The following is a 127,916-nucleotide window of genomic DNA, read 5'->3' as shown; positions in this document are numbered from 1 at the left end:
AGATTGTGAAATCAATTTAGTGAGTTTCAAAATGAAAAATACACTAGAAAGAAAGGAAAGTAGACTGGAAAATATGTACAGGACGTATAGAAAAGGTAAGTATTGTTTTATGAAACATTTGTTTCAGTTTTACAAGTATATCAGTACTGGTTTCTGATATGAAATATATCCCTAACTGAAGCCAGAGCCAAAAACAAGTTTGAAAAACATTGTTCCCCAAGTGTACTCTTTGGAAAAATAAGTCCTTTAAATCTTAAGAAAATGTAGGAGGTTTTTGGTGTTAAAAGCTAACTGAAGCATATTGAAAATTTGAAGTTTATTTGAGCAAAAATCGATTGGAACAGGGCAGCACCAGAAATAGTTAACAGCACTCAGCAGGCAGGAACCAGAGAAAGTGTGGAAGCAAAGAAAGGAAAGTATTTGATTGGCTATAGCATAAAGACTAGGTGGCTGTTTGTGATTGGTTGTCCTTAGGTTTTGATTTCGTAACTTTGAGGCGTTTTGTAGGCCCACGTGGCCTTAGCGTCACCTGTCTAATGGATTCCTTGTTTCATTAATTTAACAATGGTCAAGTTAAGTTTGGCAAAGTCTGAGAACCAATTTACCTTTTGGAAATTCAAAACTCATATTCATATATTAAAAGTCCTGTGAAGTCTTGCAGTGAAGAAACCTGTTTAATGGAACATTTTCCAAAGATTGGCTGTAGACCTTTTTCTGTACTCCAAGGATAATATGTATTACCATCCTCCAGCCCTGGTGTTGAGAGAAGCATGCTTTCATCTGTGCTGCCATAGCCTCCGATTTCTATTGGCAAGTTGTTATCTCTGAGAGTGCTAACTCCTGTCACTGAGTTTGATCTACTTCAGTCTAACCCAGGTTATTACAAGGAGGGGGCTGTGGTGTGTGCGTGCAGAGAACCGCAGGCCACTGACAGTAAGGAAACAACAGCATATGTCAATTGCTCAGTCTCAGTCTGGTACTCAGGATCAAATTGCCCTGCCATGCCTTGCTTTTCATCACTTATTTAAATCCCAGGGTGTTTTTTTTCCAGATCTGTGGCTAAGACCTCTTTTCAAGCTTCCTCCAATCCAGACATGCTAAGGTAAGTAGCTGGGGCCCGAGTGTGAGATCCCAGGGCCTTTTCTTGGTATTTCCTTCTGCAACTCCACTAAGCATTATATAAGGAGCTCGGAATTAAGAGTTAACATCTAGGAATGACAAGGTAACTAACTAGACTGAGATATTATAAATCTGGACAAGTTATTTAACTCTTCTGTGTCTCTAGTTACCATATCTAAAACAAGGAGGTTGGACACGATTTCGGAGACCATATCCTGTACCAATATTTGGGTCTTTAATCTGGTGTTCTTGATATTAAAGTAATCCTGAAAATTGTTTCCTCCAGCTTTGCCTTCCTTCCTCCTTTCTTGATCTACTGTCCAAGTTTTTTGAGGGTCTGCTCTTTGTCAAGCATTGTATCAACTGCTGGAGAGATGATGGTCAAAAAATAATGTTTACATCTTGCTCCCAGCAATCACCTGCTTGGACAAAATGGTGATTCTTACCTGTGTCTGATGTCTGCCCAAGAGTATTTTGATATAGTCAGTCTTTTACCTGATCACTACCTTTACTACAGAAAACATTTCTCCATTTCGCCGAAACATCTCCTCAGCTAAAAAAAATAAATATATGGGGCAGACAGGTGGCTCAGTTGATTAGAGCATGAGCTCTGGGCTACGGGGCTGCCGGTTCGACTCCCACATGGGCCAGCAAGCTGTGCCCTCCGCAACTAGAATGAAGTCAATGAGCTGCTGCTCAGCTTCCGGGTAGCCAGATGGCTCAGTTGGTTGGAGCGCGTCCTCTCAACCACAAGGGTGTCGGTTCGACTCCTTGACTCCCACAAGGGATGGTGGGCTCCCCCCATGCCCTGGACCTGGAGCTGAGCTGAGCCCTCCACAACTAAGATTGAAAGGACAACAACTTGACTTGGAGCAACTTGGCTGTTCCCCAATAGAGTCCTGTACCCCTTCCCCAATAAAATCTTAAATATATATACATATATATATATATATATATATGAATCATATACATATATATATATGAATCATATACATATATATATATATATATATATGATTCATATTTACATTAGAAAATAGATAATGACAGTTGCCTATTTGGGATGCTTCCACAAATGACACCCACCTTTGTTCCCTTGGAGAAGATCCATGATATCAATAAGTGCTGCCTTCACCCCCATACAACAATAGCTGGCCAAGGTCCATATTACATTCATGTTCTATGTAAGTCCTATCTGGTGGTATTCTTTTCAGGCAAGAGTCACTTATGAGCCACTGATAAATTTCTTTAAATGAAAATGGTTACTAATGCTAATGCAACTATTCCTTAAAAGAGTAGAATATCTATGTTAAACCTAAATATCAAATATGCTGAGAATATGAATACAAAATTAAATGTCCCATAAACCTTTAATTGCATATTCTGCAAGTTGTCTTAAACACACACACACACACACACACACACACACACACACACACACACGCCACACAACATGCTGGCTTTTCATTTAACAACATCCAGGCATACTTTTGGAGTGCCTGCTACATACATGGCAGTCACCGTAAAACTTTTTTTTTTAACTTCTATTTGTTAAGTGACCTTATAAAAAAAAGTATACTCTCTAGATAATGAAAGATAACAGTTGCATTGTACTTTTACTGCTCAGATCACATCTGGAACACTGTGTTCAATTCTAAGCACTGCATTTTTAGAAGAACACAGACAAATGAAAGTATTCTCAGAGAAGTGAGGGAAAAAATGGAGAGGGAGCTTAGAACCACATAAAAACGGAACTGCTGAAGAGTGTGTGTATTTTTAGACCAGAGAGGAGCAGATTATAAAGGCACACAAGAGCTAGCGAGCTCTCTTCAAATATGAGGTAGCTTTCTCATTATACAAAGGGTGCCAAAAAAATGTATACACATTTTAAGAGAGGAAAAAAACTATTAATAATAAATTGCAATACTCAATATATACCAATAACAAAAGATGAATACAAGTCACGTTTGACTTCTGCAATTACAAGAGGTGCTCAAAGTTGTTACCATCAGCATCCAGACACTTCTGATTACGGCAAACTACTGCTTAAGCAACATGGACCAAAGTGTCCACTTGTATACATTTTTTGGCACCCTTGGTATATTGCTCTGGAAAGCAAAACGCAGTCAAAAGGCTGAGGTCATGAGGAGGCATGATTCAGCTCAAGCCAAGGTGTAGATCAGGTCTTGGCTTTGGTACTTGATCGTCAGAGATAACCAGGCGGAGGCTAGACTACCACTTGGCTGGAATATTATAACTTTTACTTCTATTTTGCATATTAGATTTGCATGTATCCCTTCTTGCCCTTTGGTCAATGTGAACCCAAAATTGGATGAAAAATTAGGTCCCATAGTAGAATTGTGCAATCTATTTGAAAACTTTAGCTGGTACAATTTGATACAGAACCGAGGTCTTCTGTGGAACCATATACCTCACAGCTCTAAACTGACTGCAAAGTTGTGCTTGATCTCATTCATATTTCTAAGCATTAGTATAAATATCCCTTGTTATGACCTCAGGATATAATTTGAGGATATGAATAACTTGCAGAGCCAGAAATGTAGCCTTTCAGCTCTTCAAAAATTGAAATTTCAAGAGTATTTTCTTAAAATAGATTGAGCTCAACTTGCCCTGCAATTTTCTGGAAGAAAACCTATTATCAATTTTCAGAGAAACATCTCAGGAAGTGTTCCCTGACTTTCAGAAGTAGGATGAAAACCTCATCCCGTGCATGTCACATCCTGGGTGTGGGTAGAATGCCTCCAAAGTATCACTTGTGGATGCTTTGCTCTGAGTGACGGATGGGGGTGTGGGTGACAGGACTGAGCCAGTGAATGCATATAGGTTGAGGAGGAGGGAAATACGTGATAGGAGGAGAGCTAAAATACCCAGAGGGGAGAGGAAGGGCTGACAGTGCTACCTTGAACAGAGGTTACAGCATTTAGCAGAGCAGCTGCGATTATGCACAAATGCATGCAAAGAGACAGTGCAAAGAGTGAGAGTCTCCTTTCCTTTCCAGAAGGGCACTGAAATGGATGATAGGAGAATTGTGTACTCTCAGATTTCAATCTATTGGTGTTGAAGAATAGAGAAGCCTACAGATTCTGACGATGGTAAAAAGCACGACTTTGTATTTCAGTACTATCTTATATTTTCCAAAGTTCTTTCACATTTTGTGGGACCAAATATAGCATTGTAAAAACTTTAGAATATTCTTGAAATTTTTGGATCCCAAACCTGTTTAATGACTGCCAAATTCGGGGTATCAAATGTTTTTGTAAGGCCAATGAATTTAGCGGGTATCGGTAATGATCTCTGCATTTTATTTTTGCAGTAACTAATACAAAGACCGTGTCCCATATTTCACATTCTGGCTGACTGTGTAGTTTGGAAGGTTAGAGTTAGTTTTGTGGTGCATAATATTGTCCAAAGGGAAATTTGATCAGGTAATTGACGCAATTGCTCGAAAGCATGAACGGCAGGTCCAGGGTGCATTTTGTAAGTTTATTCTGGTTTATTCTGTTAAACCTTATGTTCATATCATTTTAGGGCTTGTGCCAGTTATTCCTCAAACTAGAGTAGAAATGTTGAATACTATTTTTCAAGGTCTATTTTCAATATTCTTTATACCTTGTGGTCTTTTTCAGAAGATGCCAATTCTATTATTTCCCAAATACACTATTAAGAATTTAATTCAGATCCACTTAGGAAGTATCTATCAAGTCAAAATACATTATAAAGAGTCATGGCAACAGAAAGCACATAGCATATAATAGATAAGACTACGGAGTCAGAGCCTGACTATCAGAATTTACATTCTAACACTATCGCTGAATACACTGGATTTTGTGGGTGAGTTAATTTCTCTGTGCCTTGGTTTCCTTAGTTGTCAAGTGAAGATAACAATAGGACACACTTCTTAGAGTTGTGAATTTTCAATGAACTATTAATACATGTAGAACACTCTGAACATTGCGTAACCTTTGGTAAATGCTCTGTGAGTGCCAGCTATCATTATTCAAGGATTCCTACTTGGAGTTCTAAGAATTAAGCAAACATTTCCTTAACCTTACTGTAGATTTTGAAGTATCAGCAGAGACTTTTAGATCCTAGACCTTTTTAGAAATTACACTTTCTAATGTTTCAGAATTTCAAACCAATGGACAAATGTAAATATAATAATGTTTGGATATTTACAATGAAAAATTTTCATTTTAAAAAATGAGAGAATTTAGGTATATGTAGATTAAGGGACTTGCTGGAGATGTGAAAGAGGAAGACTATATCAGGGTTTCTGTCTTCTGATAATCTCTAAAGCATTGCTTGGATATGTAAATCATAATCTGCAAACAAAAATAAATAAATACTCACAGCCAACTTTGATCACAGATACTATTAATATTAACATTTTTGTACCCTTTGGTGTTTTTATAAACACAGCTTTTTTTTTTTAAAGGTTTTATTGGGGAAGGGGAACAGGACTTTATAGGGGAACAGTGTTTCCAGGACTTTTTTATTGGGGAACAGTATAGTGCGTTTTCCCCAGGACTCATCGGCTCCATCCAAGTCAAGTTATTGTTGTGGAGGGTGCAGCTCAGCTCCAGGTCCATTTGCCGTTGTTAGTTTCAGGGGGCACAGCCCACCATCTCTTACGGGAGTCAAACTGGCAACCTTGTGGTTGAGAGCACGTACTCCAACCAACTGAGCCACCCATCCGCCCCTGTGCAAGGTCTGTTAAAGTCCAGGATGAGTTTAAATGAGTGAGCTGAGTCATCTTACCTTCCGGAAAATGTACTTATTTGCTTTTTCCATTCCAGCAACCTTAAGACAGTATCTATACACAGGCCAGGTAGAATGATTAACTGTGGAAAGCAAACCATATAATTCAAACAAAATAACCCCCTTTGGTCTGAACTATCCAAATAACTATGACTAAATTGGTTGTTCTTTGTTTGCTTCCTTTTGGAAACTGGGATCAGTACAAAACGTGGATGAAAAGGGAATTAAATTATCCAAACAATTGTCTCAATTTTCTACCCGGAGACAGTCAGTGCTGACCCTTAAAATAGATAATAAGAAGTTCTGTGAAAGTGTTTTTCCCAAAAATAAGAACCATAGCTCCTGTCATTTTACTGTTATAGCATAACTTCTATTTAAATTTTATGTATTTATAAGTATTGCTATTATTCACATGTTTACTTTAAGCTGATATCAGCCAAAACCTGTATTTGCAGTGTCACTACTTCCCATCAGCAGAAAGCAAAGCTAGCACATTAATTTCTAAGTGCTTGTCTAGGCGGAGAAAAACGGCTCAGACATGAGATGTGAGAGAGGACATTTTCTAATGTGTGTGACTTGGATTCAGTCTAAAATGTAAACCAAAGAATCACCAATTAATATGAAACTAATTAAGTTCTTACATGTAGAAATGAAGTAGCTGAAACAAAATCAACTACCTAAAAATATTAGAAAATTCTTAGAAGTATTTGTGACCATAGTTGACGTGAACTAAACTATCAACTAACTTGTCTAATATTGACAGAACTACACCTAACAGCTACAGAGTTGCTCTCTTGAACTGCATTATTCAAATTTCTTTTCAAATTCGTGTTGACTCATGAAAGTTGAGTCAAAGATGTCGACTCATTAAAAAAAAATCTAATAAAAGAATCATATTCATGTTATCTGACTGCAATAGAAGTAAAGTAGAAATCGCAAACAAGATATCTTGGTGTATTAGGCTACATCAAAATACCACAGATTCAGTGGATTAAACAACAGAAATTTTATTTTATTTTCTCCCAGTTCTGGAGGCTGGAAGTTTAAGATCAAGGTGCTAGCAGCTTTGGTTTCCGGTGAGTGCTTTCTTCCTGGTTTGTAGATGGCCACTTTTCTGCTTTGTCTTCACATGGTTTTTCCTCAATGGATACATGAGGAGAGTGAGAGTGAAAGAGCAAGAGAGAGAGCTCTCCCATCCAAGTACTAACCAGGCCGGACCCTGCTTAGCTTCCGAGATCAGACGAGATCTTACCATTTGCAACAACATGGATGGACCTAGAGAACATTAGGTTAAGTGAAATAAGTCAGAAAGAGAAAGACAAATACCATATGATCTCACTTATATGTGGAATCTGAAGAAAAGAATAAGTGAATGAACTAATCAGAGACAGTTTTGGAAACATGGAGGAAAAACTGAGGGTTGCTAGAGGGGCGGGGGGTGGGGATAAGGGGAAGGTGAGAGGTTTAGAAAATAGTCGGTAACCACAAGATGGTCATGGGGTTTTGAAAATTAATTTGGGGAACGTACAGAGGGATAGTGGATGGGGGGAGGGGGGTTCACACAGTGTGAGGGATATAAATGATAAACGTATAAGTTTTGCTTTGTCTTGTGCACCTGAAACTAATAAAATAATAAAATAAATAAATAAATAATAAAATAAATAAATAAATAAATAAATAAATAAATAAATAAATAAATAAGAGAGAGCTCTCTGGGGTCTCTTCTTATAAGAACACGAATCCTACTGGATCAGGGCCTCACTCACCCTTAGGACCCTATTTAACCTTAATTACTTCCTTAGAGCCTCGTCTGCAGACAACTATACTGGGGGTTAGGGATTCAACATATGAATTGGGGGTGGGGGGGTCCACAAACATTCAGTCCATAAAACTTGGAAAATCTCAAATATTTAGAAGATAGACAACAAATTTTGAAGTAATCTGTGAGTCAAATAAGAAAAGTAACGGGAAAATAGAAAATATTTCAAACTGAATGACAATGAAAATACAAGATATTCATTTGGAGGGGATGAAACTAAGACAGTGCTCAGAGAAAAATTTATAGCTTTAAATTCTTTTTTTCCTTGATAACCACCAGAAAAAAATCATTTAGTGAAATAAAGGGTTTCTTTGGTGTTTTTTTTTAATAACATAAACATTGAAAGTATAAAATGCTACATTTCCAAAAATATGTATTTTTTCTGCACCAGCACCCTTGTATTGTAAAAGTATCTACTTTTTGATCATTTGTTTCAATGCACTACACTTTTCCTACAATTCCATTCCATCTATACAGCAAAAAGGCAAGCATGGTTTTTATATCCTTAATAATTTTTTTTTATACAGGGAGAGGTAAAAAAAATTTGAACAGTTTGCCCACTAATGTGACACATAATGCATGTACCTTGTTCTTGTATATTTTTTAAGGAGGTATAAAATAAAGTTTCCGTAATTTTAACTCAGATATTTCTGTTTTAAAATAGCGTTGCAGTTTTGTTCTTTGCATTACTTTTCAAAATTCCTTGTTAAGTTTTTCTCTCATGGCACACTTCTAATACTTTGAATTTTGGCAGGCAAAATTAAAAAAGCTGCAACTTCCGCCCTTTGAGGTCACTGTAGTAACTAAACAGCATATCAAATTTTGAATATTTTTTGAAATCGCTTCACCAATGACATCTCTGACCAAAGGTTCATGCATGATGCATCCATCATCACACATACATTCAGAGAGCTTTGACTCGCTATGAGAAGAAAAGATTCCCAGGAGTTTCTCATGGTAACTGCCTCTGTCATGGAGTAGTTAAGGCCCATCTGTCTCCCCTTCTGAAGTGAGGCCTTCTTACTGTTCTCTTAGGGTGAGACATTAAAAGATGATTAGTGCTGTGGGATGAATTGGGCCTTATGGCTTTATTAGTATTCAGTGCAGTCTCTAGAACCACTTTCACCCAAACAGGAAAAAAAAAAAGAACCAAAAGCTAAGTTAGAGGACAACAATTTCTTTGTCTTTTGTTTGGTTAGATGGTAAGACCTAAGGAGAAGTGCCTCAGCTTGCTCAACAGGCAAGCAAAGGTGATGAGCAGTAAACTGATCAGCAGGCAGGCATGGTCAGGTCATCACTGGCTGAAGAGTTCAGAGGTAAGAAGGTCATAGGTTAGCTGCTGGTGGCAGCTCAGTCTGCAGTCACATCCTTTGGTAAGGATGGACATGCATATTGTGCCTTGGAACTTTAGTAGCCACCACAGTTAATACACCACTAGGTTTCACAGGATACTCAAAGATTGATGTAGTTGGTGCCAATGTGTAGGGATATTCATAGGGTGTGTAGATTAAACCAGCTTCCATCCCTGGAGGAACTATTGCAGCAGTTGGGTGAGGAGTTCTGCTTGGCATGACTGCAGTCTGTATTTGTCTGATCAAAGGCATTATGGAAGCGCCAGCTGGCGTAGGAGTACACAGTGCAGCTGGTGGGAAAACAGGTGCAGGTCCAGTAATAATGCTTGGAGCAGACTGGGCTGTTGCTGCAAGAGAAAAGACAAGGGCTGATGAGTTAATGTTGGCATTTCTGTAGGTGGGTGCCATTCAGAATTGTGGCTCCATCAGCTGCATCTTCTTCAGGCTGTCTTCTCCCCCTGCAGCAGGTACCAGTGATTTCTTCTCTTCCTCCATGGCTCTCTTCAGTTTGATCTCTGCTCTGTTTTGAGTGTCTTCACAGTGATCAGTACACGTAAATCTTCGTTGAGATGCTCCAAATTGGGCTTGCCTCTATTTTGCTCCTCATTCTTTTTAATCCCTCATTGAGATCTTGGCTTCTGACAATTATTTTACATCCTGTTTCTGCTTCAACCTGTTTAACTCTAAGTCCTGTAGGTCCAAGGATTCTCCCAACAAAATTAAAATCTAGGTATTCTTTTACAAGCACAAAAAGTTTCTCTTATAACTGAACAATAGGTTTCACAGCATCAGGCAATTCTGCACTCTTTTTCTCTGTACTGCCATTTAATGTGTCATTGTACCTGTCTTTCTGTACTCTGCAAATTTCAGTCTCGAAGTGGCTTCTTCTATATATCCTTAGTTGTAGGACTTCAGTTTAGCTGAAGTTGTAGGACTTCAGGTGATTCTCAATGATGGTTGTTCTATAATTTAGTTGTAATTTTGAGGTGATTATGAGAGGATGCAAGCACAGCATTTACCTCCCCTGCCATCTTTACCAGAATACTTAAATTCTTATATTAAATAGAAGAAAGGTTTAGCATCAATGATCTAAGATTTCACCTTAATAATTTTAAAAAATGAAGAGCAAAATAAACCCCAAAATTGTAGAAGGGAGGAAATAAACCTAAGAGCAGAAATCAATGTAGTACAAAACCCTAAATGATAGAAAAAATTAATAAATGTGAAAGCTGATTTTACTTTATTCATTAGTCAAACCTTAGAAAACAAATCAAAGAGAAAAAAAAGAGATAACACAGATTATCAGTAACAGGAATGATATAGGAATTATCATCACAGATTCTATAGAAATTAACATAATAAGAAGATATTATTAAAACATTTGCCAATAAATTTGAAAAATTAGATGAAATGGACAAGTTCCTATAAAACTATAACTTACCAAAATTGGCATAGCTGAAACTGCATAGTCTTATATCTATTAAATATACTGATTTTCAAATAAAAAACTTTTCCATGAGGAAAACCTCAGTTTCAATGGTGAATCCTCACATATTTGAGGAAGAAATACCACCAATGTTACATAAACTCTTTCAGAAACAAAGAAGGAAAGAACAATTACCAATTTGTTTTATGTAACCAACATTATGTTATTTTTAAAATATAACAAATATATTATAAAAATAAAATTGTTTTTCATAAACACAGATGCAAAATTTCTTAATAAAATTTTAGTAAATCAAATCCAACAATATAAAAAAGGATAATATATCATAATCAAGTAGGGTTTTACCCTGGAATGCAAATTGGTATAACATTTGAAAATCAATCAGTATAATTCATCATATTAACTGAATAGAAATAAAAGTAATGTGATTTCAATAGGTGCAGAAAAAAATTAGACAAATTTCAATAGATGTAAACTTCAGTTAACATCTGAATCATGAACATAATCAATGTGAAATACTGAATGTTTTCCTAAAGTTCGGGGCCAACTAAAGAACACCCTTTTTGATTACTTTTATTCAATCTTGTAATGGAGGTCTTAGTCATTGCAAAAAGGAAACGAAAACAATGCATAAAAATCAGAAAGTTCTAATGCTATCTATATTTGCAGATTATGTGATTATTTACTTATAAAATGCCAGAAAAAACTGCTAGAAATAATGAAAAAACTTAGCAAGGTCATAAGATACAAGGTCAATATACAAAAGTCAATTATATTTTTATATACTAGTAGCAAACAGTTGGACATTGTTTAAAAAAAATTCAATTTACAGTATTACTACAAAACATTAAATACCTAGGAATAAATTTAACAAAAGATGTGCAAGACCTCCTCACTGAAAAGTACAGAACATTGCTGAGAGAAATTTAAGACCTAAATAAATGGTGAAATACAGTATGTTCATGGATTACAACACTCAATATTATTAAAATCTAAAATTTCCCCAGCTTGATCTGTAGATGGAACACAATCCCAATCACCATTCGAGTGGGGTTATTTTTGTAGAAATTGATGAGCTCAATCTAGAGATTATTTTAAAATGTGACCTAGAGTAGCCAAATTAATTTTTTTAATGTTGTTAATTCGAGAAATATTTATTCATAGGTGCTATGGGACAGAGTAATTTTAAAACAAGAAGAACAAACTTGGAGGACTTAAATGATCTGATTTCAAGACTTACTATAAAGCTATAGTAATCAAGATGGTACAGTATTGGCATAAAGATAGACATAAATCAATGGAACAGAATAAAGAATCCAGAATTAGACCCACAGATATATGGTAAATCAATTCTCTACAAAGGTGCTAAATATTCAAATATATTGACATAAAGTAATTCTTTTTTTTATTATCTTTTTAATGTCTCTAGCATTTTTTGTTCTCTTTTTCATGCCTGTATTTGTACCTTTGACCTGTTTTGTTGTTTAAAAATTCCAAAAATAAACATTTGCTTTGTTAAATTGTCTCTATTGTACATTTGTTTTAGTCTCTATACTTGTAATTTTTGACATTTGGTTAGTCTTGATGTATGACCTAACATACGATTGATTTGAATAATTGTTCCATGTGCATTTGAAAATAATGTGTATTCTGCAGTCGTTGAATGTACTATGTTTTATAGATCACAATTAGGTTCATTTATTAATTGTATTATTCAGATATTAAATATCTTTAATGATTCTATCTGTTTCTGCTTGTTTTATCCACTATTAAAAAGATTTGTCCGTTTTTTATTTTAATTCTTTTAGTTTTAGCTTTATATATTATTAGGCAAATAATTTTACTTTATTTCTAAAGTAAACTAAGTGTTATTTTATTTTAATGAACACTCACATGAGAGCTATCTTCTTATTTATTGATTTTATTTTTAATAAATTAAAATTTTATTTATAATTTTTAAGTGCATTATTGTTGAATATAGGTACAATCTTGTACAGCAGATCTCTAGAGCATATTCATCTTGCTTGACTGAAACTTTGTGCCCATTGATTAGCAACTCCCCATTTTTTTTCTCCTCAGCCTCTGGCAACCACCATTCCCTCTTTGATTCTATAAATTTGACAATTTTAGATACTTCATGTAAGCAGAATCATGCATATTTGTCATTCTGTGATTGGCTTGTTTCACTTAGCATAACGTGCTCAAGCTTAATTCATGTTGTTGTATATTGCACATTCTTTCTTTTTAAAGCCAAATCATATTATACTGTATGTATAAGTGACAGTTTCTTTATCCTCTCATCTGCCAATGAACATTTAGGTTGTTTCCACTTTATGGCTATTGTGAATAATGCTGTAATGAAATTGGAGTGCTAATATTGCTTCAAGATGCTGATTTGAATTCTTTTGAATACATTTCCAGAGTAAGATTTTTGGATCATACGATAGTTCTATTTTAAAATTCTTGAGGAACTTTCATATTTTTTTTATAGTAACTGTACCATTTTGCATTCCCACCAGCAATGTAGAAGGGTTCCAACTTCTCCACATCATTGCTAACACTTGTGTTTTGTTTTCCCTCTAATAGACATCCTGACAGGTGTGAGGTGTTATCTCACCGTGGTTTTGATTTGCATTTTCCTGATGATTTATGATGTGGAGCAATTTTTCATATGCCTGTTGATCATTTGTATTTTTTAGGAGAAATGTCTATTCATGTCCTTAGCCTATTATATTAGTTATTAGTTTCTTTGATATTGAATTATAGAAGTTCCTTATATATTTTGGAGATTAACCCTTTATCATATACATGATTTGCAAATATTTTCATCCATTCTGTATGTTGCCTTTTCACTCTATTGTTTCCTTTGCAAATATTTTCATCCATTCTGTATGTTGCCTTTTCACTCTATTGATTGTTTCCTTTGCTGTAGAACTTTGCAGCTGAAACTATTTGAAAAGAATCTCAAAATAAATCTCTTTTTTCTGCTTGAATCTGGAGTAGCTATGCCTTTGTAATGATTTTTCTTCCTCTGTATTCTACATTTCGCTCTTATTACCCTCTCTTCCTACTCTGCTTCACAATTCTGGGGAAAGATCGTGCGGGAGATATTAGTGAACTAGTCTTTTGTCTTAAAGGGTTAAGTATGGTTCAGAACCATGGAGAGCAGCCCATATGGTTCAAACTTCTAAGTGATGACCTGATTATGGCAGGTCTTTATCGGCTCTGTTCTAAATCCTAGAGTTTAGTGCAGTGCCTACCATATAAAAGTATTCAATTAATGTTTGTTGACTGAAAGGAAATGATATGAATTCTCCATAGTGGAATCAGTTCATCCAGGACTATGAACACTTTTGTAGCTCTTGATACATGCCACCAAATTACTTTTCAAAAGTGGGACATTAATTTACACAACCACCAAGTAAAACTTCTTTAATTTTTCTCTTTATATCCTTCACTTATTTATCTTTTTTACTGTAGTTGACATATTAGTTTCAGGTATACATCTTAGTGATTCAACATTTATATTCCTTATGAAGTGATCACCACAATAATTCTAATAACCATCTGTCACCATATAGAGTTATGATAATATTGACTATTTTCCCTATGCTGTACATTACATCTACATGACTCATTTTTTATAACTGGTGGTTTGTACCTTTTATTCTCCTTCACATTTTTCACCCATTACCCCACTTCCCTGCCTTCTGGCAATCATCAGTTTTTTTCTCTGTATCTATGAGTCTGTTTGTTTTATTTGTTCATTTGTTTTTTTAGTCCACATTTAAGTGAAATAATATGGTATTTGTCTTTTTCTGTCTGACTTATTTCACTTAGTGTATTGCTGTCTAGCTCCATCCATGTTGTCACCAATGACAAGATTTCATTCTTTTTTATGGCTTGGTAATATTCCATTGTATATATACCACATCTTCTTTAGCCGTTCATCTGTCGATGGACACCTAGGTTGCTTCCATATCTTGGCTATTGTAAATAATGACGCAATAAACATGGGAATGCATATATTTAAATTAGTTTTTGTTTTCTTTGGATAAATACCCAGAAATGGAATTGCTGGGTCATATGGTAGTTTTATTTTTAATTTATTGAGGTAACTTCATACTGTTTTCCATTTCACTCACGTGGGTGATAAAATAAGTGCCTATTGGCTCTCACAAAACATGAAATTCATATGGGGGAGCAGATGCAAAAACAAATGATTATATTACAATTACATCAATTCTATATTAAAGTATGTTATGAGACATGTAGAGGAAGATCTTATTATTAGACTTGAAGGTCAGAGAATTCTACCTCATGAGAATATAAAATTTGAGCTGAATATTGAAAGAATAAGAATTAATCAGGTGAAAAGAGGAAAATGCAGAAGTAGTGGTAGGATTAAAGTAAAGTTTTATACAGGTTTCATTGCCTGCCCTTCCCATAATACTTTTTATAGTATACAACTGTTTATCACTGACCATTGAGGCAAGGATGGACACTTAAAGCAACTAATTCTTTTATCTTTAACAGAGGAAATAGTTTATTCCATCATGTAGAATTGAGGTTTGGACATCATATTAAATATGGTGCAAAATGAGTAAAGTGTGTGTGTGTGTGTGTGTGTGTGTGTGTGTGTGTGTAAGAAAGAAAAGGAGGAGAGGAGAAAGAGAGAGAGTCTTAGGAAAACGCCTGGACTCCATAAAAGAAAAGAGGCTGAGATGAAAATAACAATAAGAAACCTGATTGAGGAAAGAGCTTCTGGTCTAGCATTTCTTTTTCTGTTTGCATCAAGCCCAGTTGTATGTCAGTTTCTGCCCTTGAATTTTAAGAAAAGTCTATATTGTAACAATTTACTTTCCCCTTATTGTATCTGAGTTATTTTGAGTGGTCTCATTTTTTCTGCAATGAAAGCCTTAAGGAAAATGTATTCTAATTAGAGGGAGTTGATAGAGACATTTACGAAAATTCAAGTGTTTCAGATATGGTTTTCAATATAAATGGAATCAAATGTGGTTCTTTGTGGCTGGCTTCTTTCACGTAGTATGTTTTCAAGGTTCATCCACGTTGTAGTGTGTATCAGTACTTCATTTCTTGTTATTGCCAAATAATATTCTATTGCATGGCTATATCATATTTTATTTATTCCTTTATGAGTTGATGAACATTTGGATGAACAATACTGTTGTTACCAACATTTGTGTGCAAGCTTTTATGTGGGCATACAAGGTCTGACAATTAAGTTCGTGAACTTGCTGCAACAATGTTGCTAACCTTTTTTGATATCAGAAGGATTGTTCATTATGAATTTTTACCGAGTGGACAAACAGTTAACCAAGTTTACTATTTGGAAGTGCTGAAAAGGCTGCAGGAAAAAGTTAGATGACCTGAACTTTTCGCCAACAATTCATGGCTCTTGCATCGTGACAACGCACCAGTTCACACAGCACAGTCTGTGAGGGAGTTTTTAGCCAGTAAACAAATAACTGTATTGGAACACCCTCCCTACTCACCTGACCTGGCCCCCAGTGACTTCTTTCTTTACCTGAAGATAAAGGAAATATTGAAAGGAAGATATTTTGATGACATTCAGAACATCAAGGGTAATACGACGAGAGCTCTGATGGCCATTCCAGAAAAAGAGTTCCAAAATTGCTTTGAAGGGTGGACTAGGCACTGGCATAGGTGCATAGCTTCCCAAGGGTTGTACTTTGATGGTGACCTTAGTGATATTCAGCAATGAGGTATGTAGCACTTTTTCTAGGATTAGTTGGCAAACTTAATTGTCTGACCTCGTATGTTTTCATTCTCTTAGGAGTAAAATTGCTGCATCGTCTGGTAACTATGTTTAACAGCACAAGAAACTCTATGTTTAACAGTTTGGAAAACAGCTGTACCCCTTTACACTTCCACCAGCAATATATGAAAGTTCAAATTTCTCTACATCCTTGTCAAACTTCTTATTCTCTGTCTTTTTGAATATAGCAATCCTAGTGGGTGTGAAGTGATATTTTACTACGGTTTTTTGTTTCCCTGATAGTTAATGATGTTGAACATCTTTTCATGTACTTATTGCCTATTTGTATATATTTTTTTGGAGAACGTTTTGTTCATATCCTTTGCCCACTTTTTTTGTTTGTTTGTTTAACTTTGAGGGTATTTCAATGTTTATTGGCCATTCAAAGTTTTTCTCTTCTGTGAAGTGACTTTCTGTCACTGGCCTATTTTTCAGCTGTTTTGTTTGCCTGACGTGGTTTGCACTTTTTGAATCTTATTTAATAAATCTGTCCCTACTTCTTTTGTGAAAGGGAAGCAGTTTAGTGTAGTGGTTCAAGACAGGGACTCAAGAGGCCGATCACTTGAGTTCAAATCACAGTTCTTCTATTTAGTGGCTCTGTGGACTGGAGAAATTTAGTAGCTCAGTTTCCTCATGTATAACATGGGAATGATACTAATAGTATCTAGTTCACAGGGTTGTTATGAAGACTAAATGAGTTAGCATATTTAAAATGCTTAAAACCATAATAGGCACATAATAAGCATGTCATTATTTGCATCTTTATTCTATCTGACCTGATTTTTTAAATGCTGTGACAGAAAACAAATTGGACTTTTGCTCCATAGAGACAACCAATAATTAAAGCAGGATTTATTGAATAATCTGTCCTTCCTATGTTGCTTTGTTCATGTTTCAAGTTGGTCTATCTTGTAGCTCTCTATCCTATTCCATTAGCTCCATTTGTCTACCCCTGTCTTTTAGTAATTGTATTGTAACTTCAATAGGTCTTGCTTGCTAGTAGGATAAATCCCTGTACTTTTTAAAATCCATCTTCAAAATTATGTTAATTATTCTTAGAACTTTGCTCTTAAATATGGATTTTCGAATTAGTTTGTCAAATTCTGTAAAATCTCTGTGGGTATTTTGATTAGAATTACATTGAATCTCTAGATTAATTATGGCAAAAACTGACATCTTTATGGTGACTCTCCCACTTTCAGTTAGGATTTTTTCACATTTATGTCTAGCTGACAAAAATCCAAGTTGAATGACAATGTCTTAGCTATACGAGAAGCTGAAATTTTGAGTTCTGCCTTCTACTTTTGGGAGGGCATTAAAGAGAAGATGGACAGCCACATAAATATGATGAAGGCATACTATATATTTAGCCTACTATGTCATTTCTAAGTAAGTACAGAGTATAGAGTAGGCCTCGCTGTCCGTGGTTTTGCTTTCTGTAGTTTCAGTTACCCACAGTCAACTGCAGTCCAAAAATATAAAATGGAAAATTCCAGAAGTAACCAATCAATACGTTTTAAACTGCGCCCCATTCTGAGTAATGTGATAAAATCTCACACTGTCCCACTCTGTCCTGCTTGAAAAGTGAACCATCCCTTTGTCCAGTGTTAGTCAGTTAGTAGCTTCTTGGTTATCAGCTCGACTGTTGTAGTATTCCTGTGCTTGTTCAAGTAACTCTTATAGCAGCCTAGTGCTATGTCACAATGCCTATGTCATTCACCTTACTTCATTGCATCACGTAGGCATTGTATCATCTCATATCATCACAAGAGGGGTGAGTGCAATACAATACAATAAGATATTTGAGAGAGACCACATTCATATAACTTTTATTAGTATATTGTTATATTTTATTATTTATTATTGTTAATCTCTTACTGTGCTTAATTTATAAATTAAATGTTATCATAGGTATGTATGTTGTCACATCCTGCGTAACACGGGCAGTGAGAGAACGAGAAGGGGCGGCAAAGGGTTAAGAAAAAAACAGAAGTCAAAAGATTTATGCACTAGGGTCCAAGGGTCTCACAGCCTCAAAGGACTGAGAGCCCCAAATTGGGCCACTTTGTGGCTTTTATTGATGTTCACACAAGGAAGTAACATTGTTTTTTCCACGGTCTGTGAATTTCATACATTATACTAGTAAACTGATTCAAACTAATCCACCTTGCCTGCAAGCAATGGAACCGTAAGTCTCAGGATGTACCTCCCCAAGGGACAAAACCTTTATGCTGAAACTTACTGATACGAATAGATGGAGAACTGTTATCACATCATTGAATCTCTTCCCAAGCAGGTTATGGGAAGGAATATAGCCACAGAGGCAGAAGCTCTCCTTAGCCGGGGGAAGGTGGGGGTCTATGCCCACCTCTATCAACCCCGTGGGTTCTCCTGATGGTCCCCACACAGCTGCGCCCGGTTTAGGTTGTTCCCCCCGTGGAGAATCTTACCTGTCATTAGCTAACCAGCCATCCTTTGGGGCCAAACAGGGAGACATAAGGTGTAAGCACAAAGGTGAAGCAAAGTCCCTGAAAGGATTAGTCTCACAGACTCTCCTTTCTTTAGGGATAGGTACGAGGGGACAGACGAATAGGCTGCTGCGTGACAACAGTATGCATAGAACAAAACATGGCATATGTACAGGGTTTGGTGCTATCCATGGTTTCAGGCATCCACTGGGGGTCTTGGAACATATCCCCCAATGTTAGATCTTGATTGACATGCTTTTTTTTGCACGAGGAGGAATGGGTGATTTCCACTGAGAACTACAAACCTTGGTCTCAGGATCATAACCAAGTTTCATCTCCTGTGATGACACATCTTAAAAAGCTGGAATCTGAAGTGGCACAATAACGCAACTCCAACGAAATTGACAAACGCTGTTGTATTTGTTAGACAGTCAAAACGCGTGGAACAAATTTACCACTCATTTGCCTCACATTCAAATCTGTTATTAAAATGCTTTGAACAGAACCATAAGAGATGTTCAGATCCTCAGAAATTTCCCTAATAGTCAATTGCCTGTTTGGTCAAATTATTTTGATTACTCTTTCAACATTCTGTTGGGTTTTTGATGTTGAAGGACGTCCCTATCGCTCCTCATCTTCAACCGATTTATAACCACTACAAAATCACTCATACCGCTTATAAACTGTCTTCATGGTCACTGCAGCATTACCATAAACTAATTTTAACATTTCATGTGTTTCTTTAGCACTTTTTTGCAGTTTGAAACAAAATTTCATGTTAATGTATTGTTCGTGATCCTTGATTAACGGCACACTTTAAAACACACCTTCTCTCAACCATAGCTCACACCCGACTGACTGCACCAAATAAGTTGAAACTTGTCACACATTGTTACTAAGGTTCAATGCGCCACTTCCCATATTGAAGATACCTGCCTCTCTATTGGACGGCACTCAGCAGCAGCAGTCACCATATTTTTTTTATCACACCTATGACAGGGGAATCAGAAGGAGAACAGAGAGAGCAAGGAATTGAAAACCTATTTGAAGAAATATCGATGGAAAAGTTCCCTAACCTGGTAAAGGAAATAGATATACAAGCTCAGAAAGTGCAGAGTCCCAAACAAGATGAACCCAAAGAGGCCCACATCAAGACACATCATAACTAAAATGCCAAAGATTAAAGACAAAGAGAGAATCTTAAGAGCAGCAAGAGAAAAGCAGTTAGTAACCTACAAGGGAGCTCCCATAAGACAGTCAGCTGCTTTTGCAACAGAAACTTTACAAGCCGGAAGGGATTCACAGGAAATAGTCGAAGTGATGAAAAACAAGGAACTACAGCCAAGATTACTCTACCCTACATCTATCATTTAGAATTGAAGGATAGATAAATAGCTCCCCAGACAAGGAAAAGCTAAAGGAATTGATCACCACCAAACTAGTATTATAAGGAATTGTAGAGGGACATCTTTAAAACAAAGAAGAAAAAAAAGATAAAAAAATATGAATAAAATCACAATAACTACATACCTGTCAATAATTACTTTAAATGTAAATGGATTAAATGCTCCAATCAAAAGACATAGGAGGCTGAATGGATAAGAAGACAAAACTCTTACATATGCTGCCTAAAAGAGACTCTCTTCAGATCAAGACACACAGAGACTGAAAGTAATGGGATAGAAAAATATATTTGATGAAAATGGAAATGAAAAAAAAACAAACCTAAAATAGCAATACTTATACCAGAAAAAATAGACTTTAAAACAAAGGCTATAATGAGAGACATAGAAGGACCCAGTAATCCCACTTCTGGGTATTTAACCAAACAAACCCAAAATGCTACTTCAAGGGGACATGCTCATCCATATATTCGTTGCAGCATTATTTAAATAAGCCAAGATATGAAGGCAACATGGGCGTCCCTCATGAATGGATAAAGAAGAGGTGGTACATATATACAATGGAATATTACTCAGCCATAAAAAAGAATAAAATCTTGCCATTTGCAACAATGTGGGTGGACTTAGAGGGTATTATGTTGAGTGCAGTAAGTCAGACAGAGAAAGACAGATCCACTATGATTTCACTTATATGTGGAATCCAAAGAACAAAACAAACAAACAAAATGGAAACAGACTCATAGATACAGAGAACATTTTGAGGGCTGCCAAATGGGAGGGGGTTGGGGGTTGGGTGAAAAAGGGGAAGAGATTAAGAAGTAGTTACAAAATAGTCATGGGGATGTAAAGTATAGCATAATGAATATAGTCAATAATATTATAATAACTATATATGTGGTGGTAGATGAGTACTAGATTTATCTGGGTGATCACTACGTAAGTTATATAAATGTCTAATCATTATGTTGTACACCTAAAACTAATATAATATTGTATGTCAACTCTAACTGAAAATTTGACATTATTCAAAAAGAACTGCTTTATTGTTTTTGAAAGCCAATACTCAATAGCACCATCTACTGTTAACATAGTGAATTTTAATAGCAGTGGGAAGAATATTAGACTCAGATCTTCATACGAAAGAAATACAAGAAATAAATACAAGAAATTCTTTAGTCACAACTTTCTAAGCTTACAGATAAAGAATGTGAGACCCAGGGGCTGGCCCGGTGGCTCAGGCGGTTAGAGCTCCATGCTCCTAACTCCGAAGGCCGACGGTTCGATTCCCACATGGGCCAGTGGGCTCTCAACCACAAGGTTGCCAGTTCAACTCCTAGAGTCCCGCAAGGGATGGTGGGCTCCGCCCCCTGCAACTAAGATTGAACACAGCACCTTGAGCTGAGCTGCCTCCCGAATGGCTCAGTTGGTTGGAGTGCAGGCTCTCAACCACAAGTTTGCCAGTTCAATTGCTTGACTCCCGCAAGGGATGGTGGGTAGCGCCCTCTGCAACTAAAATTGAACATGGCACCTTGAGCTGAGCTGCCGCTGAGCTGCCGCTGAGCTCCCTGAAGGCCCAGTTGGTTGGGGTGCAGGCTTTCAACCACAAGGTTGCCGGTTCAACTCCCGCAAGGGATGGTGGGCTGTGACGCCTGCAACTAGAAAATGGCAACTAGAAAATGGCAACTGGACCTGGAGCTGAGCTGCACCCTCCACAACTAAGACTGAAAGGGCAACAACTTGAAGCTGAATGGCACCCTCCACAACTAAGATTGAAAGGACAACAACTTGACTTGGAAAAAAAAAAAAAAGAGAGAGAATGTGAAACCCAGAAAAGATAAGTAACTTGTCAAAAGTGACAGATTTCTTGCAGAAATGATATATATTATTGCAAACTAAAATTTCTGTAGGCACTTTCAAAGCAAGGAAACATGGAAAAGGAATTTGTCCTAGTGATCAAGTCTATAGGGTTAAACAGCAAGCTGGCTCTGTTTCTGGGTCCAGTGCTATCTTTGAGCAAGGTAATTAACTGCTCTGTGCTTCTGTTTTTACATCTGAAAATTGGCAACACATGTGCTTTTCAGCGTTTGTGTGAGAAGCAGACAATGTAAAGCACCATGCGTGCAATATGATGATCAATACTGGTGACGTTATTTTTATTAAGTGGTGGAACTGCTTTTGAATCCAGGTGTCTTTGACTTCAGTGTCTGTTCTTTAAACTTAACCATGCAGCCATCAGAAAAGAATAGGTATATTATTCATACAGAATAAAAATCCACGAACATTTGATAACACAGTATATCAAAATATAAGCCCACTGATAAGTTTTATGGGAGTTTTTGACTTGGGGAGAGAAGGAAACTGGGTCTTATCTTCAATACTTTGGAAAGAGGCCCTTAGTTGCTTATGTTATTATTTTATCCAGCTTTTTCTCTTTTAGTGATAGACCCTATCCTCTCGGCTTTGAAGGTGGGCATATGGCTAAGTCCTGGCCAATCATAGTATCTCATTTTTCCTGGACACAGTGAATGGTTCAGGGCACATGTGATGCAAAAAGATCCAGTGTCCAGAAGAGTCAGAGAAATGAGATAAGTGTGATATCTTAACCTCATGCAAATACCTTCCGCAAGGTACCTCATTCTTAATAAAGCGTGTTGGAGACTTGACTGTCATCCTATATTCATTCTCCTCCTCTTTACCTACCAACAGATCCCACGAACCTACACTTTCCAGTCTCCTTTGGAGACAGGTATGACCAGTAGACTCACTGGGGCCAGTGGGTGTGGGTGAAATTGTTGAATGCTATTTCTAGAATTTTATCTTAAACCATTAGTTATGTGCTTCTCCATTCTCTTTTCTCCATTCCTGTAGGCTAGAAAGCAAATGTGGCAGGGGCTCAACTTTAACTTTTAGATGAAAAGAATACCTTAGAAAATGAACACCTTACATAGACTAGGAAAGAAATGGATTTTTACAGTGAAAGCACTCACTGGAAACACTATGTGGATGTGGTGTTAGATGTAAAGTCAGTGCAGAAAACAAAAATCCATTTAGGCTCAGCCATAAAATCGAATGACGTACTGATTCATACTACAACATGGAGGAAACCTGAACACATTGTGCTAAGTGATAGAGGTCAGACACAAAGTCACATATTGTATGATTCCAGTTATGTGAAATGCCTAGAATAGGTCAATCTATAGAGTAAATTCGTGATTGCCAGGCGCTAGAGGAGCTGCAGAGGTAGAGAATGACTGCTAGTGGGTACCAGGCTTCTTTTGGTGGTGATGAAAGTGTTCTGGACTTAGACAGTAGTAATGGTTGTACAACTTTCCGAATATACTCAAAACCACTGAATTGTATACTTTAAAGGGGTGAATTTAATGGTATGTGAATTATATCTCAAAAAATCCCTTTAGGCTAAATTGCCCCTGAAAGTCCTTTTTAGAGTCTAATACAGCTAGTTTTACCTTTATTGTAAAAAATAAATTGCCTTTTTAACTTTTATTTTGAGTTGAGTACTAGATAACACAGTATGCTTGCATGTAGGAGCACTATTACAAAAAAAATGTAAAATGTATAATTTGAGTCATACATACTTGGTCGTATGAAATTCTCACATTATAAAGTGCAGGGATTGAGATCAGAGGTATTCAAAAGGAAATATACTGGTATGTACTCCTGGAGGCACAAGAAAAATTTTCAAGAGGTGATTAGGCACAGATGGTTTTAAAGAAATGAATTCCCAGGTCCATCAACTTGCAGGTATTATCCATTCAAAATTTATCTGTGGCTAAAGCTGCTATGTCATTATGTCCTACTATCATGTCCTACATCCCATTTCTCAATTTACAGAAGGCATACCTCTCCCCGTCATAAATTCTTAACATGGTAAAATCCTGACGGTGCCAAACAATCTGACAATTTCAGATACTGGTGTTGGGGACGCCTCTTTTACATCAAGGCACCATAAACCATGATAGTTGCATTTTCCCCTGCCTTATACTTTTGGCATATTAATTCAGAAGGAATTCAAACTAATGAGTGACACTATAGTAAAATTCATTTCATTCACGTCTACTTACTTAGAGGAACAATCTTTAAAAATGAAAGCGAGGAATGGAAGCCAAGTTCAAGATTCCATTGGTACATAAATACTGGCTTCCTGACCTCCATCACTATGAAGTAAGCACCCTAGCAGAGAGTAAAAAAAAAGAAAGCGGCTGCGGAAGACCGACTGGGATGTTCGCAGGCACATCCCTTCCCTGCGACCAAGAAAAATGCAGTAGCATAGGAGTTTCCCCTTATATTCTCGTCAATTGCAGGACACACAAAAGCGCACGTATCTGTTCACTGGTTGTCTACATTCGTTGCAGTCCGTTTCTGAAAGCATGGCTGTGTTCAAACGATACACGGCCTGTTCAGACCAGCTCCAAAGACACCTCCAAGGACCCGGACAGGGGGCGGAGTGGGGGGGGGGGGCAGCACACGCTCTCCAGTGAGCAGGGGCTCCTCGTCGCTCCACAGCGTGGGAGGGCACGGCGAAGGGAGCCGGCAGGAAGTAGCGCGCACAGCCACTTCATTTGCCCACTCTTTGCAGGGAGAGCCTTTGTGGCTCCAGACAGGCCAGGTCGGCGAAGACGAGCGAGCGCCTTCACCACTGTGACGGCACAGACCTCCAGTACTGAGTGACATGTTCGGTAGTCCTCGCACCTCGCTCTGTTTCGCCAAGTACCTGCTTGAGAACCGGGTCTAAAGTCGCGTGCCACCCCGCATGGCTCCGCCCACCCCGCGTAGCCCCGCCCCGCCCAGTTAGGGTTCCACCCATCTTACCACTTCCGGCGCTAGCCTCCCAACCAGCCTCTGTCGCTCTTCACTTCCCTCTCCTGGACTCTGTTTCCCCGCCCCTATCTCTTCCTTTAACGCCGTCACGTGAAGGGCGAGCGCGGGGACTGCCGGGAATAGTACTGCTGGTGGGTCAGGGTTCGGCCTCAATATGGCGGTTCCGGTCGGGCAGTGACCAAGGATTTGCTGTCCCGAGGATTAACTGGCGATTGTCGGCGTCTCCACGTATCACGGTGGAATGTGAGGACGCCGGGGAGAGCGCTGAGGAGCGGCGGTGACAGGGAGGGGTCTGTGGTGTGTGCTCCGGGAGCCGAGGCGGCGGCGTTTGTTCCTTCTATTGGTCTCAAGGCTTCAGTGCGGGGCCCCGCCCGGCCGGGGCAGGCCGGCGGGCGGCGGCAGTAGCTGCTGCAGCCGCAGGATTAGCCTCTGAAGAGTGGGCCGGAGGGCGGGCGCCGCCACTGCCTCTACCACGGCGATGGCCCAGTGTGTACAATCGGTGCAAGAGCTAATCCCGGACTCTTTCGTCCCCTGTGTCGCTGCGCTGTGCAGCGAAGAAGCCGAGCGGCTCACTCGTCTCAATCACCTTAGCTTTGCGGAGTTGCTTAAGCCCTTCTCTCGCCTCACTTCCGAGGGTATGTAGTCTTTTATTCCCTGAGTTTCCGCACAGCCGGGGCCGAGAGAATAAGTTGGGAGCGGGCAGGGAAGAGAAGAGCTATGTTTACACCTCGGAGCCGGTGGAGTGGCGTCTGGGGCTGGGGCTCGGCGGCGTCTTCGGAGGCGGCTGGAGGAGGGGCCATGAGTGAGGTTGTCAAGACAGCGCGGTCCTAATCTCCAGTTTTCTCTAGGCACTTTCTTCCTAGTCCCAAATAAGCCGAACTGTTAGGTAATTACTGTAAGGAAAAGCGTGAGCCCCGTAGAAGGGCATTGAGACAGTTCTCAGCGGCCAAAGGAGAGGGCATTAGAAAGTGGCATGACAGGTAAGGGTAGGAAGATGCTGCCTCTTAAACCGATGAGGTCTTAGTAAAGAAAACAACTAGTCTTTCTCTGGTGTTAAACTGGACTTTGAGTTGTTTGCAACATTTCATTCTTCTAGCAGTGAGGCTCATCTCGTTCCAAGCTTCTGTTTGTTTTCCTTTTTTCTTTGGCAATGTAAACATTTTCTTAAGTATATGATATTTTACTTAACCTCTCAAGAAAATAAAAAAAAAATTACATAAATAATAAAACTTGCAACAGTCTTTACCTAATGGACTAGGAAGGGCAAGCTGTTATTAAGTTAATCTAGATCGGTAGAGTTATCTAGATTTATAGGGAGGGAAAAGCCCTAAAATGTGTTTTTTTCCTGATAAAAGTTGAATGAACAGGAGAACTGTCTTTTATTGAGGAACTACCTGTTTTCTCTAGCTTTAGATTCTTTGTTAGGGAAAAATAAGTGTAATAAAACTCCAAGTATGATTGAACCAAGTCTTTACCAGTACTTTGCAAACAGAGCATAGGAAAGTATAGGTAAAGTTCTTTGTTAAGATCTGTATAAAATGCAAGGTTCTATAAAAGAGCTTTGTCAAGTGAACGACTATGATGTTTATTTGGTTAGGATGACTTCACAAAAAACCAGTGCTGTGCCATAAATTTATGTATTTATATGCTACAGGTGTGTATTCTTCGGGAGAAGAGCTACATTATAAGTTCACTTTAGCATTTAAAGAAAGAAACTGTCCAAAAAAACCCCACAGTTTAGGAAGTCTTGGATTTTCTTCAGCCTGTACCATAGCCAGCTCCTTCAGTTGTTGTGCTAAGTCAACAAGAAGAGTGGAGTGCCCTACATCCTTACATTCTTTAAAAAAACCAAACGAACAAACAAAACGCATGAGAGCCAGTTTGACTTTGACGTGTGTGCTCTTTTTTGCCTCGCTAATAAATAATAGTGGTAATACTTGATACGTGCTTTAGGTAACTATTCTCTTTTAGTTCTTATTGAATCCCATGAGGTAGATACTGTTATCATCATTTTAAATGTGAAGACATTGAGGCATAGAGATGTTACCTTGTTCACAGTCTTAAATGTGGGAAACGTTTAAAAACAGGCAATCTGACTCAAGAAAAGGTATTTTTAATCAAGTTGTCTCCTGGCAATATTTAGAATTCCTTACACTAGAGAGCAGTGCTGTCCAATAGAAATATAATGTGAGTCACGTATATAATTTTAAATTATTTAGTAGTCATAACAAAAAGGTAAAAGGAAGCAGGTGAAATTAGTTTTAATGATATATTTTATTTAACCCAGTATTTCCAAAATGTTACCATTTCAACATGTAATCAATGTGAAAAATCTTAGAGATATTTTACTTTTTTTTTTTGCTAAGTATTTGAAATTTGGTATGCATTTTACACTTATGTTACATCTCAATTTGGAATACACATATTTCAAGTGCTTATTAGCCACATGTTGCTGGTGCCTCCTGTACTGAACAGTGCAGTGAATAGAGGCTCAAATCAGTATTTTTCTGATTTCCTTTTGTAGACTGCGAAAAATTTAAGAAAGGAGTGTAGTAAGTTGGATTTTTATGGCTAGGTTGGTAGAAAGGAAAGAGGGCCAGCGTTCCCTGTTGAGGAGGGAGATGAAATAAGAATAGTATGGACAAAGGTATAAATTATGAATTATGAACGGTTGGGGAACAGTGAGGAAACTATCCCTATCGGAATACAGAAGAGTAAGGGAAGATGCTAGATAAAGGAGGATCTTGAATTCTAGGAGAGGAATTTTGGCTTTCATTTTGAAAAGTATTATTATTTTTTTAATTACTACTTTAAAAAAAAATTTATTGGGGAATATTGGGGAACAGTATGTTTTTCCAGGACCCATCAATCGTTGTCCTTCAATCTAATTGTGGAGGGCACAGCTTAGCTCCAGTCCCATTTTCAATCTTAGTTGTAGGGGGCACAGCCCACCATCCCATGTGGGAATTGAACCGGCAACCTTGGTGCTAAGAGCTCCCCCTTTAAGCAACTGAGCCATCTGGCTTCCCAAAAGTATTATTTTAAGATTTACTGTGAAATACTTTAAGGGATTAAAAAGATAAGAATAGAAAGTAGTTTTTATGTAAATCTTGAATGTTTTCTGAATGAACTATCAAAAATAGCGAATTAGACTAGGAAATGATGTTTGAAGGATACTTAATGCCTCTAGTTTTACGTTTCTTTTAAAAAGTAGAAATATTTCATTAACCTTAAGTGCCATGTTAGTGTAACTAGGTGATTACCCTTGAAGATTTTCAAGTACCAAAGTCTGAATAAAATTCAAGTCAGTTTTGCAAAATTTAGATATATATACAAGTATGTTATTTGCGTCATTTTTGTACAAGTTTAATTTTATTCAGCAATTGAGGTTTTCTTAATAAAGTTTTGTGTGCTAGGTAAAAACATGAAGAATACGATTTCATTTTTGAAAATATATTCTTTAGAACACCAGATGTATTCTGTGCTCCCTAAAAATTAATTTTGTGGTCAAATAAGTTTGCTGAATACAGCATGTTTTTGGGAGAATAACAGTCATTTAGCACATTAAAGACTGTGGGAAAACCTGTTATAAAGACACTAAAAACCTAATCCAATATTTCCCAAATTTATTTGACCATGGAATCAGTATTTCAGAAACAACTCTTGAGGGAACTATTCCAGGAAGCAGTGCATACTGGGAAATATTACTTCATAATATAGTATTCAAAAAACTGTATGGTAAAACTATATGGTAAGATAAAGTAGAACTGAATTTCACTTTGAAATTGAGATGTTATATGATACGTAATGTCAGCTTTTGTGCTGTTAATAATCTTAATAAAGCCTTCATATAATTAGTTCTGAAGCTTTTGAATTTTTGTTTGTGATTTAAGAGCACTTCTCTTAATCATTCTTAACTCTTATCTTCCTCTCCATTAGGTTGGTTTTGTGATACTTCAATGTATTACTTATTTATTGTTGTGTAACAAATGACCCCAACATTTAGCACCTTAAAACAAAAGCATTTGTTATTTCTGTTTCTCAGGAATCTGGGAGTGGCTTAGCTGGATGCTTCAGGCTCAGGTCTCTTGAGGTTGCAGGGGAGCTGTAGCAAAGGCTACCGTCATTTGGTCATTTGGGTCCGGAGGATCCTCTTTCAAGCTCACTCATGTGATTGTTAGCAAGTCTCACTTCCTCACTGCATGGCCCGAGACCTGGGTTCTGTGCTATGTGGGCCTCTCCATAGGCTCCCTGAATATCCCCGTGGCACAGCAGTTAGCTTCTACCAGAGGGAGTGATCAGAGAGAGAACCCAGGATGGAAGCTGCACTCTTTATAACCTTATCTCAGAAGTGATAATACCATTGATTTTGCTGTGTTCTGTTTGTCACATATACCAACCCTGGAATGTGGTAAGGGACTACACTAGAGAATGATAATAGGAAATGTTAGGATCATTGGGAGCCATTTCAGAGGCTCGCTGCCATACCTATTAACTCAGTTTTGGATTTATTAGTAGGATTACCTGATAAACCCACTCTGAATAGAGGGCAAAACTAGAATGTCCCTTTTGTGTTAACAGTATGCTAAAAGATAATTAGCCAATTTAAAATTTTGAGAGGTTTAATACCTACATGGCTACGTAGGTCGTTCAACAGTTGTGGACCAACTTTAAGGTAAATACTTGTATGTTTCTAAAAATATAAAAAATGCACTGTAGTATTTTAATGATTTTTGGTTTCTCTGTACCATAGTTAAGACTAGTTGGGAAGTTTAATTAGGGAAAGAGTCCTATGTGTGTGTATTTAAATTAGAAAACATAAACAGTGACAGAAGAATGCAGAGAATACAAGAAACATCCAGCTCCCCACTACCCAGAACCAACAAATATTAACCTTCTTGTCATTTGCTTTTTATCTTTTCCTTTTCTTTAAAAAGAAATCAAACACAGGTGCAGATGAAGGCACCTTTTAACCTTTTCTGTGTCCCATTTCCTTCCTTCCTTCATAGGCAACCATTATAATGGAATTTACATGTATTTTATTGTATTTTCTGTACGTGTATTTGTATTTACTATACAAGTGCAAATATTTATTCCATTTATAGTATTTTAAAAGTATTTTTGTTTTATGTTTTTTAATTAAAAATTTAGAAACCAACAGAGATAACACACAGGAAATTTAGGAAGACAGTTTCTACAGATTAAACTTTATTTAAAATATAGCCTAAACTTAAAAGTTTGGTATAAAACATTTTCCATTGGGAATAAAAGTATTATTATTTTTTTAATGATGTTCAAAGCCAGTTTTCCAGAGTTGCCTCTTATTTGTATATGATGATCCATGACGTACGTGACATAGTGTATGTTGTGGCTAACCCTGTGAAGTAGGTATTAATCACATGTTATAGATGAGGAAGTTGAAGAATGGAAAAGTTAAAAAGTTATTTAGGATAATCCAGTTAATAAGTGGTGAGTGGGAATTTAATAAGGTCGGACTCCAAAAGTTGGGCCCTTAATCAATATAATGGGATGCTTCTAATACTATTACAGAAACTAATCATCTTGTCTGATTATATTTATATGAAAAAGTGCTCACATTTCCTACTGTGCACTGTGGATACGGTCTTCTTGGTATACTCTCCTATGAACCTATTCCCTGTCTCTGAACCACTGGTTGTAAATCCCATAGACTAAGCCTAGGCCATAGCAGGGGGGAGGCAGGAGGTATTGGGGTGGGAGAAGGGATTTGGGCATTGATTTTTTTTTTAATAGGCTTTATTTTTTTAGAGCAGTTTTACGTTCACAGCCAAATTAAGCAGAAAGTATGGAGAGTTTCCACATATCTCTTGGAAGTGTACCGTTTCCTACACTATCACCATCCCCACCAGAGAGTGGACATTGATTTTTATGATAGTGGAGTAGGGGCTGAGACTGCAGCAACACGCTAGAGGAAATGGGGGAATCCTGAATGTAGCATTTAATTCCCCTTTCTTAATTCCCCTCCGTTTTCCCCTTTATTATTTTCTGTGTTGATACCATAGATTTCACACTGCCCTGGACAAGCCTTAGGGTGAGGTGAGAATTAGATCAAGTACTGGTGGTAGTGGGCCCTGGCAACTCCAAAAAAGAGGAAGGAAAGGACCTATTGGAGGGACGTTGTGAGCAGTGGCATTGGGGACATGGTTAGACTGTCTGGCTAGCCCTTTTGGTTATAAAGGAATGTTACAAGTCATTTGTATCTGTGGAAGACTTCCATTTGGAATTTCTGGTTTCTGGTTTGAGCATCCTTTTTATTGGTAAGCCATTAACCCAATTTTTTATTGTTGTTACAGTTGAGTTGTATGCATTGTGTAGAATTAATTTCAAGGTTTTTTTCTTTTTTAAAAGTTCATATGAGAGATCCTAATAATCAACCTCACATAATTAAGAATTTGAAGATAGCAGTAAGCAACATTATCACCCAGCCACCTCACCCTGGAGCCATTCGGAAGCTTTTGAACGATGTTGTTTCTGGCAGTCAGCCTGCAGAAGGATTAGTAGCTAATGTGATCACGGCAGGAGATTATGATCTCAACATCAGTGGTATGTAATAAGGTTTATTTATTATTATTTCTTAAATGAATGTTTCTTTTTTAGAAAAAGTAATTCTGTTACTGGGAAATCATTCAATAAACATTTAAATGATTACTGAGTGATAGAGCCTGGGAATACAATACAGTAAGGACTGAAATAAACAGTCTTTACTTTTAAGGAGGTTACAATCTAGTGAGTAGGCAGCCATTCAAACTATGAATTACATGATTTCATTGTATTTTTTCATAATGAAAATGTTTCTGTAGTTCTAATTGTAAAGCTCCATGAGGGCAGGGACTCTGTCTCTTTATTTTATTTATTTCCAGTACCTAAAGTATGCCTAGAACGTGTATAATAAATACTTCTTGAATGAAAGAATTAACAGATAAAAACAACATATTCTTTTGTGACATACCGTGTTTCCCCGAAAATAAGACCTAGCCGGACAATCAGCTCTAATGCGTCTTTTGGAGCAAAAATTAATATAAGACCCGGTCTTATTTTATATAATATAATACCGGATATAATATAATGTAATATAATATAATATATGATATGATATAATAAGATTGGGTCTTAGATATAATATAATACAATATAATATAATACCGGGTCTTAGATAATATAAGACTGGGTCTTATATTAATTTTTGCTCCAAAAGGCGCATTAGAGCTGATTGTCCAAGTAGGTCTTATTTTTGGGGAAACACGTTAAGTAATACATACTATAATTAAATAAAAATAATTAAGTTTATTTTTTTCTTGCTTAGTATTAATTGGAGGGAATGTTTATAATACATGAATAAATATTTAATCTTTTCTGAGTGCTTTTTAATCTGAATGGTAAATATTTTCATAATAAGATTGGTAGGTGAAATGATATATTGATATGTAAAGTAAATTAGCAGTATTTGGTATGACTTTTGGTATGAAAAAGACTTAATAGAGGGACAGAAGAGCTATTTTTAGAGGGAAAAGATAAAAAGTACATCATCTGATCAGAATATTTCAGCAGTGTAATAAAATCTTTTTAGGTCAATACAATTTATAGTCTAATATTTTAACATATCCTAAATGAATACTTATTTTCCTAAATATACGAAGAGAACTTAAGTGTCATATTTTAGGTTATGAAATTAGTTGGTTGCACTTGTGTAGTTAGAAGTATTTGTAGAATTACTTTGTTTGAATGTTCATAATTTTTCCTTTTTCTATGTCATTTTAATTCAAACAAGATACGTTAACGTCATAATTTTAAGTTTAGAATATTACGGTTATCTTTACAAATCTAAAGAATCTGAATTTCAGGGTACATATTTTGAGCATTTCTTGATATAACATATTTTCAACACGAGGCAAAATTTGGATTTTCTGGGAGAAAGTGATGGAATTTGAACTGTTATTTCCCTGTTATTAATGGGAAATCTGTGTTGAAGTGTGCATCTAATGCCAGAGTGTCCAAAGTTTTTACACTACCGTTGCCATTACTTAATTGGATAACTTGAATAAGTCACTTGTTCAGAGTTGGTTTCATTCTTTGGAAACCAGAGAATTTGGCTAGATTCTTTCTCAAGGTCTGTCCGAGACCTTTAATCCTGTGATTCTGTTTTATAGGGTCTTTAACATTTTTGTTATTCATGAAACAAATATTTATTGATTTCCTACTCTATGCTTTGAATTGAGATCTAGAGATGAATAAGACATGATGTATGAGTTCATAATCTGGTGGGGATCAGTAATCATAATACATTTTAATTTACAATACCTTTAATCAGAATACATTGTAATAGGGATATGTCGTATCCAATATGCCAAAGTGCTGAGGGCACACAGAGAGGGATTAACTATTATATTTTTAAAATAAATAAAAATACGTACGTTTTTTGTACTGCAGATATCCTCTAACGTCTGAAGCTTGTAATACTTTTTATTTTTAAAACATTTGATTTATCAAAATGATATATGCATGTATAGCACTATATGCACTAGTGCTAAAAAGACTTACTGTGAGGAAAAAACAACAGTGATCTCCCTGTGCCCCTTCCCCCCAATTTTTTTAGTGGTTTTTAGTTTGTGTTTCCAAGTAATATTTTTATATGGCTCTCTATGGCTTACTCAGTTTTAAATTTACATATTGATTTCTCATAATTGATGAAGATTTAGCTTAATTATTCCCCTTTCCCCATCTCTTTAATGTAGTTTTCATAATTTTTGGTTAATATTCACTATTTACAATATTATGATTAAATATTATTCACTTTTTCATTGCTGAGCCAAATACTGGGATTTCAGTCCATTCTTACACAGCATTTTTTTTTTTTTCAGGACTTAAGTAATTTCATTTGTAAAAACAACTTGCTCAGAGTTGTCTGTATCTCTTGCTAATCTCAAACTATCAATAGCCTCTCAGTAAGATTTTTTTCTTGACAGATTGTAGTAGAAAAACCTCAGTCTTCCACCTCCTGTAAAGGGAAAAACCTAGCTGTTCCCTGCTGTGTCTTTTTTTCCTGTGATTCTCCTTTTCTACTAACACAAAACATTTCACTTTTCATCACCAAATGTGTGGAGTTTTTTTCCCCACATCACCAAGCAATTCTTGGATTCCAGCAGGGTGTCCAAGAATTCAATTCAATTCTGACACTACCTTGAGATAGCATCAGATTCCATAAGTTAAGGGCTTAATCCTACAAGATTCCTGTCCTGCTCCACTTCAGATGCCAGTTGCAAGTCCCTGTGCTTCTGACCTACTGGCTATAGATTCGGGGTTCCAGTGGCCTCCTCCTTGGGTTTAATTAATTTGGTAGAGAGACTCACAGACCTCAGAGAAACACTTTACTTACTGGATCACTGGTTTATTATAAAAGGGTGCACACTAATGCACACTAATTCAGAACAGCCAGATGGTGGAGATGCATAGAGGGTATGGGGAACGGTGGTGGAGCGTTCATGCCTTCTTTGGCCACGCTCTCAGCACCTCCACATGTTCACTAACCCGGAACCTCTCTGAACTTCATATTTTTGGGATGTTTATGGAGGCTTCATGATGTGGGGATGATCAATCATTAACTCCAGTTTTAGCCCTTCTCCCTTCTCAAGAGAATAGGGGGCGGGCCTGAAAATTCCAAGCTTCTAATAGTAATTAATGGCTTGATCTTTCTGGTGATCAGACCTCATCCAGGAGCAATCTAGGAGCCCACCCAGAGTCACCTCATTGGAATAAAAGACATACTATCACAAAGGAAATTATAGGGTTTCAGGAGCTCTGCATTAGGAACCGGGGGCAGAGACCAGTATATAAACATAGTATTTTCTGTTATTGCACATAGACTAGTTTATCAGATAATCTGTTTATCAAGATCTCCTTCCTGAAATCTTTTTACTCCATGCATTTTCTCTCTATGGGGAATGATAGCATCCTTCAGTGGAGGGGGAAATTCAGTTTTGGGGGGTCAAAAAGTATAGATATTACAATAGATTGTGATGCTCAGAAGGATCATGGTACATAAATAGATACATAGTATATCTGTGGTATTACTTTAAAGTGTTTTTTGTGGGGAAGGACCAATTAGGAAAGAAAAGGCTCATGGAGAAGATAATGAAATAAAAGTTGCTAAACATGGTTTTACTTCCTCTTGGAGTGGTTACTCTCCAAGGCATGCTCTAGAGCTGTCACCCTGGGGATTTCCTTTTCTTCTCGATAGTCTCTTGCTCTCATTCACACCTTTTTTGGTACATTTCCTTGATTTGGTGAAGGACATCTCTAATAGCTTCCTGAGAAAGGTTGCTTAGACAGTATTGAGGTTGAGCAGCCCCTTTTGATAAACTGGTCATGCATACTCTTTAGTCCTGAGAAATTTTCTTGTGTTTTTCTTTGTTAATTTCTTCCTCTTTATTTATTTATTTATTTATTTTTTGTGGAACGACTGTTAGTTGGATGTGGAACTTCCTGAGTTGCTTCCCTAAAGTTTTCATCTTCTAATGTTGTCCATCTCCATCTCTTATATCTTTTTGTATTACTTTCTGAGGAACATCCTTAACTTTATTTTCTGACCCTTTTGTTGAAATTTTAATGTTCACTGTCCTTTTTTTTTTAAACTTCCCTTGCTCTTTTGATTTTCGTTTTTATATCATAGAGTTCTTGTTTCATGTTCTGATATCTTAACTCTGAGGATATTAATAGTTGTTTTTAACTTTTTAAGTTGTCTTCTATCTTGTGATTTTTCTCTCATTTGTATTATTTTTCAGTTTGTTTTGGTCTCTTTTTCATATTGGAAACTTACCTCAAATGTCTCTTGAGCTCTTGGCATTTTTTTCTATTTCAAACTGAGGCATTAAAATCCTGACAGAGCAAAACAAAACTTGTCAGCTAGTGGACTTCTTTATTGGGTGTTGAAGCTGTGAATAGGCTTGAAGGGTTGCCCAGTTTCTTTACTTACCGTTCTTTTGTATGGGGCCATTTAGTTTCTCCAGAGAGAGTTTCTCAAATCTAATGTCTGGCTGTCTGCAATCTGGGGGTGGGCTTATTATTTTTTTAAACAGCGTATTAAAGTGGTTTGGTAGATAGTTTACTGTAACAATGTGGTCATGATTTGGTTGTGAAAATTTATTTTATCTAGGTATATTACTTATATTCTCAGGTCCCGCCACATCTCCACATAAGGAAGGATTGAGTGCAATTTGTCTTTAAAAGCAGGTGGAGGCACTACTATAGCTCAATTCTTTAGGTAGATTTTAAAAAGAATCCCAAATGGTTTGGATAAACTACATGCCAGAAGAAAACAGTTTCTTCAGCTTCTTTCCCTGATTAAGGCATCTTCCTCAGCTTTATTGTTATGTTGGTCTTGAGGACTGGGAATGTAATATATTGAAGCACTGAATTCATTTTAAAAATGTTTCAGTATAACAATAATACTCTGGAAATTTAAGAGTGATTTTATCCATTTTAAATAAGATATTAATTCATTATATGTCTAGAAATACACTTCTAATTTTTGCCATTAATGTGAGTCAGCATACTTTTTACCCATTCTATTTAAGAAGTACATGTTAGATATTTACCTCATAGCCTAGCTTAACAGTGCAATGTTTTCTTCATCAGATCGGTCAATTAAAGCTAGTGTTCCTTGGTACAGTAATTGGAAAGACACATTGATGGAATTGAAAGAATCCTCATTATACACAGGTATTTCCTATGGTAGTCTCAGTTTTCCAGATTGTTCTCACTCTACTCCTTACCTATTATCTTTTTTTCTACTCAGCTACTACTTTTTTGTATTTGTCCTAATTAACACGTCTGTCTAATTTTTCTAAAACAGAGGCAGTCTGGTAATGCTTGTTCAACTTACGTTATTTATTCTATCATCTATTATTTATTGTATTTACTCTTGATTTACATTATCTGATAAATCCAGGCATTGTTTTAGAATAGTATAATTTGGGTTGTACCTTATTTCGATCAGAAGGAAAAACATATTTTTCCCCCTTTAAGTGTGTAATATACTTTTTCTGATTGCCTTTATATTAATTGCTATTGCTCTGTAAAATACCGTGATACTTTGGAGAATAGTCACGTGTAAATAGTATTTTAGAGGATTGCTTAAATATTCTGTAATATTTTTTCCTAAATTTTTACTTAAGAGCAAAAAGCATAAATAACTCTTTTAAAAAGTGGCAATTATTTAAAATAATTGTGCAAGAATAGGAACTTAGTGTTATTATTTTTCCAGAATCTTGAAGTATTTTGCTATTTTTCACATCCTGTGAATTATTTATCAGTTATCATTACTTTGAATAGAAGAAAGTGGAAGGGTGATGAAATTGCCTAAAAAGATGATACAGTAGTGAAGTAAGTCATCAATATTATATCATCCTTTAATTTTAAATTTTGTGTCGCCCAAAGTATATTGCATCTTCTTTTGAGACGGTATTAAACAAGTCTAGAGACCCCATCTTTGTAGTCACCATCTTTGTTTTCATTTTTTCTTGCATTAAGCACAGTTTAGAATTGAGAACTTTTAATTTTCAGTCCATATTAGCAAAGAAAAGAAAATTAACAATGGAAGACAAAAGTTTTCCCAATTATTAGATAAATCAGAAGATGCAGTGAAACAACAGCATTCTAGACTAGCATTGTCCAGTAGAAATATGTGAGCCACTTATATAATTTTCCATGTTCTTGGGCTACAGTAAAGAATGTGAAAAAAATGTGTGAAATTAATGTTTTATTTAACTCAGTATATGCAAAATATCATTTCAATATGTAATCAATAGAAAATTTTGTGTTTTTGTATTACTGTCTTTGAATTCTTTTTTTTTTTTTTAATTTATTGGGGTGACAATTGTTAGTGAAATTACATAGATTTCAGGTGTACAATTCTGTATTACATCATCTATAAATCCCATTGAGTGTTCACCACCCTGTCTTTGAATTCTTAATGTGCATTTTGCACTTATAGCACATCTTGATTCAGACAAGCCATATTTCAGGTATCCGCTAGCCACATGTGGCTAATGGCTACCTACCATATTGGACAGCCTAGCTCTAGACTCTAATGATCGTGGTAAATTGATCATGAAATTGATCATATACAGAAATCTCATTTTATGAGTCTTCAATATCTAATACGAATTTCCTCGAACTCAAAAATTGATGACTAAACAATGTATTTTTAATTTAACAAGAAGGACTTCACTTAATACTATTTCGAAACGAGCCTAGACATCCTATTTTGTTAAAGCACATATCACAGTATTCTTTTTATTTTTTATATTTGTTTAACAAAACTTACTTCATGCAGTTTGTAAGTGATAAATGTTGGAAGTACTCATGTGTATGAAGATGATTGGGAGGAATTAGATGATATTGAAATAAAAAAATTCATTGGATTGTTCTTTCTGTTTACTGTTAAGAAGTCTAGACAATGAAAACGTTTTGCAGTGATGGAGCAAATAAGATTAGATGACCTTTTTCTCTCATCAGCAAACTTATGAGCCATCAGTTTTTTCCAAAATGTTGCACCTTGACTATGCAAGTGCAAGAATAACCAGAAGTAATGGTAAAATTAGAACTTATTAGAGATGTATTTGAATATGGCATAAGTATTTACATATTGGATTTGTTCCAGGTTCATGTGTGACAGTTGAACAGTTTGTTGCACTCAAAGAATGTTGCCTAATTGAGGCATATACCTTTAAAACCAGGAATATGTGGGAATACAATTTGAGTTTGCTGTGTTTAAATTCTTAGTAAAATTTCTAAAGTTATTTTTACTGTGCCCTTATTCTTAATTCTGTAAATAATTTATAAAGTGAATTAAAAATACAGTAAAATATCAAGGGTCAGTTAGATCCAGATGGTAAATGACAGTGACTTATTTTTTTCCTGATATACTGAGGGTTAAAAGGAATATAATTTGAAAAGAGGACAATTTATTTTAAAAAATCTTCCACTGTGGTGTCTGAGGAATTGGGCATAAGTAATCATGACTCTCATCTCTTTAGAAAACTTTGATTTTTCTGAAAACATTTGATTTTAGTTTCCTCAAGAATAGTTCTCGAGGGTGTTGTTAAAATACAAGGTTAGTATTCCTTAGTTTTTCATATTATTTAATTAAGATCTTTTATGATTTGCAAAATTCTCATAAATTTTGTAGGTGTTCTAGTTTAATTTTTGTAGCTTTTGTGTGCTAAGATCCTCTGAATTAAACCGTATTTTCTGATAATGACAGAGTTTCGTGTCAAATATTTCTGACTTTGAAGCTGTACGTTCATCACATTAAGTAATTTATGTGTAATTATTTAATTCGTTTACGTGGATATTTTCATTGTGAGTATATATTAAGTTTTGGTATATCTACTACTGTTTATCTAAAGTTACATAGTCAAAATGCCAACATTATTTGAAATTTATTAATATTTCTTAGGTTGTTTTTTGTTTTTTTAGTCTGAATAGTGATTTTTCTGGCACTTTCAGCTTTTTTGAATAATTAAGAAGGGAAAATATGTGATTTGTAGGTGATGTTTATATTTAGGATATTCAGTCTTTTTCACCTGCAGATTTGGGGTTGCTAAGTGTTTTTAGTTTCAGTATGATGAAGACCTGAGTTGCTCTAGGTTAAGCTCACTGCTCATCGCCCTTGTTAGATATTTATTGGGAACACTAATAACTCTTGTGTCTTGTTACTGACGCTAAGAAGGGAACAAAGAAGGGGGATGGGCTGCATTTTGTGAGTGGGGGTGGAAGATAGAGCATTATGTCCTCTATCTCTTAACTACCTTTTTTACCCTTCCTTAACAAGACAGAATACATTCTGCATAGAGAAGCTGGTAGAATAACATGGTTGCTGTTTCAATTCCAAAGAAAGAACACATAGAAATGGAAAGGGGTATGGGCAAAATACTGATTTCATCCCAAAATAAGTACAAGAGAATTTCTAAAGGGAGACAACTGTCACTAAATGTTAGTCTCTTGTTAATATAAAACATTTTAAAACTATTATTTTATCCACTGTGTAAAAAGTACTCATGTGTAAAAAGTGTCATTTGAAAAAGTAAAAAATACAAGGACTTCTATTTTTTTTTTATTGGCATATAAAATAATGGAAGGACTTCTTAATTAGCTGCTTAAGGAAACATGAGGCTGAAGGGAAAACTTAACTTATAAAACTGAATGTGACCTACCTGAAGGATAAAACCCACTTCCGCCATGTATATTTAAAATTTTTCCTTTGGTCCTCATACCCAGTGTTGCCTTGTAATCAGTATTTAGAAACTATTGCTTCAATTTAAGAGCTCGTATGTGTGTGTATACTTGCTTTTTCATTTTTATTTAATTTTATTTTTAATTATGTAGACATATGTATACTTCCAAAGTTAGAACTCTCTAAAACAACGTGAATTCAGTGAGGTCTGGCTTCTTCTATTCATGCTCTCTCCCCTTTTTCTTCTCTTGTCTTCCTTATATGTAATGGAATTTATTAGATTTATCCTCCTATTATTTCTTTGACAATATAAGCAAATATATGTGTGATTCTTTATATTTTCTTCCCTTTCTTACACTAAAATGCATACTTCTCTGCTGTTTCCTTTTTTTACTTAACAGTATATCCAAGAGAGCACTTTATAATAATACATAGAGAGATTTTCCTCTTTCTCTTATAGCTGAATAGTACATCCAGTTAATGGATGTCCACCCCTCTTGATGGACTAGTGGGTTTGCTTTCTAGTGTTTTATTACAGGTAGTGTTGCAAAGAATAGCTATTTTGGAAGATCCAGTTTGTTTATTTAGAACTCCCCAGCCCACCATGAAATACCCTTTTTCATATTTCTACAATTTATCTGTTTTTTGTTAAATTTAAGCAGCATTGAAGCGACAAAGTAAATAGAAAAATATTCAAAATAGAGAAAGTCATTTCCCCATTTCTGTGGCGATTCCTTCCTATTTAACCAAAGTTTTCATTATCTATTCTTTATTTTCTTGTCATTGTACTAAATGAAAATACACATTAATTTTCTAGACAGGGACTAGTTTTGACTGACTTGGGGGAAGATATATTTATTGGTTGGTAAGAAAATTGGTTTCATATGATAGGTAACAGACTAGTTTGTCATTTATTCTTTAATTTTTGCCACTTTTCATATAGATTATAATATTTATGGGCATGTTTTTCCTCTTCTATAGCAAAGAACATGAAATTGTTACAGTAATAGCCTCCCTAAATAGTATACCGGGAGTGCCCGTATATACAAGTGGACACTTTGGTCAACGTTGCCCAAGCAGTAGTTTGCTATAATCAGAAGTGTCTGGACGCTGATGGTAACCACATTGAGCACCTCTTGTAATTGCAGAAGTCAAATGTGACTTGTATTCATCTTTTGTTATCAGTATATATTGCGTATTACAATTTTAATAGTTTTTCACTTTCTTAAAATGTGTGTACATTTTTTTGGCACCTTCTGTATGGATTATTCTCATAAGGCATTTGTTGGAATTAAAATGTTTTGTGTCTGTGGCAACAGGTTAAAAATGTTTTTTGGTCAAGATGAATATCTTTTTCTTCTTCAGGCTTTCCTCTCGTTTAATGTAGTATTATAATGTAAACGGAAAATATATTTGCTGTGTTTTCAGTGATTAAGGTGAAAACAAAAAGTACATAAGATTTGGTAATCAGCATAAGTAGCTCGGAATAGAGTGCTCTTATAGTAAAACTGATTTAAATTATCTCCTTAAAACTAGTGAAATGACTAAATTTAAGTTCAAATATAAAAACGTTAGAATAGTTGTAATGTAAAATGCATAGCATGAAATGAGAGATTTGACATTTTAAGAATCATATTATATACATGTATACAAAAAGTGAAAATGCACATCTTTGTATTTGATTATAAGTATGCTTTGAAATTCCATTTAAAGAGGTTTTGTTACTGTTATATTCAAATAATCAAATTGTACAGTATGCTTTGTCAGCCTCACCACTACTGACATTGAGCCAAGTATTTCTTTGTTATGGGGGTCTGTCTTGTTCTGTTCATTGTAGGATGCTTGCATCATTCCTAGTCTCTTTCCAGTATCCTCCCCACGCCTAGAGGTGACACCCAAAATACCTCCAGGCATTGCCAAATGTTTCCAGGGGTCAGAATCACTCTCAGTTGAGAACCAGCGTTCTGGAATGATATCATTTATGATAAGGAGTTACTTATGGACAACGTGACTGGTGGCAGGGGTACAAAACTTTAGTTCTAAAATTGTTTTATTCATATAGGTAATATTTAAAGCATTAATAGGTAAGTAAGTTGTGGGATTATTGTGTAGGTTTGGGAATCAGTCAGTTTTCTTTTTTCAAGTACAGTATATTCCCATGTATAAATATCTTTGTATATGTGGCTTACACTTAAATATATATATGTGTATGTGTATATATATATATATATATATATATATATATATATGCATGCACACACTCGCACACATATATAAAAGGACACATGAAAATACTTGTTATATATCTTTAAGCACAAGTAAGAAACGCTTGTTTATTGTTAGAAATTACTATGGTTTATGCCTTTAGAAGTATGGACTTGAAATATTGTCTGTTGTAAACTGATTCTGTTGAGGAATTTTAACTGTTTCATATACGGTTAATTTTAGCTACTACTCCATGGTTTGAGTCTTACAGAGAGACCTTTCTTCAGTCGATGCCCGCATCAGATCATGAATTTCTGAACCACTATTTAGCGTGTATCCTTTCACCTTAGTGTTCTCTTAAAATCAAATGTTTTGGATGTTATTAATCTCAGAAATAGTTAAATGAAGGCAAAATTGTTGAGAGGATATAGAGAATGCGGCAATCTTTTTTGTTGATGATGCTTCAAGTTTTTGTTAATTGTTTTGTTAAATGGCATCCTAGATACAGGACTGGTGTAATAAATTAATTTTTGATTACAAAATAAGAATACTGAGGGCTTGCTTATTGTTTTTCTTTATCCCCCAGCTTGAATATTTCATGCTTCATATGTTTTAAGCCATTTTAGAAAGAGAAAATGTAGACTGTCATTGTTAACTGCTTTTGATGATTACCTCAAAATTAATTGCTTTTACAAAAGCACAAGTTTAAAAACAGTTTTCCATTTTTATAGTAACCTGTTTTATAGCTGTTAACCTCCTTTGACAGTTATGGCTTTTTCTTTTTTTAAATGGGGTTGCAGAGAAAAGTTAAAAGGTAGGTTAAGGTATGAAACTAGTGAAATGGAATGAAGAGGAGCAAGATGTAGCATAATTGTTCGTTATGTTGATTGTTGTACAGTTTTGGTCCATTTTTATTTTCATGGATTTCCTTATTGTAAACGACCTAAAAAACTCAACAAAAAATCTTTAAGGTTTAGAACCAACCTTGAATTACTTAGAAGTGTTGGAGAAATTATTTTGTGCTTGCTGTGAAAACCTATGAAATCATATATACATATTTTTGGCTCAGAATATATCTTCCTAAAGTTTATTTTACTAGGGTAATATTTATCGAGTGATGGGTGATAATTTCCTTAATAATATGGTTTACAAGGTATGTTGGTAGCATCGTCTAGTGAAGCTGAACCTGTGGAACAGTTTTCAAAGTTGTCACAAGAACAACATCGAATTCAGCACAACAATGACTATTCCTACCCCAAGTGGTTTATACCAAATACACTTAAATATTATGTACTTTTACATGATGTAAGTGCAGGAGATGAACAGAGGTAAGCTTTATATTTTTAATTAACTTTTTTCTGTTAAATGATATAACTTTAATTTGGACATGGCTTATTTAAATTTTAGATACACTTTTCATCTAAGAAAGTAAAAATATGTTAATAAAATATTCAACTGTATCTTTTATTCCAGAGTTATAGTCAACAGCTAAGTCACTTTATGTTGGATTTCATTTGATTACCTAACCTTTTCTTTCAATATATACCTGTGTTAGTACAATCTTGGTACATAAGTGCTTGCCATTTTACACCTGTAGGTCTAAGGTGTATATAAAATTATTTCTCATTTTTTCTCTTTTCTCCTTCCCAGTTTTCCTCTAACTTTTCACTTCCTGGCTGTTGCTTGTAGGCACTTCATTTTTCACTCTTTGTTCTCTTGTCACTTTATATTTTTAGCCTTGATGTTTTTCACAGTCTTAAAAGCATCCAAACATTTCTTTCTTATGTTCCCTTTAATATTCCTTATTAGTGATTTGCTGTAGTCCTTTTATCTTTGGGATAAGTGAATAACTTATCTTTAAAAATAAGTTTTAACAAAATAAGATAACATTAAAAGCAGTTTTACTTACGGTTTTAGAGTCTATTTTGACTCTTTGTTTAGGTTATAGATCAAATGAATCTTTTGTTTCAAACTATTATTTAGGTTATGCAATTAAATAATTATTTCTTGCCCTGTTCTGAGCACAAACCATCATCTTTTTAATAAATTTTTCTCTATAGAATGATCTTTAGGATTTTTTGAAATCATAAACAGTCTTTGGCCTGCAGGACAAAGTATACTGTATAAATAGAAATAATTTGAACAGGCTGTTAAAATTAGTTTCCATCAGTTGAGTATGGTATATATCCTCCATATTAAATGGTTGTAACTAGGATATTTAAGAGGTACTTTAAGGATTAGATCAGTGGTTCTCATGTTTAACAGTATCATTGGTAAAGTGACAAAAGTTTAGTTTATTGTACTTAAGTGTATATACATACACATATACTTATATATCTGTGTTTATTCAAATTTATAACTATTTTAGTTAATTCAGTCTTAATTATATAGTGTGTAAAATGATTCATTTGCTAGGCTTGTTATTTGTAGCATCTGCATTTGAATATGATATAAAATTTTCCAGGGTTTTATTTGCACCAGATGGCTGATTGAAAAAAATACCTATTTAAACTAGATTAGCTCTAAGTACCCAAGTTTCATTTTCCATCAAAATGTACTGTTTACTTCTTAGGCTGTCTTACCATTTGAATTATATTATCTCCTACCGACTAGCAAGTTTAAAGTATGGAAATCAAAATGCTTTTTGTTACATCTGAGATATAGCTCATGGATATAGCTGTCCATGATTATCTGAATTTTGCAAGAAAAAAGGCTGGATTTGATGGAAGAAATACCTTGGCTGCTCTTCTTGAGTGTCCTCCTTTCCTTCCTCTGTACTGTGTCCCTTTGGAGACAACCAAGGGAAGGGTAAACTGTGGCAGTGCAAGATGTTTTGTAAGTGTTTGGGTGCTATATTTTTCTGTTGTAGCGCTCATGTTGTTCGATAAATGTGTGTTCTCAAGATTTTTTCAAAATCATATTTCCTGAAATTAGTTCTCATAGTTGAAAGATTTACTGATCTATAAGTTTGCTGCTGCTCTTTGGAAATTTATAGTGCTCGTTAGCAAATGGAAGGCTCAGAGGCGATTTGCTGCAAATAAACTATTTGGCCTTGTTTACTGTAATTCCCCAAACTAGTTTGACCACCAGAACTCTGTCTGAATAACATAGGAGTAGCTTGCAAAATTTCTGTCATGAAATACTTTGGTAACTCTGTTTTATGGTGATATCCAAGCTAGCTAAATTTCAGTTAGGATCATGATCTTTATTTTCATTTTTAAATTATTCTATTTCTAATTGTCTGCTTTGCCTTTTGGGGGGTTATTTTTGCAATTTTTGTATTATTTTAGTGTCTTTTATTGCCTAAGGTGTGCTACCCATTTACTACAAACTGTTTTTCATTTTTTATTTTAGAGCTGAATCCATTTATGAAGAAATGAAACAGAAGTATGGAACTCAGGGTTGCTATTTACTTAAAATTAATTCTCGAACATCTAATCGAGCATCAGATGAACAGATACCAGATCCTTGGAGTCAGTATCTCCAGAAAAATAGTATTCAAAACCAGGTATATGTAAAAAACAACAATGAAGCAAATCACAAAAACTATATTTCAGTCTTATGACATAATGGTATCACTGTAGAATTTTTCATGTCTTGGTTTAACTAGTAGAATTACTAATATTTGTTTTGGAATCTGGCTAAATTTTGTCCATCACCTTGTGGGCTCTTAAATCAGTAGTTCAAAAGCTGTTTTTAACTAATAATAATCCCTTATGTGTACTCCTTTCTGGTATATAATATTAGTGTTAATTGATCTTTTTCTTAAAAGATAAAAAGTGAATTGCACATTAAGAATTGATTGTCTAGACATGTAGAGAATAGAATTTTTGGCTTGTACGTTTAATTCATTATGAATGCTTACAGTCAGTTCTTTATTATCCACATGCTCTGGGGTTGCCTTCCTTCATTTTCAACATGCTGTTTTTATGGCCACCTTTTGGAACTCATACTATTTAGGTGGGTGGGCTTTTTTCCCTAACTTCCCTCTGATTTCCTTTCCTTCTGAATTTTCAGGAAGTGTTTCTTCCTAATGTACACCTTTCTTAATCTAGAGTTCTAGACTAATGTTAACTGTTACCTGTTGGCTGAAGTAGGTGGGTGTACGGTTTCACACTGTCAAACTTTTACGATAGAATTGTATGCCACTTGGTAGTAGTCAAATGACAAGTTCCTATGATTAGTTCAGATAATCAAGAGTTGACTTTTTTGTTTAGTAGCAGGATTTCTTAAGTAAATGGAAAATATACTTATATTTTGTACAACTACATTATGTACACTTTGTGATATTTTTAAAAAATATCAATTATAATAGAGTTTATATAACTTGATTTTCTGATCTAAATATTATTTAATCTGTTTATTTGCCTGTTTTTAATATATGGAATTTTTGATCCAGATATAGTGCTATACTGATATTTTACTCACTTTAATATTGAGATGACTGCTGACCTTCTTTAAGACAATGCTGAGGGAAAATGCCTGAGAAAAAAAGAACCAGTTGGATGTGAAGGGACTCTGTTTTTTTAAATGGTCTTTTAGGGCCACGCTCAGAACAGGAACAGTACTGAAATAACTCAGTTGAGAGTCCAGCCATATAAGTTTGGGAAGGGCAACATAAGTCATATTGTTCAGTTTGAGAACTTTTGACAGAAGACCAGTAATTCTTACTGGAAGACCAGTAAGACCAGTATGAGTAATTCTATAGCTTAGAACCCTAGAAGCTCAGGATTGGAAGATAATTTAAAGCTTATAAAAATCCAACCCTGTTCTAATGCTTTAATTCCCTTTAAACCTATGAATGCCCTCATCTAGTGACTGTCTTCTCAGGTGACCCTTTCTATGTCTGAACAGTTTGAGGATCAACCAAAAATTTCCTCCCTTTGCTTGTACTCATTAATCCTTTGAGAACCATATCAGTTTTCTATTATGACAACTTTCAAAATATAGGAGGATGACTCACATGTTCCCTTTAAAATTTTTTCAGGCTAAATATGCCCAGTTTTTTCAAATCTTTCTTAAATGATAGTTTCAGACTTTTCTTGTTTTGATCACTTTCCTCTTAAGTTCTAGTTTATATATTTCCTTGAAAGTGTGGCACTCAGATAATACCTCATATTTACTGGCCTGATGGGGTAGTCTGGGTATTTTCAGTTTTTGTTGACTGGGAAAACAGTACCTTTGTATAAACAAACATTGCATTGGATGTTTTTCCCAAACATTTTGATATATTCAGAATGCACTCCAACCTAGTAACACAGGGTTCATGACCAGGAGATTCCATATCATTCCTCTTTTTTTCCCTGGCTTGACTTTAGTAGTCCATCTCTCTTGCCATTATTCCTTACTTAAACATATGCAAGATATTCATATAGGCATATATCTATCACATATAAACTGAGAGAGATAATTTGAATTCAGAATAATTAGGGCAGTAGATTGAATGTGAAAGGGAATTTAAGAATATAGTAGGTGTGGACTGGAGTGCTAGAAAACATAATGGAAAAAGTTAAGAATTGGGAGGATTGGAAGAAAAGAGTCTTGCTGTAGCAAATAAATGAGGCTTACAGTTAGAGCAGCCATAGTTGTTGATGGAGATAGTAATATCTTAAACATGATTAAATACAACTGCTAATGCTTTTTATTTTGTTTTGATAGGAATCGTATGAAGATGGTCCTTGTACTATAACTTCAAATAAGAATTCTGATAGTAACTTGCTTTCATTGGATGGATTAGATAACGAAGTCAAAGGTCTTGATATACTTTCTTTAAGTTTCTCTTTTGATTGAAAATATACACTGTTGTCAAAGCATGCTAATCTTTATAGATAAAAGATGGGGGAAATTTTCATAATGAAAAAGATAATGGGCAGGTTAGCTTTTCTTCTGAAGATTTTATTGACTCATTTGACTGATTTTTTTTTGAAATTTAAAGTTTATTTTAAAAGTGTAATGTATCGCATTTCTTTCAGAAAATTTTGTAGAAAGCAAGGGAAGATAAGATGTACAGCATGAATTATTTCCAAAATTCACATGACTTTGAGAATTTTATTTTTGTATTTTAAATTACGGTTTTGATAGTAGGGGTACCTTTATAATTTTTGTTATAATTTTTCTTATTGCGTAGTTGTGCTATTTGAAAGTAATTCTTTATATTATATAAAAAATTTTGTTTTTCCTCATTTATTAACATGAATTTTAAAATTTCTATTATGTGTAGCAAGTATTAACCCAAGCCCTATAATTTTAAAGGGGGAGAGATTAATGTTATTGTATCTTAGACTTCTAAGATATACAGAAAAATAAAGGATTCCAGCATTCTTTTTTTTTCTGTAGCAATGTAGTAGTAATCACAATTTTCTATTGCATTCTGAGAGTAAAAGAAAGATTTGTTTTTCAGTAGATGGCTTACCAAATAACTTTAGAGCTCACCCACTTCAATTGGACTCATCCAGTGACCCTTCTAACAGCATTGATGGCCCAGATCATGTAAAACCTGCTTCATCATTACACGAAACAAAGAAAGCAAATACTGGGATTATTCATGGTGCATGTTTAACTCTTACTGATCATGATAGAATTCGACAGTTTATACAAGAGTTCACATTTCGGGGCCTTTTGCCTCATATAGAGAAAACAATTCGGCAATTAAATGATCAGGTAAGATTTTATTTTTTTGGATTAGTATTTTTAAAACTTGAGAATATAGTAGTATAAGGTATTTAAAGTATTTGAAGTTATTTTATTTTAAAGATAGACCAATATTAGGGGTTTACTAACATTACTGTGAATAAGGAAATTTTATTAAATCTTAGAACAGGCTTATTCGTTTTCACTAGGCATTTTGCCACCATATTGGACAGTTTTCTTTAAATAAGTGTTATTAAAATGAACATTTGCTCACTATTAAAGCTTTTTACTTATTTAGAATTTTTCTTTTGTATGTAAAAAGAAATACCAAATTCTCATGTTTGTCAACATATTTAATCTTTTCTCTTAGCTAATATCAAGAAAAGGTTTGAGTCGATCTCTATTTTCTGCAACTAAAAAATGGTTTAGTGGCAGTAAAGTCCCAGAAAAGGGCATAACTGAACTGAAAAATACATCTGGATTGCTGTGAGTGAAATACCATTTTTGTTTTTTTCCTGTGTTTTACTCTGACTAATGTTTGACTATATGATGTACTGCAAAAAATGACAATTTCTTCACTTTCTTTCATGTTGGTCAAAACTCAGGTAATGTCTAGGTAAATTCTATTAATTAAGAAGAATAAAAACTTTTAAGTAATTGGATATCTGAAAATAAAGAATTGGGAAAGTCACAGTACGTTGGGTCTTTTTCCCTATTTGTAAAAGATGGAGTTAGATTAGGTATTCATTAATACTCTTCTATATTAAAATATTGTGGTGGTGTGCTTCTGTAACATAGCCTATATTTAGAAATTTTTCTTTAACATGAAATCTTGTTTTAAGGGAAAATAAAATTAACCCATTTTGGATTTTAGTTTTTTCCTGGTTGTATATAAAAGTGGAATTAACCATTACTTCGTAATTTGCCCATGGACAAAGTCCTTGCCTGTTGTTGACAAGTTCTCAATATAGGGCTATACATTATATTAATATAGATCTAACTATCTGTTTCCAGATATCTTTGAGACGTGACACTCTCTCCTTGGAGGTAGAGTTCTTGTAAAACAGGATCCGTTTTCCTCATGTTAATTGACAATTGAGCAGCTGTTAGATATTTTATAATATTTAATGGTTAGAGGTCATAAATTATAAATGAGTTTCTTAACTTATTTTGTATTTACAGGTATCCACCAGAAGCACCAGAGCTTCAAATCAGGAAAATGGCTGACTTATGTTTTTTGGTGCAGCATTATGATTTGGCTTACAGTTGCTATCATACTGCAAAGAAGGATTTTCTTAATGATCAAGCAATGCTTTATGCAGCTGGTGCCTTGGTTGGTATTCTGTGTAGAATAATTTCTTATTTCTGCTACCATAAATAATGTAGAAATTTCTCTTTATGAAATAGCAAACAAAATACATAGGGATAAAGTTGTACTAAAAGAGGAAAAATAGTTTTTCAATTATTCTCACTTGATGAATTTTCCTCAAAATGGTGCATTTAAACAGGGTAACATATGAGGAGTAATTTCTTAGTTTTGATTAGTACCTTCTAATTTTTCATATGTTTCAAAATTTAATTTTAATTTCAGTTATATTTAAAGTATAAAGTTTTTTTTTAGAAGATGTTTTTAGACTTGAAACTAAATTGCTTGAAATGTTTTTCCTGATGTCGGACTATATATTCGTATTGGTTAAGAAGATGTACTTTGGTGTAAGAGACTTATGCAAATTTTTTAACGTCTCTGAGCCTCAGTTTTCTTGTCTGAAAATGTGAATTCTAATGGCATAGGATTAGGTAAGGTATAAGGTTAGCATACTGCCTTGTTTATAAGCAGTCAGAAATCGCTGGCTTTGGTAGTTTTTGTAGTTGTCATGTAAAGCTAGGTATTTCAGAAAGAGTTTTTTATACTTGTTGCCTTATAACCTTTTAGTATTTTGAAAAATTTTAAATATATTTATAATCTGTTTTCTGTGCTTAGAAAAGAGTAAAACTATCATTGTTACTTTCTACTTAACCTTAAAAATATGCAAGCTTACAGGGGTGGCTGGTTTGCTCAGTTGGTTAGAGCATGGTGCTAATAACACCAAGGTTGCCTGTTCTATCTCCACATGGGGCACTGTGAGCTGCGCCCTCTTTTTAAAAAAAAAAATGTAAGCCTACAAAAGTATGAAGAACAAAAATGTATAAGAACTCTAAATACCTCATTGGGTAATTATGTAGACACTTGTTTAATTGTCTCATTTTGCCTTTTTTAATCCTATGTATGTATAAAACTAAAATCGGTAATTTAAAATTGTAAAGCTAAAATCACAAAATTACATTACTCTTCCTTTTTATTTCCATAATATTTTTAATGAAAAAGTCAGTTAACTTCGAAAACCTCCTTCAGTAACTGAAAATGTGTTATGTTCAAGTGTTTGAAAAATTATATGAGTTGTTCTTAGCTAGACATTCTCTGGTCTTTTATTATAGTCATCTAATATAAGCTAACGTGAAATCACAAATACCTAGTTTTAACTCATTAATACCTTAAATTTTACATGATGCACCTGCAAATTGAATGTTTGTATTAGGTTGTTGCAAAAGTAATTGTGGTTTAAAAGGTTAAAAAAATGGCAAAAACTGCAATTACTTTTGCACCAAACTAATAATATAGATAGAAATCTTACAAAAGTATGGCAACAATTTTTTTTTTATGGTGCTTAAGCTTTTTCATTTTTATAATAAAATAAATCCTTTGTTTCAACCATTTAGACAGAGTATTAGTAGCAGTTATATGAGAAAGTATAGCGCTGGAAAATATAGGCATATCTGCTATGGTACAATATATGCATACTTGAAAACCCTGTAGTCTGTAGAAGTTGCCCTAAAAATAATAGGCCTTGGAGAAAAATAGGCAACAGTCCTCTTAAAACCTATGTATCTTTGTAACCAGAGCACACACCAAAACATTATCTTGGGAGATGACCTGTATGATCAGTCTAGTCAGGCAGCTCAGTATGGCTGGAGGTTACCTCAGGGAATTAAACAAAAACTCAAAACCCATATGTAAATATTGGCTGAGAGTAGGGATGAGGAAGAGGAGCTCCTTTTTACTCAGTAGAGCCTGCCCTGAGCCAAGAGCTGTGCAGGGCTGGGAGTGACTTCTCTGGAGAGAGAGTATGCACCCACCAAAGTATGGGCATTTATTTTTTATTTTCTTAAAATACAGGTTAAAAAAGCTTTTACCTGGGCAAGAGCTGAGTTCAAGGCTTTTTCTTTTCCTATTGGAAGTGGTTATAATTCTATATTTGGTATTTTTGATCCCCTGCCTAAAACATTATGTGTGCATATAAATTTTGTTTGTGCTGATAGCACTTCCCTGTTTATAATACCATTAACATATTAGCTAATTGATAAGGTTAGAATGTGTTATAGTAGAACAGACTGTACTGCCTGCCTTTTTTAGATGAAAATTATAGAAAATACTTGGTTATGGTAACTAGAAAGTTAAAAAATATATACCATGCCAAAACCAATAATAGGAATTCTTGAAGAAATATGGGTTTTTCATAGCTTAATCTGTCATAACTAACTGAAGGTTAAGTAGATCACTCCATTTCTTAATGAAAATCTTTGTAAAATATATTAATTCATTATTGTAGAATATAAGAACTGACTTTTAATGGTTGATTATTGAAGATCATGCAGTAACTTGGGGTGATCATTCTGAATGTTCTCATTATATCTGTAGAAATTATGTCAATTTTGTTTGAACATATATTCATTTAATATTTTTTATAGAATTAAAATGGAAAATAAATTAGAATTTGGGACTGTTTTTCTATAGGATTTTTTCTTAGTACACTTTTATTAATATATATGAATGTAGTATATGTAGTTCATATATAGTAAATATGTATTTTTATACAATATAGTATTATACAATATATTCAATATATATTTGATATTTTTGGTACAATATAGAATCATGTACATTCATTGTGTATATTTAAAATATAAACCAGCTAAGAAAACATGTTTCAGAGCTGTAGAATATTCTATCACATGGATATGATATATTTTCAGTAGGTTTTTTCAATAAATTGTGGAGCAGACATGTGCTGGATGCTGGGGATACAGAAGTATTCTGAAACATATGGTTGATATTGTCACGGAACTCGTGTTCTGTCACATTAAAGGCTTTAATCATATCCCAGTTTTTAGATAATTATTTCTGTATGTTTTTCTGTTTTAAAAAAAAATGTTGCAGAGAAATACTTTTATTCATCCTGAGAGTGGGTTGTTGACATTAGCAATTTTTTCTCCTGAATTTCTGAAGATTTCATTTATTTCTAGTTAAATTTTTATTAAAACTTAGTCTATATGAGAGCGTAAGTGAGGACATAATAGGATATTTTACTAAGTAAGAAAGCCAAAACGTGTATTTTAATCTTCATTTCTAAATCTTTTATCACAATTTTATATTGTATGTCATTGAATTAACTAAAGTGATAGACATTGACAAGAGAATGGGTTTTGAAAATGAAATAAAAAGACTTAGAAAATTGACATAGCATAGGTCTAAGAAATAAATCGCCTTTGTGCCTTCTGTATGATATAGGATATAAACTAGAGTATTAAAATATATATAGTGCAAGCTGTTGTGAGCTCTGTTTTCATATTTCGATGCCAACAATTGGAAAGAGATGCACTTTATTTTGTCTCTGTATGGTTCTGTAATTAGTCTGTTCTCTACTTACTGAGGAAGGGGGAAGAATAGGGAGGAGATAGTTGCGGAAATCTTAAGCTAGGCTCACTGGGTAGTTACATATGCTGGAACTCAAAAGTGTTCTTGAAAATCTCATTTAAATACTGAATGACAGACTTTGGGATTTGACTAGAGAATTTAAAAACTAAAAGCATATCAATATATTTTTCAAGTCTGCATTTGGCTGTGAATCATATACATGTGCATGTATAAAAGCCCCCACCAAATTTCATTAGTTTTTAGGCTTCCTGAATGCTAAACTACAAGAATATTTCCCCTTTTGAAGTAGTATAAATAATGTCTTTTCCTCTAGGAAATGGCAGCAGTGTCCGCTTTTCTTCACCCAGGAGCACCTAGGCCATACCCGGCACATTACATGGATACAGCAATCCAGACATACAGGGATATCTGCAAGTAGGTGACTAGAGTATTTATGTTCTATCCACTTAGAGCTGAATTTGGCATTTATGTTGTTATTGGAAATAAATGGTTGTTTGTTTTTCATGCTTTAAACTTAAATAAGCTCCCAAATCAAGTTAATATAGTCAGAGACAAGATGAGGTTATCTTTTAAAACTTGTGTTTTATCCTCCTTTCCTTTCCTATTTTGTTTGAATTTGTGGTTAGGAATTGGTACATGTAATGTTGAGGTTACATATTACATTGAGGGTGATTTATATCGTGGGAACATCTGATCCTAACCACTGTTAATTAGCCAGTAATTAGCTAATTTGAACTTTGCAAAACACAGTTAAATAATAGTCCAGGGAAGAAAATGAGAAGTTCTTTGTACGCATAGTGAGTTCTATTGGAACTCTGTAGGACTTAGAACTTACTGACTTAGAACTTATTACCTGTAATGAGACTATGAATGGTCCAGAAGTAGTCAGAGGAAGTTTCATGGGATGTTTGAGGACTAAACCTTGAGTGATTGGGGTTTGATAGCCATGAAGACATTTCAGAAATTGTGTTTGGCTGGAATAATGTTTTGGATGCACCATTACTAGAGAAAGGGAATAGAGCCCTGACTAGATTAGGGGGATTGTGTACATAAAAAATACTGGGTGATAAATTTCGAAAGGTGGTTTGAGAGAAATCAGTATGGGGAGCCTTAACTTGCATTTATTCTTGTTTTTAAGCTGTAGTTAAAAGTTATGTAGCAGTAAATAGGGAGTTCTGAATATTTGAGTAGAGCCTTGACATATAAAATTTACTTTTCAGAAAGATTAATCTGACTTTTCTATGAAGCATGAATGGGTTGAAAAATGGGTTACAATTTTGTCTTTTATCACATTGAAGTATTAAGTATTACTAGTCATAGCGATATGTTTACAACACTAATACTAATAATTAACATTTAGTGAGTGCTCAGCATTTGCCACTATGCCAAAGTAATGCTCATTTAATCATAAGCCTATGAAATGGTGGGTGCTATTATTATCCTATTTTACAGATGAGGAGACTGAAACTTATAATTTAAGTTGCCCAAGGACATGCAGCTAATAAATGGTGGAGCCAGTATCGAATCCTACCTACTACCATGTTTCCCCGTAAATAAGACCTAGCCGGACAATCAGCTCTGATGCATCTTTTGGAGCAAAAATTAATGTAAGACTGGATCTTATATTATATAAGACCCGGTCTTATGTTACAGTAAAATAAGACCAGGTCTTACATTTATTTTTGCTCCAAAAGACACATCAGAGCTGATTGTCCGGCTAGGTCTTACTTTCAGGGAAACACGGTATACCTTATGTAACATATTTGAGAATATATTTGGAGATTCTGGCAGGAGATACAGCCTCCTGTGAAAGAGGAACCATTGATGGGACCTAAAAAGGAGAAATTGAAGAGGAAAAGGAGCTAGGATAGTGAGGTACCAAGGAAGCTAGTAAAAGAGTTCAAGACGTTTGAGCATTCTTTCTTGAAAAGATTTTTCTTATCTTCAGGAAGCACAGCACTTTTCGAGAGATGCCTGTGGAATGATGCAAAAGTAAAGGGATAATACTAGTGACCCAAATAGCCATAAAAGCCTTGGCAATCCCGTTTAGTTCTCTTGTCCACAACAGATTCTATGCTTTTTCTAAATACATACTTACTGTCATGCATTTACCTGATAATCTTCATTCTAATTTACCATAATTGGTAAGACATCATCAATTTAATAGATATTTTGGGATAACTGGGAACACTTCATTAATCATACATAATCAATTTTAAGAAGCTCCCTGTCTCAGAAATATTAAAATGTAAATAAAATTTTTTTAATATAGGAAATGCAATATTTTGCAATGCCCTCTTCTTAGAAGGTCAGCCTCCTCTTTTTAACTGATGAGACACTGTTTATCCATAAAAGATTTTAAATTTCTTTTCCTTTATGAAGTCATCCCTTCCCTCCTTTCTCTCCCCCAAATCATAATAAAAATCATAACCTGTTTATTATGGTTTATATCAGTTTTTGCTTTTAGATAGAGACTGTGTCATAGAAGTACTTGAGTCTTTAGCATTTTCACTGCCTGACACAAATGATTTTTTTAAATGTTGCTTGAATTAACAAATTCATAAAATCCTGGACTTAGGCTTGTGACTTAATAACTGACTACATAGGGAAATAGAGGAGGAATCAAACATAAATAAGTAAAACAATAATTTTAAACAAAATATTTAAGGGAGTTTATAAAGTTTACTTAAGAAAACTAAGAACTGAATATATTTGAGCATATGTGAGTAGGAGTTAGTCTTTTCTGTTCATTAGAACATTTGTATATATTCATAAATACCCTCTAAGAAAAACTGTGATTTGTAGAAAGTTTATGGCAGATCTACAGTACTTTTTGTAATTTTTGAAAGTAAGTGTAATTTAAAAATATTGTTCAGAATTACCTTCAATTAGTATTTTTTATTGTAATTTTAAGGTTAAGTGGATTAGAAAGTGATCCTTTAAGTGATATAAGGATTAGAAAGTAAAAAGAGAGAGACTTTACTGATGTTTATCAACAAAAGGGTTGCATCTTGTAATTTCACAGTAAGAAATCGTTTTCATTTATTTTTATTATTTTCAAGAATGAATAATCTAATTCTAGATTATTGATGGTAGTTGTCCACAAAGAAACATCACTGCTAGTGTTCTCACAAAGAAGATTTTACTCAGAAATCAGTCAGACAGCACTGGCCCCATGCTGTCTCTAATTGAAACTTCTCAGTGGTACTACTAGAGAGAAAATGTCTAAATATTCCTAAAAGTAGCTAGTAAAATAAAACACACAGTTTGAAATGAGGAAGAGGAAAGAAATACAGGTGAAATGTTTATATTCTTTTCTGTTCAAAGCACATTTTATTTGTGAAATAGCTGCTGCATTTTATTTCAGAAATACCAATTAGGTTCTAGCTTTTTGTATACGGGAAAAATGACTTTGAATTGTATTCTTACTGCAAAATTATGTAATGATAAAAAGTTTTGATGATCTATGAGAATTCTTAGAAGTTTTACTTTTTTAAACCTTTTTGGGAAGTGGAAAACAAGGATATGGATTTCTTTTTACTCAAAAATTAGAATTGGAAACTTATTGAACAGATGGTCACTGTGATGTATTAAGATATTACTGTAGTCCTAATTATGTTTTTCTTGTCTTTTTTTTTTCTTTAGAAATATGGTATTGGCTGAAAGATGTGTATTGCTTAGTGCTGAAATCTTAAAAAGCCAAAGCAAATATTCAGAGGCTGCAGCTCTTCTAATACGGTTGACTAGTGAGGTACTGAAACTGTGTAATATTTAATTAGTATTGTTTCATAATTTTAAAAAAGTGTTTATTTGAGAGGGTGTGCAAAACATAAAATTAGAGGGGAATCTCTCTTTGGGAATTTATAACATCTCTAAGTTACTAGTTGAATTAGTTTTAAATGCAATATTTTATAAAACTGATTTTATTTTATTTACAGATTTTAAGTCTACATTATTATTAACCACAAACATGTATTGTACCTCTTCTATGAATTAGGTTCTGACCTATGCATAACAATATTTAAAGTCACATGCATGTGCATCATTCCTAATATAAAATTGATACTTAAAAAGTAATCTCAGGATTTTTAGATCTTATGTTACTAGTATGAATTTTTTAAAACTCATCTTAAGCATTTAAAAATCTATATTACAAATATTTCAAAAGGGAGAAAAAGTAATCCATTTATAGTTGCTATTGAAGGTTTATAACAGAAATATAACTAAATTTCATTGAGTACAGGCTTGTAAACAATGGTAGTAATTCCTTTGTAAGTATGGTTAAAGACACTTTTTTTTACTGTACACCTGAAACAAAATATTGAATGTCAGCTGTAATTGAAAAATTTAAAAAGGGGGAAGGGGAATAAGAAGTCCAAATTTCCAGGTATAAAACAAATAAGTTATGGGGATATAATGTACAGCATGGGGAATATAGTCAGTAATATTGTGAAAGCATAGTATGATGTCAGGTGGTTGCTGGACTTATCCTCACTTCTTTAGGTTTATAAATGTTGAGTAATGGTGTACACCTGAAACAAATATAAAATACTGTATGTTAGCTATATTTTAATAAATTCTTTTAAAAAGACACGTTTTTTAACATGAATGCTTAAGAAAATAACAAAATCAAACCCTTCCTTTGCACCTTAAATGTTAACAGACACTACGGTTTTAGTCCTTGGATGGCTATACTTTTTACTCTACACATTTTTGGGGTGATCTGTTCACAGTCATGATTTTCAATCTCAAATCTATCTCCAGTCCTTACTTCTTGAGATTTAGATTTGCATGGCCAACTGCCTTTTAGACTTAACTACTTGAGTGTTTCCAGTGCACCTGTAAGTTGACATATCAATAACTAAACTCATAACCTTTCTTACCTTATAGATTGTGATCTTACATTGTGTCATAATCAGCTAGCTCCTCATTTGCTTCAGGCAAAAAGTGCTGGAGATGCTCCTATATTCTCTTACTTGTCAGTAACATAATTGGGGGGGATGGTGGAGGGTGGTTAACTTTTTAAGCATGTTTTTATATCTTCAGATATTATACTTCTCTCTCTCTGTTTTTTTTTTTTTTTTTTTTTAAATCCCTTCTACTATTTTGGTTCATATCCTTAATGTCCTTCTCCTGGTCTGTGTGTGGTCCTTGGCCTCTTTCTTCACCTAATTTACGAGTTCTGATATCAGTCATGTCCTTCAGATAATTGTCTAATACCCCAGGTTGTCCTGAATGTCTCTGTCCTGCCCTCTCATATAGCGCTGTAAGACCTCACTTACCCTATTATATTGGAAATTACATTTAAGCTGTTAGCTTTTCCAGGGGAGGGAACTATGTTGCCTTCTGTATTTTTATCCCTAGTGCCTAACACTGGCCTTGGCACATGGTCTATGATTTATAAATGCTTTTTGAACTGAACCATTAATTCTAAAGAGATTTCTGTAAGGTATAACTGACTATGTTAAGAGATGATATAAAATGTTTAATAATTGATATTGCATGAAAACTGACCAATACAAACAGTTGCCAAACATAAACTATTTGATAGAGCTCAATATAGGCTTTTGAGTATGTTGATGTTCTGTATTATATCAAATAATCCTGTGTTTTTTAACCTAGCGATTATCAGTGAATGTAAAAGGAATTTGTGGCTTAGGAGCTTGAATAAAATTTCTTTAAATTCTTCTGTTTGCATTGTAACCTTGTTATTTTGTCATTGTTCTCTTTGCCTTTCCCAGCTCTTTGTTGTTGTTTTTTTTCCACCTTTCTTTTTCAAACCTGGATGATTCATTTTTGTCATGAAATTGTAGGAAAGTTATCTTTGTCATTTGCTGCTTTGGGGTGATGTGTGGAGGCCAGCGGTGTTTCGTTTCCCCAGAAATTGTGATTCTCAACGGCCTTTTCTGCTATACCTTTCAAATATTTTCTTTGAGATAACTTGAAAATAAAGACTGCTAGGCATATGTGTATAACATTGTTAAATTTAAACTAACAATTTGTACTTATATATATTTCATTAGCTACAAAGGCTTTATAATGTCATGAAGTTCACTTAACTTGAGGATAGGGAACTGAGAGTTACACACACTTGACAGTTATGAATTGTGTTTCCTAGATTTTTGCTAATACCATTATAGCAAAAGTTAGCTGTGAGGCCTGGGTGAAAAGAGCTGTACTTTGACTTTATTTTTTGGACTGCACGTTTATGGGCAAGTGGATCTTTATGTTATGCCCTGGGATTCTCAGCATGGCAGAGAAAACCAAGCTTAATGATAAGCCACATTCAGCACCACATAGGATCATGTGTCTGAATTTGGTGCTTAAGACATGATGCTTTTCCTCTACTTGTGTCTGTTTTGAACATTTATTCTGGTCTTATTAGCTCTTTTTGTCTGTTACTGCATTTAAATACAATAAATCAGTTCCTTAGTGGTAGTAATAGCAGCAGTTTTTATAAGTTTCTTCAGCTTGTGAGGAACTGTTCCTGTGGTAAATTGATGAGCTGATAGTATCTTTCCTGTTAATGTCACAATTACGCACATGCAAAGGAAAAAATCTTAGAGCCATCTTTCTTGAGATTTGATTCACCTAACTTTTGTGCAACTAGTGCCTGTATCAGCTGTGTTTTTATGAAAGTGTTTATTGAAGCTTCTAGCTTAGGTGATTTTTTCCCCCAGTAATTATCCTCATATTTTAAGCTTTTGTTAAAATTATCTCTTGGTTATTATCTCTTGGGCACAGTTCATAGGCTGGAGTTCTTGTTAAAGTGGTATCACAAGTTTTTTTCTTAGTTCTTTATAGAACATGTATATAATAGACTTGTCATAGATATGAACTACCACTAAAATAAAATTTTATTCTTCAATTCATTCAAAGCCTCTGCTTTCTAGATAAAACTATCACTGAAATTTTCATTTTTTTTCCATCAGCACTGATGGCTGTTGTTATTCTTTTAAGGGCCATTTTTTCAGTTTCAAAGCAATGTTTTTTTCTACTCTAGGTGTCACTATAAGAGACAGAGACTAACAAAGAGCAAAGCTGCAGTGAGATAGGAATGTAGGGTATTCAGACCTGCAGACTGATTCTCAGACAACAGCTTTACTGAATGCACAAGTCAAATTTTGCTTCAGTTAAATTAATACATGCTGTGGATTTCCAGGTCTCCTGAATTGGCCAGTGTCAAATTTGAGAATGCTGAGGTTTTACTGTGCTGGTTTTCAACCAAATTGTACTTTAGAATCATTTACACACCATCAAAGATACATAGGATATGTTCCTTATCTTAATCAGAATGTCCAGGATTGCTGCCTTTCTAAGTCTGGCAATATAATGAAGACAATTTAAAATATAAATGTAAACACACGCGCCTTAACGGAAAAACTGAAACTATTGAGAAGCCTAAATAAAATTCCAAAATTGAAGAAATAATTAGAGGGAATTACCTGTTCTGTATATTAAGATGTAGGGCTATAGAAATTAAAATTGTTTATAGTGATAACAGTAGAATAATGGATTAGAATGAGAATTTAAATACTACATATGATAGGTGTCATTAAATTTAGTGGGGAGTGTTAGGTTATTCACTGAATGATATTGTGATATCTAGTTGTTTGGGGTTGGATTCCTGTCTTATTCATTACATGATAATATAATTATAGCTTGATTAAGTTATGATGTGAAAAAAATGAAACCAGACAACTTGGAAGAAAATAGAGGATGGTATTTTTATAAATCTAGGAATGCTAACATCCTTTCTTAGTTTGATGCACTATCTTGAAGCCATAAAAAGCAAAGATAGCATGCTTAACTCCTAAAAAATAGACTCTTTCATGTCAAAACTGGGAAATACTATTTGCAAATGTATGACTAAGGCTTGATATTAAATGTACAAAGGGCTCTTACAAAGCAGATTAATCACAAAAACCCATTCACAAAAGGGTATAAACAAGCAATTCACAGAAAAAGTACAAAGACCTTTAAATGTGAAACGATTAACAGTCTTACTATTGAAATGTATGTTGAGAAACACAGTGTCATTTTTTCCTTTTTTTACTAAAGAGGTAAACATTTCAAAAATGATTTTTGGCTGAGTAGAGTGGAAAATATACGCTCTTATATTCTGTTGATGAGAATGTATATTGATACTATTTTTGTAGCAGTTTGGCTATATTGTAGAATTTGAAGTGCATGCATAGCTTTCATTATTAACTCAGCAGTTCTACTTGAAGCAATTTGTCTAATAAAAATATTTGTAATTGAATATTTTTAGAAAGATGTTTATCAAAGCATTTTTGTAGTTACAAAAATATGAAGCAATATTAAGTCAATTGGAGACTGTATTAATAAATTATGGTACAGACATAAAGGAATACAATGTAGCTTCAAAAGAAATGAGAGATGTAGATGTCTTGGAAACATGTCCATGATATTAAGTTTAAAAAGAAAGATAAAGAATTCTCTGTATAATACCAGTGCATAAAAAAGTATTTTTAAGGAATTATTTACCATATGTGATATGTGAGGGAAATGACACACCAATACCATGCTGATAATAATAGTTACCTCTGACAAATAGTTACCTCTGACAAATAGTTACCTCTGGGAGGGGGAAAAAAGATGTTCACTGTTTTTCTTCAAACATTTATTCTTTAAGAAAATAAAGAACCTCTTTTCATTTTTCCAAAAACATTTCCCTAAAAAATAAAGAAGTAAGCTCCCTAACTCTCCCTCAAGTTAATTCTGATGCAAATCCTTGGTTAGGAACTGTTTGTTAATTATATATTCCTGATTTTCCCACTAACTAGCTTTTAAATCTTATTTACTAGAAAAATTACCTGATTATTTAGTTTTTGTAATGAGGGGGTTAAAATAGATAATAGTATCTGCCACTTATGGATGCTTTCTAGAATGCTTCCTCAGATCTGTTTCAGCTCTAATATAATTTTATTATTGCTACAGAGAGTTATAATGATCTATGAACACTTGATGTAACTATAATTTGTTGAAATTATTGCATTTAAAGTCAATGTTTTCTGTTTTCAACTTTCCCTGGGGAAAATAATGGCAGCAGAACACATGGAAGGGCATGGTAAGTTCAGCTTGAGAATAGCTGAAAACCTAGAGAAAGTTTTGGTGACAGTGTTGTTGATAGTTCATCAGCAACCTTCAGTACTTTCTCAGTTATTTTTAAAGTAATGATAGCTCTTTCAGTTGTAAGGTTGTCTTATGGGTGAGGATGTAAATGCAGTATGTGGTTTTCGTAGACACTGTGGTAAGATTCAGTTGAAGTCGAAACTAATTCGAAGTGTACCATTTACTAATATACTTAGAGCAGGTGATAATCTTTTAAGGGGAAGCCACCTGAACTATTTAATGAAAAGCATTCATTTTGGCCCTCTTGAATGACAGCAAAAATTGAGAATTCCTTTTAAATACAGTAAAACTTTATAGAGGATAAAGTAGTAGATTAGATTATTCCATAATCTACACAATTCTGTTTTATCTTTCCTTTTTTTTTTTTTGATGGATGGATGGAAATATGCTATTGGATGTCACAGATCAATTTCCAGAAGAAATTAGATTGGTGTGAATCTATTTTTTTTCTGTGTTCTGTTTTCTGGTTTATCTTTAATCAGTATACTGTATTAAATTCCCAGTTTATATACTTTTTGGCCATTTGAAAAGGGATTGCATTTCTTCAGAGACTTCTTACATAATGCATAGCATAACTAGACATTTGGCTTTATGAAAAGCAAAAGAAAATATTTCATGGTAGAGCATTTTTTAAAGGATTTTCTTTAAAAAATTGTGCTTATTGAAAGAATCATCAAGATTGAATTACCCCTTGATCTCTGCCCTCTGATACTCTTAAGTTAAACATTGAATATGCTGTATGTTATTTTAAGAAAGTAAATGTTTTTTACCAAGTATCTTTTTACTTTTAATTCTGTGAAACTAACCTTCTCTTTTAAACATTCAATAGGATTCTGACCTTCGAAGTGCACTTCTTTTGGAACAGGCGGCACATTGCTTCATAAACATGAAGAGTCCCATGGTTAGAAAATATGCATTTCATATGATACTGGCAGGCCATCGGTTTAGTAAAGCAGGGCAGGTGAGTGTGTTTTCTTTAAAATGAAAATAACTCGTTTTTTATCTTAATCTTTATTTGTTATAATTTGTTGTTTATAAATGTATGCTATTTGTCAGTTTTTAATGATTTAATATTAATCCTAAAAATGGGTAGAAATTTTGTTTTGAGGTATATTGGTAAGGGCATGAGATTTGGATTTAGAAAAATCTGGGTTTAAATTTTGATCTTCTGTTCACAACTTGACTTTGGTCAGGTTACTTCTGAGCCTCAGTTTTTTAAATAAAATTTAGAATTTGTCCCAATTTTTGTAAGGCTAAACCAAATCATACATGTGAAGGTCCAAATACACTGAATGCATTCAAGCAATTTTAACTATTTTTAACAGAGGTTGAGCTCTCCCAACTTGAGCTCTAGTCTTCTGTTGTCTCTCACAGAGCCTTATAATAGTATTTACTAAATATTAAATGAATAGAAATCTTCTGTCTCTTGTCCCTGGAAGCAATTGGGTTGAAAAGATGTTATTAATTTAAAGAGATTTCTGCATCCCCAATTATCCCTTTTAGGATTAATTGGAGGGAGCTTTGCTGGAGACAGACAGTGATAGCAGCAGTGAGATAGTGGTTTACTATAAGTATAGATAGAAGTGTGGATTCAGTAATCATCACTATATTTCAGGGACTGTACTTGGAGCTGAGCATAAAGCCCATAAAACCAACATGGTCTTGTCTCTTAAGGAGTTTTTTATCTAGTAGGGGAGTGTGAGTATTTTTTAAATGTAGTTAATGGGAATTTTTATGAACATACTTAACATTTTTCAAAGTCTGTGTTAACCAAAGCATGGCAGTGTTTTTAACTGTATGTTACTTTAAAAGTACAAAGAAATAAAGGGGTTCATAAATTACTCTCAGCACAATACCCTCTAGGTCCATCTATGTTGTTGCAAATGGTGACTTACTGGTGTTTCAGACAAATAAGTCAGACAAAGACAAATACCATATGATTGCACTTATATGTGAATCTAAAAAACAAACTAAATGAACAAATAAAACAGAAACAGACTCATAGATAGAGAAAAGCTGATGGTTTCTAGATTTGGGGGGCAATTGGGGAGATGGCTGGAAAAGGTGTGAAGGGATTAAGAAGTACAAATTGGCAGTTACAAAATAGTCACAGGGATATAAAATACAGCATAAAGAATATAGTCAATAATATTGTAATCTATGTATGGTGTCATGTGGGTACTAGACTTACCAGGAGGGTCACTTCATAAATTATATAAATGTCTAACCACTATGCTGTGCACCTAAAACTAATATAATATTGAATGTCAACTTTAATGGAAAAATTTTTAAAACGTTGCTCTCGGTTTCTTATAAAAATGCCATGATTTTTAAAAACCAACATTTGAAAATTGGATTCCTTCCTATATTTTTGGAAACTGGCAAGTTAGAAAATATGTGACTCACTATATATTAAATACAACACTGTAAAAATATTTATAAAATTAAATGTATTTTTATAATGATTAATATACTCCATGAATTAGAACTTTTCAGGCTCTAAAGTGGAAAAGAAAATGAAAAACTGTAACTATTATTTTTAACAGCCCTTCTTCCATAGTAAGTGCACATGCATTTGAACATGTTATCCTATTGTTTATCTTTGCATAAAGTGTCCTATTCAGAAATTAACAAAATGTATTAAGCATGTGGTTTCCCTTACTTAGAAGGAAAATCATGTACCCCATTAGGAATGGTCCATTGTCTTATATTTTAAAAAAGTCATCCTTTTTCCACATCTTTTGTGAGTGATTTCATTTGTGAAACTAATGATGTTATTGGAACTGGAAACAGTTACTTTTGTATATAGTGCCTTCTGAAATTATAGGGCGTATTGCTTCTATGCATAGCAAGTTAAAAATTCTTCAGTTGTGGTAGGTTGAGATACATTTGCTAGCTGGCCTAATAATCATCTCTAATTGTAGTTGTTATCTTAGAAAGTTAATTATTCCAAGGAAGTTGGTTTTGCTATTTTGTGACCACTCCCTATGCAATCCAAACCCAGGAATTCTTGTTCTCATACATTATATAGAAACCTGAGAGTATGATTAGGAATACAGATCTGTTGTAAAAACAAACATATGTTGTAAAAGCAAACTGAAGTTGGTCAAAAACAGTATCTTCCTTGGAAGATAGGGCACATAGCACACACACAATTGTGACTGAGGCCAGCTTGTTTCTGAGAAGCACCAACATTTCCATTTAAAACAGGTGTGTGTATTGGCAGGCATGAGTGAGGATGACAGAAGAGATTATAGTAATTCCATTTCTCTCAGTCCCCTCTGATTGAGAGTTCATGCTGAATTACTTATCTTTTCCCTAGAAAGTTTTTATAGTTTACATTTTTTCCATTAAGAATATCAACAGTACGAGGCATTTAAAAAGTAGAACTGGCATTAGAAAAGATTAAAATCAATAAAAAAAGTATTTAAGAAAATGATGGGGAGGGTGTATGTGTTTGTGTTCAGTATACCCTAGACAATCTTTCTTATTTTAAAAGGCAGATTCTTAATCCTCGTTACCATTGAAATCTTTTTAGATGCTTTTGCACTAAATCATGAAAAATGCACTTGAACTTGACACTTAAACATATTCAATTATTTCTCTGTATCTCTCAGTTTTTAAGAATCAGTATCTGTGTTTCTTTACTAAATGCAAAATGGAGATTAGGGTTGGTTTTCTTAAAAACACACTTAAAAATTATTTTAACAGTCTCAAACTTAAAAGAAAAATTACAAATACAGTTATAAGCTATTGTTTACCTGACCCACTGAGAGTTAAGTTTGTCTACCTGGTGCTCCATTACCCCCAAATACCTTAGGGCATATGTCCTATCTTCCAGAAAGAAGAACTTTTATCCTGTATAACCATAATACAACAATCAAAATCAAGACCTTCGTACACTTCATGAATTAGTACTTCTCAGGATCTAAAGTAGAAAAAAAAATTAAAAACTGTAACTATTGTTTTTAGTAACCCTTCTTCCATAGTATGTGCACATGCATTTGAACATGTTACCCTGTTGTTTATCTTTCCATAAAGTGTCCTGTCAGTACTACTATGTAATCCTCAGACACCATTTAGGTTTTGATAGTTGTCCCAGTAATGTCCTGTATAGCAGAAGGATCCTGTTCAGAAGGATCCTTTGACTTTTATGACCTTGACACTTCTGAAGATTACAGGTGAATTATTTTGTAGAGTGTCACTAACTTTAGGATTCTCTGATGTTTCCTCATGATGGGATTCAAATTTGGTATCTGTAGGGATATCACAAAAGAGAGACTATATTCTTCTTATGGCATGCTATCAAGTGGCAGATGATTTTGAGTTGCTTTCATTATCTATCAAGAAGACGTTTCTTAAAAATCAAACAATTCTGGCTGTGCATGGTACAAAGTTTGTAATCTACCCTGGGCAGGAGAATGGGTACAAAAATACACTCTGAAGCAAAAGTTTTAGTGGAGAGAGACCTCTTCCTTGGTACCAAATCCCATTTTTAGAATGAAAGTTGAGTTCAGGGGGTGGCAGTGATATGTGATTAACACCAAATATCTGCTCATGGGTGTGTCAGGATGCAGTAGTGGGCAAAAGAAAAGAATACCAAACTATCACTACCAAACAAAACAGTAGTTTAAAAATGTATATACACATATAAATATATACACACACATACACCATATACTCACACATGCAGTTTTAGCACACACGGTATTTCCATTCAGTCCAGTGCAGTGGTATAAAGAGATGACTGTAACAAAATTGAGACTTCATAAGATAATTCTCGTTTACAAGCTAACAACCAAACCTCTAACTAATCCACAGCTCCATGTGCTACTGCTTTGGAAATTCCGAAGGTTTTCCATGAAGTAATCGTTATTCCTGACTTCTTAGACTTGTGCCCTTGGACAAAACAGCTGCTTGCCTGCTTGAGGACCTCTTAGTTTTTAGTAATAATTGCAAAGAGGTTTTCCTAAGTCTTAATTTCATTTTCCTCATCATTCCAGTCTCAGAAGAACCAGTTACCAGTTATTTGATTGTATGTGTGTGTGTGTATTTTTCGTCTAAGAGAAATTTGAATTGTAATACTTTTATTTTCTTACAGAAAAAGCATGCTTTACGCTGCTATTCTCAAGCCATGCAAGTTTACAAAGGAAAAGGCTGGTCTCTTGCAGAGGATCACATTAACTTCACTATTGGGCGCCAGTCATACACTCTCAGGCAGTTGGACAACGCGGTGTCTGCTTTCAGGCACATTTTAATCAATGAAAGTAAACAGTCTGCAGCTCAACAAGGGGCCTTCCTCAGAGAATATCTTTATGTTTACAAGGTGAATACTTATTTCCAGGAGTAGATATTAAAATTATATAAGTCATTTTTAGCAAAAAGCATATTCAGTACTATCTAGTAGGAGTCTAATAAAATGGTTTTATTAGAATGTATATATATTCTCATGCCAAAATAATGTTTGGAAGTATAACATCCAAAGAGAGCTAACTAGCTGAGTAACCTTAGGAAGGTTCTCTTGTGCTAGAATAAATGATATCTAAAGTTCTTCCCAGTTGTATATTTTATGACTGATGTATTAAGTAAAACTAGTAATTCTTTATCTTAATGTTTTTGCTTAGCATGTTTTTAATACCTTGTGTATTAAAAAATGTGAAGAAAATGCAGTTTTCTCAGAAATTCTTTTTTTTTTCTTTTGTATTTCTCCTAGAATGTAAGACAGCTATCACCAGATGGTCCTTTACCGCAACTTCCTTTACCATACATTAATAGTTCAGCCACGCGGGTTTTCTTTGGCCACGACAGACGACCTGCAGATGGTTAGTAAGGTTTTTGGGGGGTTTTGTTAACTAGTGACTATTTTTTTTAGTTTTTTTTCCTCCATTTAAAAAATCATGTATAATTGTTAAAGAATATTTGAAAATAAATAATTCTATACCATATCACCTATCCTACTGACGTCTGAAGATAACCACTACTTCAGTGTTTTTCCTTCCAGCTTGAAGCCAAAAATAAAGCAACAAAGTAGCTGAATTGTAATGGCTTTTCTCATTTAATATAAAGAATGCTCGTGTTTTTATATAATCTTTTTTTCTTTTTTTAAAGATTTTATTGGGGAAGGGGAACAGGACTTTATTGGGGAACAGTGTGTACTTCCAGGCCTTTTTTCCAAGTCAAGTTGTTGTCCTTTCCATCTTAGTTGTGGAGGGTGCCGTTCAGCTTCAAGTTGCTGTCCTTTCAGTCTTAGTTGTGGAGGGCGCAGCTCAGCTCCAGGTCCAGTTGCCCTTGCTAGTTGCAGGGGGCACAGCCCACTATCCCTTGTGGGAGTCGAAACCCGCAACCTTGTGGTTGAGAGCCCGCGCTCCAACCAACTGAGCCATCCGGGAGGCAGCTCAACTCAAGGTGCCGTGTTCAATCTTAGTTGCAGGGGGCGTAGCCCACCATCCCTTGCGGGACTGGAGGAATTGAACTGGCAACCTTGCGGTTGAGAGCCCACTGGCCCATGTGGGAATCGAACCGGCAGCCTTTGGAGTTAGGAGCATGGAGCTCTAATCGCCTGAGCCACCGGGCCGGCCCCTGTTTTTATATAATCTTGATAAACATTTTTAATGACTAAGATATTTCTTTCATTGCATATGAAGTCCTTTATTTTAACATTTTAGGTCACTGCTTCCATCTTTTTGCTTATATAAAATCATGTTGTAATAGACATTTTTGTGGATAAATTTGTTTTCTTAACTTTTTGTTACGGAAGTTTTCAGATGTACACAGAAGTATAGAACAGTTGCCAATATTCTGCTGTTCTAGTTGTAAGGCTTTTTTAAATATAGGATTTTTCCTTAAGGATTGAGCCTTAGAATAGTAGTACCTGGCCAAAAATATAAATATATTAAGGCTCTTGCTACGTTTTATAGTAAACTTTGTAATTCTAAGCCTTCTTATATTTGAGCTTAGTATGTTTCTTCTCAAGACTAATTTATTTGTTTTTAATGGCAAAATATGAAATCATAGGGTATGAATTGACAAATTTTGGCATATTCATATAATGGATTCATGCTGTAGGACATGAGTGAACTAATTCTAACATGTTTCAGCATGGATAATACCCATCACATAATGTTGAGTGAAAAAAGTTACAGAATGAGAGATCAAATATAATTTTATTTATATATTTCAAACATACAAAGCAGTTCTATGCATTGTTTATATATACACTCATATGTGGTAAAATAAAAGTAAAAATAAAAAATGGATGAGAATGCTATACTTCAACTTTGGAGTAGCTCTGGGGAGTAGTAGTGCCAGTGGAGATGAAGGATTGGGGAGGGTTCCACGGAGGAGGACATCAGCTTTTATCTGTAACATTTATTTTATAAAAAATATTTGGAATTATATAACAAAGGTTGACTTATTAAATTTTGATACACAAACATTTTTTATATTGTTCTCCATGCTTTGTTCATGTGTTTGAAGTATTTCATATCAAATTATTTGTGGAAGACTAGGGAAAATACAATCTTTCAGAGTCAGAAGGAAAAGAGCATCAGTATTATAAGCAAAGTTCCAGTTAGGCTAGGGTTAATAAGAGGATATTTTTCTCTCAGACTAGTTTTTATTTGAAATATGTTTCAGTTGAGGGCAGGTATTAATGAACATGTGTATTTAGTTTTGACACTTTTTTTTAGGTGAAAAGCAAGCAGCTACTCATATAAGTCTTGATCAAGAATATGACTATGAATCTTCTCAGCAGTGGCGAGAACTAGAGGAACAAGTTGTGGCCTTGGTTAACAAAGGAGTGATTCCATCCGGTTTCCATCCCACACAATACTGCTTGAACAGTTACTCAGATAACTCGAGATTTCCACTTGCAGTTGTTGAAGGTGCTAATAGTTGAATATTTATATCTGTTTTTTTTGTGTGTGTTTTCTTTCAGCAGATTCAAGATAATTTTCTGTATGCCAGAAAAATCACTGGAAGCTGGGGATGCAAAAATAAATTAAGAACTCATAATTTAGTGAGCTGCATTTATAAAACCATGCAGTGGGAGCTCTAACATAGGGAGATGCAATGTGCTGTTGGAATACAGAAGAGAGAGAGAATGCCATTATTTATTACAGAAAATTGGGGAAATCTTCTAGAAGAGGTAGTTTTGAAACTGAATTTTCAGTGAAGACATTTACAAGTTGGTAAAGGACGGTCTAAGCAGAAATTCAGAGCCAAGAAAGCAAGATGTGTTCAGAGAATTGAAACATAGAGTGAAGTGTAGGGTTTATTGAAGTTACTTATTTAGGCATTTCTTTTATAGAACCGATAACAGTGGAAATGGCTTTTAGAAACCCTTTGAAGGTTCCACTTTTGTTGACTGATTTGTCATTGCTCTGGAAGTTTCAACCTAAAGATTTCAGTGGAGAGGATAATGAAGAAATTAAAGAACTAGTAAGTTATTAAAAGGTATTTGTAATAAGCATGTTTCAGTAATAGCTTAACAGATGCTATAACATTTCAACTTCTCTGTTCGGCGAGCTATACTTATTTTTTATGCGTATTTCCCTTAGTTATAAAAAGTATGTTATATGCTTGTTGTTGAAAATTGGAAATGCAAAAGAACATAAGGAATAAAAATAAAACTGTCTTCTCAGTATTTAGATAACCACTTTAACACTTTGCTGTCTTTTCAATTATTTCCATTTGTTTTTTTCCCTCATGGGATTTTCTCATATTATGTATTTTGTTTTTTTATCCTTTGTTGATTTATATGCATATTTTGATTTTGAAAATGTCTTAGTATTTCATTTTTGCATAACATTCCATCATATAGATGATCTGTAAGTTACTCTGTCTCTCCGTTGGTAGTTATTTTGGAAGGATCCATTTGTTTACTATCATAATTATTCAGTGGAGCAAATTTGGGTGCATAGTTTTTTATCCTGATTATTTCTGCAGGAAAGATTGCTAGGCATGAAGTTAGAACATTTTGGGGAATAAGTATTTTTTCCCCCCTTTCTTCCGCTTCCCCCTCCCCATTCCGGTTCAAGCCGTTGTTTCTCAGTCTAGTTGTGTAGATCACAGCTCCCTGGCCCATGCTGGTATTATGAACCTTGGTGGGGGGGTGGGCCTCCCACTCCGCTGAGGCAGTCTCTCCAGTTGTAGGTTGGCCGCTCACAACCTACTCACCAGCTGCCAGCTGCTCACGGCTCACAATGGTCACCGGCCGCTCATGGGTAGCACCTGGTAGCCCGTGGCAGCACACAGCAGCACACGGTAGCTCACTCCAACCTCCGGCTAACCTCTGGTTGCTCACGGCAGCCCAGCTCCAGGGAGAGCTGTTGTTCACAATCTTAGCTGTAGAGGCGCAACTCACTGGCCCATGTGGGAATCAAACCGGTGACCTTGGCTTGAGGAGCATGGCGCTCCAACCACCTGAGCCACTGCCTGGGAATAAATATTTTAAAACACTATTGGTTTCTTAGAAAGTCATACCAATGAGCTTCTCACCAGCAACATACCCTGTTTCCCCAAAAATAAGACCTAGCCGGCCAATCAGCTCTGATGTGTCTTTTGGAGCAAAAATTAATATAAGACCCGGTAATATATATATATATATGTGTGTGTGTGTATATATATATATATGTGTGTGTGTATATATATGTGTGTGTGTATGTATATATGTATATAATATAAATAATATAATATTTATTGTATCATATCGTATCATATCACATCATATATCATATACCTGGTCTTATAGTAAAATAAGACTGGGTCTTATATTAATTTTTGCTCCAAAAGACGGATCAGAGCTGATTGTCCGGCTATGTCTTATTTTCGGGGAAACACGGTATATGGGATTGGGTATCTCATCTTTGCAACATTAAGCATTTTTGTTTATTAAAAAAAAAAATCTTGATTTGATAGGTTTAAAAAAATGCCATGTTAGTATTTTCTTTCATTTCATTGATTTCTAGGGAGTTGACATTCTTGTGTTTGTATTTCTGTTTTTGTGAATTATCTGTTCATACCTTTCATGTATACTTATTTTTTTATTTTCCTATCCATGTTTATAATAGCTCGTCATATATTTAAGATGTTATTTTTGAAGCAGGAATGACTTGAACAAAGAATTTTTGTTACCTGGTTGATTGTAACAGAAATAACTTGGATAAATACATTTTTTTATCTAGTTGCTTATTAGTTTATTCACCAATATGTATTATATAAATTTTACTTATTCTACCTTGCTGTGCTCTTTAATAACGTGAAATTATTTTGGAACTGGGAAATAATATCTGAACGTTTTGGTGCTGATTTATTATGAAGGGAGAACTTGAGAGATGTCTGTTATACTAACTTTAAACTACTTAAATTTTTGAAGTATTTCTTTTGAAGTATTTTGATTTTTTTTAAAGATTGCCTTATTTAAAGTCTTGCTGGTTAAATTAATTGAAGATATTTTGTGATTATACTCATTGTGACTAGTTTGAAAAATTGAAATTTCCTAGGCTGTATTCTGACTTGAATTTTAGCAAATTCAGTCATTTTTTAATGTATGGATACCTGGAATACAGATTAGAAGAGTATGAACTCCTTGCTCTTGGAAAAGTTTTTTTTTTAAATATCTATTCGCTTTTTAAGTATACTAGTCCGTTCAATAATTGGATTTTAAAGGAGGTTTGTTCAAGTTAAGTGAAACATTTTATTGTGAAAGGTTACACTTTTCGTATAAATTTCTAACTCTTTGGATTTCTTTATGAGCTTTGATTTGTGATAGACTAAGATGCTGAACTGAAATTTAGGGTAATCTTTCTTATGTCAAGTAACTAATCTCATGGTAAATAGTGTTTATATACTCTTAACAGATGTCTTTGCTGCTCTTCTCACTGCCCTTATTGTCCACCAGTTTTGTATGCATCCTACTTGGCTGCCATTACTTTTTCTATGTATAATTAACCAATTTGGAAAAAGAGGCAATTCGGAGTAAAATATGGAGAAATTTGCTCTTGTAAGATGAAATTAAATGGCCATTTTGGCCATTGTTGATAATGAGCAGCTTAACTTTATCTTGAGATTTTAATCTCTTGGTGACTGCAACTTTGAGTGGATCTCTTATCTTCCTCAGTTGAGTTGGACTGCATGAAATTAAAAAAAAAAAATCAAGTGCCTCCTACTGCGTGGCTTTACTGCAATTATGAAAATAAAACAATTTGTATATTGCTTAGCACATAGTAAGAACCTAGTAAATGCTAACTATAATTATTGTTGTTTTTCTTAAGTATTGATATATAAGAATGTAATAATATGATACTTTATTCATTAGAGTGTATATTTTACAAAATATTTTATTTTTTAGGTAACAAGTGAACCTGAAATGATTGGAACTGAAGTTATTTCAGAATTCTTAATTAATAGTGAAGAATCGAAAGTGGTAATTGTTTGATTATTTTTCTGTCGTAAGCCTTTCTAAAAGTAAGATGAAAGCACTTTAAAGTAAAATTTGGGAGCTTAGGATATTGGAATTGCACGGGAGGAAATTGGTTGGAAAAGTAGGTTTGCAGTCGTCTTTGGTTTGTTGATTTCCTAAGAAACCTGGTGAAAAGTTTTTGCTTTTCTCTTGGGGTCAGCATGACCATGGTTGAGCAGAATATTTTGATTTTTATTATTAATAAAAGTATTGATGATGATCCGGGTCTCTAATTGTTGAATTTAGAGATTTTCTTTTGAAGAAAATGCTTTCCAAAAAGAGCATTTGATAATTTAAAAGTTTAGGTCAATGACTTTGTATTTCTGCACCATTACAGAATATAGGTATTGCACAATTTAAGATATTATTAAAAATTTAAGATAATAAGAGTGGCTTAAATATTTCCACAGGCAAGACTAAAGCTCTTTCCCCATCACATAGGGGAGCTGCATATTCTGGGAATTGTTTATAATCTTGGCACTATTCAGGGCTCCATGACAATAGATGGCATTGGTGCTCTTCCTGGATGTCACACAGGTAAAGCTACAGCATTGCTAAACAATTAGAAAACTAATACTTAATATATTCTCTTAGACTGAAATGAATGAAAATGAGGTATTTTCAAAATGGGTTTATGTACCTTAAAAAAGGCATCTAGTCAACTGAAAGATGAATAATTTGGATTATTTTAAACTCTGACATTGCTTCAAAAAGTAAACAGCTTTAGTGTCTTCTAATGTATTTTCTTTCGGAAATTCTTAAGTTCTACCCTATGTATTTTTCTTTTCTGTTATTGATCCAAGTTTAGTAAAGTCTAACCAAATATATTCTAACCGTTGATTGAGATGTCTGCTGTCAATACAAAAACCATCTTAGCATATTCTATTTTTTGAGCATTCTCTTTTTTATAAAACAGACGAAATTAAAGACCAGTGTTTTCACATTATTAGATATTAAGCACCTTAAATTCTGTCATTTATTCTGTAAAAAGAGTAGGATTTTAGCGTTAAGTTGGTATTTTTGGTACCCCAGATGATATGTTTTACACGTTAGAATACTAAAACTACAAGGTACATGTTTAGCGTAGTTCACTTTTTTGTTTGTTTGTTTTAATTCAGGGAACCCTTCTAGATCTCACATTATCTTGTAATTGTTATATGTAGATATTTGAGTTTAAGTTGACAAGATGCCAGGGAGTTTACTATAAAATCCCTCACTTCTACCCCTTCATTTGAGTAGACAAATCTTACTTTTATAAAATAAAAATTGATAGTCATTGACAGACCATTTATAAAAGCTGATTATTAATTTTGGGGACTCTTGGAAAATTTGTTGGTCCTTTTAACCTTCAGCTGAATATTTTTACTTGTCTGCATATTAAGGATGATTCAGTACAAATATTTTTAAAATAAACAAGTGGAATGAATCCATAAGAATTCAAACATTAAAAACAAAAAATTTTCACTAAAATTGAGTATAGTATTCTGCATTTTAGTACTATATTTGTAATTCTTGGTTGACAAGCACCCGACAAGGTTCATTAATAAATAATCTTGCTAATTTATTGCATGTTTTAAATAAGTTATCTGGGTGTTAAGAACTTTTTGACTCTCCTTTCTCAATTGTACATACCTAGGATCTTAATTTAGTACAACAAAGTTATTGTCAATAAAATATAGCTAATTGCTTCACTTAAGGTACCAAATATATTCATTAATATAATAATTTATATGTTATTTTAGGACATTAGTGGGAGGACGCCCTGAATTAACTATTAAATTGCATCTTGTAAGCAGAATTTTCATGATTTCGTGCAGTTCATTACTATGTAAAATGCTAATAGAGATCTGGATCAAAGGACGCATGGGAAGTGGTACATTATATGTCTGGTCTGGGAATATCACAGTGACATCAGCACATTAAAGGCTCTGATTAGGAAAGATAGTTGTATATCTTAGCATTTTTCACACCTACACACACTGCGGGCAAGCTTTTGGGGGAAATCTCACATGAATATTAAATAAGTTTAATTTTGAGACAGCTGCCTGTGCTATATTAAATTTTCTTTGTGTAATCTGTTATGAAGATTTATAATCCAGAAATAATTCAAATTAGTATATATATTGAATATGAGTAATAGTGAAAAGTTGACTTGTTCAGTATTTTGGAGTATTTTTCTTTTGAAAATAGATCTTTTTTTTCATAGCCTGAATCAAATTGTTGGTTCCAACACAACTGGTCTCTCAGATCTTTTTGATTAACAGCCATTATGGTTAAATAATAGGTTTCAGAAAACTTACTATTTAGTGATATGTAGTCTTTTTGCAAAGTAAGTTAATCCTAATAAAGTGAGAAATTAAACAGCATAAAATAAGTGTAGTTAAACATGAAAATAAAATACGCTTAATTATTCGATTAACCATGCTAGTCAGTAATTATCTAGGATTTTCTAGAAATAATCTGAAACTTAGAGTATTTATATATTCAAGCTATACTTATATCAGTTAACATACCTAGTTATTTTAGGGCATTGATTGTTTTTTATTTCAGGAAACCATTCCTTGAGTATGTCAGTCCGAGGGAGACAAGATTTAGAAATTCAAGGTCCTCGACTTAATAACACAAAAGAAGAGAAAACATCTATTAAATATGGTCCTGATCGACGTTTAGATCCCATAATCACTGAGGAAATGCCACTGTTGGAGGTATTTCACTTTTTAAAATTTCATGGACTTAATACTTTAAACGTCAGATGATACTTTGAGTGAATTAATTTTCGCCTTTGAAGTTATTGATATTACATTAAACTGTACTTTTAAATTATGATTAAGCTAGGGTTTAAGTAGATCTAATTCACAAAGATAGAGTAATCACGCAACTTGGCATTAAGTCATAACCAGGTTATAAAACATAACACTCAAAATATTAATGGAAATTGGGAAAACACTTCTGAAAGAACACATTTGTTGTTAAATCAATGGCTCTTTTTCAGTAAGATACAAAAATAATACGGGAATTAATGCTTACAAAAATGGAAACAATATGGGTAAGTATATGAATAAAAAGCAGTCTTCCCTTCATTCTCTTTGTATCTTATCCCTTCCTGCTTTCATGCCATGTGAATTAAAGGTCATTCAGTTGCAGAAGATAGAAACTGATGCTAGTTTATATAAGCCAAAAAAGAGAAAACTTATTATTTAGTTGAAGGATATTGGAATATCACATGGCAACTAAAGTATAGAACAGTAAGTCTCAAAGAAGAACAAGGACTTGGCAGCTCCAGGGAATGCAGCAGCAGCAAATGCTTGTAAGCTTTTAGAAAGTATTTCTTTTGATATGTCCTTAGTCTAACAACTTCCAGTCTTTATGTCACATTATTACAAATTTCAAGTTTCTGAGAGAATTCTTGGCCTACCTTAAATTAGGTAGACCAAAGGCAGGCTTATGTAGTATAAGGGTGAACACTGGAAAGCGGTCCTCAAGTTTCCCTAGTAAGGAAGTTATAAGCTTAGCCATTTGCCTTCAAGAAGGGCCAGTGATAACCACATTGGTGTTTCTCTTTTCAGACTTTTCATTGTATACTTACACATACAGTTTAGTAATTATAAATGGAATCATTTGATTCTGTGGCTTGTTTGTCTTTAACAACATAATTTTGTCTTTGTTTTCATTCAGTAAAAACTTTTTTAACAGCTACATGTTATTTAGTTACGTTGTAATATGTTTTAACCATTTATTGATGGGTGTGGTTCTAGTTTTTCATCATAACAGTTTTTCAATAAACATCATTATGTATATATTTTGTCCATGTTATAGTTCAGATTAGAGTTTAAAAATGGAATTGCTGGGTCAAAGGGTATATATCAATTTAAACTTTCTCAAAATACCACAAACTTATCTTTAGCAAGACTGTAATAATTCTTCAGAATGGGAGTCCCCATTTCTTCACATCTGTGCCATACTGGGTATTTTCAGTTTTTGTTTTTTTGTTTTTTTTTTAACTTTTGTAAATCAGATTGGTGAAAAATTGCGTTGTGTTTATTACATTTCCCTGATAACTATTAATAATAATTTTGATCAATCTTCATATAACTTTTTGTCCATATGAATACCTGTTGATGCCCTTATAATTGGGTGTTATTTCCCTTCTTTCATTGGATGATTTTTATGGGTACTAATCCTATACCTGTAGTGGTGGGGTAGGTAACATACTCATGAAAATGGTGGTATGTGTGGTATTGAGGGGAAGGTATTGCTGAGTTGCTTGTATTCTGCCCAGGTTTTACACTTGCATAATTTTGTTGCATTTAAAGTTATATAGGGCAAATAAAACACTTGTAGACTGACTTCAATGTTAGTTTCTGGTTGATTAATATTTAATAATTTAACTTTGATTTGGTGTCTTTCACTATTTAAGGTTTTTAACTTATATGAAGTCATATCTAATAATCTTTTACTTTATTGCTTCTAAGTTTTATAATTACATACTTGCAGACTTACCTAGTCAAAACTTTTAGTTTTATTATTTTAATCCAAGGGAATATACTCTTCTGAATGTCAAGGGTTAGGGATCAAACTTTGTTTCTAATTCCAGTTACTGTTAATTGAATATTGACAGTTCATTATGCCATCTTTCTAATATACTAATATAACCTGAGAGTATCCCTAATCTGTTTTATTTTATTTGGGGGATGCTACCTATTCTGCATGGCATGATTCTCTCCTCCCTTTCTGTGTCAGTAGCGTACTCTTGCTTTACCATCTTTTTTAATCTGGCAAATAAAGCCCATCTCATAACCTTTCATTTTTTTCTTCTTATACATGTGACATTATTGTCTATGCTTGTTAAATTTCCACAGCGATGTATTGGATTTTTATTAGGTTTGCATTGCTATAGCTAGGAGTGCTAAAACTGAAAATGGATCGAAATGAGTTGGGATCCAAATGTTAATGAGGGCTATTCTCTGTTAATAGTTTAGCAGTCACTAACAAGCATTTTGCTTGGGATGTGCTAGAGCTTACTTTCAAAAGGGAAGATTCTGTTCTCTTGTTAAAGGTGAGGTCAATCAGTATAGCACACTGAAATACTCAGTTTTTATTGATTCTACTAGCTTATAATTTTCATCATATCATGTCATTTAAATGTTCTTCAATTGTAAAGATTGTTAGGTGTGCAAATGGTTTTTAAGTGCAGTGTTTCTCAGATAACATACTGTTATGGACAGAGCTTTACTTTTAGGCTTCTGCCTAAGCCCCATCTTTAGTTACCTGACCTTGGAAATTTCTTTGACTTATAAAAAATGAGGAAAGTTGAACCAGATGATGTTTCATTTTAAATTCTGTTTAACTTAACACTCTTTAAATTTACATTCGTCTTGTTTTTGATACTGGTAGTTCTGTACTTAATTTTTTTCTTCCTGCATACTATAGTTTTTTTTGGTTGTTTATTTTTAATTATAGATGCAATTCTCCTTGAAGAGGGTATTTTAGCAGAGGACCTCTTATTCTACATAATAACAACTGGTGTTTGGTTGATTAAATGGAAAAAAAAAAAACAAACTCAATAGATACATACCCTAAAAGTTTTACCTTAATTGAAAACATACAAATGTCCATTTATTGACTATTTTGGGGGGAGTTGATTTAGCTCAGAGGCCTTTTCTATGAGTTCTTTGTTTTCGTATGGTTTTCCTAATAATTACATTTTGTGTTTCATGCATTCAGCCACATCCATAAGTTGTCATTTTAAGTTTCCAGTTTTGTTTGCTTCAGAGTGGGAATCTAAAGACAAGTGTTGAGTAGTCATAAGTACAATGTATGTCTAAGTTTTATCTATAAATAGAAGTGATACTTTCAGGTATAGAAGAAAGCAGTTTACATAATACTTAAGTTTTAAAAATAAATTTGGGAACAAATGGTGACTCTTGATAAGGACAAGACAGGCAGGCATAGTAGAAAGCCTCAGGTCACTAATGTTCAGTTCCATGAACATCACTCACTGTTTTCTGCTAAGATACTAGAGAAGTTGGTTAATCTAACAAACATGATATGATGGAGGTTAGTTAAGAGACCTTTTATTATATTTGAATAAACAATGATACTGATAAAAAATCGTAGAATGTTCTTATCCTAATATGTCAGAAATATTTTATAGACTTTGAAGTGTTTAAAGGAGTAGTGAAAGAAGTTACACATCTAAATTGCCTGAAGAAATAATTTCTTACAATATGTATTTATCAAAGCAAATTAGGATGAAAATTACTGACGCTCATTGAGAAGAGAGAAAAATTAAAGTGTCTTGTGTATACTACCATTTGTATATCATACTGAAAGCAAGCAGTGAGCTATGAGCTATAGCCACTTACATAAATTTGAGGTGTGATCAAACAATATGGTTAATGTTTAAATAAAAAAAATTATTACAATAAAAGACATATTGCTATTAATCCCCCTCACTTTGAACACACTTATTCCATCGTTCTTGCCACTTTCTGAAGCAGTTCTGGAAGTCCTCTTTCGTGAGTGTCTTTAGTTGCGCTGTTGTGGCTGCTTCGATATTCCAAATCATTTTGACTTTGAGGAAGAGCCAGAAGTCACATGGTGCCAGATCCTGTGAATAAGGTGGATGAGGACACACCGTAATGTTTTTATTCGATAGAAAATGCCGTACCAGAAGTGATGTGTGACACGGAGCCTTTCTGTTGTGATCAAAAATTACGGTGAATGCTGCTGCCAAGTGCCATCCAACAAAGGCAGGGGTCTTCAATACGGGAAGCGGCACAGTGAACCTTAGTAACTGTGTGTGACAAGTTTCAGCTTGTTTGGTGCAGTCAGTCGAGTTTTGAGCTACAATTGAGAGGTGTATTTTAAAGTATGCTGTAAATCATGGAACACGTACAATACATTGACATGAAATGGGCGAACGGTTTCATCCTCCATAATGACAGTGCTCCATGTCACACATCGCTTCTGGTATGGCAATTTCTGTCAAATAAAAACATTACTGTGTATCCTCATCTTCCCTTAGTCACCGGATCTGGCACCATGCGACTTTTGGCTGCTCCCCAAAGTCAGAATGACCATGAACGGTGGTAAATGTTTTGAATCGATTCAGGAAGTAATCAGAGAGAATTAGTAAAATACTTTAAACCTTTAGTAAAGAATATAGCATCTTAAAATGTTATTCATTAGGGGTTCAGAATTTTTAACAGACAATATAATAATATTTTTTCCCTCCAATGCAGGTGTTCTTTATACATTTTCCTACAGGGCTCCTCTGTGGAGAAATCCGAAAAGCTTATGTAGAATTTGTCAATGTCAGCAAATGTCCTCTTACTGGATTGAAGGTTGTTTCTAAACGTCCAGAGTTCTTTACTTTTGGTGGTAACACGGCTGTTCTAACACCACTAAGTCCCTCAGCATCTGAGAACTGTAGTGCTTACAAGACTGTTGTGACAGATTCTACCTCTGAATGTACAGCACTCACATCATCAGCTTCTTCTGTAGACTTTGGCATTGGCACAGGAAGTCAGCCAGAGGTGATTCCTGTTCCTCTTCCTGACACTGTTCTTCTCCCTGGAGCTTCAGTTCAGTTACCAATGTGGTTACGTGGGCCAGATGAGGAAGGCGTCCATGAAATTAACTTTCTGTTTTATTATGAAAGTGTTCAAAGGCAGCCTAAAATACGGTGAGTATTATAAAAGTTTTTTTATTTAACCTCTATATTTAATATATGCACAAATTCAAATAAATACTTGGATATTTATTAACATGTCATTGTTTATTAAGATATTACCCCTTCCCTGTTTTGCATGATGTTTGTATCTGAGGTTGTCCCTAATAACTACAAGTTCTAAGTGGCTGAAAGCAGAAAAAACTAAGCTACATTAATTTTTTTGTGGCTTTTCTATCTGTAAACTCTTTGATTCTTTGATATAGGTAAGTACTGTGGCCGGAGTTATCACATAATAATGAAATTCACAGGCACCATTTGCATATGCAGACAACCTTGCTACAGTCATCATGTTTGAAGAAAATTATTTTGTTTTACCTTTCCTTTTCCCTTTTGCCCTCCAACCCCTCGCCTCCGAGAATGCGTGAAAAAAATGTATGTATTTGCTGAACAGATGTTATAATGAGGATCACTGAAGAAATCAAACCTAACTGACTTTGTGGCCTTTGTATTACAGAGCAGAATGTTTTATTTGTGTTAATGCAGTTGTCATTTTTATAAAATTAACGGAGTAATTGTGCTACATTTACTTTATTTAATGGAATATTTTAAGTATTTTGTAAGACTTACTGTGAGAACAAAATGACATAGTATTTGTAAGCATAATTGTATTTTATATCCTAAATAAGTGTTAATTCCCCTCAAGAAAATGATAGAGAGTGCTCTGGCCAAAGCAATCAGGGAAGGCTTTACGGGATATAGTAGTGGTAAAATGAGCTTCCAAGGAAAGTAAAGGTTTCAGAATTTGGATATTTAGGGAGAAACGTAAGAGATTAATGGGTCTTCCTGGGAGAGGCTGTGTATATATGAGTGAAGATTTGCAAGTTAGGAAATATAAACTGAATGAATTGGTTTGACCACAGTGTAAAACATGAGTAAAAGAACCAAAGGGGAACAAACCTTGAAAATGTACAAATATTATGGAGGGTCTTGAATGCCGGGTGAAAGTTTGGAGTTTATTTGGTAGGTGTTCGGTTTCTTTGGAACCACTGTCGTAAAGCAGGCATAATCAGGACATTACTATTTGAAGATTACTTTCACTTGCTATATAAATGAGTTTAATGAGCAGGGAAAAGCCTAGAGTCAGGGAGACTAATAGTTGCCTTCCAAAATGAGAAGAAAGAATTGAACTGAAGTTAGGCCAAGTTGATAATTTTGTTTTATTGTATTCTTTTTTTTGTTTTTTGTTTTTTAAAGTATGAATGGTCCTGAGAGTGATGAGGTTTTAAAAGCTTTATTTGGAATTATAGAATCATAACAGAAGGAGAGGTTTTTAGATTAAGTTTACAGTTTTTTATTTCTTCAGTCACAGAATATTAAGACACACTGCAGTTATTTGTACCAGCCGATCTTTGAATGTACGAGCCACTGTCTGCAGAAGTAATTCTCTTGAAGATGAGGAGGGCCGAGGAGGCAATATGCTGGTCTTTGTGGATGTGGAAAATATCAATACTGTAAGTTGTTTTAAAACTAAATTATGTTTTTAATTATATTTGATGTGTTTCCTTTGTTTTTAGTAATGGATTTGTTTTCCCTTCACAAGGCAGCGTAAATTAGGAATTTAGAAATGTTCGTGTAACATAGAGTGTGAAAACATCTTAATGCTCCATTAGCTTTGTAATTTTAAGTCTCTCTTCAAGTAAAAGGATCTGGTGGCATTAATATGGTACATATTCATATGATATATAGCCCCATATGTCAGTAATTCAACCCAAAAAAGATGTCATAAAGTATTTTCTAATCTCACCATTGAGAATCTATTGATGTAATTAAATTTACGAAGTTCTGTTAGGATTTCACATTCAATATTAACTTAACCCTTCACTTACACATTTCTGACAGTACCATTTCCTTTAATATAAAACATTTTAAACATTCTCCCATATCTGTTTATGTACTCAAAATATAAGACTGTTCTTGAAGAAGGGAATGCAATCTCATGATTAAAATAGGATTTTAACTTTAGATTGATTCAGTCCAGATACTTACTTATTACTTAGAGATGTTTTTTGAGATGTTTTTAGAGATGTTATTATTTACTTACTTAGAGATGTTACTTATTAGTTCTGTAATGTCCTTTGCTTTTAAGAAGCTTCATAAATTTGTATGATCATTTCTATTTAGGATATGTAGGGTTAATGAGCTAATACTTTGTTTTGATGATCTTCAAAAAAAGTCAGTATTTGTAAGAGTAAAACAATTTTCATAATTTCAAATTAGCTCTTATTCAGGAGAACAAAAAATTACATACAACTTAAATAACTTTGTGTATGTTGTATATTGGGATTCTGTTTTGTGAGTTTTTTGTTGTTTGTTTTTTTGTCTTAATGGAAATAGGATATCAGAAAGATCTGAAGAACTGAAAAAAAAAAAGAAAAAAAAGATACAGTTTTGATTCAAAATTGACAACAAATAATTTTTGATCTATTAAACACTACCAATAACTCATTATGATAGATTCTAATAACTGAATACTTTTAGTATTTTAAAATTTGCCACTCGGAGTGCATTATAAACGTGTGTCTTAGATGAAATGTTGACTTCTCTGTTTTAAGAAATTTAAAAAGGGATTTAAATAACTTAAACTTTCTGAAGTATATGTAACATTTCAAAATAAAAATCTCATGTTAATTGATGTTGACTTTGGTAGCAGAGTCTGAATATTGTTTTCATTGGAATACTCGAAGTTAGTGCTCCTAAATCCTGAATGATTCTTTCATTTCTTTTTGCTAGAGTGAAGCAGGTGTTAAGGAATTCCATATAGTACAAGTATCAAGTAGTAGCAAACACTGGAAGTTACAGAAATCTGTAAATCTCTCTGAAAACAAAGGTTTGTGCCTTTTCTTCTCTTTATAGTCAATTCTGACATGTCTTCATTGCTTGATTTTTTTTCAGAATAGTACCATAATATACAATGATTTGTACCTTTCTTATAATTAACTTTTTTAAGCATCAAATTGTGCTTTCGGTAGTTTACTTGACTGTGAATCATATTATCTACTTTTGTTCATTCTTTTCCATCTTTTTATTTGTATCTTTCTTTTTGCACTTTTTTCCTGTTCTTATTCGGTTGTAAAATTGGTGCCTGAATACATGATCACTGTCAAAATTTCAAACAGTACAGAAACATATAAACTAGAATATGGAAGTTTCTCTTTGATTCCTTTGCCATTAGAAAGCTGGATTTTCTTTGTGTTACTGTACCTATGTGCTGACTGACTCTTCCGTATATTTCCATATCTATATAACATTCAAACAAGAATATGCACCCTTTTGATATATATTGACTAATTGTTTTCCAGAATGTTTATCAGTTTATCATCCTGCCAGAAATATGAGAATATCTAATGCTTATAAGAATGGAATGAAGCTGGCAAAGTGATATTTGCTCTTTCTGGAAAAGAATTGTATATATTCAAAAGATATAAAAATGTTTAAACCCTTACTTAGCCTCATGGTTATCCTTATTTTTGGAATTTACACAGAGGAATTAATTTAAAACACGGGAAAATCCATATATTTAGGCAATTTATTGTAAGATTATACTTACTAGGGAAAAATTCAGTGTGGCTTTAATATAAATTATGCTTCAACTGAGATTGTTTTGTGGTCATAAATTATATTAGCATTTTAGAAGTAGACGTCTGCAATGGTAGAAAAATGCATCATAGCAAAGTGTGTACATATCACAATATTGGTCAAAATCTTGCGTGTAAATACTGAAAGGAAATGAAGAAATAGTAGAGTGGTGGAATTGTGGGATTGTGGGCTCCCTAACCCCCAAGTTCTGATCTTTCAAACTTTCTGTTTATCTATAATGTCATATATATAGATAGATAGATATATACATAGATAGATACATACACACATATGGACATGTATTTCAAGACAATTTTATCTTTTTTATTCTTTTTTTTTTTTTTTAATTTTTATTGGGGAAAATTGGGGAACAGTGTGTTTTTCCAGCACCCATCAGCTCCAAGTCAAAAAGTCGTTGTCCTCTTGTGGAGGGCACAGCTCAGTTCCAAGTCCAGTCGTCGTTTTCAGTCTTAGTTGCAGGGGGTGCAACCCACCATCCCATGTGGGAATTGAACTGGCAAACTTGTTGTTAAGAGCTTGTGCTCTAACCAACTGAGCCATCCTGCTGCCTCAGTGGCAGCTCGTTGTCTTCAATCTAGTTGTGGAGGCTGCACCTCACTGGCCCATGTGGGAATCGAACTGGCAACCCTGTTGTTAAGAGCTCGCACTCTAACCAACTGAACCATCTGGCCATCCTGGCAAGTTTATCCTTTTTTAAGAGCTTAGTGTGATTTACTTCATTGAGATGAAAGCAAAGACATTTTTCGTTAAACATTCTTTATGATTATGAGTTATTTTCCATTTTGACCTAGGCAGTCTGAATAATGAGTTGCTTTTACCATGTCATAAACTGAGAAAGATCTTTGACATTTTCTCTGTTTTTCCTAGATGCCAAACTTGCCAGTAGAGAAAAGGGAAAGTTTTGCTTCAAGGCAATACGATGTAAGGAAAAAGAAGGTAAATTCACTTTATTTCATACTTTCTTAATGGTCATTTTCTATTTCATGCCAGTAATATGATTAGTTTGTTTTCCCGTTTTTCAGTTGCTGCACAGTCCTCAGAAAAATACACCTTTGCAGATATCATCTTTGGAAATGAACAGGTAATGCAAACAAGCACAGTAGTATTTGATTTTAAAAGTCACAATTCTGGAAAATCTGATGATTTTGGTGAAACTATTGCTCTAGAAATCCCCAGATTCTTTGGTGGATGAACGTATCGACTTCGTTGGGTTTTGCAACTTGACTTCATGCCCCAGAACAGACCAAAAATGCTATGTGGACTATCTCATTTTAATTCATTAGTTAAAATTAACTTTCTTTTGAGAGTATCACATGAAATAAGTATAGTCTTTGGGATTAAAAAAAAGAGAAAGAAACAGGATTATATGAGGGAACCTGTTTATTAGGGAAGACAGTCACAGTGGAACATATAGGTGATAATCCTCTGGATTTTGTATATCATATATGGTTCTGAGACCCAAATAAAAAGCTCTTTTGTGATTTTAAATGTATTATTGTCATTATATGTAAGAGTCACCAAGAGCATTGGTTTACAAACTTTCAAAAAATGTGCATGTGAGTGACCTGGGGATCTTGTTAAAATGCACATTCTGATTCAGTAGAACTCGGGTGAGACCTGATATTTCTATAAGCTCCTTAGGTGATACTGAGGTTATCCGTTTGCAGACTCTGTTTTTGACCTAGAGAATTTTGTAAAACAGAGCTTTGCCTCTCTGTCTCTAAAGCTCTGGTTCATTACTTCTTGGGTGGAGTCTAGGAATAGGCATTTTCACCTCCCCTGCAGGTAATCTGAAGAGGTGATCTGGGGATCTGCTTTGAGAAATACTGGACCAAGAGTAAAATTCCATGTAGTTGTGAGTTGTTATGCTATTGTTTTCTCCTTCTGTTCTCCTTGATAATTACAACATCCTTATACTTTCGTATTTCTCTTATCATTTGCCTTCATCTGACTTGCTCTGTGTGACTGTCTTTTGACCATTTGAGGAAGCGGCTAATTAGAAATAGATCAGAGCACCAAAAGCCCAATAATTCCAAAACAAGTGTGACTTTGGGAGACACTGCTTTCTGAATGGTTGAATTTAGCTTTCAAGACTGCAGTTGTTTATTTAGTTCATTTCATTTTTAAATTTAAAATTCCTACAAACATCATCAGAACCTTAAATTATGTTCAGGTTATAACTTTTATTGTATTTGTTGCTAAATAATTTTGTATAGGAGCATTACAGAAGGCAGAAACAAAGACATTTTCTCTTTGATGAATCTAGTTGAATAAATAGAAGTTACCAAGCAAGCGCTACAAATCAGTGAGAAACTGGGGACAATGGTTTACCAGGAAAAGTTCATTCCTTCACATGGGGAAAATGTGTGTGTTTATTAATGTTTAATTATTAACTCAAAGCTTAACATCTGTTAAGTTGGTGCAAAAGTAATTGCGGTTTAAAAGGAGAAAAATCATTGCAAAAACCACAATTACGTTTGCATCAACCTAATATATAGCCTATAATGCAGGAAATCCTAAATATAGAGATTTTTACTATGAAACACAGTATTCCATTAAGGGAAATCCTGTAGTTCTGAATCCATTTAAAATTATTTTCTCATGTTCTTTCCCTTTAAGTATGAAAGCCAAATTAATACCAATAACTCCATTTGCATTCTGTTTTATTGGCTGTTTCCCAGTGTTCTAAGTATTTCAATGAGAAATACTTTTGTTATTTTAATAGTAAAAAATTTTCAACAATTTATTTTTTATTCATTTCCTTAGAGCTACCCATTCATCCTCCCTGGATACTTGAAAGGTCAAATCTAATGTAACAGCAGTGTAGATGAATTATTTTGAGGTAATGGTTTTAAGATCAGGGTAATTCGTACCAAATATTTTAAGTGTTGAAGTCTTCGGTGGCCTCCCTATATTTAACCGGATTGACAAGAAGTTATTGAATAAGACTTCTGGGTATATGTAAGTTATAGAAACGTAAAAGGCATATTTAATGGAAAACATTTATGTAGAAAAGTGATTTTCTTTTAACAGATAATAAGTTCAGCAAGCCCATGTGCAGACTTCTTTTATCGAAGTTTATCCTCGGAATTAAAGAAACCACCAGCCCGGCCATCGGTGCATACAGAAAAACAGTCAGTAGAGGATGCTGTGAGATTAATTCAGAAGTGCAGTGAGGTGGATTTGAATATTGTTGTATTATGGAAGGTATGTGTTTTTCAATTATTTCAGCAAGTCTTGCTTATAGATACTTGATTCTTAAGCTGAAGAACAAATGTGAGCTGCTATTTACATTTCTCCTGCTTAAATTTTCCAGTTTCAATATTAAAGTAGTTGTATAACTTTTTTTAACAGTTCCATAATGACTTTTTTGCCTAAAAAAAGAATTCATTCAAATTAGATGACTGTATTCTGTGATATTATTACTTCTCATTGATACTGAGAATGCTGTAGACATGATAAGCTCCATGAAAGCAGGTATTATTATTAAACTCTTTATTATAGGCATTTTCAAACACTGCAAAAGGAGAAATAGCACCATGAACCTCTAGGTACCCATTACCAGCTGCAGCAGCTTCTAATTTGTTGCTATTCATCTTTCATCTATTCCATTTTCCCTCTTTGTTTCATTTTTACCTTCCTTTTTTTGCTGTAGCATGTTGTTGTTTTTTAAATGACATAATATTTTATCTGTAAATGCTTCTGCATGTACTTCTACCAGATAAGGACATTTTTGGTTAATATAACCCCAGTATTATTATCTCAACCAAATTAATTTGTAATTATCTAATTGTTGATCTGTGTTCAGTTTTTCCAGATTATTTGAAAAATATTTTAATTTTTTGTTTAGAAAATCATAACCAAATAAGATCCACACATGGCAGATTAGAATGAGATTGTTTAGGCATTAGTCTTCCCTGAACTATAAATAATACAGAGGAGACTTGTTTTTCACAGTACATCTTATGCAGATATTATTATTTTTTAAATGATTCTAAATTAAGGATCTTACCCAAGGATATTCACCTGAACCATCTGAAAAAGTTTGATTTTGTGTTGTCTGATACAAGGGTTCGCAAAAAGATATGCCCATAGTAGATGATCGATAAATACATGTATTTTAAATTGATTCAGATGTTCTAGAGAGTGTTCTTTTTACAAAACCACACATTATTAGTAAACTTTTTTGAAATCAAGCTAGCATGATTTTTTTTTCATGTTTCAATAAAACTGCTTTTAAGTAAATTGATACTTTCATTGATTGTAGAAGGTGTCTAATATTAAAAATATCAGTTGCATATTGTTAGCTTGAAATCCAATGTACTTGAAGCTTAGAATCAAGTGGATTCTATTTTCAGACTCAGCAGCATTGCCCCTAAGGTAAACCAACCACCCATTAAATAAATATATAATAGACCCTTGCTTGCATTTGTGTCTGTCACTCCACAAATTACTTCCATGTTACAATTTGCGATGTTTCTGAGACAGCATTTTGAATAATGTATGCTCTGCACTCTGTACTCATTGTTAACAGTAACCTTGATTGGGGGGAAAATGTTATCTTTTTAAAAAATGGTCCCTGAATAAAAGCCCACGACTAGTATTAGTGATCACTTGAAGAAGAAAACTAAGACTGTGATGCTCCTTGGCTAGAAAATAGAAATTTGAATAGATTAACAAATGGGATAACAAATGGGATATTAAGTTTGGTAGTGACTAGTGTCTATGATAAGTTTATCATTTACTCATTTGAGAAAGTGGTAGGTTTCCTTTAGTGATTACTAGATAAGACAAAAATGACCCATTGAATGAAGGAAAAGCTTCAAAAGTCATTTAAGTTGTAGAGTGAGATGCATAGGAAGCATAAGACTTTTAAATAAAATGTGATTCAGGAGAAAACTAAGAGCTTGGACATTCTTGTGAAAGAAAAAAAAATCGAAACGGGGTATAGTATAACTCCTAGCCAATCTTAACCAAAAATAAAGGTTTGTTTTAAAAAGTTCAGCCGTTATGCCTGGAGGAGAATACATTACAGAATGATGCATGGCTATGACTTCTTCAGTCCCATGAGACCATTGGAAAAGACAGATGACATGTCTCAGGACCTTATCTGTCAGCTGTCAACCTCTCATGATTAAGGTCACCCCATCAGGTGTGTAATGCCTGCCTTTCTGGGTTGTGCATGGATGGATACTGAGCAGGTCCTGGGCTGCCTGTGCCTTATTTAGTACAGCACTACTCCAAGTGTGATCCGTGGATGGCAGACTGTCACTAGTAAGGATAAGATATGGACAGAAATTAAAAATAAACATTTAGAAACTTTGATAGCATTTTGGCTGAATAATTTTATGTCTTTTGAATCTGAGAGTAAAAAGAATTGGGCTTGTTAAAATTAAGCTTTTGTATTTGTATAATGTGACAGTAACAATACATCAGAGCCATTTACAGATTGTGTTTTCTCCTGGGCAGAAGCAGTTCAAGATGGAAAAGAGTTACATGCTGGAACAGTGTTTTGATATAGATGAAATCAGTTCACACCACAGAAAAGAAAAAGCCTTTTTTTAAAAAAGCAAATGTACCTATATTTAAGGTCTCCAATGGCATGACATTTCAGCTCATAGCATTTCTGATTGTACTCACTGATGTTAGCTCTACTATGTGATAAACATACGGGTATTTCAGAAGCAAGAATGTAAGAAAAAGCCTTTTGCATTTATATTGGCATTCCAGGAAAGAAAGTTTGTGTTATGGCACTGTTCTTTTGGATAAGTTTCTTAAGAGCTCTAGAAAAAATTAAAAAAAGATTTCAAGATGTGTCTCAAATACCCAGGCCAACTGTGTTATATTGAGGCAAAACCAGATTTTGACAGATACTGTATAGATTGAATGAATAAATAAAAGTAGAAATGCTGATACAGCTACAAGTGTTCATAACTGATAGATATTAGACATATTTTTACCTTCCATCAGATATTGCATTGGTTACTTTTGAGGTTACTAACAAATAAGGCAACATTTTTGTGCTTTGTATCTTAGGCTTACATAGTGGAAGACAGTAAGCAGCTTATTTTGGAAGGTCAGCATCATGTTATTCTTCGCACTATAGGAAAAGAAGCCTTTTCATATCCTCAGAAACAGGTAATAACAGAGTTTGCTTTGGGGCTTTCCTGTGAACTTGTGGGGGGGTGTTGTTTGATTGTTTTTTGTGTTTTTGATGGGGTCCGTTTGTGCAGGCTTTTATTTTGGGATTTGAGTTGGGGGTTGGTAGTGGAAGGCTGATTAAAATTAGAATGAACACAAATTGCTTTTAAAATTCATTAGCACCTTATGAGAGTATTAAGATGCATTTGTGATCTTGAGGTTTCCTGCGATATATTCTACTCTGAATCTAGATTTGATAGTTAAAAAAAAGAATTGATTTGTTTGAAAGAAAGGGAACCATGTTCTCTTTATTATTTGTAGTAACAGGCCCATACCATTGCACAATTTCCAGGGGCATAGCATAAAATGTAAAGGATGGCCTCTGGAATTGTGCAGCAATTGGTAATAGTGTTTGATATGTTTTCTTATTTTTTCCTAAAATGCTATTTAATCTTACTAAAAAGTTCTCATAGTATATATATGAACAAAATTTAAGTACATTTGGTCCAGTAATTTAAATAGTTACTTTGTATTGTTTTTGTAAATAATGGATCTTATTTTCAAGTTTTTTTCCTCATTATTTTTGACAACTTTTATTTTGAAATAATTTTGAAACTTACAGAAGAGCTGCAAGAATAGTAGAGAGCACTTTCTTATATCTTTCACTCAGGTCCACCAATGGTTAGCATTTTACCTTGTTTGCTTTATCACTTTTCTCTATGTACGTATTGATTTTTTTCTTAATAATTCTCAAGTAATTACTTCCAAGAGAAATACAGGCATCCTGCCCCTCTCCCCCTAAATATATCACTGAGTGTTGTTCCTAAGAACAAAGATAATCTCTTACATATTCATAAAAATGATGACTAAATTCAGGAAGTTTAACATTGATATAATGCTCTTTATATACAGTCCATATTTAAATGTCATCAAAGTTCTCAATTATATCCTTATAACTGTTTTTTCCTATCCAGGATCCAGTCCAAGATCATACATTGTATTTACTTGTCATGTCTCTTTAGTCTCCCTTAATCTGGAACAGTTTCTTTGCCTTTATTTGCCAATTATGACACTGACGTTTTTGAAGAGTATGGGCCAGTTATTTTAATTATAAAATGTCTTTGGATTTTTGCTTATGTTTCCTCATGATTAAGATTAAAGCCTATACATTTTATGACAGAAATACTACATCAGTGATGTTATCTCCTTGTCAGTGTATTTTGTCAGAAGGCACATGATGTTAGTTTGTCCCAGTATCAATGATGGATCAGTTGATGAAGGTACTATCTGCCATGTTTCTCCACAATAAAGTTGCTATTTTTCCTTTTATAATAAGTAATTTGTGGGGAAATAATTTGAGACTATGTAAGTGTCTGATTCCTCATCAAACTTAGGTCCACTAGTTTTAGCTTCCATTGGTGATTCTATAATTTGAATCAATTTTTATTTTGATAGTACTAATGGTAATTTTCCATTAAGTTTAATGATGATATCAAATTTAACCCAAAATCGATTTCTTATTTTAAGAAAACCGTTTTTCTCTTTTTGATTAATACAAAATCTGAAGTTTTAGTTGTAAGTGCCACAAACTCGATAAGTTGGAACATCTCAAACAATGACAAGATGAGCACTTAGAAAATGAAACAAAGTAATTTCTATAAAATTTAGTTTTATATTCCCATTTTATATACTGCGTATGGCGTATCCTTTTTATTTCTTTGTATTTCACCTTTGAAATATTTTATATTCTCTTTATATAATTAACTGAGCTTGGGAGATATGGCAGTTTCATCATCCTGTGAATAATAGATTTGAAGCCCAAAGACTTTCAGATTTATGACTTAGTACAAATTACTTGCATGCATGATGGACCTTAGCTTTACTACTCACTCATGAAACAAGGATAATAGTACTTTACACCTTCCTCTCGTGGTAGAACTGTCATCAGGTAGAAGCAAATCCTTATTGTGAAACTACTGTATAAATTCTTAAGCACTGAGTATGAAAATACTTGTTGCTACGCTTAAGCTGGGAATGGGGGAAAACTCTTCTAAATATTCTCTCAGTAAATTAGCTTCAGGTGTTTATTCTTTTTTTATGGCCATTGTTCACATGTTTTCCTCCTGATAGGTGGTATATAGAAATTTATTCATTGTAATTTAGAAGTCTCAAACAATAGCTTGTTTTCTTTGATGAATAGAATTTATTAAACAATAATACATATTTGAACTTTTTACTAAAGTGTAACATAAATGTAGAATAGTGAATAATAGCTCATTAAACTAAACAAATGTAAAATAGTGAATAACAGCTCATTGAACTTAACAAATCATGTATGTCCAGGACCCAGCTCAAGAAATAAAATGTAACCCGCACCCCAGAAGTTCTGCTCTTGCTCTCCTCCAATCACAAATCTTCCCTCCTCCAGAGTAAACCTCTGATCACTTTTCTCTGACTTACCTGTAAAAAGCCAATTTAGTTCTTGATTTTGCAGGTGTCTAGATCAGAGGTCAAGAAACTTTTTCTGAAAAAAGCCAGATAGTAAATATTTAGGCTTTATGGTCAAAGGGTCTTTATCATAACTACTCATCTCTGTTGTTGGAGTCCAAAAGCAACAAAAACAAACATAGATAGTCTGTGGCTATGTTTTAACTAATGTGCTTTACAAAAACAGGAGAAAAGCTGGATTTGGCCCATGGGCTATAGATAGTTTGCCAATCCCTAGTATAGATCAGAATCCAACTTGACTAGCAGTAAATTAAAAATCACAATTTTCCTGGATGGTGAAGGAAAATGGGGGGAAAAATGACCAAGAAAGAAAATAGTAGAAATGGGACGTTATTCTCTATTTTCAGTTAGATGGTAGTGAGATTTATTGAAATATTTACTGTGTTCCTGACACTGGCTATATTAAGACTTTTTCGTACATGTTAACCTTTAATTAATAGTTGAAGTATATAATCTATAAAACACAGCAGTCTATTTTCAAAATAAAATTTTAAGGCAATTTTAGTTCTTCATCTATTAAAACAGATGCTATAGAATTGAATGTCTATAGCCTAAGTACTAAGCAGTTTTACCAGATGAGAACCATAGTAGCTTTTGAAATCATTATTATTATGACTCCCTTTTTACATATGAGGAAATTAAGTCTTAACATATTAAATAACTTACCTGCGATCATAGAGCTAATAATGTGAAATTGCTGGAATTCAGGTCTAATGCCAGCGCATAATAAATAGGGAATGAATAAATGATTCTGAATCATATTTTCTTTCCACTAGATTGTATTGCAAATGATTCCAACTGTTTGTTTAAAAACCAGAAGTATTGTTCATGCTTTACTTTATTGGTTTTAACTTCTTTTGTTTATATACACTGTATTTTAACAAGGCAATATTTTTATTGTCATATTTTTTTCTTTTCTCAGGAGCCACCAGAAATGGAACTATTAAAATTTTTCAGGCCAGAAAACACTACAGTTTCTTCAAGACCATCAGTAGAACAGCTTTCTAATCTCATTAAAACAAGTCTGCACTATCCAGAATCATTTAATCATCCATTTCATCAAAAAAGGTTTGAGGATTTTTTTGTTAAAATTTTTATGCAACACACACATGTGTGCACACACAACACATGCGTGGGCACACACACACAAACACACACACACACTCACTCTTATTTATTTATTTTGACAATAGCATTAACCCAAATATTGAAGAAGAAATTTAGAATAATATTGAGTCTACAGAAATTGCTCTTAAGTAATCTACCCTTTATTACGATTATTGTGTTGCTGCTGTGGTTAAAGATGGATATTGCCTCAGCCACCTCTGTTGCCAAAAGTTTCCTTTTGATGAGCAGTTTTATCTTTAAGTCAAAAACAAGGAAAAAATATTTTATATTTGACTGCATGTAGACATGACTGACTGCAATATACACACAGCAACAGTTCAAATTTAGACAGTATTATTTACTTAAGATTTATTAAGTGGTAAACTTCCTGAGGAATGGTATATTTATAATTTTGGTAAATACCTTGATTATATAAACTTAAGATTCAAAAATGACACTTCAAAAAGTTGCTGGTTTACAGACATAAGGAAAAATGGAAAAACCTGTGTTAGAACCTGTGTGTAAGTGATAATTGAAGGTATGAATTTTGGAAAAGTCGTCCAGGATGCGGGAGGGATAGGGTGGGATAGAACAAAAGGAGAATGGTGACCTGTAGAACAATGACATCTAAAAGAGGAGAAAGTAGTAGCTCAAAGGTTGAGTGAGAACAGTTCAGGAGAGAGGAGTGGTTAACAGTTCACAGTGCTGTAGACAGGTCAAATAGTAAATGGATCAAAAATTTGTTCATTGGATATGACAATAAAGAGGTTGTGGATGATTTTTGAGAAGAGTGTTTTTATATAATCGGGGTGGAAGCACTACATAGTAGGTTGAGGAGAGAATGGGAAGTAAGTAAATAAAGTTAACCCTTTCAAGAAGCGGGGCATCAGGGAAGATCCACTCAATATTATTGTTTTCTTACTAGCTAAGATATAATGGATATTTGCATGATATTAAAGGAAATGATGGGCTACAGGAAGAGCAACAGAATCCTTAGTAGATGGAAAGATACACACACCAAAGAGTGACAGGATTAGCTTTGGACTGAAGAAGTGTCCAACTTACTATTGAAACAGAGAGAAGAAACTAGGGAGAAATTTTAACAAGTGTACACATTGGAGTGCCTCCATTTAAAGAGTGTATAGGAGCAATATTAACTACTCAAAGAAATTAGGAAATAAGAGAATAAAGGATAGAAATTTTTTTCAAAAGTGAAATTTGAGGGTAACAGAGGAAAGTCAAGCAGCTGGCTAAGGACACACAGAGTACCGGGCAAATTAAGACCTAACATCAGAATATATTTAAAAAGTAAAATGTGCTAACCATTTTTAAAACCTTTCATTGTGAAACAGAACACAGAAAAAAGTGCTCAAAAACAAATATATGACTACAGTGATTTTTTTTCCAGCCAAATAATCGCCTCTATTCGAGAAATAGAATATTGCTAGCATTGCAGAACCCTCCATGTACTCCCTCCCACACTATTCCCGATATCAGTAGTCTTCTCCTCACTTACCTTTATAATTTTTCCAACTAATTATACGTCTTTCTATTTTGATTTTTGTGTTGTTTTGAATTTTATTCTGTAAGTGGAATTATACAGAGTATTTTTTATGTCCAGCTTCTTTCATTTAATATTATGTTAGTAATTATCAATCATTGCATGAAACTGTAGAATTTTTGTTGCTCTATGAATATGTTTGAACATACCAGAATTAGTTTATCTACTGCTGATGGACTTTTTATTTTCATATTTGAACTATTTTGACTTCTGTGAATATTCTGTATATATCTCCTGGTGCATGAATGTTTGCTTTCTTTTTTTTTTTCATATGTACTGAGGAGTTTTTCCAAAGTAGTTGTACCAATTTGTACTAGTAGTACGTGGGAATTCCCTTTGGTCTTTATCTTCACCAACACTTATTACTGTTCGATTTTTTAAAATTTTAGCTATTTAAGTTATTTTTAAAATACTTTTGGTCTTAAAGTTTTGTCTAGGTTTTAATGTTGCTCAGTACTTATTCTGTGTGCCTTTGATGGCTTTAGTCCTGTTCCCAGAGGTTGTGATTTGGTTGGTCCAGGGTAGGTGCTGGACATCCAGATTTCCTAACGTTATCCAGGAGACTAATGTTCAGACAAAATTGAGGGAAAAATAACGAATTATGTTTTATCACTATTGAACCTGTCTTGACTTCACATACTTCCTTGGAGAGTTTTAATTCCATGATGTTTCATTTTAACCCACTCTTCTACTTTGTTCCTGGTGATCAGACACCTGTGCTGCGTCCTGAATGTCTTAGATTCCATGCTGTTTCTCTTTACCCTTAATGGTTAAATCCTTGGCTGCACTCTGGAGGTCAGGATATTTAGGAGTTATTCGTGTGATTGTGTTGTTGTTTAAAAGCATCATAGAATCTAGGCAGTGCAGGGAAGTATGTGAAGCAGGACGGGTTTGATTGAGTTAAAGTAGAGCAGTGTGTTAAAATAAAGCATCACAAACAAAACTCTGCATGCAGTATGTGAAAACAAGGTAGGTTTGATAAGGATAAATTATGGCAGTTTTTCCCAACCTCAGCTGCCCATTAGAATCACTTGCAGAATTTTTGAAAATCCTGGTGTTTAGACCAATTAAATTAGAGTCTCTGGGAGTAGGACCCAGGCATCTGTATTTTTCAAATGTCCACAGATGATACCAGAATGCATCTGTATCAGTCATTGTTGCCATACTAATGCTTCATAACAAACAACTCCAGAAGTCAGTAACTTACAAGGCATTTATTCCAATGCTCCTGGGTTTGCAGGTCAGCTACTCTGTTTCCCCGAAAATAAGAGCTAGCCGGACAATCAGCTCTAATGCATCTTTCGGAGCAAAAATTAATATAAGACCCGGTCTTATTTTACTATAAATTAACATAAGACCCGGTCTTATAGTGAAATAAGACCGGGTCTTATATCACATTATATATCATATCATATCATGTCATATATTATAAAGACCCAGTCTTATAATGTAGTAAAATAAGACTGAGTCTTATATTAATGTTTGCTCCAAAAGACGCAATAGAGCTGATTGTCCGGCTAGGTCTTATTTTCGGGGAAACACAGTATAATTTGGCTGAAGCTCTGCTTCAGGCTGTGGGTGGGTTGGGTTCATGTCTACAACACATATATTTTGGGCTCAGTCCAAAGGGGGCAGCTACCAGGAATATGTTCTCATGGCATATCTCTGGAGTACATAAAGTGTACTGTTTTACAAAGTACCTGTTTTGTACTTTTGTACAAAAAGAGTATTGCATAGCACATTTAAGGCTTCTGTTTGCATCAAAGTCATTAATATGCCATTGGCCAAATCGCCTCAACCTCCACAATTCACAAGGATGATGCACAAGGAAGGTGAGGGGCATAGCTGCCAAAGAGTAATTACAGTTACCCCAGTAACCAAGGGTAAGAATCACTGAAATAGAGGGTTGAGTGATTGGGCATTCTTTTGAAACTAAAGAGCAGAAGCATACTTGAGTGAGAAAGCTGGAGAGAGGAGAGAGTGGTTATAGAATGAGTGACTATTATTTCAGAGGAAGCTATTTCAGGTGACACAAATAAAAAATACACGGTATGGTCATAGAAGTTAGATGGCTGGATTTTAAATAATACCGATTTATTATGGAGGTGATAGGTAAAGGATTTGAGGAGTTGAAGGAGCCATCTACCTAGACATTGAGCCATCTACCTAGACATGTCCAAAAGGATGACACGATTTGGGATTGAAAGGAAGGAAGCAAACTCATGTGGAAGCTTTTTAATAAATGAAGCCAATAGATGATATGGAAGAGAAACCTACAATGGTGTTTCTACAGGCGTAGTAGATGAATGGGGGGGTGGGGGGTGAAGCAGATGTTTCCTTCATCTTTACCTCAGACACTTCAAAATACTCATCCCTTTCTCTTTCTCCAAAGTATCTCTGCTGTACTGTTACTGTCACTAGTTTTAGTTTGGCAGTATGGGTTCAGGAAAAAAAAAGAAAAACCTTGGAGTACATTATGACAGAAATGGAGGCATTTTTATGAGGGAGATTGGAGGAAGAAATCATCAAGAAGTGGCATTGAGAACTCCACTAATGATACATTCTGACCCAAGATGTGGAAGATGTTAGAAGAAAAATAGCATCTGTTATTGAGAGGGTATAAAGGAACTGTGTCCTCTGCTAAATTTCAGAGAAAGTGAGATGTAGAAATGTAAAGAGAAGAGATTGAGGATCTAGAGTGTTCTCAATGTGGGAGGGATGGGGCAGTGGGAGGTTTGCTCACGGCACCGGAACACAGAGCCGTGGAGTGGAGGATGAGAATGTGAGGCAGAATAGGTGTCCAGGGCTAACATGAATCATCCTGGGTTTAGCTGCCACAGATTTTCAAATACAAAGCCATTTAGATACTGTTCATGGAGCTTTTCAACATTATCCTCAGCACTTAACATATTTGATCTTACCTAATCACCACAACAACCTCAGAGATAGGTACAATTACTATTCTGTTTACAGTTGAGAAAAGTGCAGTATAGAGTTGTTGAGCTGACATTTGATCCTGAGCAGTCTGACTCTAGTACCCATGCTTTTCATAATGCCTGATTTTGGTGGTGCGGGAATAGTTGTCAGCAATTTGATCTCTAAACACTGTTTGTGGCTCATGAGATTAGCATTTTAGAAAGACTAGTGTGTAAAGCAGTGATTTTCAGAATGTGGTCCCAGACCAGCCTCGTCATCATGTTCTGGGAACGGAGAAATCCTGGTCTTGGGCCATAGCCGGACCTCCCGAATCAGAAACTCTGGAGTAGCCCCAGTAGTGTGTTTTAACAAGCCCTGCAGGTGGTTCTGGTGCTCACTGAAGTGTGAGAAACCACAGGTCATATGTAAGAAATACCCCGGTAGAGAATGGATTCCATTGGGGCGCTAATTCAGAGACTATTGCAATAAACCAAGAGGTGGGGTGACTTGAAATTGTAAGGGAAATGAAGATGGAATGAAGTTACCAGGTTCCAGAGATGTGTGGGAGAAAAAGTTGACAGGAATTTGTGAAGAATAATAGAAAATCAGGAATGGGTGGTACCCCCCATTCCCAATTAAAAGCCCTTAGTATAATGCCCAAGGTTTGCTGGGGTGCATGGGGTGCTATTCGCTGAAACAGTGAGTGGAGAAAGAGGAGGGACAAAGTTGAGTTTGGTTTGGGGCTAGGAAACATCCAGATATTCGCATTTCTTTTTTTAGTAGAAGCATTTAGGTAAGGCATGGAGAATTTGACATTTGAGAATCAGATGGGAACAGAATAGCAAAAGTTCCTGAGGTTTTGCTTTGGCTGACAAACGACGCTACTGGAATTTCACTTTTAATGAGGTGCTTGAGAATGGAAACCTGCTTGGTAGTCGCGCTGCCCTCTTCTCTTTGTGAGAAGTTTGTGGGAGAGGTAAGGGCATTAGCACCAGCACAACCGAAGGATGTGTTTTTGAATTATCTTAGTTTTTGTTTAGGGAAGTCTGTTACTTGCAGAATTGTTTAGAAAGTATTTCTCAGTAAGAGGATATAAAATTTCTTAAAGCATGAAATACATTGAGCAGAATTTTAAAGTTATTTTGTGTGAGCTTATAAGGTTACTATTTTTTCTTCTTTACTATCTCTTTGTTCTTTGTGTTTATAGGGTAAAATATAAATAGTATGCACCAGGCTTCATTTGTTAATAGATTATGTCCATTTATTATGTTCTTGATTTGAAATCTACACCAGTGTGTTCATATGTCCTCTTCTGTCACTATCTGTCCTTCTTAGGCTTTAGTAATTTATTAATTATAAAGTGATATCAGAAACTAGATTATCTGAGCAAATGTGTCCACTTGAAAGGGCTTTCTTTATAACGTATACAGAAATAGTTTTCATATTCTCCAGAACGTGATGACTTTTATGCAAATTGGATAGAAAAGCAAATGTTATTCTAGGCCAAGTTCTCAAAATTAAGTAATTTTCAAGAAACATAAAGAGAACAGGATTAGTTGTTGGCATTTTAATGATTTATTTTTTTCTCCATTGATCTTTTGTAGTTGAAATTATTTACTTTCGTTTTTCATTTTGGGAAAAAACACTTAGAAATATTGTAGTTATTTTTTAAGATTAGCTGTAATAAATTGAAATAAAAAGGTTTTGTGGATGTATACAAGTATATTCTCATATTTATTCAGGCAATTAATATGTTTCACTTTTTATTTACACTATTTGTTTTAAGTGATTTTGGAACTCAGTTTTTTTTCCTTACTTAAATGTAATTGTTTTTGAGAAGCATTTTTTGTTGTTTTCTTAAAAGTTGGTTTTTGGTAGCTTTTAAAAATAACACAGTTAATCTTTTTTGTTTATTTTTCTTCCAAAGCCTTTGTTTAGTACCAGTCACCCTTTTACTTTCCAATTGTTCTAAGGCTGACGTTGATGTGATAGTTGATCTTCGGCATAAAACAACGAGGTAAAGATTCATTCAGTGCAAGATTATTTTGTAGTTTAAGATTGACTTGAGAACAATTTAATATTTTGAAATTCTACAAATAATTACTAACATGGATAGGAAAAGTTTGTGCAGGCGTGCCCTGATTTTTTTGTTTGGTATTATAGTGTTATAGAAGAGTTACAGAGGATTGTCTGAGCATTACAGTGCTGACAAAATGGAAAGCAATTTCCAAAAGCAGCAAATTAATTTGGCCAGAGACAAAAAATTTTATAAAAGTTTGTTGGTGATGAACCCTCAAATTGAAAACCAACAAGTTTATGATAATTTTTTTTTAGTTTTTTTCCCTGATTGTAAAAAAATATATATAGCTCCATACTCCCATGTCTGATACTCTTAAGAGCCAGCTGTTTTTTGGAATTCAGAAATTTTTGGATTTTTAGAAAAGTAATGTGAAACTGACCATTATTTAACACCCCAAACAGGATCTGGGGGCAGCTCTCTGAAATCTGACACATTCTGTATATGATTATGTGTATCATAAATTAATTGGCTAATGCCATATTGGTTAATACAGGGTTGTTTTCTGTTTTTCAATATTATAATATAAACAGTTTTAATACTATAAGCATTCTTGTATACACATTTATTTTTATGTATGGTCAACCAAGTGGTGGTTAAAAGCTCAGGTTTGAAATCAGGTTCCATCATTTACTAGCTACTGTTTTGAGTGTTAAATAAGATAATTCACTCTTAGCATTAACCTGGAACATAGTAATTATTAATAAATGATAGGTATTATAGCAATGGTAATAATAGTAGCTATTGCCATTATTGTTAATATTAATAAACACTTGGCTTCATAAAATGATTTCTAGAAATAGAATTGCTAGATGAAAGGGATGTGTTATTGGGACTTTGGGGAAAAATTTATAAAGAAAAGCCCTCCAACTTAACGTTTTCCTCCTTCCTTAGTCCAGAAGCATTGGAAATCCATGGATCATTTACGTGGCTTGGACAAACACAATATAAACTTCAGCTGAAAAGCGAAGAGATTCAGACTTTGCAGCTGAAAGCATGCTTTGTCCATACAGGTGTTTATAACCTTGGAACTCCTAGGGTATTCGCCAAGTTATCGGACCAAGTTACAGTGTTTGAAACAAGTCAGCAGAACTCCATGCCTGCCCTGATCATCATTAATAATGCGTGACATCTTGTAAATCCACAGGAATCAGTTTTATTTTATAGAATGGGTTTTACAGCAGTATTTGAAATACCTAACTTGTTCTGGAGGTTGGTGTCAGATCACTGCAAAATACTTTGGACTTGTCAATTTGTTGACGATGCAAAGCACGTTGGACTGAGAATATTGATATTCCTTTTTTGTATTTCTTTAAACCTGGTAATAATTTACATGCTCATAATACAGACTTTCAACATATCCTTGCACCTTATTAAGCCCCACCTTGAAAAACAATGTCTAAGTCTGCTGTTACAACTTATCAATGGTATATGACTATTAGGAGATGATTTTTGAGGAAGGAAAGGCCTTGTTGACAACACTTGGTTAAGCCATTAGCCTATAAATTCCAGCTTTACTGTGAAGTTCAATAGAGTGTTAAATACAAGTTTTCCTGTCTCACAATTCTCTAAAATCAGTTTCGAACTTTGGTTTAGAGTCATCATACTTCAGTATCTGGTGGTTCCTATGGCTTATATATAACTTTGTAAAAAGAAAATTTTTTTCTGATGCTTTGAATATAGTTTTGAAAGGAGTTTGACTTTTTTCCCCCCTCACTCATCTCAGCAGAGAGTGCACTATTTCACGGTATGAGATTTTTGTCATTTAAATTATCATATTCTTTATTATGTAACTTTAACAATTGAGTTGATCTGTTTAAAATATAAATCTCAAGTTAATTAAAAATAATCTTTTCAAAAATGTATTATATTTATAACAAATGTACTGTAAATAGAATAAAGACATCCTATTCACTGTATAGGTTTATTAGATGCCTTTATTTTTATTCTGAGGACCTAATATATTCTTTATTTAAAATGAGTGCCAACCGTATAGCAGATACCAGACCAACTTCCTGAGAAAGTGTTTCCATCTTTGTTTCCAAAAGAGAAGTACAGCCTTTGTTCTTACAGTCCTTGGTAGCCTTGTTATATACATGAGCGAATGAATAGTCTTTAAGTGTGTCATGTCTAATGCCCAGTTACAAATTTGGATTATCTTTTTATATCCTGGGAGAAAAGAAGATCATGCTTATTGAACCTATTATGAATAACCACATTGCAGACTCTGGTGCTGGTTATGGAAGACTAGGTAATTTAGCCTTCCTCCTGAAGGAAAAGAAAAAGTCTGACCAAAATGGAAGAAAACATCTTACTGAAACCAAAGTGTTACCAATACAGTCAGTTATTAGAGGACCAAAATCCAGAGGACAGTTCAGAGAAATGAAACCCGCATTTGGAACGACCTTGCCTTGGGAGTGTTTGCCCACTTAGAAGGAAACAGCTGAGAGGCAGAACCTTACATTTGACATGCTTTGAGACAAGAAGTATATAGGTCAGGAAAAACTGAACAAGGAGAGGAAAAGAATGAAAAATAGGCAAAAGAAAAAGATCAGAGACCTACTGGGTTCAGTGAGAAAGTCTTTTCTGTTTATTTGGACTCTTAGAAAGAAGAGAGAGGATGGGGGAAAAGCAGTGTTTGAAGAGAATCTCAGAATTTTCCAAGATGGACATCAAGTTACAGATTCAAGTAGTTTAGTAAATCCCAAACAACATAAATAAAAAGAAATTGATATCCAGATGCATCATAGTGAAACTGCTGGAAATGAAAGATGGAGGAAACAATCTTGAACAGAAGACAAAACTTACTTGAATGATAACAATAATTCAACAAAGCTTACTTTTCACTAAAAAATGGAAGCAGAAAATAGCGGATGATCTTCAAAGGGTTGAAAGAAACTAACTGCTAAGCCAAAATTCTGAACTCAGCATGAATACCTTTCAAGAATAGAAATGAAACTAAGATATTTTCAGACAAATAAAACCAGCGAGTTTACTTCCAGGTGGTCCTAGGACAGTGGTGTCTGCCTAAATCGAAATCTTTCTATTCATTCTCCAAATAAATATACAAATCAACAAGAAGAACAAGGGAAGCCATACTTAACTCACGCTTTTAGCATAACTAGACAGAATACTACTAACCTCAAATTATCTGTAAACGGAAAAATTAGCACTAAATTTCAATGAGCTATCTCAAGCATCTACTGCAAGTGTTTGTGGTAAGTACAGGAATCCAGAAAGACTGGATAGAAGGTAAGAGAACAGAGGGGTTAAGGGTGAGGTGAAATCACTAAACAAAAAGGTGATCCTAAATGTAAAATTATTCAACAAGAGACCTGGTAGATCAGAGCTCTAAAGATAGGCAAGGCATTTGAGGCTTTGCTGTGGGGCCTTGTAGGGGCAGCAAAGAATAGGGACTGTCCGTTACACAGCAAAGGAAATGCCTCCTGACAAAAATTACCTTATAAATCAGCTGCTTAGAAGACTACTGAGTATGTTGAGGCTCGTGCAGCCCAAATAACTTTCAATTTCAATTGAAATTCTTCCATTAAAGACTCATACGCTTAGGCCTGATTTCCAGAAGACAATATTACATGCAGATGCGTGTAGGTAACCGTAAGAACATACCCATATCCATCTTTAAAATGTAAGATTTGTCAGGCAGCTTGTAAGAGCACAGCTTTAAATGGAATGGGACACAGGCGTGCTGGTGGGAGGAGCAGGAATGGGGCGTGAGGCTCGAGAGGAGGAAGTGATAGGATGCGGAAGAAACACTTGGCGGATTTCATAATTTTTCTCAGCGTTAACCCTGTTCGATACTCTTCCATTGTGTGTTCCCAGCATTACTGGGCTGTAGTTGTTTACCTTAGGGGTAGAGTGTGTTTTCCATATCCCCTACCCAGCCACTCAGCTCCTGTTCTCATTGTTTGATTTTTAAGCTGTGATAGAAGAGTCAGCTTTACCAACTTCAACAGTTCTCAGTTCCTTACCTACTTGAATTATGCTGTACTTGTTGGCAAGAAGGGACACATCTGAGAACTGGATGCTTGTGAAACGCAAAAATGGGTGTTCTTTTTTGCATGTGAATGGTATGTCTAAGTTCAATAAACTTTCCACCAGGGTGTAGTATATAAAAGTCTGAAATCTTTTGAAAAATATTAGTATCTGTTGATTAGAAAGTCTGGTTTCAAAATAACTTGAACTAGAAAAGGGGCATTAGGCTGCACGAGGGACTATAGGGAATTTTAACACAGAGCCCTGATGCAGATAGAGGAAGGGGAGGCGGGTGTTTCCAAGGGAGGTCTCTGTAATTGGACAGGCTGTGGGGTGGGCGGGAGTGGCTGTGGAGCCCGGCTCTGCCAAGTCTGGGGGTGGTGGGGATCAGCCCTGTGCCATTCTTGGGCGGCTACCATGGTTTGTTCCAGTAACCCTCCAATGGGCAGCTGCACAGAAGTGAGGAGCGATCGAAAGACCTGGTTTTATAGGCTCAAAAAGATTCAAGATTCAAAACATGGGCGTGGAGCTACTCTTGAGAGCCGGGTTGCTAGTCTGCACATGTCTGCAATGCGGCCTGTGCTTCTGGATCTTACGTGGGTCTCTGGCTTCTCCACTCCAGCCCTGCGGTTCAGGGGCTGTGGGGCAAGTCGGAGAGCAAGGTTACATCTAAGGACACTTCCTTCTTGAAAGTTTCGGTCCGTGGGCTTGTAAAATAGCCTAAGGAAGAAAATGAAAGCGCATTCACCCCGCTCATGAGAACCCATTGTTAAATTTGCAGGAATTCCATGAACCAGATGTGAAACAACACAGCCACTTATGAAAAGCTGTTACATAAAGTCACAACTGGATACGTGCTATTGAAAATAAAGGGAATAAATACTCAAAATTCACCACTTCCTAAATATCTTACTATTATCTACTCTCCACAAGTTATTTATGTCTATTATATCTGTCAACAAAAAGAACCTGAATCTTTGGAGATATTAAAAAGATTTTCATTTATGGGCCTTGCTGAGGAATTAGGTGAAAAAAGAGTTCCCTAGCTAAACAAATTAGGGAAATAATGGAATTAAAATTAAAGAGATTTCTTTATTGCTCATGTGCATTCATGGCGAGTTTCCCAAGCATTTCATAGGGACCAGCCCTTCCTAGCCAATGTATTTCTCAGGAACTAGTGATGTGCTCATAGACTAAAGGCTGGGAAACTTTTTCTGCAAAGTCGCAGTTAGTATTATGGGCCTTGCATCTCATATAGTCATTTGCAAACTACTCAGCTCTTCCATTATACCACAAAAGCTTCCAGAAATTATATGTAAATGAACAGGTGTGGCTGTTTTGGTAAATAAACACCTGTTTCTGTAAATCACGTTTTATTAGCTTTAACACTGAGTGACTATCGGCATATCGTGGGGAGCTACGAGATCAGAGAACAAAGGAGAAAGCACAGGGCGAAGGGATGCTTCATTCCTTTCTAATGCAGGTTTCACTAAAACCTAGCAAGTGATTCCTGAAACCAACTATATCCACTAGAGGGCGCCACGAGTACAATTCTGCATCAATACATCCATGGCAATTTACCTGTAAAATGTTGAAATTGGCATTTTATTATGAGAGAGCACTTAGTGGAATTGGGATTAGCATTAAACATTTTTTATTGGCTACAGAGAATTAGAATGAGGCACATTAATGATAATCTACCAGCCTCAGGTACTAAAGATATTAACCCAAGATATACTTCATAATGAAAACTGCTGCTGACTTTTTAGTAGTCTTCACCTCATCCAGAGAAAAGATGAATAATTTTCTTGAAACTTTTAATATTTTAGACATTGTAAATAATGTATTGATCAGAAAGTCCTTTAATTTTTCTTAATGCAATCTAAAATGGAGGCTAAAATAGAAAATTGTTAATAAAAACTGATAAAAGATATGGATAAGAATTCCTCCATCCCCACTTGTTGGCTGTGGACAAATCTCTCTGTTTCTTTATAACACAGGATTCTTTGTCTGGTATATTTAGGTGAGGTAATGGGTTTTAAAGTGCTTGGAACGTGGTTGGTGTCCAGTACGTACTAAATCGTGGCTAAATGACTAAATGATGTGTCGGTGAGCTACAAATCGGAGTTTTGATGTATCTGGAGAATTCCTGCTAGTGGTATATGGTATTATTGAGCAAGATGACTGAAACCAAAAGGGCCCCAGGCTTTCCTAAGTTTGCCAGCTTGATTCAGTCATTTGGACAGCTTTCTGAAGTATCTCACAGTTACCCAAAAGTGAAAATCTGGGACTGTTTAGAAGAAATCGGCATAAATAATCTTACAAGTTTTCAAACAGAAGTTACAGTATTGTAAACTAAAACACTGGTTTCAAAACCAACACCAGAATTGAGATATCAAGTGTAATGCTTAAATACTTAGTATTACTTAGCTCTTTAAAGGAAGATTATAATATCTTCTAAGTAATAAAGTAAGAGTCTATGATTTCAGGCATATAAGTTTACATGTGGATAATAGACCATAGTCTCTGCAAACGAGACTGCCTTGGAAAATCTAGTGTGAGTGGCTCCTAAATCAGATTACCCAGTTTGAATCCATGGCTTTACTCCTTACCAAATATGAGACCTTGGGAAAATAAAAGTCACTTAACCAAGCACCTTAGTTTTCTCATCTGTGTGGTGTGGCTACAATAGTTCCCATCTCACTAAATCACTGTGAGGAGCAAATGACTTAATTCCAGAAATTTCTTAGTTTAGTGACTGACAGGTAGTAAATAACAAATATATTATTATTTTTTAAAGTTTTATGAAGAAAAATAGGGTAAGAAGATTTAAAATTTTTTAATTTTCAATTACAGTTGACTCAATAAATCTATTATTTTTAAATATGATTTACTTAAATTCCACTTGAGAAGGCTCTCTGTAAGCCTAATAGCTGCAATTTCAAATAGCTGTATGAACCATAAACCCATAATCAATTCTGTCTATAGCAACCATTGTGGTGTTTTAAGTTTCTAATTTTGTTCATTACAGGATTTATTTTGATTGCAGGCTTTGGCTACATGTGTATCAACTATGAGCTTTGCTTCCTTCATATCATCCCTTAATACTTAGAGGAGTAAGGGCATATGCTAGAAGTTCTTGTTGAGATAAATAGAATTGAATTGATTAAATTGCCTTTTGTCTATTAAAAGCTGAATGAATTTTGTGATTAACAGTGCCAGTACACAGTAACTCTTCACCGGCTTTAATATATGGAAAGCTTCATAAATGACAAATATTCTGAATCCTGGCTTTTAGTTTAATAAAAATGAGCTTTTGAAACTGAATCACATACTTGCATACATAGGAATTCATGTGTAATAGTTGTCCCATTAAAAATTTTTGTTAACATGATGGGTACCCACTGTTCATACTGTACTTGTGCTGTGGAAATCCAGTTACCTCTTGATGTTTGAGGGCTCGCTATATGTTTTTGCTTATAAAGAAAATTTTGTTTTCATTAGCAGTTTAAGCCTTGTACTATATCAAGGAGCATGCATGTGACATAATTCTCCCATCATGCCTTTACCCATAGTCTCAGTTTCATGCTGCTTTTTTATATCTTAGTTTCTTGTATTGAAATATAATATTTTATCTTAAAACAAGTAAATAATCCAACAACCTTATTTTGTCCAAAAAATGGTTCGCCAAAGCATTACAAATATTACTACCAATGAAAAATATTAGGTTATGATATAGGATTCTCTAAAATTTGAATGGATTTTATCCCAGCAAGCATGACTTGGTGGCTGCTATTTAAGTATATATTTTGAAAACTGCATGCTTTTTAGACCATATTTCTGGAAGATTACACTAGGACCTGATAATAGTGGTTGTTTCTGGACTGCAAAGTTGATGATTATGGGATAGGAGTGGGAGGGAGATTTTATTTTACTCTGTAATCTCTTCACATTTCAAACCATGCAAATATCTTTATTTTAAAATTAAAATAACTAAAAACAAAAGCTAATTTGCAACCCCTACCCCAGATAATTTAATTTAGCAGATCTGAGTAGGAATCCTGAATTTACATTCAACAACAAAAATGTTCACTTTTTAGTTTTCCTCAGGAATTTGGCGTTTTTATGAATGTGATGATAGAACTGAGAATTATCTTCTCCATGAATGCATAGAGTCACTATTTATCAGAAAGGTCTTACCTCACTGGTGCTGTGTTATTCTGGCCTTGGTGTTGTTCTCTGGGCACTGTGGTCCTGGAAGCTCCTTAAAGCTGACTCTATCAGGGAATGCGTTGTGGGTTCTTGGGAGACCCCATCACTGGAGACACTCACCTTAAAGTTCCTCGAATGTAGGTGATACCTCCTTGGGTGGCTGTTTATGGCTGTCTTTCTCTCTTGGGCTCTCAGTCCCTGTAGGTGAACCCCTTTTAAATCCAGCCATAGGATGCCCATGTCTCATGTCTGATTCTTACGATAGTCCCAACAAAATTGCAAGTACAGAATGTTCCCAAGGCAGCTACCGTTCCTTGCTCTTCTATGAGAGGAATTAGCCACAAACAATTTATTACCTTTCAGCTTTTCCAGGCATGGGCCTAGCGCTCACCTCTTCATGAGCCCCAGGTCAAACTGTTGAGAAGTTCCTTTGAAGCCCTAGACTTAACCCTCCTTATACCCTTGAGGTGGGTGCTGAGTCAACTGAATGCCGACTGTCTCCTTTGTGAATCCTGCATAGGCTGTTGAGTACCTCACTTTAGAATATGGGAGTAGGTTCCATCTTTAGTTTTATTCTTGGAATTTGGGGGCATGAATTAAAATGAAAACAGAGTCCCATTTTAACAACTCATTTCATTTATTTTACAGAACAACTTAGGTTTCTTTGTGTCAATATTAGTGTATGTTTGATAATGCTGTGTTCCAGCCATTTTCCTTATGATTGATGGGTCTATATATTGAGTAATTGTAGCCTTTGCTATTTTTTTATCTTACCAAGATTAATAGCTGTAGAAGTTGCTGACGAATATTTTGCCGCCACTCTGCCTCATTTCAAGACTTTTTTCTTAAAAATGGCTTGTCAGTACAAATTTGTGTTCAGCCCTGCCTTCTGTGTTTTTCATCAGATTCAAACACAAACAAGAGAAATTCTCATCTTGACTTTCAGGACAGAACACCGTTCTCGTTTTTCTCCAATACCTCTGATGCTCCTTCTGAGTCTCCTTTGTCTTTATTCAACCATCAACAGTTAGGCCGAATCGTTGGTTAAAATGTGGGCTGTTTTGGGCACAGTGGAGGATTTCCATTAAAAAGAGGGGCTTGATTCTACTCCTGTGTTTTTTATTTCCATGCTTCCATGAACTCCTGATTTAACAATCATACAAAAATCGGGGAAAGTGCTCTTTCACCTGAACTTTTAGGGTGCATAATTACACATTTAAAAAATTAACTATTCAAAAACTAGGTGAATTAATAAAGAAGACAACAAAGAAATAGCTGTATAATAGAAAAAACATTCAGAGTTAAGATAAAATGAATTTTTAAAATATTCGTATATAATAAATGAAATCTAAGCCTAATGCTATTCTTTAGAAAGCTATTTTTCTATTATGAAAACCAGAATTGTAGATTCAAGGAAAGTTAATTAAAAGCTAGGAAATGTCTGTTAGTCTTAAAATGAATTGCAGTTTGGGTATATTCAAAACTGTTAAGTTTAATATTTAAAATATTGGGACTATCTGTCTGGCAGTTACATTTTTATGCTGCATATTTCACATTAATGTATTGAATCAATCAGAAAATGGGTAACTGCAACTCAGGTACAATTTGTAAAATAAATGATTATTGCTAATAATTAATGTAGTATAGTAATCCCTATGTTCTTGTATACAGAAGCTTGGAAGTGACTACTTTACACAAACACTCATGTTCCTATTATAATTATTTTAAAACATAAATTTAGGTTTCCCATATAGGAACTTGGAATCGGATACTTTTCACAAACACATTTATGGATTACAATTATTTTTATTTTCTAACATTTTATATTAAAAATATAGCTAACATACAATATTATATTAGTTTCAGGGATACACCACAGTTATTCAACATTCATATACCTAAAGAAGTGATCACCATGATGAATCCAGCAACCATCTGACACCGTACCACACTATCACAATATTATTGACTATATTCCCCATGCTGTACATTACATCCCCATGACTTATTTGTTTTATACCTGGAAGTTTGAACCTCTTATTCCCCTTTACCTTCCCCCCCTTTTTAAATTTATCATTTACAGTTGACATTCAATGTTATTTTATATTAATTTCAGGTTTACAACATAGTGGTTAGACATTTATCCAATTTAAGAAGCGATTCCCCTGACTAGTCTAGTACCCACCTGGCACTATACATAGTTATTACCATATAATTGACTATATTCCCTGTGCTTTACTTTACATCCCCATGACTATTTTGTAACTATCAGTTTGTACTTCTTCCTTCACCTTTTTCACCCTACCTCCAATCCCCTCCCATCTATCAACCTAACAAATCTAGTATCTACCTGACACCATACAGTTATTACAATAATATTGACTATATTCCTTATGCTAAACCCTACATCCCCATGATGACTTTATAACAACCATTTGTAGTTCTTAATCCTTTCCCCCTTTTTTCACCCACACCCCCAACTCTCCTCCCATCTGGCAACCATCAAAATGTTTTCTGTATCTATGAATTTGCTTCTGTTTTATTTGTTAATTTTGCTCTTAGATTCCACATATAAGCGAAATCACATTACATCTGTCTTTGTCTGACACACTCCACTCAGCACAATACCCTCCAGGTTCATCCATGCCACCACAGATGGCAAGACCCCATTCCCTTCCCTGGCGAGCAATATTCCACTATATATATGCACAACCCCCTCTATCCAGTCTTCCATCTACAGACACACAGGCTGCCTCCACATCTTGGTCATTGTAAACAATGCTGCAATGGACATATGGGTGCACATGTCCCCTTGAAGTAAGGCTTTGGGTTTGTTCAGATAAATACCCTGAAATGAGATTATTTGGTCCTTCATTGTCTCTTCTTATAGCCTTTGTTTTAAAGTCTATTTTGTCTGGTGTAACTATTGCTACTCCAGCTTTTTTTGGTACTTTTTCATTTTAATTTTCATGAAATATCTTTTCCCATCCCTTTACTTTCAATCTCTGTGTGTCCTTTGATCTGAAGTGAGTCTTGTAAGCAGCATATGTAAGGGTTTTGTTTTCTTATCCATTCTGTGGATAAGCCCTCCTATGTCTTTTGATTGGAGCATTTCATCCATTTTTTATTGAAGGTAATTGTTGATAGATACGTAACTATTGCCATTCATGATTTTGATCTTTTTTTTTCTTTTCTTTTTCTATCTTAAAGAAGTCCCTTTAACATTATTTGTAATACTGGTTTGTTGGTGATGAACTCCTTAGCTTTTTCTTGTCTGGGAAACTTTTATCTGTCCTTTGATTCTAAGTGATAGCTCTGCTGGGTAGAGTAATCTTGGTTGTAGGTCCTTATTTTTCGTCACTTTGAATATTTTGTGCCAATCCCTTTGGCCTGCAAAGTTTCTATAGAGAAATCAGCTGACAGTCTTATGGGAGCTCTCTTATAAATTACTAATTGCCTTTCTCTTGCTGCTTTTAGGATTCTCTATTTGTTTTTAACCTTTGCCATTTTAATTATGATGTATCTAGATGTGGGCCTGTTTGGGTTCATCTCGTTTGGGACTCTCTGCACTTCCTGGACTTGTATATTTATTTCCTTTACCAGGTTAGGAAAGTTTTCAGTCATTATTTCTCAAATAGGTTCTCAATCTCTTGCCTTCTCTCTTCTGGTTCACTTATGATGTGAATGTTTTTACTTTTGATATTGTCCCAGAGGTCTCTTAAACTATCCTTATTTGTTTTGGGTTCTTTTTTCCTTTTGCTGTTCTGATTGGGTTTTATTTGCTACCTTGTCTTCCAAATTGCTGATTCGACCATCTGCTTCTTCTAGTGCACTCATCATTTCAGTTATTGTATTCTTCACTTCTGACTGGTTCTTTTTTATGGCTTCTATGCCCTTTTTTATGCTCGCTATCTCTTTGTTGAAGTTCTCACTAAGTTCCTTGAGCATTCTTATAACCATTGTTTTGAACTCTGTCTCTGGTAGGTTGCTTGACTCCATTTCATTTAGTTCTTTTGGTAGATTTTCCGCCTGTTCTTTCATTTGGGACACATTTCTTTGTGTACTCATTTTGACTGCCTCTCTGTGTTTATTCTATGTATTAGGTAGCTTGCTTTTTCTCCCAGTGTTGGCCAGACGTTATGTTGTAGGTGGCCTTATGTAGTAGGTGTCCTGTGGGGCCCAGTGGCACAGTCTCCCTGGTCACCTGAGCCAGGTGCTCTAGGCGTGTCCCTTGTGTGGGTGTGTGTGCCCTCTCTCCACCCTGTTTGCCCGAAAATAAGACCTAACCAGATAATCAGCTCTAATGCATCTTTTGGAGCAAAAATTAATATAAGACCCGGTATTATATTATATTATATTATATTATATTATATTATATTATATTATGACTCTGTCTTATATTATAGTAAAATAAAACTGGGTTTTATATTAATTTTTGCTCCAAAAGGCTCATTAGAGTTGATCGTCTGGCTAGGTCTTATTTTCAGGGAAAAATGGTAGTTGAGCCTTGATCGCTCTTGGTATGTCAGTGGGTACCAAGAGTTTGGTACCTCAGGCTAACTGGCTGTGGGATTTGGCTTGTCCACAGCTTTTGGGCTGCTGTGCAGGAGGCTTATTCCACTGAGTGGGTGTCGTGTGGCAGACCCTGCTTGCTGCTCCATTTATCATCAAGGTGGCCTGCGGGGTCTGTGCTCCTGCTCCCCACATAAGAATGCGAGATATGGTGAGGCCAAAAAGGAACACCCACTGAGCCATAGATAGGGGAGTCATACCACTATCGTCTCACTGGCAGTACTATAGTCTCACTGGAGGCTGGAGCCCCATGACCTGCAACCTGCCGTCCGCTCTTCTACATGCCAACCAACCAACTTGACTTTCCAACCAGCGCAGCCGCGGCAGTTATATCAATGGCTAATTGGCTAACTGGTTACAGCTGATGGCCAACTAGCCACAGCTGACGGCCATCTACTACCCGAGCCAGCACCTTTCCATGTGAGGCTGAGAGCGTGGAAAATGCTCTCTGGGACTCTGTCCCCACAGTGGGATTTATTACAGCAGGCTCTGGTGCCTGCTGAGACCGCCCTTTTGTGTGTGTCACTTGTGAAGCTAATTGTCGGTGCTCTGCTGTGGTCTGAAGCCAATCTCCAAGTATGTTGGTTCTGGGCCCTCTTGGGAGGGGCTCTGGTGCAGGGCCAGGTCAGCCACTGCCTGTGACCAGCCAGGGGCTACCTGGTAGGAGCTACAAAGCTATACGCAATTGTGTTGACTGTTCTGGACCTGGAGGAGGCCACGCTGTAAACTGAGGATGGCTGCCACCAGTACGAGGTCTGGAGTAGCTCTGCAAAAAGCCAGGACACCCTGAGGCCTTTTGCCACCTGCCAACTCCCTTAAGATTCAGCCACTGTAACGCCTCGTGCAGTATGTGAGTTGGATGAGGCAAGGTCGCAGGCAGTCACTAGAGTGGGAAGAATTGTGGTCACCAGGTTATTGTAAATTCTGGTTTGGTGGCAGTGCTAAGCCTGGAGTGATTTGGCAAAAGTCTTAGAGTACACTGAGGCCTGTCACTGCCCACCGGGGGCCTGCCTCACTCGGATAGTCTTCCAAGTAACAGTGTAATGTAGGTGGGGTTGGCTGCTCTGGTAGAAAGTGCCTCTGGCGGTGGGTGAGTTGGGTGGGGCAGGTTCCCCAAGAGTCAGCAGGGTGGAGCAACAGAGCTCACCAGGCCAATCAGATTCAGATTTGGCCAGAGAGGGAGGGCTCAATACAGGAAAGATGGCGTCTGCCTGCCGGCTGCGCGAAAGTTAACCCCTCACTGGGAAAATGCCAACAGTCCTCCAGTCCTCCCTCCATACCTACACATCTCAGTCTGCCCCCCTCTCCCCCACCGTGTGTCTCCAAGGCCCCACAAGTCACCGGCCCTCTGCTGGAACCCAAGGTGAGTGCCTGCAAGTGAGTGAGTCTGTGCGTGGGCCATTTAAGAGGATATCTGGGTTTCTTGTAGCTTTCTGCCCACCTGAACAGTCGGAATCCCCACTGCTTTTCACAGTGAGATGTTGTGGGGGCTCCTTCTCTCTGCCCCAGTACTCTGGCCTGGGGAACCTTGTGTGCGGAATCTGGGGGCTCTTTGGGGGAACCAAGTTGGCCAAGATATCCCTCCTGATTCTCAACTGCCACATGCAGGTGTGGAGCCCATTCCATATCTCTACCCCTCCTACCAGTCTCGACGTGGCTTCTTTATATTTTCATTGTAGGACTTTTGTTTGGCTAGACTTCAGATGGTTCTCCAGGTTGATTGTTCTATAATTTAGTCGTAATTTTAATGTGTTCACAGAAGAATATAGGCAGTGTTTATCTACTCTGCCATCTTGGATCTCTCTTCTCTATAATTATTTTTAAATGTAAGCTTAGATCCACTATTTTCCAACCAAAATTCTTCTCTGAGCTTTAACCCTGGACATCACTACTTATATGTCCTACAGACATTCGAATTCAGCAGTGCTCTTAGCTACCCCACCCTCCCCAACCCTGGTGCTCCTACCAACTTCCTTGTCTTGTACCTTCATCAAAGCCAGGACATGGAGCCTTGTCCCTAACTTCTTCATCACTGTCATTCTCCACATCCAATGCACTGCCATGTCCTGTTGATGCATCTCCTATCATGTGAATTTGCCTACTTTTCCATTGCTATTCCCGGACTCCAGGCTTCTGTGATGACTAATCTGGTTTACTACTAAAGTTATCTAATGGGCCCACCCCTCGGACAACCCATCTACAATCCAGTTTCCAAATTATAGCCAGAGTATCCTTCTCAAGTCCAAATCTGATCATGTTATTTCTTTGTTTGCTACTTTTTTTTCTTTACAGAAAATCTAAAACTCCCAGCAGGTTCTTCATCCTGAGGCTTATTTTAGACTCATTTTCCCCCAATCCTCAACCTTGTACTCTATGCTGTTTTTCAAAATGATGTTGGGTTTCTTCAATGCATTATGCTTTCTCTCACTTTTGGTTCTTTGTATAAACTCTTTCGTCTACCTGGAATGTATCCCCCCACACACACCTCTAAGACTATCCTAGTTGTTCTTCAGGATTCCAGTTAGAGCTCTTCCCAATGCATTGCCTACTGTGTTGTGTCATATATGCTATGGTGGAGATTGCTGGTCATCCCACAATATCCATTCTCCCCTTCTTTTACACAGTAGAACCCCACATATTTATTGGTACATGTCTTATCAGAATAAGGAACTCTAATGAGTAGATGTGGCCATTTGTCTAAATCTACCCTATGGCATGTAATTGAAGTGTCACGTGTAACTTCTGGGAAGTGTCCTAAAAGGCAGGGAGTGTGCCTTCCTTCTTTCTTTTTATCTTTTCTGAAAGCCAAGATGCCTTCAGATTGGATGGCTGAAACTGGAGCAGCCATGTTCAGTGACAAGGTAGAAGCCATGTGTCGAGAATGGAGCAAGAAGTTAGTAGAAGCCCTTGGTCCTAATGGTTGTGGAGTCTACACAGTAGCCTGAGACAGTTTTCCTGGACTTTTGTGAAAAAGAAATAAACTTTAATTTTATTTAAGCCATTGGTGTTTTTACTGAACATAACCCTAACTAACAAAACTGTATAGCCATTGCCAGTAAGGTATGTTGTTTCCTCTAAGTGTAAAGATACTTGAGGGCAGGTATCTTATTCACTATTACACCTCTAGATCTCAGCACAGGATTATAGGCAAAAATTATAGGCCAAAAATATTTGCTTAAAAATATTTGTTCAATGAGTGGATCAACCTGATATATTTATGGAGGCAGCCTGGTTTGGTGTGCCATAGTTTATTATTTAAACCCATTTTTGAATATAGCAGTTAATTTGGTTGAGTTTAGCATTGCTGTTGTTGACCAATTTCCCCCCCAAATTCTCCATCTCCCTTCTTTAAAATCTAGGTTTTGACCGGGTTCCCCTCCTCACCCCCAAGGACACTTAGCCTACTATAAGTCCATCCCAGCTGTGCTTGTCTAGAGAACAGCCACTCTCACTTCCAGGCCCACCCTTGTCATTGGATAGGTGACAGGCTTCTCTTCAGCTGCAGCTTCTCCCATGCTGCGTGGCTCCAAGTGAGGCCAATCCAGGCCTTTCCTTAAGACGCCAAAGCACAGCTGACACTAAGCTGTGTCACTGAAACAGGAATTAACTGAAGGCTTGCTGTTAACACAGACTACAGTCTGTTTTCAAAAATGGAATAAAATTGCCCAAATGGCCAAATTCCCTAATTGAAACAAAAGTGTAAAGTCCAGGCTACATTGATTCATTTGTCTCAATGGGTTTCACAGTTTGATTGTGGGGCAACATAGATTCAAACTGCTGTTTATAGACTATTTATATCTTTTATAATAGGCTATAAGCAAACTTGCCCAACCTTCACTGCAGAGGACATGTTATCTTTGTTACCCTGTACACTAGTTTCCAAGGCTGTTCACTATACACACATCCTGGAAGAGGTTTCTGAAACTAAAGGCCAGGTAATGCTCTGGCTCACAGGACATGCAGAAACACAAGCATTCCATGGAGAATTGCCTACCAACACAAGGGGCCATATGTCCCTTGAGGATGCCTTTGAACATTGATGAAGCTTTCTTCAGTAATATTCAGAGTAGCAAAATGCTTTTAGAATGAATTCCACCTGGAAAATTGTTCTTAGCATGAAATCTTAAAGAAATAAAGGAGGTGTTATATCAAGAAATTGTTAGGATTGCTAGCCAAGAACCAAGGCCTATAGATAGCCTTAGAAACCATATTTATACCGCCTAGTGTTACATGATAAGCAGAACGTCTGTGCTAGACATTTAATTCGTGGTATTATGTCTCAATTGTCTGATGGTAAGCAGAAATTCTTTGCAGATAAAGGCAATTGTGCAGTCTGTCCTCAAATGACTGCTAACACAATTCCAGGGTTCCCAGTAGTCACACAAACTTTTCTATTTGGGGAGGCTGACACCTGGTCCAAGACTTGTTATTTCCTTTTTCTTATTCACATTTTCGCTTTGCATACATTCAAATATTCTATATTTAGCAGAGCTCTTCCCCCATATGAGATGGTGTAATATTATAGAGGATTTTTAACTCCTGCCAGGTAACATAGCTTTACATTTAGTTCCTTATTTATGACAGAAATGTCACAGCTCTCATATTTTGCAGTATTTTTAATTCTTTTATTTTTATGGAGTATTTTTAATTCTTTAGTTTTTATGTAATGGAATAATATAATAGGAATGATAAGATTTTAGAAAGAAAGAAAGACAAGCTGACCCTAATTGAACAAATTAAACTCTGAATTTTATGTCAACTTTAACTGTTGTGTCTTTGGGAATTAAAATTCTATGTCCTCCAATTTGTGAATTAGAAAATTTTGTGTGTGTGTGTGTGTGTGTGTGTGTGTGTGTGTGTGTGTATGTGTGTGATATACACTTTCTAGTTTGTAACGTTAAAATACATCTATGCATATATTTAGTGGTTCATAAAAATAGCTACTTTGAAAATTAGAGTTATTTGCAATGATCAAAACAATGTCCCTATTTAGTTGGAACCGGTGATGTGGTTTTATACAAAAGGAGCCCTCTTTTGTTGATTTAAATTAACTTCAAATTTTCACCTGTTAAGTTTTCTTAAAGCACATGACCGTATACCATTGCCATTTTGAATGTTAACATATAAACCCAAGAGTTGCAGGAAGGTGTCTGTTGCCAGGCCAAGACTGGCTGTTGTTCCCAAGGGCCTTCCCAAGGTCATATTTGTCTCAAGCAGTTCACTGCCTTCGAGGGACTGTTCCAAAGCCTTGACAGCTCACACATTTGGCTTTGACAGAAATCCAGGAACAAATTAATTACTCGTATAGATGGAGGTATGAGTGCATACATGCACACACACACTGAGATGAATGTAGAATGTATACCCATTTATTAATTTACAAAAGTAATAGCACCGACAAAAGGATCAGAATGCTCACGTTGTCAGGTCTGTCCTTTGGCTTGCAGGCAGTCTACAAAGGAAGCCAGATTACAATCCAAATGTTATTTGAAGAGTGTCGAGTGAGAGCAAAGGGAGTTTTTCGGTTTGAATCTTGAATGGCGTTGACCTATCTCATTCTCCATGAAGAAGATATATCGCGGCTAGAAAATGTGGGAGTAAACTGTAGATAAAAAATTGTGTCTGAAAAGTTTGCAAATATCCCATCCTCCAATCTAGATAACTCTGGAACAAAGGACTGGGAACTGATTGTAATTTAGCGAGGGGAAAACCAAATTCTATGAAACCCCGTGACCAGGGAGCCGAGGCCCTCTGAGATCGATACCAGGCAGCACATTGTTACATCATCAGAGGAGCAGTGGAACCTCACCGCGGGCTGGTCTTTGTCCCACAGGCCAGAGCAGAGGTGTCTTGTTGTTGTTGCTGGTGGCGTTCAGCAGCTAGCTGTTAGTCCATTTTATTTTGTTGGGTGTTCAGTGATAACTTCTTCAGGGAGGAACGGACATTTTAAAGAATTGTTTCTCTTTGAGTAGAGTGCAGTCCTCACAAGGAGAGAGCTGCAAAGGAGAACTTAAAAAAGGGAATGACAGTGACCCAAAGGAACAGGAGGGAAAAGAGAGATAAGAGAGGATTGGCCAGTAGCGTGCGATGGGGGCGGGAGGACTGTTGTTACCTCCACTCTCATCCTTTGTCTCTTTCCTCTAATGTCAAGCTCGAGAGAGAAGGTGGCAGATCCTTCTCTGTTTTTCTCTGGTAGCTTCAGATTAGGAATTTACTGTTTCTCTTTCATATCATTTCCGTTCCCCATGCTTTATAGGGTGAAGTGCATTTAACAGAGAAAGACTTTGGGGACTTCGGTGCCTTTTGTGAGACGATGACTAGGGTGGGACTGAAAGAAGCAAATAGTGGCAACAGGATCTGGACTTTAAGAGAAAGTGACAAGACCTGGAAGTCTTTGTTAGCATTAACCTGATAGCTCAGCAGTCGGCCAACAGCCCCTTTGTTCTCACTTAGATCCAAGAGGACACTTGGTACTGCCTGAAGCGCTATCACTGTGAAAAAGGATCAGAGAACCAGAAATAGAAAGTTAAACTATTGGAAGAGATTGGTAGAAATTGGGCACATTTTCTGACACTGCTTAGTGTAAATGTGGGAGGTGAGGAGAGGGTGTCCAGATGAGCAGGGGTTAGAATATGCTTTTAGACACACATTCTGAGTCTTGATCCCATGTAATTTTTAAATTTATTTTTATTTTTATTGGGGAATATTGGGGCACTGTGTTTTTCCAAGACCCATCAACTCCAAGTCAAGTTGTAGTTTTCAATCTAATTGTGGAGGGCACAGCTCACTGGCCCATGTGGGAAACGAACTGCCGACCTTTGTGTTATGAGCACGGCACTCTAATCACTGACCCAACCGGCCACCCACTGGCAGCTCAGCTCCAAGCTCAACCCGTTGTTTCTCACTGTTCCATGTGGGACTCGAACTGGCTCCCTTGGTGTTATGAGCACTTTGCTCCAACCACTGAGCCAACCGGCCACCCCCACATGTATCTTTTAAAATCCCCATTCCATTTTCCAAGTAGATTTCCCAGTGAAAATATATATTTCTCATTGTGAATGTGAAATTGGCTTTCTGTATAAAATTCGTCGTATTTGAGCCTGAATGTTATGACCCAACAATGTGGTGACCCAGTTTTCCCCGGGCTCGGTCACCCCAGGATTTAAGAACATTGAGATTCCAGAATTGCAGAGTGAAATCCAAAGTCTGGACTATTTCTGAGTCATTCTGAGATCATTCTTGACCTCCTGTTTCCTCATGATTTCAAAATAGAGAAACACTGAAAAAAAAATATTTTAAAAATGGTCACGTGTAATACAATGTGATTTGATGCTATAGGCTTCTATTGCTTTTATATAATAAATGTTTCCATTTAAATGAGATAATATTTGTTGATTTGTTATGCAAACATTTCAAAGATGAAAAGTTTTTATTTCTGATTTGATCTGCAATTGGCAGCCTCCTACATTTCTCTGCCTTGGTCTTTTTTTAAGGAATTAGTGACACACACACTCACATACACACATCTGGGAGTGGGATATCATGAAGAAAATTATAAATCCATGCAAAAACCACTTAAACAAAATAACTTTTTTTTTTATTAAACTGAACTATAAATTTAATATATGGACTCAATTTCTCTATTTGGATATTTTAAAAGAAACTGTTATAGTCACAGTGTAATAAGAGATGACACTTTCAGACCCTGCACAGGTTGGTTTTTTAACCTCCTGAGAATCGCCACAATGGAATCACCACAATCCAAGGTTGGCTTTCCGTTTTATAGAGTTAGCAACTTGATTATGGATGCCCCGTCGATATTTAGTCTCTAGTGGAAATAATTCATGTTATTCAAATTCACAAGAGTAATAAATTACTAATTCATTATTTTTCAAGTGGGGTATTCTTTCCTAGTGCTATTAATAGTCAAGACCACTATGCAGTAACAAATGATCCCAAATTTTTATGGCTTAATTAAAGCAACAATAATCAGTTAGTTGTTATTGCTCACAATTATCAGGACTTCAGATAATGCAAAGGGATGGCTCATCTCTGCTTCACTCTGGCTGGTACCTTAGCTGAATGATTGAAGGCTGGGAGCTAGACTCACTGAAGGCTCAGTCTCTCACAGGTCTGGTGGTTGATCCTAGGTGTGATACCTTAGCTGCGCTGTTGGCTACAATATCTATATGTGACTTTTGCGTTTGACTTGGGCTTCCTCACAACATAGTGGTCAAAGAATTTCAAAACCACCACACTGGGCATCTATCTGAATTATTAGAAGAATTCAGATCTACTGATTCCAGACCTGTGCTTGCTATCTTACCAGGGTGACTTTCTGTTGGTCCCTGGGACCAGACCCTATTCCGCCTAACTGAAAAAGGGACCAGTCACAGAATCTGAGCACCAATCCAACCTGTAGGTCTGAGGGCCCCTGGCATCTTCTGCCGCAGGACGGAGCAAATCTCCATGTGGAGAAGACCGTGATTAGTTCAAACTGTGAATTTTATTGCGTGTAGTTGTCAGGACCCTTCTTTCCATCAGCCTGGGACAGCTGTCAGGGTTACCTGGAGGAGTCTGAGAACTGTCTGGCATGCAGAATCTGCTGGCACCCAGAAGCTTAGATTATATTCATAGGAAGATGCCTTTAGCATGAGAGGTGACAAAGCTTTATTCAAAGCTCATCCCAGAGGTGGAGAGAAGACATAAAAACCAGGATTTTTATTTTTTATTTTTTATGAGTGTGTGTCCTTTCTGGGTTATTACCTTCTTTCTGATCAAGCATCATCTATGTCACCAGGCAAATCAGATGAATTTTGGTGTTTCAAGCAATGCTATGTTCCAAAATTTTATGTAAGTGGTGTGCATTTGGCTGGGATTGAGGCTTTTGCTTCTATTAGAACATGGTAAAACTCAACAGATGTAGCAGAATTATTCTAAAGCAATTAGGGGGACAGCAAAATCTACAAAAGGATAGTCATTATGCAAATACAAGGCCATTAAATGCCAGGCTTCCTAATATAGATAAAGTCAGAACCTGCCGTTAGACCCAAAGGAAAGGAGAATAGATGCATAATGTTTTCTTTCAGCAAAATTCACCCCATTCTGATGGAGCTGTCCCCATTAAATCAGACTAACAGATTTTGCTTAACAGCAAGAACCAGCAGATGATTTCTAATGTAAATGATGTTCATCTCGTGTTCAGGTTTGGTTTCCTTTTAGTATCTCCCTTCTCAACATTAAAGGTTTTTTCCCTAAATTTTCAGGATCACGGAGACTCAAGAAAATAAGCAAGGAAAATAATCTATTAAAAATGTAATCCATTTTCCACCCATTTTACACCTCATGAGTTTAATGTGAGTTTGCAGAGACAAAGTGTATTTCTTTCATTTCACCACCTGACAATACAGACTGTGAGAGAGAGCTGTTGTTCCTCTTTCTCCTCCCAATTTTCTCTTCCCAGGTCCCATTCAGGTTAGTGTCAACTTGCCTGATGACTCCTTGTTAAAAGAAGAAATAAATAGGTGCTGTCATTCTGTAGTTCCATTTTTGCTTGAATCCTAAAACCAATAAAGAGTGCTTGTGTCACAAAGGATGAAAGGAGAGAACAATGTTGTTGTGCTGTTGCTACTAAGTATTCCAGGCACAGCACCTTGAGTACCTGCGCCAAATTGGAAGGAATGCAAGGGGGATGGATTTCGAAGCAAGCCAGAAAGAGAAATGACATGATGAGGCTTGACAAGAAAGGGCAGATCTGGTGAGACAAGCATCTTTTTTGGATCAACAGTTCACTAGGGCAAGCTTCTGTGACTCGGAATCCAGACATGGGTTTTAGATCAGTTCTGCCACTTACTAGCAGTACAAGGTTACCTCAGTTTCCTCTCAACAGCTGGAGTTTAGGAACACCATCTTTGTTTCTTGCACAGGTGATTGTAGCAAAGGAGATGCAAATGAAATCCTCTGAACTGTAAAACAGAAACCAAATAAATATGAAATCTCGAGAGTGTTAAAAGATAAAATGAGGCATATTAAACTTTTGAAGAGTTTGAGCAAAAAGCTATTGGATTGGGCAGCACCAGACCAGAGGTTGTTAAGAACGCTTCACCAACACAAGACAAAGAAAAGGCTTATCTATAGAAAGTGCAGAAGCAAAGAAAGGACATCATTGGATTGGCTGTAGCTTAAAACTTAGGTGGCTGTTTGTGATTGGTTGTCCTTAGCATTTTGATTTTGTTACCTTGAGGCATTTACAGGTTTAGGTTTCCTTTACTTACACAGATTGCATCAGAACCACAGCCGTCTAATGGCCTCCTTGCTTAATTAATTTAACAAGAGCCACATAACAAAGAGAGCAAAGGCAGGGCCCACCTGGGAAATGAGGAAGCAGCTTCATTTGTTGTCTCCTTGCTTTTCCAACCTGAATCTCCACTGCTCTGTAAACCACACCTTCCAAAAAAGTATTTTCTGGTCACTGAGTTTCTCGGACTCAATATTTCTTCTTCCTGACTGAACCCTGATGAATTCCTTCTCATCATCAAATACCCCTTTATTACCTTCCATGCAGACGACATTCTCTGCTCACCTATTCTGTCTTCAGACACACCCACCGCAGTGATAAAGCTAGTTTCCTTTTGCATCCAGTCAAGCATCAGTTGCTTTTCTTCTGCTTCCTTCCCATTTATGACCTGGGAGAAACTCTCACCTCTAAGGTAACTTTGAACAGAATGAATGACGTCTGTCATGTTATAATTTACCAGTTTAACAGTCAGGGGCTAATATGGAATCTCCTTTTAAAATTTAGTTGGGGGATCTCACAGTCGCATCCACATATATGGCATCGTCAGAGGGTGGGACTGTCTAGAAAGGAGGGTTTTAGACTTAGGGGACTGCTCACTTGCAATTGTCCTGTCGGAGCTATGGAACCCACACCACGTTGTGAGTATGAGGGTTTTTTACCCCAAAGAGAATATGTGTTTCTACTGTCAATCATCCTAAGGTAGGATGGGGGAGGGGTGAAGACATCCTCTGGGTCCAGTTTGGTCTGGACTGAACTTATGGGTGCCTAGAGATGCTTAGGATTTTGTGTGTGTGGGGGGTGGGGGGGTGGGAGGGGTGAAGGCTACTCCTGCCACGTGGCAGTCTGTTGCACACTCAGGAATTCTTGAGGTTAGGTTTAGTAACAGTCACACAGCAGTCTCTGCATCATTTTCTGTATTCCTACTTAAATTAATAAAAGCGAATGTCTAGTATCAGCTGTCCTCTGAGCAATTCGTGGCAACAGGATCCCCAAGCTGAGGACACAGTGGCAGCATCAGAGTGGTCATCATGAGGGACAGCTGACCCCACCAGGGAGCTATTTCACAAGGCCCATCAGGGTTGCAAGTAAGGAAGGGACAGAGAGCTGTGGTACAGTTTCTCTGAGGCAGTACCTTGAAAACCCCTGAGAAGAGCTAGGAAGGCATTTTGAAGGAAGAAGGCCTGTGGGTATTAGAGCCACAATAAGTTGAATAAAAAGTAGGATATAAAGCCATTCTGAGGTCACAGGCCCGTGTTACTGGCAACCTGAGTTACAGCAATGTCTTTCAATGCTCTTCCCTTCCCTGTCTTCTAAAATCATGCTCACCAAGTGACCTTCAAATAAGGAGTTGGCTAAGTATTTGCCAACAGGGAGAGAATACACTGCCAGCGGCAGTGTGTGTTCCAGTTGCTCTGCAGGCTTGATGTTGCTTTGTTAATCAGTAGGCTCTAGTCCATACAGCAACCTTTTATGAGTTGGGTACATTTGAGTCAGCCCTTAAATGATTGTCTAGTGTGTTCAGGAACAAAATCAGGTTTTCGATCCTGTAGAGTGGAGAGTGAGACGCTGGGCTATAGCCTCTGTATTAGTCTGCTTGGGCTCCCATGGCAAAGTGCCACAGACTGGTGGCTTAGATAACAAAATTTTATTTTCTCACACTTCTGGAGGCTGGGCAGTCCAAGAGGAAGGTGGTGGCCAGTTTGGTTTCTCTCCCTGGATTGTAGACACTCATCTTCTTGCTGTGTCCTCACCCAGCCTTTCCTCTGTGTATGCATCTCTAGTGTCTCTCCCTCTTCTCATAAGGACACTGGCCTTATCGAATTAAGGTCCCATCCTTGTGACCTCATTGAACTTTAATTACCTTTTGAAAGGCCTTGTCTCTCTCTACATGCAGTCACAGTAAGTGTTGGAGCTTCCACATGAATTTTGGGGGACACAATTCAGTCCACAGTGCCCTCCCTCATCTCACCCCAGGAATACCACTCTGTGAGGCCCAAAGAAACCAACTGCTCCCTAGACCACCCTTCTCTATTGACCCCTCTACTGACTGCCTCACCTCCCATACCATCCTTGTCACCATTGATCGAGTGTCATGAGTCTCTCCTACATACAATGGCTCTCACCCCTGGAATGCAGCCTTTCTCTCCCACCCTCCCTCATGTTGCCATCAAATCCTGTTGCATTCACATTTCTTGAAAAATTCAGGCTAAGCCAAAACTACGCTAGACTCTAGGGATAACCAGAGGAGATGCAAGGTTAGAAAGTTTCACTCTCTTCTTTTCTTTTTTGATATCCTCATGAGTATGGTGAGAGACTAAAGTGGCCACTTGATTTAGAGAAGGATCTAGATGTTTTCTGGTTTCCTCTGTTCCCTTTCAGAGCGATATTCCAAGAACAAATATTAGCTGGTTGGGGGCTGGGTGGAAGTGGCAGGTACTGTGAAATGTTCTGTTGTATTTTTCAAACAAAAGTCATTGACTATAATACAGAGAAAATGAGATTCATAGAAAGGTACTGGAGAGAAATTACATTAAGTGTCTCATAAATTTAATGGCTATTGTTTTGAACTACCTGATAGATTTTTTGGTATCTAGACTACCGTGAGGCTGAGTTTCTTGTTTTAGTGAGAGCCGTGATTAGCATTCAGATAGCTCCCAGGCACCTCTGAAAGCGGGGTAACAACAGAGCAGGACATTTC

At 35.4% G+C, this 127,916-nt stretch overlaps 1 protein-coding gene and 1 pseudogene across 8 annotated transcripts; one reads left to right on the top strand and one right to left on the bottom strand.

Moving 5' to 3' along the window:
• Positions 1-9,049: 9,049 nt before the first annotated feature.
• LOC109435907 (KH domain-containing RNA-binding protein QKI pseudogene) lies at positions 9,050-18,773 on the bottom strand (annotated as a pseudogene).
• A 6,369-nt stretch (positions 18,774-25,142) lies between these two features.
• Positions 25,143-104,063, top strand: TRAPPC8 (trafficking protein particle complex subunit 8). Of its 8 annotated transcripts, none has more exons than XM_019714075.3 (31): positions 25,366-25,661; positions 31,414-31,608; positions 36,697-36,780; positions 42,746-42,835; positions 43,656-43,830; positions 45,857-46,010; positions 48,161-48,254; positions 48,906-49,162; positions 49,503-49,618; positions 50,315-50,465; positions 54,199-54,299; positions 57,531-57,636; positions 62,956-62,976; positions 63,871-64,002; positions 68,143-68,367; positions 68,755-68,863; positions 70,730-70,924; positions 71,350-71,480; positions 74,392-74,466; positions 74,913-75,039; positions 77,053-77,207; positions 81,747-82,189; positions 83,541-83,688; positions 84,968-85,064; positions 86,702-86,770; positions 86,857-86,915; positions 88,868-89,041; positions 91,871-91,972; positions 95,406-95,551; positions 101,995-102,084; positions 103,039-104,063. In XM_019714075.3, the coding sequence occupies exons 1-31, from the start codon at positions 25,505-25,507 to the stop codon at positions 103,271-103,273; spliced, it is 4,413 nt and encodes a 1,470-aa protein (XP_019569634.1). In that variant the 5' UTR covers positions 25,366-25,504; the 3' UTR covers positions 103,274-104,063. The 8 variants fall into 8 exon arrangements, with proteins under 8 accessions (XP_019569638.1, XP_074196296.1, XP_019569635.1 ...); XM_074340194.2 differs by having other exon boundaries at positions 48,903-49,162; positions 62,959-62,976; XM_074340193.2 differs by having other exon boundaries at positions 48,903-49,162.
• The last annotated feature ends 23,853 nt before the right edge of the window (positions 104,064-127,916 follow it).

This window comes from Rhinolophus sinicus, chromosome 4, assembly GCF_057876585.1.
Source record: "Rhinolophus sinicus isolate RSI-liver-muscle chromosome 4, RSI-T2T, whole genome shotgun sequence".
Classification (NCBI taxonomy): domain Eukaryota; kingdom Metazoa; phylum Chordata; class Mammalia; order Chiroptera; family Rhinolophidae; genus Rhinolophus; species Rhinolophus sinicus.
Note: the sequence above shows the minus strand (reverse complement) of the source record. Positions and strands in the feature narration are given on the sequence as shown.

What these genes read in the sequence shown, in the direction of transcription:
- TRAPPC8 (XM_074340193.2), top strand. Translation starts at nt 25,505, where the DNA reads ATGGCCCAGTGTGTACAATCGGTGCAAGAGCTAATCCCGGACTCTTTC. An exon ending in AGAATCCTCATTATACACAG is followed by an intron (nt 36,781 to 42,745) that starts GTATTTCCTATG and finishes GGTTAATTTTAG; the next exon opens with CTACTACTCCATGGTTTGAG. An exon ending in CATCCATTTCATCAAAAAAG is followed by an intron (nt 95,552 to 101,994) that starts GTTTGAGGATTT and finishes TTTCTTCCAAAG; the next exon opens with CCTTTGTTTAGTACCAGTCA.